The sequence below is a fragment of the Cetorhinus maximus genome, chromosome 3 (assembly GCF_964194155.1).
Source record: "Cetorhinus maximus chromosome 3, sCetMax3.hap1.1, whole genome shotgun sequence".
In the NCBI taxonomy this organism is placed as follows: Eukaryota; Metazoa; Chordata; class Chondrichthyes; order Lamniformes; family Cetorhinidae; genus Cetorhinus; species Cetorhinus maximus.
This window is the reverse complement of record NC_135881.1, coordinates 13,593,997-13,738,175: the sequence shown is the minus strand read 5'-3', so window position 1 is coordinate 13,738,175 and position 144,179 is coordinate 13,593,997. Positions and strand designations below refer to the sequence as shown.

The 144,179-nt window shown below is 44.9% G+C and overlaps 1 protein-coding gene across 2 annotated transcripts; it reads left to right on the top strand.

Annotated features, from left to right (window-relative positions):
- Positions 1–76,444: 76,444 nt before the first annotated feature.
- Positions 76,445–122,962, top strand: sec22c (SEC22 homolog C, vesicle trafficking protein). 2 transcript variants are annotated; one of them, XM_078536607.1, is made up of 7 exons: positions 76,445–76,592; positions 94,177–94,385; positions 99,661–99,824; positions 103,108–103,287; positions 104,998–105,116; positions 110,234–110,299; positions 115,414–122,962. In XM_078536607.1, exons 2-7 carry the CDS (start codon positions 94,204–94,206, stop codon positions 115,612–115,614), a joined length of 912 nt encoding a protein of 303 aa, XP_078392733.1. In that variant the 5' UTR covers positions 76,445–76,592; positions 94,177–94,203; the 3' UTR covers positions 115,615–122,962. The 2 variants fall into 2 exon arrangements, with proteins under 2 accessions (XP_078392733.1, XP_078392739.1); XM_078536613.1 differs by having other exon boundaries at positions 94,174–94,385.
- The last annotated feature ends 21,217 nt before the right edge of the window (positions 122,963–144,179 follow it).

Here is a 144,179-nt window from a genome sequence, read left to right as displayed (position 1 = left end):
AGCTCCCCAAAGCTTATTGCCCACTCCAGAACAAAAAGCTAAGAACCAATGTCACTAAAACAGATTATCTGCCCATTGCCCCACTGATGTTTGTGAGGGCTTGCTGTACGTTTTGGTTTCATCTTTCCTATGTAACAAAAGTGGCTACAATTCATTGGCTGTAAGGCTGTAAAGCATTTTGGGATCTCCTGGGGGCCTGAAAGGGACTAAAAAATGCCAGTTTTGCTTTTTAATGTTTGCTGCACATCCCTCTATTCCTATATCTACTCTATTATTGAGTGTATTTAAGACCGAGATAGATAGGTTCTTGATTGGTAAGGGGATCAAAGGTTACGGGGAGAAGGCGGGAGAACGGGGTTGTGAAACTTATCAGCCATGATTGAATGGCGGAGCAGACTTGATGGGCCGAATGGCCTAATTTCTGCTTCTTTGTCTTATGGTCTATTCCCCCATTGGCTGTAAAGCACCTTGCGGATGCCTGCATAATCCCCTACTCCATTGTGCATGACTCACCTTTCCTGCTTATCGCGGCGATGATATTCGGACCCAGAGATTCCGATCGGAGCAGTCGGCAATGTAGACTTGCGTGCAAGAGCTGTCACTGCTCTTGGATGCGATTCTGCTGTTGGAATCCGATTCAGGTCCAGAGCAACCAGCGGGACTGACGAAGGAAGTAGAAAGGAGCTCGGAAGGATGCTGGGTCCTTCCGGTAATTTGCACTGTATTTTTGAATCAAATGGAAGGATGGAATCATTTTTAAGCAACTGGGGAAAGCTGTGTAAAGGGTGAAGGTCCATAGTACACGCTTTGTGGCTACCTTCGCCTCTGTGACTTTGCCTGTCTCTGCCCTGCCTCAGAACATCTTTTTGCTGAAACCCTCAGGCATGCTTCATTAACCTCTAGACTGGGTTATTCCAATGTCAGGAATGGCAGCTCATGTTACTGGATCGATGATATGGAGACATGAATTCAAACCCCACCACAGGGGAAGGTAATTAATTAGGTCTAGAATAAAAAGCTCGTAGTGGTGACCATGAAGCTGTTGGGTTTGTTGTAAGAAATCTACCCGGTTCACTAATGCACGTTAAGGGAGAATATACGTTGCAGGATCAGGCACGCAGACCATAGGATGTTGCGTAAAATTGCGCGAGAAAAACTTCGAGCACGTGTCCCGATGCCATCGCGCCACATTGCAGTCGGTGGGCACGTGCGGGAGTTGGAGGCGCGTCCGTCAACAATTAAACGGGCAATTAAGCCCATTAGAAAGGCAATTGAAATTTTACATGGCCCGTGCACATGGGCAGACGGCCTTTCCGTTTTTAAGTGAAACTCAATCTGGGGCGGGATAATAGTCGACCAGAGCCAGGGCAATGTGAGTGAGCAGGAGTTCAGGTGAGAATCGGTTGTCGATGTTTTTCTGAGACCTCGTTGCATTTCCTGTGCTTTCTGGAGGACTCTTTGGCTTTCTGCTTTCTGCCCAGTGCACCCTTCAGGCCACTGTCCTGTGCCACCTGTATTCCAGCAAATGGGGATTGTCTACTCCGCCGGAGGGGCCACCTCCTCTGAGGACGAGGGGGCCAGAAGGGAGAGGAGGCCCGGTGTCCGCAGGCAGCGTCCCAGAGAGCGACCTGTGGAAAGAAAGGCGCAGCCACATGGGGTGCAGGGCCACCAGGGAAGTGCAAGGCAGAGGAATCTGCAGAAGACGCCATTATCCTGCAGAAGAGTCTACAGGCAGCGCTGCAGCTACCTCAACGTGTCTGAGGTCCAGTGCCGAAGGAGGCTCTGCCCCTCTATGACCTCCTTTTGCCACATGATTGGCCCAGAGATCGTCTCAAACTGTGTCAGTGGCCACCAGATGCCAGTGGCCCTTAAGGTGACGGTGATTCTGAAGTTTTTTGCCTCCAGTTGCTTCCAAGGGTCAGTGGGAGATCAATGTGGTGCTTCCCAATCTGCTGCCCACAGCTCCGTCAAGCTAGTCACTGACGCTCTGTTCAGGCAGGTGATGAACCTTGTGGGAGGCAGGGAGACCGGGGAGGCCTTGATTCTCCGTTCATTCCGCTCGGTATCTGAGGCTTGGCATGAAAGTGAGGGCAAGGGTGACGCCTCCTTATTGAACATTCCTGATGAGGCCGTCCTGTCACCCTCAGGTCAAGGTCCAACCTCTGAAATAAAGTTTGCAGCCCTTCCCGTCTGTGACAAGGCACTTCCATGGCCTAACACCTATGGGAAACATAAAGCACATTCAGACCACGAAATATAATAACATCTTTAAATGGTGGTCATGTTTACACAATTTGAACATAGAACACATTTCAATTGAAGTGACAATCCCCCTTGTGTTTATAGTGCTGTAAACTCCTGCCTGCGAATGTTGTGTCTTGGTGCCCACCTGCCTCCCTGCCCCCTCGCTGGCAGTGGCATTGGAGGCAGCCTGCTGACTGTGATGTCCTGCCGGCAGACATCCTCTGGCTGGCACAGCCCCCACAAGCACCGATTGGAAAGGTGCGTCCAGTGTCATGGCCGGGCACTCCTCAGTCGTTGTGGCCTCAGCAGATGCCACGGGCCCTGGCAGAGCGGCGGAGGAGCTGCTGCCTTCGTCTGGAGTGCTCTGAGAAGAGCCCGCAGATGCGACAATGCAGCTGGTCCACTAGCGTGAGGTTGGTTTGAACCTCCCTGCTCTCCATTGACGGACAGGCACCCAGTGGGGAAACTAGGTGCCTCACCCATCTCTCACACTGGCGGTGACCTCCTGAGGTCACTGACTGAGTGTGCTGGCTTGCAGGTCCAAGTGCAGCCCCAGAAGCCCCTGATTCTGTTCCTGGAGCTGTCTCTCCATGAGAGCCACCACTCTCCAAATGGAGGACGCCTTGCGCTCGGAGCTCCAGGTCAACGCCGTGCTCACACTCCGCATAGACTCCTGCATGACAGAGATCATGGCATGCAGACCCTCAGGGATCTCTGCCAGATCTTCTAGCATCTGCCACCTGATGGATGACTCTGGAGGCTCATCATCTGCCTCGGACTCAGCATGCTCCTAATCCCCAGCAGTCCTCCAACTGCTGGCGCCCTGGGCACTCTCTGCCTCTGCCAGCTCCTCGAGTGAGTGTGATGTGCCCTCACCACTGTGCACTACCAACTGATCCGCCGCGCTATTGGCCACCGATGTGCCTGTATCTCTGCTGGTGCTTGGTTCGGAGAGACGTGTGAAGCAGTTGCATCTATCCGTGGCTGCTCCTCGGGTGTCAATGGAGGGTCCACTGGGCCTATGGGCATCGTGAAGTTGGCGCTTCTGAGGCAGGAACAGAATATGTTAGTTGATCACATTGTGACAAAGTGACCGTGCATGAACTACGGTTGCTTGTCAGAATGGATAACTACCTCCCTGAGGCACTGTGATTGGACGAGCAGTGGGGACTGTTGATTAGAGTTTCTCATTGGAGATGACGTGATCCTACAGCTCTTACACACTTCCCCAGTCTCTCACCTGTCCGCTGGACTCTTACCTTTATCCGAGACCCCTGCCTCTTCATGACCTGTGGACCTCGGTACACTCTCACATTCCATGTCCAGGGCATCCATCTCGAACTTGGGAAGTATCAGTATGTTGGAGACCCCACCACCCGTTTGTGCATGCTCCAGCGCATTATGGCTTCTCTGCTCCTGTACAGTCAAAAGTGCATTCATTAGTGCATCCTCTATCTGCCACACCATCTCAGCCTCGCACCCCCCACACCCCAAGGAGACACAGATTGAGGTGTCAGGTTAGCACATCTACCCTTCCATGCACACAAGGCAAGCAGACCCATCTCCCACATTTGGCATGCATATGGATATGTGCCATTTGACACTCAGCATCTCACCCCCCTGAGCACCACGAAGAACAGTGACCCTCCAAGGCATCCATACACAGTTCAAAGCCAAGTTGGTGCTCACCTTTGTGGAGCGCAGAAGATCATTGAACCCTTTTCCAGCATTGGATCCATGTGCAGCACACATCATTCCTGCTCACCTGGGCAGCCACCCCTGTCTAGGCCTTCTTCGACTGGTGGGTGGCCTCCTCTTGCCATTCCATGGCATGAGTATGTCACACCAGGCACTCACTGCCTCCACTAGAGCGCACAGGTGCTCTGACTCATCAGAGAACTGGGTTGGGGGGGGGGGTGCAGAGTGCCCTCGTGCATTGCCCTCACAGCTGGCAAGTCCAGCAGGTGCTGAGACCATCACTCCTGCCAAGCATACAATCTTACGCTCTCTTGTTGACAGCTACTTGAGACTCCTCCCCAACTCCTGGCAGCCCTCAGGGAGCTGCCTGTGCTCGTTTAAATTCTCCCTCCGACTCACCATTGCCCCTGTCGGCAGTGCTGAGTCAATGTCCGGGCACATTTCACGCTGGCTGGCCCTTAATTGGCCAGCAAATCGTGTCTGGGTTGCGATCGCAGGCGGGAGTGGATAATGTTTCTGGGCCTGCCTATTGCGCTTGTGTGTAAAATTGAGGTCATGCTGTATTTACCCGGTATGTGATTCCAGTCCTGCAGCAATGTAGTTCACTCTTAACTGTCCTCTGGATAGAATCATGGAATGGCTACGGCACAGATGGAGGCCATTCAGCCTGTCATGTCTGTGCTGGCCCACTGAAGGAGCAATTCACATAATGGCACACAATCTGCCTTTTCTCCATTGCCCTGCAAATTCTTCTTTTGCAGATAATGATCCAAATCCCTTTTGAACACCTCAGTTGACCCCGCCTCCACCACTCTCTCAGGCAGCGCAATCCACATCCTAACCACTCGCTGCATGAAAAGTTTTTCCTCATGATGCCATTGCTTCTTTTTGCCAATTACTTTAAATCTGTGCCCTCTGGTTCTTGATACTTCCTCTAATGGGAACAGTATCTCTCTATCTCCTCTGTCCAGACCCCTCCTGATTTTGACATGGTCTAGCAAGCCATTCAGTTGTGCCAGTTAAGATGGAGGGTGGGTAATGAATGTTGGTCTTGCCAGTGATGCCCACATCCTGCAAATGAATAAGAATTCTCCCCTAGCCAGCTTCCCATCTTCCATCTTCTGTAGCTTCAAGGTATCCAAAATCCTGCTGCCTGTAGCCTAACTTTCGTCAAGTTCCATCTACCCTTCACCTGTGCTTGCTAACCTCCATTAGCTTCCAGTCTGGCAATGCCAGATATGAAAGATCCCTTAGGGCTATTTCAAAGAAAAGCTGAGGAGTTCCCAAGGGTATCCTGGCCAACATTTATCCCTCAACCAAGATCACTATAACAGATTACTTGGTCATTTGCCTCATTGATATTTGTGGGACCTTGCTGTGCATAACTTAGCTTTCACATTTCTTACATTACCATCATGAAGACACTTCAAAAAGTCCTTTCATCGCTGCAAAGTGCTTTGAGATCTCTTGAGGTCTTGAAAAGTGTTTTTTAAAAGGGGCTGCAGCGGTTCAAGAAGGCAGCTCACCACCACCTTCTCAAGGGCAACTAGGGATGGGGCAATAAATTCTGGCCCAGCCAGCGAAGCCCATGCCCCATGAACGAATAAAGAATAAATACAAATTTGTATCCAATTTTCTAAGACTCTGCAAGTGCCAAAAATCTCCCTGTGGTCCATGACAGGAACCAGTATTGACATCTTAATTCTCACTATCTAAAACAATAGGTGTAAATAAATACAGAACATGGATTTCACATAACAATTTCCTGTCTTACTGTGTCCACCAACAGATACATCTTTCATTGATCATGCTCTGTGCTGGTGTATGGCAGCGCGTAAACAAAGTCGTACATCATGAGGGGAGGCTTGTCAGTTCCATTGGCACAATGGTAAGATGAATAACATTGCCTATCAGATTGTCAAATGAAGGTTCTGCTTTGTAATTTATTGCTGCAAATACCAGTACTCAGCTAAAATTACAGCATGAGACTGCATTGGGATTACTGACAAATATAAACGGCACCTGGTTGTAAATGCTGCGCTCACATTTGTAAGAATCCGTTCTTGGGGTGTGGGCATTGCTGGCATGGCCAGCTTTTATTGTCCGTCCCAGGATGAACTTGGGATAGTGTTGGCGAGCTACCGTCCTGAAGTGTTGCAGCCCATGCGGTCTAGGTGTTCCCTCAGTGCTCTTGCAGGGTTTTGACCCCGTGACGGTGAGGGAGCTGCTACACATTTCCAAGCCTGGGATGGTGTGTGACTCAGAGAAAGTGGAGGTGAATGTTGTTCCCATGTGCCCCCTGCCCTTGCCATTTTAGGTTGCAGGTTAGAAAGATGCTGAAGAAGAAACTTTGGCGAGTTGCTGCAGCGCATCCTGCGGATAGAATACAGTGCAATTTTTAAAAAATTTGTTCATGGGATAAGGGCATTTATTGGGCCAGCATCTGTTGCCCATCCTAATTGCCCTTGAGATGGTGGTGGTGAACCGCTGCAGTCCATGTGGTGTAGGTACACCTACAGTGTTGTTAGGGAGGGAGTTTCAGGATTTTGACCCAGTGACAGTGAAGGAACAGTGATATATTTCCAAATCAGGAGGGTGTGTGAGTTACATAGGAACTAGGAGCAGGAGTTGGCCACTCGGCCCCTCGAGCTTGCTCTGCCGTTCAATAAGATCATGGCTGATCTGATTGTAACCTCAACTCCACATTCCTGCCTACCCCTGGTAACCTTTCGCCCCCTTGCTTATCAAGAATCTATCTAGCTCTGCCTTGAAAATATTCAAAGACTCTGCCTCAACCACCTTTTGAGGAAGAGAGTTCCAAAGACTCACAACCCTTAGAGAGAAAAAAATTCTTCTCATCTCTGTCTTAAGTCGGCGACCCCTTATTTTTGAATAGTGACCCCTAGTTCTAGATTCTCCAACAAGAAGGAAACATCCTTTCCATATCTAACCTGTCAAGACCTCTCATGACCTTATATGTTTCAATTAAATTGCCTCTTACTCTTCTAAACTCCAGTGGATACCAGTCTAACCTGTCCAACCTTTCCTCATAAGACAACACCCCCATTCCAGGTATTAGTCTGGTGAACTTTCTCTGAACTACTTCCAATGCATTTACATCCTTCCTTAAATAAGCAGACCAACAGTACTCCAGGTGTAGTCTCACCAATGCCCTGTATAATTGAAGCATAACTTCCCTAATTTTGTAATCAATCCCCCTTGCAATAAATGATAACATTCTATCAGCTTTCCGAATTACTTGTTGTACCTGTAGGCTAATCTTCTGCGTTTCATGCATCTCAGTGCTCTGCAATCGCTCACCGTTTAGATAATAAGCTTCTTTTTTATTCTTCCTGCCAAAATGGACAATTTCACGTTTTCCCACAGTATACTCCATTTTCCTGCCTTCTGTCTCCCTCCCTTTTTTGAATAAAGGAACTACATTCGCTATTTTCCTATCTAATGGAACCTTCCTTGAACCTAGGGAATTTGGGAAAATGAAAAGCAATACATCAACTATCTCATTAGCCACTTCTTTTAAGACGCTAGGATGAAGCCCAGCAGGACTTGGGGATTTGTCAGCCTGCAGTTCCAACAATCTGCTCGGTGTTGCTTCCCTGGTGATTGTAATTTTCTTGAGTTCACAGAGACCACAGATCACAAAATCACGCAGTGCAGAAGAGGCCCTTTGGCCCATCGAGTCTGCACCGACATGTGAGAAACACCTGACCTACCTACCTAATCCCATTTACCAGCACTTGGCCCATAGCCTTGAATGTTATGACGTGCCAAGTGCTCATCCAGGTACTTTTTAAAGGATGTGAGGCAACACGCCTCCACCACTCTCCCAGGCAGTGCATTCCAGACCGTCACCACCCTCTGGGTAAAAAAGTTTTTCCTCACATCCCCCTAAACCTCCTGCCCCTCACCTTGAACTTATGTCCCCTTGTGACTGACCATTCAATTAAGGGGAACAGCTGCTCCCTATCTACCATGTCCATGCCCCTCATAATCTTGTACACCTTGATCAGGTCGCCCCTCAGTCTTCTCTGCTCCAACGAAAACAACCCAAGTCTATCCAACCTCTCTTCATAACTTAAATGTTTCATCACAGGCAACATCCTGGTGAATCTCCTCTGTACCCCCTTCAGTGCAATACATCCTTCCTATAATGTGGCGACCAGAACTGCACACAGTACTCCAGCTGTGGCCTCACCAAGATTCTATACAACTCCAACATGACCTTCCTACTTTTGTAATCTATGCCTCGATTGATAAAGGCAAGTGTCCCGTATGCCTTTTTCACCACCCCACTAGCATGCCATTCTGCCTCCAGAGGTCTATGGACACACACGCCAAGGTCCCTTTGTTTCTCAGAACTTCCTAGTGCCATGTTCATTGAATACTTCCTTGTCAAATTACTCCTCCCAAAGTGTATCACCTCCCACTTTTCAGGGTTAAATTCCATCTGCCACTTATCTGCCCATTTGACCATCCCATCTATATCTTTCTGTAGCCCAAGACACTCAACCTCACTGTTAACCACCTGGCCAATCTTTGTGTCATCCACAAACTTACTAATCCTACCCCCCACATAGTCATCTATGTCGTTTATAGGAGTTCCTCCTTCCCTTCCATTTCCTGTTTTACAGCTATTTCAGGGATGTTACTTGTATCCTCTATAGTGAAGACCAATGCAAAACCCTTGTTCATGTCATCTGCCTTCTCCTTATTTTCCATTAATAATTCCCCAGACTCACTTTTTGTAGGACCAGCACTAAGTTTGTTAACTCTTCTTTTTTAAACATCCAAAGAAACTCTTACTATCTATTTTTATATATCTAGCTAGCTTTCTCTCGTACTCTAATTTTTCCCACCGTATTAATCCATTGGAACTGGAGCCTGGTGTGGAGGGGAATTTTAAGGTGGTGGTGTTCTCATGCATCTGCTGCCCTGGTCCTTCTACGTGGTGGAGATCGCGGTTTTGGAAGGAGTTGTCGAAGGAGCCTTGGTGAGTTGCTGCAGTGCACCTTGTAGATGTATATACTGTTGCCACTGCGCGTCAGTGCTGGAGGCAGTGAATGTTTAAGATGGTGGATGGGCTGCCAATCAAGCGAGCTGCTTTGTTCTGGATGGTGTCAAGCCTCTTGAGTGTTGTTAGAGCCGTACTCATCCAGGCAAATGGAAAATATTCCACCGCATTCCTGATTTGTGTGATGATTTGGTGGACAGGCTTTGGGGAGTGAGGAGGTGAGTTTCTCTCCACAGAATTCCCAGCCTCTGACCTGGTCTTGTAGCCACAGTATTTATATGGCTAGTCCAGTTCAGTTTCTGGTCAACGATATCCTCCTGGGTGTTGGTGGTGGGGGATCCAGTGGTGGTAATGCCGTTGAATGTTTTGTGGAGGTGGTTGGATTCTCTCTTGTTGGAGATGGTCATTGCCTGGCATTTGTGTGGCACGAATGTTACTTGCCACTTGTTCGCCCAAGCCTGGATATTGCCCAGGTCTTGCTGCATGTGGTCATTTTCTGCTTCAGTATCTGAGGTGTCACAAATGGTGCTGAACATTATACAATCATCAGCAAACATCCCCACCCCTTACCTTATAATGGATGGATGGTCAAGGGAGTGAATGGTTAAGCTAGTGGAAGGTCTACACGATTAAGCGGACTGCTTTATCTTAGATAGCTGTGGACATGCTGTGTCTATAGGCATGCAAGTGTATCAACAAAGCTTTGAGGATGAATATTCAATCAGCATGAAAGAGATAAGAAAGACTAATATATAGGTTGAATCAGACTGTTCGCATTGGCGTCCTATCTGATTGCGATCTGAGATTCTAACCCATATCCTGTCCATCAGCAAGACCACCTACTTCCACCTCCATAACATCTGCAAAAACCCTTCTACATGCCCTGTCACATCCAGGCATGACTTGTCAATGCTCTCCTGGCTAGCCTCCCATTGCCCACCCTCCTTACACTCTCATCCAAAACTCTTCCTGCTGTATCCTGTCCGGCACTTCATCCAGTTCACCCACCAGCCCTATGCGCACTGACCTATATTGGCTCCTGGTCTGCAATGCCTCAAATTTATAAACCTCTTCACTATATTTAAATCCTTCCACGATCTCACCTCTTCCTATCTCTGCAATCTTCTCCAGCTCTTCAATGCCATGAAAACTCAGCATTCCTTTAATTTTGGCCTTCACACATCTGGACCCTAAACTCCAGAATTTTACCTCTCTAAACAACTCTGCCCCTCCACCTCCTACTCCTCCTTTAAGACCCTCCTTAAAACCAACCTCTGTCCGAACTTTTAGTCACCCCTTCCAATATCTACTTCTCTGGGTCAACATCACTTTTCATCGCTGTGTCTACGGAGCACCTTGAACCTTCTTTCTATATTCAAATGCAAGTTGTAAATTGATCATTGGCTATAAAGTGCTTTGGGTTGTACTGAGGTCACGAAAAGTGTTATATAAATGCATGGTCATTCTTGTTTTCTTCCTTGTATATCACTTTTATCAACTCTTCCAGAAAATATCTCAAAGCACTTCACATTCAATAAAAAAATTCAAAGTATGGTATTTGTTATGGAAGCGGCTAGTTTGTACCACAAACAGTAAGAGAGAATGATTCATTCAGACTGGCTTGGTCGGTCACTTTGTTTGATGGTGAATGTTGGCCAGGAAAGCTCCCGGCTTCAATTAGCGCCGTGGGTGGGCAAACCTTCCTCTCAACTGAGCCTGGGGAATGTTCAGTTCCAGGCACAAAGCGAAAGGAGGCACAGGCATTGGGAACTGAGTCCCGTACCCACACTGTGGTGCCCTGGGACTTTTGGTGCTGCCGCTATGATCAGGTCTGTGCCTCCACAGCGGCGCCATGTTAGTGATGTGGGAAGAGGGAATTCCTGGGCCTCATCCTCCTTTTAAATGCCCTTTTGCGGGGCAATGGCTTTCACTGCTGTGTCCTGTCTTGTAGGTTTGAGAATCTGAATGCAGCCTGGCATGCCAGCTGAAGGAGCAATGAAAAAGAAGGTTCCCTTGTTGGCATTGGAACTTTGGTGCTGGAGATGCTTTTGGCGACCAGGTTTGGGCAGTGGCCAACAGCTATTCCGCTACTGAATGCTCCCCTGTAGCAATGGCTAGATTCCTGCCTGTCGCCAGCCCTCCAATTTTTAGGTCAGACTGCACCAGCAGCGCATTAGGGGCAGGGTAATGTGCAGCGCATTAAACCAGCAAAACAAATGGGTTCAGGTCACTGTGAATGAAACACACTTTGTGTGTGGCCCACATGCCCGTCATGCAGGCATGGGATTGAGCTGGAATATCATGTGTGGAATCTTTGGCATTCATCTGAACCATCAGTACAGGAATGCAGGGCCTTGGTTTAATTTGATGTTCAAAGGATGGCATCTCCAACAATGCAGCACTCCGAGTGCTGCAGTGGAGAGTTAACCCAGATTGTGTGCATCAGTCCTGAAGTGGGACTTGAATCCATGACTGTCTAGTCAAACTAAACCTTTGAGGGAGAAAAAAATTGGACTGTTGCCTCACAGGTCACATTTGGATAAGGAAATCAGAATATCAGCTGGGTGTGCTGACAGCACATTATGAAATCTCAACTAGATTTATATTAAGTTACATAGAAATGGCAACACAGAAATAGATTATTCCTCCCACCTAGTCTTTGCCAAGATTTACACCCACCCTATGCAGTGGTCATAATCTCACATGTTTGACCCTTTCCCAAATCCCTTTCTTCAACCACATTCTAAGCTATCCTTAAATGTTGACATGCTCTCCGCTTCAGCCATTAACTCCCGTAATGGATCCCATAGCCTCACAAACCTCTGTGTTAAAATGGTCCATCTGCTCTCTCTCCCAAAGAGTGAAACTTTACACAGTCTTATTAACAGTAGAAAACCAGAGGCTTCCCTATATTTTGGAGAAAGCTGTGGCTGGCATGTCCAATCGTTAATGGCTTTCCTTGTTGATTTGTCACTTTGCGCTAACATGCAGGTGAAGGCTGCAAGGAGGCAAAGGGCAAGTTAGTCTTGACTGCTAGAGGGATTTAGTGTAGGATATAAGAGGTGTGTGAGCCTTTGTCAGACCTCACATGGAGATTTGTGCGGCCTGCTCGTCTCCTTATCAAGGGTTGCAATGGATCTCGGATAAAGGGTTTAACCAAAGTGCATCAAGCATAACTGAATGACTAGGGTCTTAGTCCTTGAAAGAGCTCTCTGCCAGGTCTGTCCCCCCATTGGGAGCTGGTGTGAGAGTGACATGAGTGCATCCTTGCCAAGGTAAAATTTGATATTGCTTGCAAGTTTCCATGCACAAGGAGTTTGTGAAGGCATGGGAAAAATCTCAATTTTACTTACAGGTGACCAAGATCATGGGAGAATGCAGTGCTGAGCAGGTTCTAAAATATGCATTTAACACCAGGGATCTGAATATCAGCACAGTTTAGTGGATGCAAAGAATCAAATCACCAGCAGGGCAGATGTTAAGCAGTGCAATTTAATTCTGTATCATACATTTGAGCAAAGTACAATATCTGAAACCAAAAAGGAGCTGGGGCCTTCCAGCCAGCAGAGGATAGAAAACCAAATAGTAAAGGGAATGTGTCGGCAACTTACTTTGCCTGGAATCTGTTAGCTATCAGATTGTCATGCGCCTGTCTGCCACATCGTACCCTTGCAATGACCTCTGCATGTGGCTCGGCAACATCCTGGCCCTCGTCAGCACCATTCCCTTCACTGTCCTCATTGTTGGTGGACACATCTCAGTCCTCCATGTCTACCTCAGCCAAGACATTCCCCTTTTGTAGTGTGGGGTTGTGCAGGGTGCAGCAGACGACGATGCTCTGGGATACTCTCTGCAGTGAGTATTGGAGAGTCCCACCTGAGCAGCCCAAATATCTGAACCTCATCTTTAGGAAGTCTATCATCTGCTCAATCGTGGACCTTGTGGAGGCATGTGTGGCATTGTACTTCTCTTCAGCGGCCCTTGTGGACGACGAAATAGAGTCATCAGTCAGCTCTTCTGGGGCTATCTCTTGTCCCCAAGGGAATCAGTCCTGTAATCACTAAGGTCCTTCAAAACCTCTGGCATCTGGGATTGGGTCAGAATGTTGGCGTCGTGAGAGCTCCCTGGGAAACGAAATATTTTAGAATTTTACATTAAGTTTGAAAGTTCAACCAGGGACTAGGGTCTAAAATCTAAACAAAGGAAACCATGAAGATACGAGGGGCAAATTGGCTATGGGAGATTGGGAAACTATGTTAAAAGATATGACGGTTGACAGGTAATGGCTAACATTTAAAGAACTAATACATAATTTACAACAAAAATACATTCTTTCAATGCACAAAAACCCAGCAAAGGAAGTGTTCCAACCTTGGCTAATGAAATAAATCAAGAATTGCATTAGATCAAAGGAACAGACGTGTAAAGTTGTCAAAAAATGGTAAGCCTGAGAATTGGGAGCATTTTAGAATTGTGCAAATAAGGATCAAGAGAAAGATTAAGGAAAGGAAAATAGAATGTGACAGTAATTTAGCGAGAAACATAAAAACAGACTGTAAAAGCTTCTATAGGTATATAAAAAGGAAAAGATTAGCAAAAACAAATGTGTGCCTATCACAAGTGCAGTCAGGAGAATTTATAATGGGGAATAAAGAAGTAGCAGAGAAACTAAACAAATACTTTGTGCCTGTCTTCACAGAGGAAAATACTAAAAACCTCCTAGAAATAATGGAGAACCAAGGGACTAGTGTAAATGAGGAACTGCAAGATATTAATATTCATAAAAAAAGTAGTGCCAGAGAAATTAACAGGGCTTAAAGCAGATAAATCCCCTGGACCGGATGATCTACATTCCAGAGTGATGAAAGAGGTGGCTGCAGAGATAGTAGATGCATTGGTGGTCATCTTTCAAAATTCTATACACTCTGGAATGGTTCCTGAATATTGGAGGGTGGCAAGTGTAATCCCACTATTTAAGAAAAGAGGGAGAGAGAAAACCGGGAACTACAGACCTGTTAGCCTGACATCAGTAGTAGGGAAAATGCTAGAATCCATTATAAAAGATGCGATAACTAGACACTTAGGGCAGGACTTTCCCTCCCCGCCCTTCACCGGGCTTGTCCGATCTGCCGAAGGTCAATGGGCTTTTGACTGGGCTGCCACATCCCCTGCAGAGGGACCTTCCACGGCGGGGCTGGAAAACGCTGGTCTTAGAAAATAATAATGAGACTGGATGGTGTCAACATGGATCTATGAAAGGGAAATTATGTTTAATAAACAGGCTGGAGATTTTTGAGGATGTAACTAGCAGAATAGATAAGGGGAGTCAGAGGATGTGGTGTATTTAGTTTTTCAGAAAGCTTTTGATAAGGTTCCACACAAAAAGTTAGTAAACATAATTAGAGCACATGGGATTGGGGGTAATGTACTGGCATGGCTTGAGAACTTGTTAATGGACAGAAAACAGAGAGTAGGGGTAAATGGGTCATTTTCAGGTTGGCAGGTTGTGGGGTACCACAATGATCGGTGCTCGGGCCACAGCTATTCACAATTTATAAGAATGATTTGGATGTGGGAATTAAATGTAATATTTCCAAATTTGCAGATGACACAAAACTAGGTGGAAGTGTGAGTTGTGAGGAGGATGCAAAGACACTTCAAGGGCATTTGGAGAGGCCAAATGGGTGGGCAAAAATTTGACAGATGGATTATAATGTGGAGAAACGTGAGGTTAGCCACTTTGGTAGGAAAAACAGAAATACAGAGTAAATGGTGAGAGGCTGGGAAGTGTTGAACTTCAAAGGGGCTTGGGAGTCCTTGTTCACAAGTCACTGAAATCTAACATGCAGGTACAGCAAGTAATTAAGAGGGCAAATGGTATGTTGGCCTTTCTTACAAGAGGAATTGAGTATTGGAGTAAAGGTGTCTTTCTGCAATTATATAGAACCTTGGTGAGACTGCAGCTGGAGTATTGTGTACAGTTTCTGTCTCCTTACCTAAGGAAAGATATACTTGCCACAGAGTGAGTGCAATGAAGGTTCACCAAACTGGTTCCTGGGATGGAGGGATTATCCTATGAGGAAAGATTAAATAGACTGGGCCTGTATTCTCAGGAGTTTGGAAGATTGAGAGGTGATCCTTCCTACATCTCTGGGCCAGGGATGTAGGAAGGATCACAGAATAAGGGGTAGGCCTTTTAGGACTGAGATGAAGAGGAATTTCTTCACTCAGAGGATGGTGAATCTTTGGAATTCTCTGCCCCAGAGGGCTGTGGAGGCTCAATCATTGAGTATGTTCAAGACTGAAATCGATAGATTTCTACATGTTAAAAACATCAAGGGACACGGGGATAGTACAGGAAAATGGTGTTGAAGTAGAAGATCAGTCATGATCTCATTTAATGTCGGAGCGTGCTCGAAGGGCTGAATGGCCTACTCCTCCTATTTCTTATGTTCTTATTACATTCAAACACGTAGGGTTTGCCTTCTGTGATCACCTTTCTGATTGGTGAATGTGGCTGGCTGTTGCCAAGGAGCTCTCAAGGTCGCTTGTGTACAGTCAATAATCCCTTGCATTTGTGGGAAACCTGAGATTACTGCAAAATCCAATGCTCTTGCAGCCTGGCTTTTGGGATCCAGGCAGAATTGAATAAATTGATGCGTTCTACTGAACAGGTTATCTGTTACCTCCCAGATGTTTCTTCTTCTCCTTAGGTAGTCTTACGGGTTCGAGGATGACTTGCTTCCACATTAAAAATGAGTTCTCAGGTGACTTAAGAGTCTAATGCGTGACCTACAGTCTCAGTCACATATGGGGCAGTGGGGCAGATGGTGGTAAGGGGTGGGTGGGGTGCCTGTGTTGCCATGCACTCCTTTCGCTGTCGACGCTTGGCTACAGCTAGCCCTTGACGATGAGACTAGAGGTGTTCAGCTCTTTCTTGGATGCTTTCCCTCCACTTCAGGTGGTCTTAGGCCAGGGATTCCCAGATGTCGGGTGAGGATGTTGCACTTTTTCAAGGAGACTTTGCAGGTGTCCTTGAAGTGTTTTCTCTGCCCTCCTGGGGCTCGCTTGCCACGTCGAAGCTCCGAGTAGAGCTCGTGTTTCGGGACTCTCGTGTCAGGCATGTGGACGATGTGGTCCGCCCAGCGGAGCTGATCGAGCGTGGTCAGTACTTCGATGCTGGGGACGTTGGCCTGAGAGAGAACACTGACCTTGGTGCACCTATCCTGCCAATGGATTTGCAGGATCTTGTGGAAGCAGTGCTGGTGGTACTTCTCCAGAGTTTTGAGGTGCTTGCTGTACATAGTCCATCTCTCCGAGCCATATAGGAGGGCAGGTATCACTAATGCTCTGTAGACCCTGAGCTTGGTGCCAGGTTTGAGGTCCTGGCCTTCAAACACTCTCTTCCTCACACTGAAGGCAGTGTTGAACCTCGTTGTCGATGTCTGCCCTTGTTGACAGTAGGCTCCCACGGTATGGAAATTGGTCCACATTGTCCAAGGCCTCGTCATGGATCTTGATAACTGCGGGGCGGGGGGGTGGGGCAAAGTGTGGTGTGGCTGGGGCAGGTTGGTAGGGGACCTTTTGTCTTACAGATGTTTATTGTAAGGCCCATGCTCTCGTAAGCCTTGGTGAAGGTGTTGACGATGGCTTGGAGCTCGGCCTCTGAGTGTGCACAGATGCAAGCATCATCTGCATACCTTACTTCAATGACAGAGGATGGGATGACCTCGAATCTGGCCTGCAGGCGGCAGAGCTTGAACAGGTTCCCGCTTGTTCTGTAGTTTAGCTCCACTCCAGCAGGGAGCTTGCTGAGGGTAAGATGGAGCATTGCGGCAAAACCAAAATGGAGGAGGGTGCTCCATATTCCTTTGCAGTTGATGAAGGCTTTTTAGAGGTCAAAGAAGGCCATGTACAAGTGTTGGTGCTTTTCCCTGCATTTCTCTTGCAGTTGCCGCATGGTGAAGATCATGTCCATTGTGCCCCTTAGTGAGCAAAATCCACATTGTGACTATGGGAGGAGCTCTTCAGCCACATGGAGAAGGTGATTGAGGAGGATTCTTGCAATGTGGCCAACAGCAGGGAGATTCCTCTATAGTCACTGCAGTCAGACTTGTCACCTTTCTTGAAGATGGTCACGATTACAGCGTCTTTGAGATCTCCAGACATGCTCTCCTCCTTCCAGATAAGGGAGATGAGGCCATGAATTCACACCAATAGTGCTTCTCCTCCATGCTTTAGTGGGGATTCCATCTACTCCTGATGCCTTGTTGGTCTGTCACATGGCCTTTTCCACCTTGTGCCGGGTTGGGGTTATACTGAGATGGTGGCGGGGAGCATGCTGTGGGATGGAGTCGAGGACACTCGCGTTGAAGACGGAGCCTCTGTTAAGAAGATCTTCGAAGTGCACCTTTCAGCGGGTGCTGACTGCCTTTCTGTCCGTGATGAGCACCTCTCTGTTCTTGGCCAGCAGTGGAGTTGGGCCTTGGGTGTTTGGGCCGTAGGTCGTCTTGACTGCGCTAAAGAAAACTCGCATGTCATGCTTGTTGGCTAACTGGTGGATCTCCTGCACTTTCTCCACCCACCGTCTGTGCTTTAGGTTGTCTGTTTTTTGCTGGATCTCAACGTTCAGCCTTCTGTAGAGCTGCTTTTTTGCTCCTGAGTTGGGTGGCTGTTTCAGGTTCAGGAATGTCTTGTGTTTGCGGCTTATCAGCTCCTAGATCTCATGGTCATTCTCATCGAACCAATCTTGGTGTTTTCTGGTCGAGTGACCAAGTGTCTCTTCACCAGTGATGATTATGGAGACCTTGAGGGCAGACCAGGCGTTATGGACACTGTGTTACGGGTCAACGGGAGTTGTCAGGATGTGTCAGGAAAATATAATAATTTTATAGGAATTTATTGTAAAATAGTGGCATCTGTGTCTATCTGTGTCTGTGAAACTTAATTGAATTTAACGCTGCTGGTCTGAAGGCTTTGATGTGTTAAAAGGTAAGCTGGGTTTGCTCTTTGGCTGGGGTGATGACAGCCATGTGCAAGTGCCCTCCCTCGGAATCTATTCAGCTTACCTCCATTACCCATCGACTCTATAGAGGGACGATTGCCTTGGCAGCATAGAAGGACTTACCGCATGAGCCGTTGTCAGCCATGACCATTCACCGGGGAGGACGGAGGTTTGGAGTGGGGAGTCGAGCGTTTGCTGCCCTCCACCAGCAATGCCTCTTAGTCTGCCTTCCGTTTCCAGTCTCTGCTCCACCCTACACCCCCTTATCCTGCCTCTCATGTCCAGCGTTCGCGCAGCTTGGCCTACCGGTACCTGATCTGGGTCAAGATGCTGAGGTTTATTAGCAGTCCTCAAGAGGTTCAAAGCAGCAACTAATCTATTTAAAGTCCAGGAAGAAGTCAAGCTTGCCAAGTGCAAGCCATTTATATACAGTTGTAAGTGTTCTAAATTCTCGCTGGCGGGGAACTTAATTTGGAGGGGGACCTTAATTCTGGCAAGGTGGCCTATTAATGAGCATGCATGACATGCAAGTTCATGCCAAAGGACTTCCCGGCATTACTCGTTGGGAAGCTTAACCTGCTTTTAACCTGCCTTTAACGTTCCGAGAACTTAATTCCTAAAGTTCATCCCACCGTCGGGAAACTGATTCTTGGCCTCCCGCCAAATTAAGTTCCCCCGCTCGCCAAGCTTCCTGCTACTAGCGGGTCCGGAAGATTCCGCCCAGTAGTTGGAAAGTGACGGGATTTCATTGCTTTTCACTTCCCTTGCTGCATCAGTTATTTGTGTAAACAGGGAGAGGAGAGATGAGCATGGACATAACCTGGGAGAACTGTTTCTGGTTTTCAGACTATTGAATGATGAGATCATTTGTTCAGACGGAATTTCTCACCATGTCCTTCTCTTACATCAAACATATGAATTAAAACAGAAGCAAATCAGGAAATGGAAGGGAGGGAGGAACTCAGGAAAATTACAATCACCAGAGAAGTGGTACTGAGAAAATTGGTGGAGCTGCGGGCTGACAAATCCCCGGGTCCTGATGGAATTCTTCCTAAGGTCTTGAAGATGTGGCTAGTGAAATAGTTGATGCATTGGTTTTAATTTTCCAAAATTCCCTAGATTCGGGGAAGGTTGCATTAGATTGGAAAATAGCAAATGTAACTCCTTTATTCAAAAAGGGAGGGAGATAGAAAGCAGGAAACTACAGGTCAGTTAGCCTAACATCTGTCATAAGGAAAATGTTAGAGGTTATTATTAAAGATGTTATAGTAGGGCATTTAGAAAAGTTTAAGGTAATCAGGCAGAGTCAACGTGGTTTTGTGAAAGGGAAATCATGTTTAACCAATCTATTGGAGTTCTTTGAAGGAGTCACATGTGCTGTGGATAAAGGGGAACCAGTGGATGTACTGTATTTAGATTTCCAGAAGGCATTTGAAAAAGTGCCACATCAAAGGTTATTGTGGAAAATAAAAGCTGATGGTGTAGTGGGTAACATATTGGCATGGATAGAAAATTGGCTGGCTAGCATGAAGCAAAGAGTAGGCATAAATGGGTCTTTTTCAGTTTGGTGGGATGTAACAAATGATGTGCCACAGGGATCAGTGCTGGGACCTCAACTTTTTACAATTTATAAAAATGACTTCGGTGAAGGGACAGATGGTATGGTTGCTAAACTTGCTGATGACACAAAGATAGGGAGGAAAGTAAGTTGTGAGGAGGACATAAGAAGGCGACAAGTGACATAAGTAGGTTAAGTGAGTGGGTTAAGACCTGAAAAATGGAGTCTAATTTTGGCAAATGTGAAATTGTTCATTTTGGCAGGAAGAATAAAAAATAAGCATATTATCTAAATGGTGAGAGATTGCAGAGCTCTGAGATTCATTGGGATATGGGTGTCCTTGTGCAAGAATCGCAAAAGGCTAGAATGCAGGTACAGCAAGTAATTAGGAAAGCTAATAGAATATTATTGTTTATTGTGAGGTGGATTGAATACAAAAGTAGAAGGGTTATGCTTCAGTTGTACAGGGCACTGGTGAGACTACATCTGGAGTACTGTGTACAGTATTGGTCTCCTTATTTAAGGAAAGATGTAAATGCATTAGAGGCAGCTTAGAGAAGGTTTACTAGGCTAATACCAGGAATGGGCGGTTGTCTTATGAGGAAACGTTGAACAGGTTAGGCTTGCATCCACTGGAATTTAGAAGAGTGAGAGGTGACTTGATCAAAATCTTTAAGGGGTCTTGAGAGAGTGGGTATGGAGAGGACATTTCCTCTTATGGCAGAATCTAGGACTAGGGGTCGCTCATTTAAGACAAAGATGAAGAGAAATTTTTCTCTCAGAGTGTCGTGAGTCTTTGGAACTCACTTCCTCAAAAGGCAGTGGAAGCAGGGTCTTTGAATATTTTTAAGGCAGAGCTAGATAGATTCTTGATTAACAAGGGGGTGAAAGGTTATCGGGGGTAGGCGTAGGTTGCAATCAGATCAGCCATGATCTTATTGAATGGTGGAGCAGGCTTGAAGGGCTGAGTGACCCACTCCTGCTCCTAGTTCGTATGTTTGTATGAGTATGCCATATGGCCCCTCAAACATGCTCCACTATTTGAAAAGATCATGGCTGATCTAATTGTGGCCTCATCTCTGGAATCTAACTCAGCCTTAAAAGTATTCAATGACCCTGCCTTCACTGCTCTCTGGGGAAGAGAATTCCATAGACTAATGATCCTCTGAGAGAGCAAATTTCTCTTCGTCTCTGTCTTAATTGGGAAACCCCTTATTTTAAAACTGTGTGCCCTAGTTCTAGTCTCTCACATAGGGGGAAACATCCTTTAAGCATCCACCTTGTCAATACCCCTCAGGATCTTTCATGTTTCAGTAAGATCACCTCTGATTCTTCTCAACACCAGTGAGTACAGGCCCAGCCTGTCCAACCTTTCTTCATAAGACAACAACCTCATCTCAAGAATCAGTTGCGTGAACCTTCTCTAAACTTCTTCTAATGCTATTATATCGTTCCTGAAGCAAGGAGAGCAAAACTGTATGCAGTACTCCAGACATGATCTCACCAATGCCCTATACAATTGTAGTAAAACTTCCCTAGTTTTATTGTACAGGAACATAGGAGCAGGAGCAGGTCATTCAGCTATATTCCATTCCCCCTGCAATAAACAACAACATTCCATTTGCCTTCCTAATCACTTGCTGTACCTGCATGCTAACTTTTTGTGATTCATATACTAGCGCACCCAGATCCTTCTGTACTGCCGAGTTTTGCAACCTTTTCCATTGTATTCTTCCTGCCAAAGTGGAAGAGTTCACATTTTCCCACATTACACTCCATGTGCTAATTGTTTGCCTGCTCACTTAACCTATCTATATCCCTTGGAAGGCTCGTTGTGTCCTCTTCACCACTTACTTTCCTGCCTGTCTTTGAGTCATCCACAAATTTAGCAATCATATAGTTGGTCCCCTCATCCAAGTCATTTATATAGATTGTAAATAGTTGAGGCCCCAGCATTGATCCCTGTGGCACTCCACTGCTTACATCTTGTCAATCCAAAAATGACTCATTTATCCCAATTCTCTGCCTCCTATTAGCCAACCAATCCTTTAACCATGATAATATGTTACCTGCTAAACCATGGACTAGGATTTTACAGCCCCTCCTGCCTGGTGGGATATTATGGTCCCACCGAACTGAATGGAGATTTAAATGTCTTGCCACATCAGCTGGTGGGGGGGGAGACATACCACGGTGATGCAATAAAATCCTGGCCATGAGCTCTTATTTTGCACAGCTATCTTTGATGTGGCACCTTATCAAACAACTTTTTGAAATCAAAGTACACCACATCTACAGGTTCCCCTTTATCCAAGTTACTTATTATGTCATCAAAGAACTATAATAAATTAGTCAAGCAAAATATCCCCTTCACAAAACCATGTTGACTCTGCCTAGTTGCATTAAGATTTTCTAAGTGGTCTGGTATAACCTACTTAATAATAAATTCTAATATTTTCCCTATGACAGATGTTAGGCTAACTGGCCTGTAGTTTCCTGCTTTCAATTTCCTTCTTTTCTTGAATAGTGGAGTTACATTTGCATTCTCTTAAGGACACTTTCCATGAAAATCAAATTTAACAAACGATACTTCCCCCTTCCTAATTCATTGTGACTTCTAAATGATGAATCAGTGTTTTCTCCCCCAACAAAATCCTGATTGTTTATTAACCTGTTGTAAATCGTCTGATTAAATGGTCTCCCAGGACACCGGATCAATGATTGTGCCAGATCTGTGAATCAGAACACTTTGCGTCTTATTAACGACCAGAGTGCTAATTCAGGCTGAGCTTCTTTGTTGGGCTGAATTCAACCGGTAAAACTTGGCAGCACAAACTATGGGAAACAGGAGGGAGTGTCATTCTGGGCAATATTCAATTGTGCTGTAAGTGCATGGCATTGGCAGAAGCCCCATTTTGTTTTTGGCAGTCTTCCACCTCTGTCCTCCTCCTGATTGTATGCCTCTTGCATAAAATTGAGAGTCAGGCTTGCATGACAAGCACAAGGCATCCAAAACAAAATCAGTCAGTTAGAAACATTAACCATGGCGGAAGGATGTAATGCAGTTGTTACAACAGGGACATGACTTACGTTTGGACCAGGCTAGGAACTTATATTCCTGGTTATAATACCTCGAAGAAAGGATGTCCTATGTGGCAGAATCTATATAGATTGAATTAGGAAATAGGAATTACATACGAATGCAAATTAGGAGAAGGAGTAGACCATTTTGCTCTTCAAGCCTGCTGTGCCACTTGCCTTCCTAATCACTTGCTGAATTGATTGTTAATTGTACAAATTAAGGTTAAGTGTACAGGTGGAGAGCATTCATTGGATGATTACTTGAGCACATGTAAAGGGAGACTTATTGACACTGGTGTTGGGTAGTTGAGTTAGGAGCTATACATTTGTAATGTATTTGTAATAAATCCTAAACTGAATAAAGATTGACTTCTGGTCTCCTCCTTCACCAGCTGGCTGTCAGGAGTTTAACAGGGAAATTGATGTGGACTACAATGATGAGATAAAGGTGGAGATGTACAGATGGTTCACTGAGATAGTTGGGTAACTGTGTTTTGCTCAGGTTAAACAGGTTTGGGAGTGGATTTTCCCAAAGGTTCACCATTGTGCTTGGTAAACAGCAAAGACTTGCATAGAGAAACAGGTTTGCAGAAGGGGCAGAAATACAAAAGCAAAGTACAGCAGATGCTGAATTTTCAAAATGAAAACATAAAAGCTGGAAATACTCAACAACGCTGGCAGCATCTGTGGAGAGGGAAACAGAGTTAATGTTTCAGGTTGATGACCTTCGAACCGATGCAATTTAACTGATATCTGTGCGGGAGTACACTTTGGAAGGTGAAACAAGGAATCAAAGAATATGTTGAATGGAAATATACTAAAGGATGTGAATGAAAACTCAAGGAATTCCCTAAAGTTGTGAGCGCAGTTAGGTCAAGTTATATAAAACAGTAGCCTTTTGGTTATATTAAATCGAAGTAAAGGGTAAGAAGCAACTCCAAATTCATACAAAACCCCGACTTGGCCATACTTATAGTATTGTGTGCATTTTTGGGCTCGTCATTGCAGGAATTAGATTAAAGGCAAAGAATAAGTAAGCGTTAATTCATTTGAACAATGCCAGGAATGGGGAACTATAGCTATTTTGAATGCCTTGAGATACTAGAACTGCAGCAGGCAATGCTGAGGTGATTTCATAGATTTAAAATTCTGGGTTTTTCTAGATTGAATAGGGAAAGACTATTTCCTCTGGCTGGGGACTCAGTGTTAGGGTTTGAGTGGAGGTGGGGGGCTGGGGGGGTGTTCATTATTTTAATGAAGTGGGAGAAGTTATGAGAAATTCTTTTTACAGCAGTTGATCAGAGCATGAAATGCTTTGCCATAGGGAGTGGTTGTAGCAGAGACCATTGTATATTTTAAGGGAAATTTGAACACATGTTTGACACAGAGGAAGATACAGAGCTATGAGGAAAGGCTGAGGTAATGGGATTAATTCTGGATTGCTATAGTAAAGATCACAATGGTCACAATGGACTGAAGGGCCTCCTATGTAATTTTTTATGGCTACACTGGCACATTTCCATTGGAGCTTGTTGTTCTCTTGAACAGGATTCATGTGTGAGCTTTGACAGTGAATGCCATCAGGCTATTCCTTCATAACAGGCTTGACAGCAAGGCTTTATCTTGGCCTCACTCAGCATCCTCACGTTCTGCTTCCAGCAGGGATTAAGAATTAAGGAGTAACACCAACATACACTACGTTACACATACACTCCCAACCCCTCATCTCTTCCTATTTTAGGGGCACTGGGATGAAATGTAACACTCCTCCCAAACCTTGGACTTGACTTAAATAAGTTAGCATAGACAAGAGATTGAATTTGGAATTTCCTGGCCTGTGTGCCATGGATAAACACACTGGAGGAAATTTTAACTACGGCTGGTGATGGTGTAAAATAGTCAAAGTTGGATTGGCTAGGACCATAGGAACATTTTAGCACCTCAAACCTGTTCCGCCATCTTCAATGGCTGATCTGCAACCTAACTTTATGTGCTGTCCTTTGCCCCATATTCCTTAATATCTTTGGTCAGCAAAAAAAATCTATCGATCTCAGATTTAAAATTTACAATTGATCTAGCATCAATTGCTGTTTGCTGAAGGCCATTCCAAAATTCTGCCACCCTTTGGGTGTAGAGTCCTCTTCGCTCTGGAAAGATCTGTATTTAATTTTTATCAAAAAAAACATTCCATTAAAAAGCAAAAACTTAGCAAGAAAGGTCCATCCATATCTTAGGAAGGAAGTTAAAGATAGTATCAGATTAAAAGAAGAGGCTTGGGAGTGCTTTAGAAACCAAAAAAGGGCCACCAAAATGTCGATAAAAAGAGAAGTAACAGAATATGAGAGTAAACTATCCAGGAATATAAGAACAGATTGTAAGAGTTTTTACAAGTGTATAAAAAGGAGAGAAGTAGCTAAAGTAAATGTTGGTCCCTTAGAGGCAGAGACATGAGAAATTATCATAAGGGATGAGAAAATGGCAGAGAGACGTTGAAAAAATATTTGTGTCTGCCTCCATAATGGAAGACACAAGGTACACACCAGAAATAGAAAGTAAGCTAAGGACTAATATGAGTGAGGAACTTAAGGTAATCAATATCAGCAGAGAAAATGTATTGGAGAAACTTAAGAGACTAAAATCCGACAAATCCCCGGGACCTGATGGCTTACATCCTAGTGTTCTAAGAGATAGCTGCAGGAATGGTACACATCCAGGTTCTGATTTTCCAAAATGCTCTAGATTCTAGCTCAGTCCCAGCAAATTGAAAGTTAGCAAACGGAACTGTAATTCAAGAAAGAAGGAAGGGAGAGAGAAAACAGGGAACTACATTTAGCCAGCTATCAGTCATTGGGGAAATGCTGGAATCTCTTATAAAGGAAGTCTTAACAATTCATCTAGAAAATCATAGTATGATTAGAAAATGTCAACATGGTTTTATGAAAGGGAAAATCGTATTTGACATATTAATTAGAGTTTTTTGAGGATGTAACTAGCAGGATAGATAAAGAGGAACCAATAGATGTAGTGTACTTGGAATCCCTAAAGGCATTCGATAAGGTGCTACACAAAAGGTTAATATGCAAGATAAGGGCTCATGAAATTAGGGGTAATATATTACCATTGATAGAGGATTGGTTAATGGACAGGAAGGAAAGAGTAGGGTAAAAAAGGGCATTTTCAAACTGGCAGGCTGTCACAAGTGGAGTGCTGCGAGGATTAATGTTAGGGCCTCAGTTATTTACAATTTATATTAATGACTTAGATGAAGAGATTGAGAGTAATATACCTAAGTTTGTTGATGATTCAAAGATAGGTGTGAATAAACTGTGAGGAGGATACAAAGAGGCTGCAAAGAGACATGGACAGATTAAGAGAGTTGGCAACAAGTAATTAGGAAGTCAAATGGCATATTGGCATTTATTGCAAGGGGATTTGGAATACAAGTTTTACTACAATTGTAGAGGGCTTTGGTGAGACCACACCAGTTTTGGTCTGCATATTGAAGGAAGGATATACTAGCTTTGGAGGCAGCACAACGAAAATTGATTGGATCCTGGGATGAGTGGGTTGTCCTCTGATGAGTAAATTGAGCCTATACTTTCTGGAGTTTAGAAGAATGAGAGGTGATCTCACTGAAACATTCAAGATTATGAAGAGAGGTTTTGACAGGGTAGACAATGAGAGGTTGTTTCCCCTGGCTGAGGAATTTAGAACATGGTGGCAGTCTCAGGATATGATCATTGGAACTGGGATGAGGAGAAATTCCTTAGCTCAGAGGGCTGTGAAGCTTTGGAATTCTCTACCCCCAGAGAGTTGTGGATGCTCCACCGTTGAATATGTTTAAGGCTGAGACAGACAGATTTTTGGTCTCTTAGGGAATCAAGGGATATGAGGAGTGGGCAGGAAGGTGCAGTTGAATCTGAGGATCAGCCATGGTTTGTATTGAATGGTGAAGCAGGCTCAAGGGGCTATATGGTCTACTCCTGCTTCTATTTCTCATGATTTTATGCCTCCTGGTCCTAGACTTTGCAATTAGAAATAGTTTCTCTCTACTTATTCTGCTTAGTATCCTGAAACCTTCGATCAAATCACCCCTTAACCTCCCAGAACACAACCCAGTTTGTGTATAACTGGCTGATTTGATATTGTCCTTTTCACACCGTTGTTTAATGATCAAATTAGTCCCCACTATGTGATCAAAGGAGACCAGAGATCTGATTTCACAAGCGCACCATGCAGATACAATGAGATCTCATTTATTAAAAATACACAGGGGTAGCTGTTGTTCGATACACGTTATGCTTAATTTAATTTATTTTTGAATTGCAAAGGGGTTTCAATTACTTATATGCAATAAAGGAAGTGATTGTAGATTCAATTTAAAAGACAGGACTATGCTTCCTGCATTTATTCAACACTCTCAAACTAAATGATCCACAACGTAAATACATTCTGGGCAAATGTGCACAGTTATGGAATGCATGGTTGATTACCAAATAGTACACAAAAATTTTATGTTAATATAAATAGTGATCAAACAGTGCACAATGTCATAGCACTGTGGAAAATTGTCCACAGCATTTAAGGAATCCTTTATCTCAGTTAGGAGTAAAACAAATTCTAATCAATGTGTAGAAAGCGGCCTTCCAACCCATGGCCACTACAAGGGCAGCAGATAGATGGGAACACCAACAAGGAAGTTCCCCTCCAAGCCACTCATCATCCTGATTTGCAAATATGTCGCTGTTCCTTCGCTGTCGCTGGGTCAAAATCCTGGAACTCCCTTCCTAACAGCACTGTGGGTGTACCTACACCACATGGACTGCAGCGGTTCAAGAAGGCAGCTCAGCACCACCTTCTCAAGGGTAGTTAGGGATGGGCAATAAATGCTGGCCTAGCCAGCAACGCCAACATCCCATGAATGAATTTTTAAAAATAAGTCTTTTATTGGCCTAATGGGCTGCCTGGGGTGAGTAGCCATCATTCCCCAATCCTCCCAGAATGAAAATGGCCCGGAGGCATAGCCATGATGGGAGATTGGCACTCTGGCTGATGATGGGAAATGGCAGGTCCATCTGCTTCCAGTCCTGCCCACACAGCAATTTAAAATTCAGCTCGATGTGTCCTCTGTCTCTCAGGGAGCGATGCCATGGGTGCTCAGCCAGTACATGAAGAATAATAGATAGTGCAATCAGGATTCTGGTGTGAGTTATAAACAGCTGATTTTCTGCTCTTGCAGTTGCAGTTGTTGCCTAAACCCTTTGATCAGGTTACTGCTCTGCAATCATTCCCCCCCCCACCGGCCACTTTTCCCCCCTGCACTCTCCCCGCCCCACCCTGGCTACCTATTTATTCTTCCTTTTCTAATGGTCAGTTTAACAGAGTTCATTAGCAAGAGTGAAACAGGTAATTGTTGTCATGTTCACAAACCCACAAGTTTGCTAAAAGCTCAGTGCTCTCGGCAGACTTGTACTGCTGAACCAATGAGCTGGCTTTGATTTAAGAGTAAAAGAAGTACAGCTATGCAACAATAATTCTTTTTTCCAACTAGACTGAAAGTCATCCAGTAAATTTTGTTTTGTTCGACACTGGAAGCAATCTCATCCACTTCCATTCATTGTCAAGGATCAGTCTGGTAGAAATTAGATCATGAACTCTCTCCTCCATCCCCACCCCCTTTCCGATCCCCCTTTTTTCCAATAATTTATATAGATTTTTCTTTTCCCACCTATTTCCATTATTTTTAAATGTATTTCCATCCATTGTTTTATCTTTGCCTTTTAGCCTATTTCGATCCCTTCCCCCCCACCCCACCCCCACTAGGGCTATCTGTACCTTTACTATCACATTCCTTAGATAATATCACTGCCTTCAACACCTCTTTGTCCTTTTGTCTATGACATCTTTTGGTTATCTCCACCTATCACTGGCCCTCTATCCAGCTCTACTTGTCCCACCGCGCCCCCCTTTAAACCAGCTTATATTTCACCCCTTTTCTATTTTTCATTAGTTCTGTTGAAGAGTCATACGGACTCGAAACGTTAACTGTGTTCCTCTCTGCAGATGCTGTCAGACCTGCTGAGTTTTTCCAGGTATTTTTGTTTTTGTTTTAGCAGCTGACACTTATAGGTGTCCGCTATTTGTTTGCAATTTTTTTTTGCCCTTTCTTCCCACCTCTCCTGAAGAGGCTGGCTCACAAGGGGGTGCAGTCTCAAAAGCCAAAAGTGTGCCCCTGGGCAGTGAGTGTGGCAGGACATTCGGCTATAAAAGGAGTCATGGGCAGCATGAGAGATGAGAAAAATAAACTACAGATGCTGAAAGCTGAAATTAAGTCAGGAAATACCAGGTCAGACAACAGGTCTGTCAGTATTTGTAAAGTGGGCCTCTGATGAAGAGCCCACACCTGAAACATTTGCTCTTGAACATCATAAGCTGCATGTCATAAGTGTTCGGCTTGGCTCTGTTGTAACACTCTCACCTCTGATGTCAGAAGGTTGTTGGCTTAAGCCCCATTCCAGGACAAGCACACAATCCAGTACTGAGGGAGCACATCATTGTCAGAGGTGCTGTTTTTTGGGTGAGACATTAAATATAAAAGATCCCATGGCATTACTCTTAGAACAGCAGGGAGTCTGGTGCCCTGGCCAACATTCATCCTTCAACCAACAACTCTAGAGCAGATTAGCCAGTCATTTATCACATTGTTGTTCATAGAATTGTAGAATGGTTACAACACAGTAGGAGGCCATTTGGCCCGTCAGGCTCATGTCAGCTCTCTGCAAGAGCAACTCAGCTAGTCCAAATCTCATGCCTTTTCCCCGCAGCCCGCAACTCTTTTCTCTTCATATAATTACCCAATTCCCTTTTGAAAGCCTTGACCGAATCTGCCTCCACCACTCCTGTGCGATCCAGATCATAACCACTCGCTGTGTGAAAAAGCTTTTCCTCCTGTCGCCATCGATTCTTTCGCCAATCACCTTAAATTGGTGCTCTCTGGTTCTTGACCCTTCCACCAATGGGGACAGTTTCTCTCTATCTGTCCAGACACCTCATTTGATTTTGAACACCTCTATCAATTCTCCTCTCAGCCTTCTCTTCTCTCAGGAAAACAGCCTCAGCTCTTCCGTCCTGTGCATGCAACTGAAGATTCCCACCTCTGCAGTTTCTCTAAAGCTTTCGCATCCTTCCTAAGGTATGGTGCCCAGAATTGCACACAATTCTCTAATTGAGGCCGATCCAGTGTTTTGTAAAGATTCACCATAACTTACTTGCCTTTTCACCCTATAAAGCCCAGGATGCTGTATACTTTCTTAACTGCTTTCTCAACCTGCCCTGCCACCTTCAACGATTTGTACACGTAAATTCCCAGGTCCCTCAGCTGCTGAAATCCCTGCAGTTTGCAGCAATTTGCTGTGCGCAAGGGGACTGTGCTCACAAAGTGTTAATTGGAAAGGTATCTTATTTCCATGGATATTGCCCTGTGGAATTTTTCGTGCCTTAAGGACCTCAGACTAATGATCTCTTGTAAGAATAACAAATGTTCAAGGCAGTAGCGTGCAGAGGCAACGGTGCTGGAATTCCTCTGCAGGCTATTTTTATTCCACTATTTGCATTAAGTCAATGCGGGGGTAATTTTAACAAACCTGTGTACCAATAGGGTTAATGCACTGATCGGTAATGGACTGACTCTGTACTTGATTTCAATACGAGCTCTATTCTAGTGGACTGGGCAAAGCAGGGCCTCACTTGTTTAACACCCAGCTTTGCAAAGCGCTCTGATATAAAAGCAAAAAAAAGGTAATGGCAGCCAGATGGGGGAAGAGGTGGTGTAGTGGTAATGTCACTGAATAAGTAATGCAGAGGCCCGGGCTAATGCTCTGGGTTCAAATCCCGCAACTTGTGGGATTTAAATTCAATTAATAAAATCTGGAATTAAAAGCTAGTCTCAGTAACAGTGAAACTATCACCAATTGTTGTAAAAACCCCTCTGGCTCACTAATGTCCTTTAGGAGAGGAAGTTTGGTCTGACCGACATGTGACTCCAGACCCCTAATAACACGATTGACTCTTAACTGCCCTCTGAAATGGCCTAGTAAGCCACTCAGTTCAAGGGCAATTAGGGATGGACAACAAATATTGGCCTTGCCCATAACCCATGAAAGAATAAAGGAAAAAAAAAATCAATGCCAGAACCAAAACACAGCTGTAAGTTCAATTCTACAATGCCTCATTACAATAACTCACCACACTGGATCACCCAAAAAATGGCAGCCCATTGTTAAGATAAAGAGAAGGTAGATAAACACAAGGTAGGAAGGAATAGAAAGATACACTGATAACACTCTTGTGATATGCCTGGTGTCATCTTAGCATGTTAAAATAATAAATACAAGCAATTGTTGGTAGTGTTAGATGCAGAACAGTGGGAGGAGGATCACATAGAAACACAGACACAGGCCAGTTGGACTGAATAGACATTTCTTTGCTGTATATTCTATATATTATGTAATTAATCCTCATGCATTTCAGCAGCTGTACTTCGATGGATATCATAACGTCAGCATGCAATCTTTCACTTTGGATAGCCGTTTGGAATGTGACCTATAACCGCTAACTGACAGAGTGAATCCTTTGCATTGGAAAAGTCACTTGGAAAATCCAATTCCTCTTAAATTCATAAGTTTAATTGGAGACTCATATCAAATCTTAAATAGCTAGACATTTTGACAAAAGGAACAAGGAGTCTTTCTGGAAACAATATTAACGGTGTGGTTTCACTTTACAAACTTCAACATAAAAATAATATCGATATCTTCAGTTCCACGGCTGTTCTCTGCATTTACTGAAAATAACCTCATCTTTCTCAAGACAGGTGTGATAGTCTGGATCTGGGGGCGTGCAGGTTGGAGTCCGCTCATTCCAGATAAAATCTACCTCAGATTCACAATGACGCTAGTGTTGCTGCAGCAACATTAACATGTTTCTGAAAACAAACTGTTCCTCTATCCAGGGAGGGGAGAATATTTATAGTGCTGGTGCTGCATGAAAACAGCTGCGAGGAAATGGAAATCTATGTGGTGTTTAATATATCAGAACCTATCACTGATGGATATATACCCTGGCTTAGAAATTACAGTGGGTATCAGTAATATCAGTGAACCAGTGATTAATGCTGTTCCACAGCACAGGGGTTCATCCATTTCATGTGCAGTAAATGGATTAAAACCGCATTAATCATGCAGTCCTGGGAAACATGGCGTTTTGATGCTGGGCGGCTTCTCGTTCGCCTGCCATGCACCCACCTCGCCGCTTCATCACCCCAGGTGCCATATTTAAAGTGCAGGCGTGCGCACACCTCTCCAGGCCACGACTGCTGCACAGAAGACAGGAAGGTAAAAAGACTGCAGCCCCCTGCTTCAGTGACGCGTCCCTCGAGCACCTTTTAGATGCCGTGAAGGCACGCTGTGATGTCCTCTACCCCTGCTCTGGCCGCAGGATGGGCAGCTGCGTCACCAATCCAGCATGGGGGGCAGTTCCAGTGGTGGTCAGTGCCGATGCCCTGTAAAAGAGGACAGCCACCCGGTGCCGCTACAGGATGAATGGGCTCATCCGTTCCACCAAGGTAATTCACTCTTCTCATCACTCTCAACTCACACACTCCCAAACCCATCACACATCCACAGGGATCTCACACCTCAAGGGACAACACCACTAACTCTCACACACACCCTCACATCTCCATCAGGCTCATATCCTCTCGAGCTCACATCGTCATCCTGTCCATGGCTCCGCTCACCACACAAACACTCCACACAGGGCCATGTGTCCTGCTCACACTCTCTCTCATCTTTGATCATGCAAAAGCCTGCTCAGATCAGCAGAGAGAGGTCCCAGACCGGGGGTGGAGTGGCCCACATTAGGCCCTTTCACTCACTTTGAGGAGTGTGCTATCACACTGACTGGTGAGGACATGGACCGCGCCTGCGGTGACAGTGAGGTAGGGGCCGAATGCCCTCATAAGGATCCTGCACCACATCATCCTTCCCTCAATGCAACTGTGAGTGCTCTCTCTCTTGCTTTTGACTCTGCTGCCATGCTCTACTTATCTGTACTTCAGTTCACAGGGAGCTCTGCCTAGCGACCGACACCCTCAGCCAGCCAGTCCCTCAGCTCCATCCACAACCTCACCTCCAGCCAAGAAGACACCTCCTCCATTGAAGAGCTGGAAATAAGCAGCCTGGAAGACCCGCCACAGCGCTTACCCACACCCTCCACCAGTGCAGAGACACACACCTCGGTGGGACCTAGGTCTAGAGCAGGCTTGGGTTTATAATCTGGTGGTCACCGCACGGACACATGTCCGCAGCAGCAGGGGGAGGCAGGTCCAGCCAAGCTCCCCGGCACTCGGAGGACTGCTGGGAAAGAGGCATCTGTGAAGTCCGAGTCAGATGACGAGCTCTGGATTTGGCTTCCAACTCATTATTGGAGAGTCGGCAGAAGGCATGGGAACATCACGCAGAGCTGTTGGAAGCCCTTAACAGAGTGGCACGAGAATCAGAAGAGTGCGTCTGCCTGCTCTCTGAAGAAGTGGTGCCCACATTGCGCATATGGAGATCTCCATGGGGAGGATGGTGGACACCATGAAGACCCTGGTCCAGCAGAACACAGAGATGTGTGTAGACCTGCAGGAGCCATGGGTGAGTTCCTGCAGCGGCAACGTGAGAGGGAAACAGGGCACCTTGACATCCCTCCAGGTGCTCCATCCCCTCAAGGTGTCAGGTCGGGGCCCCCGGGTACCCAAAGAGAGGAGGAGAGGCAGCTGGACACCCCTGGGTCATCCACTCAGGAATCTCAGAGGCTGTCCTCTCCCATCGAGTCCTCTTTGCCTGTGAGCCCCTCAACCTCATCCTCTGTCACTGCAGAGGGAGCAACTGGCCAACGAGTGATTCTAGAGGGCGAAATGTGTGTGTGCAGGGCCTATTGGAGCCTTGTGCAAGCACTTTCCCACACAGGCGGATCCGTCACATATCACACTAATCTCACTGTCCTGAGCATTTTCAGTGCTGCCTGCTAGGGTTCACTTTCAGTTGTCCATCTGAGCTGACCTGCATCTCTGCCCACAAAATCATCACAATCCCATGCAGCACCTGATCTTGCCCATTTCATTTTCGATTTAGCCAGCATGGCCTCGATTCGGTTTTTCATGTGCCCCCCCTGACTTTTCCCCTCCCCCAGTCACCCATTTCCTTTCCCCCATCACTGTTCAGCCTGCTGGCATCAGCTTCCACCTCCCCTCCGTGACCTACCAGCCACAACCCTTTTCCTTTGGGGATGTCCAGATGAGCATTCACATTCCCTTCCTTCCCGAAATTCCCACCCCCATCCACACTTACCTCCCCGACCTCCTCCTTCCCACCCCCAGGGTTCGTGTCTGTCTTCGAGTCCCCACCGATCACCCTCGCTGTCCTTTCCTCCCCTACCGTCGAACCCTCACCCTCCCAGCCTACCGCCTCACTGCCCTCGGTCATTCTCACCGTTCCCCTGTTCCACATCTGCCCTCAGTTCACTCCCCAGGAGGCAGTCATGGACCCATCAGAGCCCTCCCTTGCACATTCCCCCCTCAGGAATTCTTTCCCCCCTTGGAACACCTTCCCCCTCCTTGGAACTCCTTCCTGCCCCCCAGGATACCCCACAATGGTCCTCCCCTCTCTGGACTCCCCCGACCTTATTCACCCACCCGCCCCATTTAGTCCTCCCCCCACACCGGACTCCTCCCCTGCTTAGACCTTCCCTCTTCCTGACTCCTTCAGACACCCTTACTTCTTCCGCCACCCTTAGTCCTTCCTCCCTCCTGACTCTTTCCTCCAGCCTTACTTCTTCCCCCAGTCTTACTTCCTCCCCTCTCTGCACTCCTTCCTCCCCCATAGTCCTCCCATCTCAGGGGGAGGAGATGGCACAATGGTATTGTCACTGGACTGGTAAGCCAGAGACCCAGGGTAATGCTTTGGTTTACCCAGGTTTGAATCCCACCACAGCAGATGGTGGAATTTGAATTTGAATTCAATAAAAATCTGGAATTAAAAGTCCAATGATGACCATGAGACCATTGTCAATTGTTGTAGAAAGTCACTAATGTCCGTTAATGTCACCACAGAGGGAGCTAATGCCCTTCAGGGAAGGAATTCTGCCGTCCGTACCTGGTCTGGCCTACATGTGACTCCAGACCCACAGCAATGCGGTTGACTCTGAAGTGCCCTAGCAAGCCACTCAGTTGTAACAAACTACTACAAAGACACAAAAAAGGAATGAAACCGGACGGATCACCCGGCATCGACCTAGTCACCGGAAACAACAACGGCAATCTCAGCCATATCAACCCTGCAAAGTCCTCCTCACAAACATCTGGGAGCTAGTGCCAAAATTAGGAGAGCTGTCTCACAGACTGGTCAAGCAACAGTCTGACGTAGTCATTCTCACGGAATCGTACCTTACAGGTAATGTCCCAGACACCACCATCACCACCCCTGGGTATGTCCTGTCCCACCGGCAGGACAGGCCTAGCAGAGGTGGCGGCACAGTGGTATAAAGCTGGGAGGGAGTTGCCCTGGGAGTCCTGAACATCGGCTCTGGACCCCATGAAGTTTCATGGCATCAGGTCAAACATGGACAAGGAAACCTCCTGCTTATTACCGCGTACCGCTCTCCCTCAGCTGATGAATCAGTGCTCCTCCATGTTGAACATCACTTGGAGGAAGCACTGAGGGTGGCAAGGGCACAGAATGTACTCTGGGTGGGGGACTTCAATGTCCATCACCCAAGAGTGGCTTGGTAGCACCACTACTGACCAAGCTGGCCGAGTCCTAAATGACATAGTTGCTAAACCGGCGTCTGTGGCAGGTGGTGAGGGAACCAACAAGAGGGAGAAACATACTTGACCTCATCCTCACCAACCTGCCTGCCGCAGGTGCATCTGTCCATGACAATATCGGTAGGAGTGACCACCGCACAGTCATTGTGGAGACGAAGTCCCGTCTTCACATTGAGAATGCCCTCCACCATGTTGTGTGGCACTACCACTGTGCTAATTGGGATAGGTTTCGAACAGATCTAGCAACTCAAGACTGGGCATCCATGAGGCACTGTGGGCCATCAGCAGCAGCAGGATTGTACTTGAATGCAATCTGTAACCTCATGACCCGGCATATCCCCCACTCTATCATTACCATCAAGCCAGGGGATCACCCTGGGTCAATGAAGAGTGCAGGAGGACATGCCAGGAGCAGCACCAGGCATACCCAAAAATGTCAACCTGGTGAAGCTATAAAACAGGACTACTTGCATGCCAAACAGCATTAGCAGCAAGTGATAGACAGAGCTAAGTGATCCCACAACCAATAGATCAGATCTAAGCTCTGCAGTCCTGCCACATCCAGTCGTGAATGGTGGTGGACAATTAAACAACTTGCTGGAGGAGGTGGCTCCACAAATATCCCCATCCTCAATGATGGAGGAGCCCAGCACAGCAGTGCAAAAGATAAGGCTGAAGCATTCAAAACAATCTTCAGCCAGAAGTGTCAAGTGGATGATCCATCTCAGCCTCCTCTGGAGGTCCTGAGCATCACAGGTGCCAGTCTTCAGCCAATTCGATTCACTCCACGTGATATCAAGAAACGGCTGAAGGCACTGGACAGTGCAAAGGCTATGGGCCCTGACAATATTCCAGCAATAGTACTGAAAACTTGTGCTCCAGAACTTGCCACGCCCCTAGCCAAGCTGTTCCAGCGCAGCTACAACACTGGCATCTACCCGGCTATCTGGAAAATTGCCCAGGTATGTCCTGTACACAAAAAAAAGGACAAATCCAACCCGGCCAATTACTGCCCCATCAGTCTACTCTAGATCAGCAGTAAAGTAATGGGAGGGGTCATCAACAGTGCTATCAAGCAGCAAATGTTTAGCAATTACCTGTTCACTGACACCCAGTTTGGGTTCCGCCAGGGCCACTCAACTCCTAACCTCGTTACAGCCTTGGTTCAAACATGGACAAAAGAGCTGAACTCCAGAGATGAAGTAAGAGTGACTGCCCTTGACATCAAAGCAACATTTGACAGAGCGTGGCATCAAGGAGCCCCAGTAAAACTGGAGTTTTGGAAGGAAGATGGTTGTGGTTGTTGGAGGTCAGTCATTGGATGGCTGATGGCTGTATACTCAAAGACTTACTGTTCTGTGAGCTGGCCTCTGGGTCATGTCCTACTGGATGTCCATATCTCTGCTATAAGGACGCCTGCAAGAGAGAGATATGAAGATGGTGGACACCAACACAGATAACTGCGAGACTGTCACCCATGGCCATGACCTCTGGAGTCTGACTGTTTGGAAGGGCATTGGAAGAGGCGACGAGAAATCGAAAGCTCAGCTGGCCCAGAAGGGGGCCCAAAGAAAACAGAGGTCAGCGAATTATGAACCTACACAGCCTTCATCTTCAGCACATGAGGCAGTGACTGGCATGTCAGAGTGGGACTCCTGAGCCACACCTGGTGATGCTTAACAGAAAGCTGACCATCGTGGCACAAACCATCATCCTACAAGAGGGAAGGCTACCAAAGATAACGGAGTGAAATAGGAAAAGGCACTTTGCAGGAACGATATTCCACCAAAACTGGCAGTGAGCCACATATGGAGATATTAGAATAGCTGACCAAAAGCTTGGTCAAAGAGCTAGGTGTTAAGGAGCACCTTTAAGAAGTAGAGAGAGCTGGACAGGTTTGGGGAGGGATACCAGAGCTTGGGTTTGAGGTGGCTGAAGGCACGGGCACAAATATTGGGTCAGCAATTTGGAGGGTTGTCAAGTGGAGAAGGTTACAGAGATAGGAAGGGAAACTGTGTAGGGATTCAAACACAAAGATGAGATTATTAAAATTGGAGGTGTAACCAGACCAGGAACCAATGCAATTTAAGTCATCATAGAGCAGAGATGAAGGCAAATGGAGTCTGACTTTTCTGTATCGCTCAATACTACACCAGGAGCTGTACTTGGCCACATCCATTGAAAGAGACGAATTAAAGAAAAATCTCTTGCTTTTTCTTGTATTCAATTCTATTTTGTATTTCCCTGCTTTTACCTTCACCTTTATGTTTCATATTTTTAAATATTTGCTTCAAATCCTTTTCAAGATTTCTCTTTCTATCTCAAGTATGGGCTCGATGGGCCAAATGGGTTCCTTCTGTGCAGTAAAGTTTCTATGACTTCATGTATAGCTGGAGGCTGCATATTCTGTTGCGAGTGGCTCAACTCCACTCCCTGAATCCTCCACACTGCCTACAAGGCACAAGCAAGGAGATAGAAGTTGGTACCCCTAAAAAAATAACCACCTTAGATTGGAGAAGTTAAGACTGTTTTCTTTGGTGAAGAGAAAGCTGAGAGGAGATCTGATAGAAGTATTCAAAATCATGAGGAGTCTGAACAGAGTATATTAGGAGAAACTGTTTCCATTGTGAAAGGATCAAGCATGAGAGGGCACAGATTTAAAATAATTGGCAAAAGCGATATGAGAAAAAAAAAACGCAGTGAGTGATTAAGGTCTGGAATTCACTGTTTGAGAGTGTGGTGGAGGCAGGTTCAATCAAAGCATTCAAAATTTTATCTGAAAAGAATATGCGGGGTTATCAAGAGAAGGTGGGAGAATGGCACTAAGTGAAATGATCATTCGGAGAGCTGGTGCAGATACAATGGCCTCCTCCTGCGCTGTAACAATTCTGGGATTCTGTGAGAAGGCTGGTAAACAAAATTGAGGCACATGGAATAGGAGGGTCAGTGGCTAATTGGATAAAAAAATTTGCTTAAGCACAGAAAACGGCGAGTTGTGGTGAATGGTTTATTTTTCAGACTGGAGGATGGTTGACAGTGGTGCTCAGCAAGGGTCAGTGCTAGGATCACTGTTGCTTTTGCTATCTATCTATCTATATATATATATATATATATATACACACACTTATAATATATATTATATATATAATGACTTGAATCTTGGAAATCAGAGTAAAAGTTTGAAAATCTGCCCATACCAAGCTTGGAGGAGAGGCAAACAGTGGGGATGATACAAATCGCCTGCAACATAGATAGAATAGCGGAATAGGCGGACAAGTGGCATGTGGAATTTAACATAGAGAAGTGTGAGGTGATCCATTTTGGCAGAAGGGAAAGGGAGAGGCCATATACACTTAATGGCACAGTTCTAAAGAGTGTGCAGGGACAGAGGGACCTGAGGATGCATGTGCACCCTCTCCAGTGCCTTTATAGCCCTTTCATAATTTCTGGCGACCAGAACTTTATGCTAAGTGCGACATGTGTGGTCTAACTAAGAAAAGATACAGGTTCAGCATAACTTCCTTACTATAAAATAAAAGCAAAAAACTGCGGATGCTGGAAATCCAAAATACAAACAAAAATACCTGGAAAAACTCAGCAGGTCTGGCAGCATCTGCGGAGAGGAACACAGTTAACGTTTCAAGTCCGAATGACCCTTCAACAGAACTAAGTAAAAATAGAAGAGAAGAGAAATAGGATTTATTTCACCTCTCTTCTATTTTTACTTAGTTCTGTTGAAGGGTCATTCGGACTCGAAATGTTAACTGTGTTCCTCTCCACAGATGCTGCCAGACCTGCTGAGTTTTTCCAGGTATTTTTGTTTTTAACTTCCTTACTTTTCTGTTGCATCCCTCTAGAAATAAAGCCCAGTGCTTGTTTTACTTTTTTTTTATGGCCTTGCTAACCTGTGGCACAACCTTTATGTTCTGAATTATATGCTGCCAAAAAGTGGGAATTCTCTTGCCTACAAAGTGGCTCATATTCATTGTTCCCAAGTACATCCTGACATTGATAACAAAGTTCGCAGGTAATGGATTGCTGCCTTCTTCAGCTATATTCTGTCATGTGTATGTGTGGATCTCACATGATAGGCAGCTCAGCACTGGTGAGACTGCACCTGGAGTACTGTGCACAGTTTTGGTCTCCTTACTTGAGGAAGGATGTAGTTGCATTGGAGGCGATTCAGAGGAGGTTCACTAGATCCTAGAGATGTGGGGCTTGTCTTATGAGGAGAGATTGAGCAGTATAGGCCTATACTCGCTAGAGTTTAGAAGGATGAGAGGAGATCTAATTGAGGTATATAAGATGCTAAAGGGGTTAGAGAAAGTAGACGTGGAGTGGATGTTTCTCCTTGTAGAGCATTCTAGAACGAGAGGCCATAGTTTAGGCTAAAGGGTGGTAGATTTAAATCAGAGGTGAGGAGGAATTATTTTTCTCAAAGGGTCGTGAATCTGTGGACTTCACGGCCTCAGAGTGGCTGAATAAATTTGAGGAGGAGATAGACAGATTTTTAATTAGTAACGGGTTGAAAGGTTATGGGGAGAGGGTGGGAAATTGGAGTTGAGGCCGAAATGAGATCAGCCATGATCGTATTGATTGGCGGGGCAGACTCGAGAGGCTGAATTGCCTGCTCCTGCTCTTAGTTCTTATGTTCTTATGTAGTAAGGTAGAGTTTAAAGCTGAAGATGGCACTTGCTTTTGTTACACATGATCAGGGTTGTGCATGATCAAGAGAAATCAGCAAGAGAGGAATCCACACAATGGACCTTCTATACTGTGCTCTTTAGTGCCACCAGCAGTCAGAAGTAACTGCAGCAGTAAAATTGTCTCGCCCATGAATTGAACTGTTTCAAAGGTGTAGTTAGAAATGCCAACTTTTACTCAGCTGAGTCAACAGGAATTCCAGTTCCTGCTGTGAGTATATTTTTATATATAAACAAACTGTTCTCATTGTATAGTCTGATTTATTGCCTTATTGTAGGGACTATTCGGTGATTAGTTTGAGACAGGATCTACTGAATCTTATTTAAAGGGACAGAGGGAGTGAGGCACAGAGAGATCAAGACAATCCTTGCAGACGGAATGAAAAGCGTTCACAAAGTGTCACCCTGTCTCCACCTGATATCTCCAGCTCCGCTTCACCTTTCATTTCTCACTTCATTCTGTCTGTTTTCAATCTCCTGTGCTGCTCCTGTCTAACGATGCATCCTTTGGCATCATGGTATGACATGTGAGTGTGCTTTTAGGCATACTACTTAGCCATGCTGTTTGTGCCATCATGGTCTTCTTAAGACGGATACCATGACTAGAATTAAATAGGACCTTGACTCGAGAACCATTGAGGATAAATTGCAAAGCAATTAAGAGTGGGAAGTCCAGAAGAGAAGTCTGCAAAACCTTCTCTGTGAAGTATAACATCCTACAGACTGAGTATGCTTCTGAAGCAGGAGCATGCGAACAAGGAGCAGGAGTAGACCATTCGGCCCCTCGAGCCTGCTCTGCCATTTACTAAGATCATGACTGATCTGATAGTAACCTCAAATCTGCATCCCACCTATCCCCGATAACCTATCACCCCCTTGCTTACCGAGAATCTATCCACCTCTGCCTTAAAAATATTCAAAGACTCTGCTTCCACCGCCTTTTCAGGAAGGGAGTTCCAAAAACTCATGACGCATTGAGAGGAAAAAATTTGCCTCGTCTCCATTTTAAATGGGCGACCCTTTATTTTTAAAGTGACCCCTAGTTCTAGATTCCCCCGCAAGAGGAAACATCCTCTCCACATCCACCCTGTCAAGACCCCTCCGCAGATCAAAAGAAATGCTTCAAACGGCCACGTGGTTTAACAAGAAACTCCACCTAAATCAAACCATCACAATTAATTGTGTAATGTGGTAAAAAAAAAGCCAAGGTTTTTGCTGATCAGCTAGGTATGCAAAATTTCACCAGATTAACCTAATGGTTTAGTCTTATCAAGACTCTGCATGATGTCGTGCATGAGGAAATTTGCAATGAAGGTGAATGTACATATTCTTTTGCCTGCATGAAATTCTACGGGACTATAACTGAAAGATCAAGGTTGTCTCTCAGCTCTAAGTACAACCCAGCCAAAACCTACTTTGTTGAGGAATATCATACACTGGTGGTGAACGACTTAAAAATGCTGCTTCAGTTCTTATTGCCACCAAAATGACTAACAGATGTGAGCTATAGCTTCTTGTAATAGGCAAGCCAAAATGATAAAATCATAGAATAGTACTGTACAAAGGAGGCTATTCATCCCAGAATTCGGCACTGGCTCTTTGAAGAGCTATCCAGTTAGTCCCACTCCCACATGCTTTACCTGCAATTTCTCTCCTTCAAGTATTTATCCAATTCCCTTTCGAACGTTACTATTGATCTGTCTCCTCCACCTTATCAGGAAATACATTCCAAATCCTAACCATTCATTGTGTAAAAATGTTTTCCCTCAAATTGCCTCTGTTTCTTTAGCCAATCACTTTAATTGTGTAACTTCTGGCTATCGATCTTTTAACCATTGGAAACAGTTCCCTTTTACTTACTTTCTTTGAACTGTTCGGGATTTTAAACACTTCTCCCATATCTCCTCTAAGCCTTCTCTGCTTTAAGGAGGACAAGCCCAGATTCCCCAGTCTATTAATGTAACTGTAATTCCTTTTCCCTGGAACTTGTTTAAAAACACAGATCCTCAACCAGTTGATTTTTGAGTCCAAGGCCAGAGCCTGGATGACATCTGATATTTTTACAAAATGGATCCAAAAATTCAATGGAAAAAGACTGGTTGATGTTATTAGTTAATAATCACCACTGCTGACCCTTATGTTAATGGAATGCGAGATGTTGAATTGGTTCTTCAAAGTACTATGTCCTTAATTCAGTCAAGAAATTAATCAAAATCTAAAATACCACAACTGAAGGTTTTCAGCAATAGTTGTGAGCCATCAACACCAAGGGAGAGTTTATGGAAAATGTACTGGGGAAAACACACAATTCTTAAAAAGCCTGAGTGTTGGTCAAAGAGATAATAGGAGTTGCTGTATGTGTGCAGTGTTCTGTGACCCATATGCAGATGACAGTAGGGGAGCATTTTGGAAATAGTGACCATAACTCAGTTAGATTTAGGATAGTTATGGAAAAGGATAAAGTTGGGCCAGGAATAAAAGTTCTAAACTGGGGAAAGGCTAATTTTACTAAGATGAGATATGATTTGGCCCAAGTGGACTGGGAGCAGCAACTTACAGATAAAACGGTGTCAGAGCAGTGGGAGGCATTCAAGGAGGAAATAGCGAGAGTACGAGGCAAATATGTTCCTGTAAAGATAAAGGAGGGGACCAAGTCTGGAGAACCCTGGATGTCAAAGGACATAAAGGTTAGGATTAAGAAAAAAGAGAAGCTTACGGCAGATACCGATGGCTCAATACGCCAGAGTCCCTAGAGGAGTATAAAAAGTGCAGAGGGGAACTTAAAGTGGAAATCATGAAAGCGAAGAGAGCGCATGAGAAAGCACTGGTGGGTAGAATAAAGGAAAGCCCAAAGGGGTTTTTAAAATATATATAGAGCAAGAGAATAACTAGGGAAAGAATAGGGCCAATTAGAGACCATAGAAGTAATGTGTGTGTGGACCCGAGAAGACGTGGGTACAATCCTCAATGAATACTTTGTGTTGGTCTTCATAATGGAAAAGGATGATGCAGGTATAGACATCAGGGTGGAGGACTGTGAAATATTAGAGGAAATTAACATTGAGAGGAGGTACTAGCGGGTTTAGCGCCCTTAAAAGTGGATAAATCTGCAGGCCCGGATGAGATGTATCCCAGGCAGGCAAGGGAAGAGGTATCAGGAGCCCTGGCAGTAATTTTCAAATCCTCTCTGGCCACAGGTGAGGTTCCAGAGGACTGCTAATGTTGTCCCATTATTAAAATAGGGAGGAAGGGATAGACCAGGAAATTACAGGCCAGTCAGTCTAACCTCTGTGGTGGGGAAGTTACTAGAAAGAATTCTGAGGGACAGAATATTTCTGCACTTGGAGAGACATGGATTAATCAGGGATATTCAGTATGGAGTTGTTAAGGGAAGGTCATGTTTGACAAATTTGGTCAAATTTTTTGAGGAGGTAACCAGGGGTGTTGATGAGGGTAATGCATTTGATGTGGCCCATATGGACTTTAGCAAGGCTTTTGATAAGGTCCCTCATGGCAGACTGGTCAAGGAAGTAAGAGCCCATGGGATCCAAGGCAAAGTGGCACGTTGGATCCAAAATTGGCTGAGAGGCAGGAAGCAGAGGGTGATGGTAGAGGGACGTTTCTGTGACTGGAAGTCTGTTTCCAGTGGGGTTCCACAGGGCTCGGTGCTGGGACCCTTGCTGTTTGTGGTGTATATAAATGATTTGGACTTAAATGTAGGGGGTATTATCAAGATGTTTGCAGATGACACGAAAATTGGCAGGGTGGTAAACAGTGAGGAGGACAGCCGTAAACTGCAGGAGGATATCAATGGGCTGGTCAGCTGGGCAGAGCAGTGGCAAATGGAATTTGACCCGGAAAAGTGTGAGGTAATGCACTTCGGGAAGGCTAACAAGGCAAGGGATTACACTATGAATGGTAGGACCCTGGAAAGTACTGGAGATCAGAGGGACCTTGGTGTGCAGATCCCTGAAGGTAGCAGGGCAGGTAGATAACGTGGTTAAGAAGGCATATGGGGTACTTGCCTTTATTAGCCAAGGTATAGAATACAAAAGCAGGGAGGTTATGCTGGAACTGCATAAAATGCTGGTTAGGCCACAACTGGAGTACTGTGTGCAGTTCTGGTCACCACATATAGGAAGGATGTGATTGCACTGGAGAGGGTGCAGAGGAGATTTACCAGGATGCTGCCTGGGCTGGAGGGTCTGAGCTTTGAGGAAAGATTGGATAGGCTGGGGTTGTTTTCCTTGGAGCAGCAAAGGTTAAGAGGGCACCTGATAGAGGTGTATAATATTATGAGGGGCATAGATAGGGTGGAAAGGAAGGCACTTTTTCCATTAGTAGGGGGGTCAATAACCAGGGGGCATAGATTTAAGATAAGAGGTAGAAGGCTACACCAGCATTTCCCTAATTGCCCTTGAGAAGATGATGGGCTGCCTTCTTGAACCACCACAGTTCATGTGGTGTAGGTACACCCACAGTGCTGTTAAGGAGGGAGTTCCAGGATTTTGACCCAGTGACAGTGAAGGAACGGCAATATATTTCCAAATCAGGGTGGTGTGTAGCTTGGAGGAGAGCTTGCCAGGCATTTGTTACTTGCCTGTCATTGCCTGGAACTTGTGTGGCATGAATGCTACTTGCCAATTATCAGCCCAAGCCCGAATGTTGTCCCAGGTCTTGCTGCATATCGGCACAGTCTGCTTCAGTAACTGAGGAGTCGCGAGTGGTGCTGAACATTGTGCAATCATCAACGAATCATAATGGAGGGAAGGTCATTGACGAAGCAGCCGAAAATGGTTGGGTTAGGACACTCCCCTGAGGAACTTCTGCAGTGATGTCCCGGGACTGAGATGATTGACCTCCAACACCCACATCTATCTTTCTTTGTGCTGGGCATAACCCCGACCAGTGGAGAGTTTTCCCCCTGATTTCCATTGACTCCAGTTTTGCTTGGGCTCCTTGATGCCATACTTGGTCAAATATGGCCTTGATGTCAAGGGCAGTCACTCTCACCTCACCTCTGGAGTTCAGCTCTTTTGTCTTGATTTGCATCAAGGCTGTAATGAGGTCAGGACCTCAAACTGGTGGAACCCAAACTGAGCATCAGTGAGAAGGCTATTGCCGAGTAAGTGCCACTTGATAGCACTGTTGATGACACTTTGCTGATCATCGAGAGTAGACTGACGCTGATGTATGAATTCAATATGTCTCACTGTGTTAAAATTTGCAGTTTATGGACATTCTAACATTTAAGGGACGTGATGTTTCAATGCAGTGAAAATGGTTCCTGCCTAGTAACAAGGGTGGGACCGGTTGCGAGTGCGTTGATAGGTTCCCCAGGTCAGTTCAAGGGTCAGTCAGTTTGAGTAAGTCAGGGAAGAGCTTCCGGGCAGTAACAGTGCGGTGAGCTGGCCGTGCGTTTGGGAGTCAGGAGAAGGCCCAGGAGCTGTTTGGTGGCTCTATGCTGTGGAAAAGGTTCAGGCTAAAAGAAACCCTGAGAGCCCCTGATAGTTCAGTGCAGCTGGTAGCGGGGGTCAAGGAAGCCCACAAGTAGTATTTACTTGGGGCAGCTGAGAAAGATTGGAGCTCAGCGAAATTCAGGGGCAGTGCCAGCTCGGTGAAGCTAGCTGCTTGGTGAAAAGTTGAAATTGTGCCAGTAATTAGTCGCTTGCGAGCAGTGTCCGGAATCCTGGGGAATGTGGTCTCGGGAAAGGAGATTAAACTACCAGGAGGTGATCAGTCGCTGAGGCAGCAGCCCAAGTTGGAGCGGCTCTGAGGGAGTTCCGAGGCTGGATCTTTGAAAGTGGAGGATTAGTATCCCTTGTGAAGGAGACAGAGTTTTAATGAAATTTGGTGACTCACAGTATCCCTGACGTCTGTGTGGGTTGCTGAGAAATTTGTGGGATCTGTCTTGACCACATCTGCCATTTGATGTGCACCGTGTGGTTTGTCTGTTAATTCATGTGTACATCATGTTAATTCTGAATGTTAGAGTATAAAGTATATAAATATATATATAGTAGATTGTTTTACTTTTCTAGCTTTGTATAGTAAGGTTTTTATTGTGTTTGTTCAAAACCTTGCGGGTCTTGTGGCTTTATTCTAAAGGCAGTTGTCTATAATCTCAGTCTTTAAACTTTAAACAAAACATTACTGATCCCTAAGCGGACCGACCCCCATGTCCCGAGGTCTGGCCAAGGATTGTAACAATGTTGATGTGGATGCGAGTGACTGACTAATGTAGTGCGGCACTTGCAGATGAAGGCATCTCTACCTCTGCAAAGAAAGGTCAAACTCAGGTTAACAAAGCCCGGGATAAAACAAAGATGAAGGGTCCCATAGTGCCAAAGGCAATTTCTACATGTGAAGGCTTGTTGACAGTTTTCAATTGGATGCAATGAAAAATGGAAGAGCAGCCGGGTATTTGGATAAGATACAAGCGCTAATTTTTTTTTTTATTCATTCGCGGACTATGAGCATCGCTGGCTAGGCCAGCACTTATTGCCCATCCCTAAATGCCCTTGAGAAGGTGGTGGTGAGCTGCCTTCTTGAACCACTGCAGTCCATGTGGTGTAGGTACACCCACTGTGCTGTTAGGGAGGGTGTTCCAAGATTTTGATCCAGCAACTGTGAAGGAACGGCGATATATTTCCAAGACAGGATGGTGCATGTTTCGGAGGGGAACTTGTAGGTGGTGGTGTTCCCATGTATCTGGTGTTCTTGTCAGTCTAGGTGGTAGAGGTCGCGGGTTTGGAAGGTGCTGTCGACGGACCCTTTTTGAGTTGCTGCAGTGTACTTTGTAGATGGTTCTCCCTGCTGCTACTGTGCGTCAGTGGTGGTGGGAATGAATGTTTAGGGTGGTGGATTGGGTGCCAATAAAGCGGGCTGCTCTGTTCTGGATGGTGTCGAGCTTCTTCAGTGTTGTTGGAGCGGCACTTATCCAGGAAATTGCAGAGTATTCAATCACACTCCTGGCTTGTGCCTTGTAGATGGTGGACAGGCTTTGGAGGGGGTCAGGAGATGAGTTACTCACCGCAGGATTCCTAGCCTCTGACCTGCTCTTGTAACCACAGTATTTATATAGCTAGTCCAGTTCTGGTCAATGGCAACTCCCAGAATGTTGATAATGGGGGATTGGGGGATTCAGTGAAGGTCATGCCATTGAATGTCAAGGGGAGATGGTTAGATTCCCACTTGTTGGAGATGGTCATTGCCTGGAACTTGTGTGGCACAAATGTCACTTGCAACTTATCAGCCCAAGCCTGAACGGTGTCCAATCTGTGCAGAACAAGTGTCATGCTCATAACAGTCCTCTCTTCAATGATTATTTTTTAATCAAGAACTATGATTGTAAACAAATGGACAGAAATTTCAGATTCAGAAATTCTGTGTTTGTGTATTTGTTTTCACATTTACTTATTACTTCTGCTCCTTTGAACAAATTGCTAATGTTGACAAAATTAAAATGGCCCCCAACATGTCAACATAAGTGGATAGGACTGTATGGAATTACCTTGGTTAGGCACCCCTGTATCCTGTTGTGGACAATAATCAGGTAACCAGCAGCCCTAGTGGGTCTGACCAACAATGCAATACAACTATCTAAAAATGACTTGCCAATTAAAGCAGGCAATCACTTAACATGTCCCCAGCACATTCTTCCATATGCTATTTTAATGCAGGTACTAATGAGTTAACACTCTGTTAAAATAACAGACAGGAATATCATATGATAAAGTTAAGTTTCCAGCTGTTAAAATCTAATACCGCAATTTATATCTAGGTTAACTTTATATGTTTACAGAATCCCTAATCTAGTGCCTTATCAGCCTCATAAAGATATCTTGGATACGAGCCTTTCATAAACTTAAAACTACCGAGACCAGATCAGACAAACGCATGCTGTGAAACATTTGCTGCAAATACCAATCTATTTTAAACTTAGATTGAACTACTCATCATCCATTCATTATCATTGTCACTTCCTCAAGCTATATAGAGACTGGAAGGGTGAGAAAATGGAAAAAAGGCTGAAGAAACCCAAAACTATAAATTAAATCTTCTTTCACTTTGGTTATTTAAACCCATGTTCAGAGGTATTATTTTTTATTCATTTACGGGAGGTGGGCACCACTGGCTAGTTCAGCATTTATTGCCCATCCCTAATTGCCCTTGAGAAGCTGGTAGTGAGCCGCCTTCTTAAACCGCTGCAGTTCATGTGCTGCAGGTACACCCACAGTGCTATTAGGAGGGGAGTACCAGGATTTTGACCCAGCAACAGTGAAGGAACGGCGATGTATTTCCAAGCCAGAATGGAGTGTGGCTTGGAGGGGAACTTGCAGGTGGTGGTGTTTCCATGCATCTGCTGCCCTTGTCTTTCTAGGTGGTAAAGGTTGCGGATTTGGAATGTGCTGTCAAAAGAGCCTTCGTGAATTGCTGCAGCGCATCTTGTAGATGCCACACACTGCTGCCGCAATGCGTCGGTGGTGGAGGGAGTGAATGTTGCAAGTGGTGGAATCCAAACTGAGTGCCAGTGAGCAGGCTATTTCTGAATAAGCGCCGCTTGACAGCACTGTCGACAACCTGTTCCATCACTTTGCTGATGATGTGGAGTAGACTGACGGGGCGGGTTGGATTTGTCCTGCTTTTTCCTGGGCAATTTTCCACATAGCTGCCAGTGTTGTAGCTGTACCGGAGCAGCTTGGCTAGGGGCACAGCAAGTTCTGGAGCACACGTCTTCAGTACTATTGCTGGAATGTTGTCATGGCCCATAGCCTTTGCTCTATGCAGTGCCTTCAGCTGTTTCTTGATATCATGTGGAGTGAGTCGAATTGGCTGAAGTCTGGCATCTGTGATACTGGGTGAAGATTCCTGTTTCGGATACCATGAGGTAGGCTTTGTAGTCTGGAGTATGTTAACAGCAAGTCTTTATTAACAACACATATAAGGGCAGGGAGGTTATGTTGGAGCTGTATAAAATGCTAGTTAGGCCACAGCTGGAGTATTGTGTGCAATTCTAGTCGCCAGACTATAGGAAGGATGTGATTGCACTGGAGAGGTTGCAGAGTAGATTCACCAGAATGTTGCCTGGGCTGGAGCTTTTCAACTATGAAGAGAGACTGGATAGGCTAGGGTTGTTTTCCTTAGAACAGAGAAGGCTGAGGGGGGACCTGATAGAGGTATACAAAATTATGAGGGGCGTAGATAGGGAGAAACTTTTCCCCTTAGCGGAGGGGTCAATAACCAGGGCGCATAGATTTAATGTAAGGGGCAAGAGATTTAGAGGGGGTTTGAGGAAAAATGTTTTCACCCAGAGGGTGGTTGGAATTTGGAACATACTGCCTGAGGGGATGGTAGAGGCAGGAACCCTCACAGCATTTAAGTATTTAGATGAGCACTTGAAACGCCATAGTATACAAGGCTACGGGCCAAATGCTGGAAAATGGGATTAGAATAGATAGGTGCTTGATGGCCGGCTTGGACATGATGGGCCGAAGGGCCTGTTTCTGTGCTGTATAATACTATGATGTATACATAAAGGGTACAGGTTTGGAGCTGTCTCCATTCTAGGTCTTAACCCAACTATATCCATCTCCAGACGGACCCAGATTCTGGTTCAGGTGTTTTCTTACATCACTGTGTGGGTGGTACTGTAGTCAGTCCCACATTAACCCTTTATGTACCAGACCCTTCTATTACACCTCCCTGCAAGTCTCTATCCCATGGATATAGAGTTACTTTAGTTTGCTTCCAAGTCTTACATTGTTATAAGTCTTGAGCAGTATCCTTATTATTTCAACCTTAATGCTATTCTAACATTGTTATTATGCTATTAACATTAACAATATTCTCACTACTCCATCTCCCCATTTCAAGTCCTGGAAGTTAGAGGATCAGACAGTCTGGAGACTTATAACCCTTCCATATCTTGTTCACCGTTCTGTCGGGAGAGTGGTAGGCTCTGCCGTTGTTTGTTCCTGTTGTTGGCTTAGAGGTTGGACCGGTGTTTGGCTATGGTATCATTTGTTTTTTCCATTGCTTGAGGTTAAGCCATGCCTGGTTGGCCTGGCTGGTTTGATGATGTATGGTTGTTGTTACTCTTGACCGCTTCTTGCAGGGTGGATGAAAGTGATATTCATCCACTTGGCGGTGTTGTTTCTTCCTCCTTTTCCACTTAGGCCATCTGGAAACTTGCTGAGGCTGAGGACGAGTGTTCCTGTGGCAAGACGATCGAGTAGCATGCTCACCTCTGCTTGTTGTTGTTGATGGTGCGCAACTGCTACCAGGTCCAGCATCCCTTGCGGTTTTAGCATGCTGGCTGGAAGTTGCTGTGCATGCACAGTGGTTGGTTTATCTACTGACTGTACCATCATTGTAGTTGGAGATAGAGGCTCCTCAGACTGTTGATCCTTCTCTGGTACCACTTGCACAGGAGGTGCTATGGTACTTTCATGGGCGGTAGGTCTGTCTGACCATTGGGGTCTTTTCAGGACCTGGAAAGGTGATGGGCAAACCTGCTCCGCAAAATGACAAGAGAGATCACAGGTGAAATCAGAGACTGAATACTCTTTGGTTTTTGAGGACACAGGACCATTCTACTCTGGCCAGCTAACAAGCAGGGTAGTCTTGACATCTTCTGCTGGCTGGATAAGATCGAGGGCTATGCAGGCACCTCTGCTCAGAGAGAGAAAGGCTGATTGCGGACAACATACGTCAGTTCAAAGATTTGTTGTCACCATACCACAGTGGCTCAAGGATCATGCTGAGGATGGGGAGGCGGACTCTCCCTGCTCCATACAGTGAAGTGCCTGTCGTTCGAATCCAAAGGCCTCGGAACCATGGTTCCTTGTCTGACGGGACTGTCATGCTAGCACCTGAATCGAATTTAAAATTTGTTAAATGGATATCAGAATTGCATAATGAAGAACCATATTCCCTGATGTTCCCCAAGAAGAGTGGCTCATGGATGACCTTTGATATGTCTGTGTGGTGCTGGGGTTTGGACTTGCTGTTTACCAAAGTGTTCCTGTCAGTTGCAGTGGAAGCATTGGGCCGTACTACCAGGACACTGATCTTTCCTGTGAGGGTGTTTCGCATCGCAGTGCTGGCAAGGTTGCTCTGCTGGGCGGTTCAGGAGTTGTTCTTCCTATCATGGGTGGTCCCTGAAGATTTTAGAGTTGATGTGGTGGATTGAGGGTTGATTTCTGCCCCGTGAAGTGTTCTTGCTCCTCAGGTTGGTCCCGTGTTGCTCACGGGGCTAAGATAGTCTAAGTAGCTGGATTGTCTTGACGAGGGGAAGACAGCCTCTAACTTGCAGGTCTGCAGAATTTTCCCTGAAGGCTGGAGCATTGCAATATCTTAAAAATCTTTTCCTCCAAAGACTCCAATTCTGAGACTGGTCTGGGCCATGAGAGAATCGTACTGGAGCTGGAAGTGTGGAACTACAATCCATTTTGGATGATTTTAAAGATTTGTGCTCCAGAACTTGTCACACCCCTAGCCAAGCTGTTCCAGTACAGCCACAACACTGGCATCTACCTGGCTATGCGGAAAATTGCCCAGGTTGGTCCTGTACACAAAAAGCAGGACAAATCCAACCCGGCCAATTACCGCCCCATCAGTCTACTCTCAATCATCAGTAAAGTAATGGAAGGGATCATCAACAGAACTATCAAGCAGCACTTGCTTAGCAATAACCTGCTCACTGATGCCCAATTTGGGTTCCACCAGGGCCACTCAGCTCCTGACCTCATTACAGACTTAGTTCAAACATGGACAAAAGATCTGAACTCCCGAGGTGAGGTGAGAGTGACTGCCCTTGACATCAAGGCAGCAATTGACCGAGTGTGGCATCAAGGAGCCCTAGCAAAATTGAAGTCAATGGGAATCAGGGGGAAAACTCTCCGCTGGTTGGAGTCATATCTAGCGCAAAGGAAAATGGTTGTGGTTATTGGAGGTCAGTCATCTCAGCTCCAGGAGTTCCTCAGGGTAGTGTCCTCGGCCCAATCATCTGCTGCTTCATCAATGACTTTCCTTCCATCATAAGGTCAGGAGTGGGGATGTTCGCTGATGATTGCACAATGTTCAGCACCATCCGCAACTCCTCAGATACTGAAGCAGTCCATGTCCAAATGCAGCAAGACCTGGACAATATCCAGGCTTGGGCTGATAAGTGGCAAGTAACATTCGCACCACACAAATGTCAGGCAATGACCATCTCCAACAAGAGAGAATCTAACCATCGCCCCTTGATGTTCAATGGCATTACTATCACTGAATCCCCCACTATCAACGTCCTGGGGGTTACCATTGATCAGAAACTAGACTGGTCATATAAACACTGTGATTAGTTGCCTTCTTGAACCTCTGCAGTCCATGTGATGTAGGTACGCCCACAGTACTGTTAGGAAGGAGATTCCAGGATTTTGACCAGCGACAATGAAGGAACGGCAATATATTTCCAAGTCAGGATAGTGAGTGTCTCAGAGGGGAACTTGCAGGTGGTGGTGTTCCGGTGTGTCTGCAGCCCTTGTCCTTCTAGATGGTAATGGTCATGTGTTTGGAGGTGCTGTCGAAGGAGCCTTAGTGAATTCCTGCAGTGCATCTTGTAGATGGTACACATTGCTGCTTCTGTGTGTCAGTGGTGGATGGAGTGAATGTTTGTGGATGTTGTGCTAATCAAATGGGCTGCTTTGTCCTGGATGGTGTCAAGCTTCTCGAGTGTTGTGGGAGCTGCACTCATCCAGGCAAGTGGGGAGTATTCCATCACACTCCTGACTTGTGCCTTGTAGATGGTGGACAGGCTTTGGGGAGTCAGGTGAGTTAGTCGTGGCACGACTCCGAACCTCTGACCTGCTCAAATAACTAAGGGGAGAGTTCACAGAATCACAGAATTGTTAAGGCACAGAAGGAGGCAATTCGGACCATCGTATCTGCACCGGTTCTCCGAGCCAGCATTTTACCTGGTGCCATTCTCCTGCCTTCTCCCCATAACCCTGCAGATTGTTTCTTTTCAAGTTTTCATCGAATTCCCTCTTGAATGTCTTGATTTAAACCTGCCTCCACCCCACTCTCAGGCAGTGCGTTCCAGACCCTAACCACTCGCTGTGTGAAAAAGTTTTTTCTCGTACCGCTTTTCCTTCCTTTGCCAATTATTTTAAATCTGTGCCCTCTCATTCCTGAACCTTTCACAAGTGGGAACAGTTTCCCCCTGTCCAATCTGTCCAGGCCCCTCATGATCTTGAATATCTCTATCAAATCTCCATCATATAACATACGTTAACATAAATGTTTTGCAATGCTGGTTATTCAGGCACAGCCTATAATGAAGAGGAACTGATAAATAATAGAAAAGGAAAGATATTAAACTGATGAGAGAAATGGTATTAGAGAAGGCTGTTCCAGTGTAGTAGCATAAAAAGAAAGGGTTGCATTTATATAGTGTCTTTTGTCACCTCAGATGCGCCTTAGAGCTTTACAGTCAATTAAACACTATTGATGTGTTAGTCACTGTTGTAGTGTAGGAAATGTGGCAACTAATTTGTGCACACAAGGTTCCACAAAGCAGTTAGATAATTCGTTTTAATGATGTTGGTTGAGGGCTAAATATTGGCCAGGGCACCAAGACAGGGCTGTGCATCAAATCAGCACTTACATGGGTTCTAAATTGCCTGGTATCCAGGCACTTTGATGGTTTGTAACAGAACCATGTCAACAGGAATGCTCCAGGTCTGCTCCCTGATCTGTGCTGATTTGGCTGAAAGTTTAAGTAGGAGTGATACAATTATATAATGATATAAGTTTCAGCAGTTCAGATTACAGAGAACAAAATCCCATTAAAAGTTGATGCCTGCAGGAAAGGAAAGGAAGAAACCCAGGATAAATAAATAGTCTGTGCTTCTCCTGATTTAGTAGTGATTTATGCAGACAGTTGAAATATATTCCCTTCCACCAACACAAATCCTTCTCACCCCAAAGAGCACAAAATTTACTAAATTGAAACATGAATAATAGAAATGGCATTTATATAAATTATATTTACACCAAGAGCATACATCCCACTGCTCGCAAAATATTAAAGATCTAACAGTAGAAGCACTATGGAAAATTAACTACCATGTGCTGGCTTATCAATCTTCACTGTGTGAACATTAAATATAACATGAAGCATGTATTTTATGTTCAATAAAATAATTTTGGCTACATAATTAATGTTAGTTATCTAATTTATACACTATGAAAACCTCTGTAAAGTCACCACAATTTGTCAAAATGACAAATAAAGCTATATATTCCTGGCTATAGGATCTTTAGAAAAGAGGAGGAAATTGGAAAAGGAGGAGGAGCAATATTGATTAAAGGTTGTAGAAAGAAAGGATTTCAGTAAGTGTGATTAGGGGGTGGAAACACTCTGTTTAGAACTATGGAACAAGAAAGAATACAAGGCTCTGCTGGGAGTTGCCTACAAACCTTCTGACAATAGTAAGGAAGCGGAGAATGTATAAATAGAGATCAAGGAAGCAAGCCAGAGAAACAAAGTGGTTCTAATGGGAAATATTAACTTTTACATAGCCGGGAAGAGCAGAACAGCTCAAGTAGTAAAAGCAATGAATATAGTCGAGCCAGATTTTTGAAACATATTGACAACAGTTTGGGTTCTGTGTGATACAGTGAGATGGAAAATATTGATTAATTTGTTTGGTATACATTCCTCCTGATCAAGAGAGATGCAGCTAAATCAATCACCCAGAGACAAAATTACACCCAATAGGTTTCAGAACTGACAAGGGAACAGGTTGTGCTGGATTTAGTGATTAGTAACAAACCAAAAATTAGTCAACAATCTGACAAGGAAGGGAGAATCTGGCAAATTGTGACCATATTACGAATTATGTAGGTATTCATTTTCAGGGGAAGAAGGGAGAGCCATAAACTAAGGTTTGAAATTTAATTGAGGCAAACACCGAAGGGATGGAAAGTAAATAAACCACAGTGAACTGGACTGAGCTGTTAGTGGGAAAATTTACAGATAAATTATGGGAAGTACTCAAAGTATTTTGTGCAATGCAAAACCAACACATACACCTAAAAGGAAAAGGCTCCACTGTGTCGTTAAGCAACCATGGTCACCAAAGAAGGTAAGAGACAGCATTAAACTAAGAGAAAAGGCTGACACAAATACTAGGAAAGATGGAAATTCAGCAGACTGAGAAAGGTGTAAAAGAAGAACACTGAGAAAGCAAAAATGTGTAAAAACGAAATACGAAAAAAACTATTTTTTCTACAAATAAGGAAACTGCAGACTTGTTAAGCTAATATTTTGTCCTAGATTTTCGCCATGGTGGAGAGGCTCTCAGACATGGTGAAAATCCCGGAAATGGCCAAAATGTCTAAGTCCGCCCCTGTACGTGGCATTTCCCATCTTCGTGAGGGCAGGACAGGAGTTGGGTCGGGGTTCGCAAATGCTCGATTCGTGGAGGCAGCTAGTCATTTAAATCGCTAACTTCCTCCACTGGGATTTGCGAAGAACAAGAGTAAATTCTGGAGTGTGCAGATTAGAACAGGTAAGAGGTGGTCTAAACTTGGCGGATTCGTTTGGTTAGCCAGTGAGCGGTAATGCATGCCTTCAGATAGGTCCGGGACATCTTTGGAGAGGTAAGGCACCCTTTGTGATTATTAAAAGTTAACATGATTATGCACTTTTTTTTAAAGCACACAAACTCACTGGAACTGTCAAGCTGTCAAAGAGCTGTCCAGCTGTCAAGGAAGTATCCAGCTGTCAAGGAACTGTTAGAGAGCTGCCCAGGAAGTGTCAAAGCTGTCAAAGAACTCTCCAAGGATCCTAGTTGAGTTGGCATAGCGGGGAGCATGAGTTGGCACTAAGTTGGCATGGGGGTTGGGTGCAATGGGGGTGGATAAAGGGGCACTAAGTTGGAATAAAGGTGTGAGACGCCATGTGGGGTGGTGGGGGGCATGAATTGGCATAGGGTGGCCTGTATGGGACATAGGTAGCGTGTTGGCGGGAGGGGGGTGGTGAGCTGAGGGGTTTTATTTTGTTTTATTATTAATTTTTATTTATTTAAACACAGTCCTGGAGACAAGCCTTGCGCCCAGCCCAACTCTGCACCTACCCGTCTCTGCGCTCGTTCTGTGGTCGCTCGCACCGAATCCTCTTTCAGCCTGCACTCACCGCCCCCACAGACTGAAAATCTGACCTGTGGGTGTCCGTTTTTAAAGGTCAGGTTCACCGAGCCAGGAAATCTCCTGACTCTGCAAACCTGACCCGGGGACGAAAATCTAGGCGTTTGTATCTGTTTTCACAATAGAAGGTGGTCAAAAAAAAAGCGGTGTATGTAAATAAAAGGGAGGAACTTATTGTCTTTAATTTACAATCTAAATCAATAGTTTAGATGAGGGGGAACCAAGTGTAACGTATCTAGTTTGCTGATGATACAAAGTTAGATGGGAAAGTAAGATGTGAGGAGGATGCAAAGAGGCTGCAGAGGGATATAGACAAGTTAATTGAGTGGGCAAGAACGTGGAAAATGAAATATAAAAGTGGAGAAAATCAAAAAAGCAGAATTATTTTAATTGGTGAGAGATTTGGAAATTTGTTTTTTTATTCATTCATGTGATGTGGGCATCGCTGGCTAGGACAGCATTTATTGCCATTCCCTAATTTCCCTGAGAAAGTGATTTCAGAGGGCATTTTAAGAGTAAACTATATTGCTATGGGTCTGGAGTCACATGTAGGCCAGGCCAGGTAAGGACAGCAGATTTCCTTCACTCAGTTAGGGTGCACAGTAAATTGTGTAGATGGGAGTGTGAAATCATGAAGTGACGTAAACATACTAAGTGACTGGGCAAAACAATGGAAGGTGGTATTCATTGTAGGGAAATCTAAGGTCATCCATTTTGTAAGGGGTAAATCAGAACATTTTCCTTGAAGGTAAGTGATTTGGAGCTGTGGAAAAGCAAAGAGATTTAGGTATCCATATATACAAAACACTAAAAGCTCCTGCACAAAGTAATCAATAAGGCTCAAGAGGCTTGAATTCAAAAGACTGGAAGTTATGCTTCAGTTGTTTGTCGGATCCCATCTGGAACACTATATTAGGTTCCGAATCGCAGGAGAGATACATTATTGAGGGGGTGCTGCGCAGATTCATCAAAATGATTCTGGGCTGACAGAGTTAAAATTTGAGGACAGGTTGCATAAATTAGGCTTGCAATCCCTTGAATTTAGAAGGCCCGGTTGGCAGGGGGTGGGGTGGGGGGTGGTTGGTTTATCTTGATCTTTAACACGGTAAATGGATTCAATAGGGTAGATATATAGAAACTATTTCCTTTGATGGGGGAATTCAGTACAAGGGGGCAGCATGAAATCAGGAAATACTTTATCGCACAGAGGGTAGCGGGAATCCGGAACTATCTCCCCCAGCATCCCAGCTTTTTGGGGGTCAATTGGAGCTTTCAAGACTGAAATGAATGGCCTTTTGTCAGGCAAGAGTATCAAGATATATGGATCGAGGATGGGTAAATGGAGTTGAGTTACAGATCAACCAGAATCTGAATGAATGATAGAACATAGAGGGCTGAATGGCCTGTTCCTATGATTGTAAAACAAACCTCCAAGGCCAGACCCAAAATTCACACAAAGGATGGATTATGTTAATTGCATGTAATCACCACAGCAGTGAATTGAGAACAATTTAATGAAGGTAATCTAGTCCACCAATGAAATAAGAAATCTTAAAATCTTAGTGTTTTTATCCATTATTTTATTGTGAAGAAGTCAAATTGCAATACAGATGAGCATTTTATAGCTTCCAGCACTTAGAATATGAGACTGCACTCACCCCCCCACCCCTCCCCCCAAAACCACATCATGGTTAGGAAGATTTGGGTTTAACTTCAATCTCATTTCAACTGCTTATGAGATGAAAAAATCTAATTAAAACATGGTTTATGACAGCTAATTGACGATTAAATTACTTCAGTGTCCGAGACCTGACGCTCCTGACCCTTTAGCAGGGATTTTTATTTTAATTACATTTTTATTGACAGTCTTACAGACAGAATGTCGCTAATGCCATTTTATGGTGAATTAAATGTGATAATCATTTGGAAACAGAACATTAATTATGATTTTTTTTTGATCATCATTGCAAAATTCACGTGTGTGAAAGGAACTGGACTTCACATTCACTCAACTGATATCATTAATGAAATAATGAATATGATAGTATCATGTTAGGTCCCTCAGAAATATCCTAAAGAGCCATTTTGTGCACTGTCGGGTTCACTAAAATTTTAAAAAATCATTTATGGGTTGTGGCCATCGCTGGCTAGGCCAGCATTTATTGCCCACCCCTAATTGCCCTTGAGAAGGTGGTGGTGAGCTGCCTTCTTGAACCTCTGCAGTCCATGTGGTGTAGGTACACCCACAGTGCTGTTTGGGAGGGAGTTCCAGGATTTTGACCCAGTGACAGTGAAGGAATGGTGATACATTTCCAAGTCACGATGGCGAGTGACTTGGAGGGGAACTTCCAGATGGTCGTGTTCCGATGTGTCTGCTGCTCTTGTCCTTCTAGATGGTAGCAGTTGTGTGTTTGGAAAGTGTTGTCTAAGGACCCTTGATGAGTTCCTGCAGTGCATCTTGTAGATGGTACACACTGCTGCTACTGTTCGTCGGTGGTGGAAGGAGTGAATGTTTGTGGAAGGGGTGCCAATCAAGCAGGCTGCTTTGTCCTGGAAATGAATGAATAAATAATCTTCATGCTATTAAAAAAAAGACTTGCATTTATAATATGCCTCTCTCTACCTCAGAACATCACAAAGCACTTTACATCCTATGAAATACTTTTGAAGTTTAGTCATTGTTGTAATATAGGAAACGTGGTGACCAATTTGTACTCAGCAAGCTTCACAAACAGCAATGTCATAATGACTAGATCATCTGTTTTAGATCATTTGTGTCAGCTATGGCTCAGTTGGTAGCACTCTCACCTCTTAGTCACAAGGCTCTGGGTTCAAGTCCCACTTAAGAACTTGAGCACATAAATCAAGACTGACACTCCACTGCAGTACTGAGAGTGCTGCACTGTCATAGGTACCATATTTTGAATGAGATGTTAAACAGAGACCCTGCCTGGACTCTCAGTTGAACATAAAAGTCCCTATGGCATTACTTCAAACATAAAAGAGGAAAGTTATCCCCACTGTCCTGACCAATATTTATCCCTCAATCAACATCAGAAGAACAGATTATCTGGTCATTATTGCATTATGGGAGCTTGCTGTGCACAAATGGGTTGCCATACTTTATACATTATAACAGTGACTACACTTCACATGTACATTATTGGACGTAGAGCACTTTGAGAAGTTCAGTAGTTGTGAAGTGCTCTATATTGATCCAAGTCTTTCTTCAGAGAGGTTGGTTGAGGGACAATTATTGGCCAGGACTCTGTGTGAAATGCCCTGCTCTTCTTTGAAGTAGTGCCATGGGATTTTTTCTGTCCACCTGATATAGGGTGATCAGACTTTCAAAAGTTAAAACCAGTTCACATTGAAAAGCCTTGGGAAAATGGGCCTCCGTGACGATTAACATGTTGGGTGACCAATGGCAGGAGTCTGGGGAAGGGGCAGTTGAAGATAGGAGGTCATGTGATGATATCTCCTGGTATATGTCCAGCCAGAGTTGGCAACCCTATTAAGACACCCAATTATTGAAGACAGCAGTTATGAGCCACAGACTTCTGTTTCAATGATATTTCTGCCTCATTTTCTTAAAAAAAAATGAACAAAGATTTTGTTTGTCACAAGATCCCAGTCAGAATCCTCTATTCCACTCAAACTTTACTGTGCAATGCACAGTGCTAAGACCAATCTCCATTTAAAAGCCTTGTTTATTTTCATTTGCACACTGGGTTCTAGCAATAGGCATTTTCAGCCAGAGGCTGGATTTTAACTAGCAAATGTACCTCAAGGTGTGGGAGATTTTTTCACCCAGAGCCGCAAGCAGGAAAGCACGTGATCTTTCAATGAGAAGCTTGATGGAATGTGCCACGGCTCAACTGAACTTGCCTGCCACCTTCCTCAGGGCTGATTGGTGGTTTACTGATGGGCGCCATGCTACTGTCTGACCACATCTTCAAGTGCGGCTTGCAGTTGGCAGACACTGGTGTCAATCTTCTTTCATCACCCAGAGGCTGATTTCCTCCCTGCTCTGGATGGCGGCGAGAAGGGTTTCTGCGCATGTGGGAGCATCCCGTCAGCAAGTGGGTGGCATTCCTAATCCCAGGGGGCAGCGCAGTGCAAGAGGGTTTTTTTTGGGAAGTTTGCCAACAGTAAATGGAACACGAAGGACGGGTTAAAGGGGAGGGGACTCGGGCAGCTGAAAACTGTGACATTTGAGCAATTCGGAGAAAACTGTCGGGATACCGGGACATTTAGTGAAAAACCCAAATCTGAGAAGGAAGATAGGACCTTGGTTTAACATCCCATCAGCACTGCACTGGAGCGTCAACTTAGATTTTGTGTTCAAGTCTCCGAGTGAGGGGAGGGGCCATTTGGCCAAGATACCCAGATGACTCACTGCTTCTGATCAAGTAGCACCGTGAGAAGCCAGAGGCAGCTTGTGTGTGAGCAGGTAGTCAGCCGCACCCAATCTGGTAAGAGCCCACTCAATCTCAATTGGTGGAATATTTCACCAGTTGCAACTGACCCCTTCCTCCCCCAGTTAGATTTTGAAAGTAAACAGGGGAAGCTGTTTCTGCGAGGTGGGTGGGTAACTGCGGGGGTTGGCTTACAGACTGTGAAGCATTCCTAGAAGAATGAAGGGGTAGCTAAAAATACATTTTCTCATAGCACCTGGAACGCTTTATCACAAGTGTTATTGAGACAGAAACGACGGGCGGACTGTCCTAGATTTGCACTAAGTGCGGTTGCCTGCGGGTAAAATGACATTTTACCCACCGGCCACAATGGCGACTTCTCACGCCGTATCATCCCAAATCCACTGCATTAATTATGCATTCCCGGGAAACACGCCATTTCCATGGCGGACGGGGTCTCATTCGCCCACCAGGCCATCACCTCGCTGCTTCATCAAGCCGGGCGCCACATTTCAAGTGCAACCATGCACACACCTCTCAGTTCATCCAGCCCAGAGCTGCTGCACGGAAGACAGGATGGCCCCGAAAGGCAAAAAGACTGCAGCCCCCCAGCTTCAGTGACGTGTCCCTCGAGCGCCTTTTAAACGCCGTGGAGGCCCACTGTGATGTCGTCTCTGGCCACAGGATGGGCAGCTGCATCACCAATTCAGTATGGGAGGCGGTGGCAGTGGTGGTCAGTGCCAATGTCCCGCAAAAGAGGACAGCCACTCAGTGCCGCTACAGGATGAATGGTCTCATCCGTTCCGCCAGGGTAACTCACTCTTCTCATCACTCTCAACTCACACACTCACAAACCCATCACACACTCACAGGGATCTCACACCTCAAGAGACAACACCACTAACTCTCACACACACCCTCACATCTCCATCAGGCTCATGCCTTCTCAAGGTCGCGTCCTCATCCTGTCCATGGCTCTGCTCACCACGCAAACATTTCTCGCGGTGCCTTGAATCCTGCTCATGCTCTTTCCATCTGTTTCCACACAGGGGAAGCCCGGTCACATCAGCAGGGAGAGGTCCCAGACCGGGGGTGGAGTAGCCCACATTTGGCCCCTCATTCACTTTGATGAGTGTGTCATCATGCTGACTGATGAGGGCATGGACCATGTCAGTGAGGTCAGCGGTAAACACCCTCATGAGGATTCTGCACCACATCATCTCTCTCTCAATGCAAATGTGAGTGCTCTGTCTGCTTTTGACTCTGCTGCCATGCACTCATTATCTCCACTTCAGTTGACAGGGAGCTCTGCCAAGCGGCCGTCACCGTCAGCCAGGCAGTCCCTCAGCTACATCCAGGTCCTCACCTCAAGCCAAGAGGACATCTCCTCCTCCATTGAGGAGCTGGAAATAAGCAGCCTGGAAGACCTGCCATGGCATTTACCCACACCCTCCACCAGCGCAGAGACACACACCTCAGTGGGACCTGGATCTAGAGCAAGCTCGGGTTCACAATCTGGTGGTCACCGCACCGACACGTGTCCACAGCAGGAGCTTATATACCTCAATCAAGTCACCCCTCACTCTTCTACACTCCAATCAAAACAAGCCCAGCTTGTCCAATCTATCTTCATAAGGCAACCCACTCATTATAGGTATCAATCTAGTACACCTCCTCAGAACCACCTCCAACGCATTCTTCCTTAAATAAGGAGACCAAAACTGCATATAGTATTTGAGATGCGGTCTCACCAATGCCCTGTATAACTGAAGCATAACATCCTTACTTTTATGTTCAATTTCTCTTGTAACAAAGGATAACATTCCATTCGCCCTCTTGATTACTTGCTACACATGCATACTAACTTTTTGTGACTCATGCGCGAGAACACCTAGGTCGCTCTGTTCCTCAGAATTCTGCAGTTGTTCTCCATTTAAGTAATACTCTGCTTTTTCATTCTTTCTGCCAAAGTGAACAACTTCACATTTTCCCACATTATACTCCATCTGCCAGGTTTTTGCCCACTCACTCAATTTATCTATATCCTTCTGCAAGCTCTTTATGTCTTCTTCCCAACATACTTCCCTGCCTATCTTTGTGTCGTCTGCAAATTTAGCTACCATACCTTCGCTCCCCTCATTTAAGTCATTGATGTAAATTGTAAAAAGTTGAGGCCCCAGTACAGACCCTTGTGGGACTCTACCAGTCACATCCTGCCAACTATCTTGAAAGCATTCTATGAACTCATCCAGGCTACTACTGTCAATCTGATTTTTCCAGTATATATGTAGGTTAACGTTACCCATGATTATTGTTATCCCTTTATCACAAGTACCCAATATTTCTTCTTGTATACTTTATGCTACATTGTGGTTACTATCAGGGGGCCTGTAGACGACTCCCACTATTGACTTCTTTTCCCTAAGATTCCTTATCTCCACCCAAACCGATTCTACATCCTGATCTCCTGAACCAAGGTCATCGCTAGCTCTTGCACAAATGCCATCCTTGATCAACAGTGCTACCCCTCCACCTTTACTTAGCTTCCTATTCTTCTTGAAAATCATATACCCCGTAATATTCAGGATATCTGAGTGCACAAAGCATTCATAACAATTTTGAAAGTCTTTAATTTTGTCTTTTTGTTATCTTTGAGACATCTAGTCTTGATTCTTGGTGCATTCTTAGGTTTTTTTCTCCCTGTCCCTTCCTGCCATTCTCCGACCCACATTTTACATATGACTATTTTCCTCTTTTACTTTGTCTCTACTCTTTGATGTACCACATTTTTCCATATTTGATCCCTTGCCCGCACTACTTAGTTTAAAACCCTCTCTACTTCCCTAGTTACGCGATTCGCAAGGACACTGGTCCCAACATGGGGTTCAGGTGTCAACTGTCCCAATGGTACAGCCCTCACTTTGTCCCAATGGTACAGCCCTCACTTTCCCCAGTACTAGTGCCAGTGTCCAACAAACTGGAACCCGCTTCTCCCACACCAGTCTGAGTCATGTGTTCATCTCTCTAATTTTAAGTACCCTATGCCAATTTGCATGTAGCTCAGGTAATAATCCAGAGATTATAACCTTTGAGGTTCTGCTTTTCAATTTAGTACCTAGTTCCTCACACTCTCTATGCAGAACCTCTTTCCTAGTTCTACCTATGTAGTTGGTACTACATGGACCATGACAACTGGATCCTCCCTTTCCCATTGCAAGTTCCTGTCCAGCCCTGAGCAGATGGCCCACAACCTGGCACTGGGCAGGCAATACAGCCGTGTGGACTCTTGCTATTTGCTACAGAGAACAGTGTCAATCCCCCATACTATACTATCCCTACCACCACTACATTCCTTTTCTGCTTCCCCCAACTTGGATGGCTTCCTGTACCACGGTGTTATGGTCAATTTGCTCATCCACCCTGCAGCCCCCCGCTCTCATCCAAACAAGCTGGGGGAACCTCAAACCTATTGGACAATTGCAGAGGTCATACCTCTGCCTTCTGGGTCCCCTTCCCTGCCTCACTCGTAGTCACACCTTCCTGTCCCTGACCAAACTAGAAGACCCTACCCTAAGTGCTGAGTATTTCCAGCACTTTCTGTTTTTATTTCAGATCTCCAGCATCTGCAGTATTTTGCTTTTATTTACTTGAGGTACATGTAGTGGTTGTGGTCAATTGCCTACGTAACAGTGATTGCACTTCAAAATTAATTAATTATCTATAAAGCTCTTTGGGATGGTCCAAGGACACGGCAGGTCGCTATATAGGTTCTTAATGGCTCAGTGTCATACTTTGTTTTATAATGCTTCTTTCACAGGAGCATTGTCCCAAATACCTTGGGACATTTCAATAAATTAAAGGCATTATATAAATATCAGCTGCTGTTGTTAATACATGTAGCCTTCTCTCAAGAGTGCATCTCATAATCTCACAACACTTCTAATTAGAGAAACATCTCTTTTCACCTTATCCGTGCAATCCATCTTTCTCAGGCACAAAGCGAAGAATTCTACCCATGAGCTTTTGAATGGAGCTTTAGAACTAGAATTTCTAAAATGTGAAGTTGCTTGCTAATGCAGAACTTGACTATTGGTGAAAAGAGAGACATGTTGCCAAAGGTTTTCGTCTCGCATTCATCAGGACAAATGCAAGAATGTCAAATTTCAAACGATCACAACAATTTACACTACAAGAGAAAAGAGGAATATGCACCTTGCACCTTTTTTTTGAATTACCCAGGGGCTTTGGAAGCCTACAGTTCCCCATTGCTTTCTCCACTGCAATACCTCAGTAATCAGAGTTGACTTGCCAACCAATCAGCAACCCTTTTCTCCTGTAGTGAAAATTGTTGCAATTGTTTGAAACTTGGCATTCTTCTCTGTGTCCTGATGAGAGTGAGACGAAAAGCTTCGGCAACATGTCTGTCTTCCCAGCAATATTCAAAGTGTGAAATGTTGCTTGCTTTTGGACTTGCTAGAGTGTCGCAAGGAACCAATGAGAGTAGAGCGGTTCAGTTATGTAACTAAATTCACTTAAACAGCTGTAATGGGAAGATCACTCAGGTTCATATTCTGGAAAGAGGCAATCAAGCAGACGGAAAGACATCCTTAACTCAAATCTATCATTCTGAAGCTCATTCATCTTTTCTTCTTAACCCCATAGTCAAACTCATTAGGGCGCAGAATGATCAGCATTCCTTACATTTCGTTTCAGGTGCAAGTATTGACAGTACAGGATTTAAGGTCAGAAGACTGGCCCTAATTTGGAATTCCCAGTATATATCTGCATTTCAATAGAATCCTAAAGAATGGTACAGCACAAGTGGCGGCCATTCAGCCCACCAGACCTGTGCTGGCTCTTAGAAAGAGCTATCCAATTAGTCCCATTCCATTGCTCTTTCCCCTTAGCCCTGCTAAATTTTCTTGTGTCAGTATTTATTCAGTCCCTTTTGAAAGTTATTATTGAGCCTGCTTCCATCACCCTTGAGTCATAATCATTTACGGACATTTGGCCCATTGAGGCAGGAAGTGTCTTTCATATCACAACAACAAGGTAAATTCCTCCCTACCCATGTCAGCTCTGATCCTTGTGTCAATGATCTTAAATTTGTGCCCTCCACTGATCTTTATATGATTGGAAAGTTTTATTTACTCTTTAATGATTCTGAACACCTCCATTAAATCTTCCCTTAATCTTATCTTCTCTAAGAAAAGCAGCTTGATTCTTCACATATAACCAGTCTTCCATCTCCGGTACCATTCCAGTAAATCTCCTCTACAGTGTCTCTAAGGCCTTGACCTTCTTCCTCAAGTGCGCTGCTCAGAATTAGACACATATTCCAGCTGAGGCAACCAGTGGTTTATAAAGGCTTAGCACAACTTCCTTGCTTTTGTGCTGTCTTTATAGTTAGCCTTTTTAACAGCCTTCCCAATTTGCCGTACCATCTTTAAAGACTTGTTTACATATACCTCCAGGTCTCTCTGTTCCTGCATCCCCATTAAACTTGCACTATTTTGCTTGAATAGTCTACTCTCATTCTTTGATCAAAATGAATAATTTCATACCTTGTGTGAAATTTCATCTGCCATGTGTCTGTCCATTTCACCAGGCCGCCTGAAGTCTGTTACTATCCTCCTCGCTCTTTACTACATTTCCAAGTTTTTTCTCATCTGCAGACTTGGAAATTATGCCCTCCATATCTAAGTCCAATTGACTAATATCAAAAAGAGGAGTGGTCCTAATACCAAGCCTTGGCAGCACCACTATATATTTCCCTCCAGTGTGAAAAACAATCAATCATTCACCACCACTCTGCTTTCTGCCTCTTAGCAAATTTCATAACCATGCTGCCACTGACCCTTTATTTCTCTGAGCCACAATTTTGCTATAAAGTCTATTATGTGCCACTTTATCAAACACCTTTTGAAAGTCCATGTACACAAAACCAGCTGTACTACCATCAGCTGTACCACCATCAAGTCCCTCCATTATTTCAACATGAAACTATTGTCGATTGTTGTAAAAACTCACCTGGTTCACTAATGTCCTTCAGAGAAGGAAATCTGCCGTCCTTACCTGGTCCGGTCCACATGTGACTCCAGACCCATGGCAATGTGGTTGACTCCTAACTCCTCTCTGAAATGGTGTGGCAAGCCACTCAGTTCAAGGGCAATTAGGGATCGGAACAAATGCTTGCCAGCGATGCCCACGTCCGATGAAAGAATTAAAAAAAAAATTCAATCAGGTTCGTTAAACCCATTTTTCTTGCACAAATCCATGCCTGTTTTTATTTACTAATCCATAGGTTTCCAAGTGCTGTCAATTTTGCTCTAGATTACTATCTTAAAGTCCCTACAGTGCTGACGTTAGACTGGTCTGTAGTTGCTGGGTTTATGCCCCTCTTTTTTTAAACAAGGATGTAATATAAGCAATCCCTAATCCTCTGGCACTGTCCCCATATCCAAGATGATTTGGAAGATTGTGGCTAGAGCCTCCACAATTTCCATCTTCACTCTGCTTAGTAAACGAGGATTCATCCCATCAGGACTAGGTGACTACTTTTTTTAAACACACAGAGCGCTGCTAAGCTAATTATATCCTCTATATCAATTTTATCCTATTCAATTTCTCTATTACCACCTCCTTTCTACTTCATTGGGAGCATCCTCTTTTCCAGCGAAGTAACAATTCTCAGCCATGGCCTCTCCTCCTTGAGATTTTATTCTGGTCCTTAGTTGGCCACACATTTCCTTTGACTACCCTATTACTACTTATATATGTTCATAAAAGACTTTTGGGCTCCTTTTTATGCTACCCATGAATCTTATTCTTGTACAATCTCTTTTCCCATCTTATTTTCTTTTTTCAGTCCTCCTACTCAGTTATTAATGGCACAGGAGGAGGCCATCTGGCCCATCAAGTCCATGTGACACTCCACGGAGCAATCCACTCTGTTCCAGTCCCCAGCTCAATCACCATAGCTCTACAGGTTTGGTTCCTTCAAGTGCCCAACTAATTTCTTTTTGCATTCCTCCTCTGTACTTCCTCTATGTTGTTGATGCTGGAAACCTGAAATGCAAATAGAAATGTGGGAAAACATGAAGTTGTTCACTTTGGCAGGAAGAACAAAAAAGCAGAGTATTACTTAAATGGAGAACGGCTGCATAATTCTGAGGTGCAGCGGGATCTAGATGTTCCTAGTACATGAGTCACAAAAAGTTAGTATGCAGATACAGCAAGTAATTAAGTAGGCTAATGGAATGCTATCCTGTATTACGAGAGAAATTGAACATAAAAATAAGGATGTTATGCTTCAGTTATACAGGTCATTGGTGAGACCGCATCTCAAATACTGTGTGCTGTTTTGGTCTCCTTATTTAAGGAAGGATGTAAATGCATTGGAGGTGGTTCAAAGGAGGTTAACTACATTGATACCTGGAATGAGTGGGTTGTCTTATAAGGAAAGGTTGGACAGACTGGGCTTGTTTCCACTGGAGTTTAGAAGAGTGAGGGGTGATTTGATTGAAGTATACAAGATCCTGAATGGTAATGACAAGGTGGACATCGAAAGGATGTTTCCTCTTGTTAAGTGCAGAACAAGGGGTCACTGTTTTAAAATTAGGTGTCGCCCTTTTAGGACAGAGATGAGGAGAATTTTTTTCTCTCAGAGGGTTGAGTGACTTTGGAACTCTGTGCCTCAGAAGGTGGTGGAGGTGGGATCATTGAAAATTTTTAAGGCAGAGGTAGATAAATTCCAAACCTCCCTGTCGCTTGCCATTTTAACACTCCACCCTGCTCTCTTGCCCACATGTCTGTCCTTGGCTTGTTGCATTGTTCCAGTGAAGCCCAACGCAAACTGGAGGAACAGCACCTCATCTTCTGACTAGGTACTTTACAGCCTTCTGGACTGAATATTGAATTCAACAACTTTAGATCTTGAACTCCCTCCTCCATCCCCACCCCCTTTCCGTTTCTTCCCCCTCCCTTTTGTTTTTTCCAATAATTTATATAGATTTTTCTTTTCCCACCTATTTCCATTATTTTTAAATCTATACCTTTAATGCCCAGTTAGTCTTTCCACCCCACCCCAACTAGAGCTGTACCTTGAGTGTCCTGCCATCCATTCTTAATTAGCACATTCGTTTAGATAATATCACCACCTTCAACACCTCTTTGTTCCTTTGTCTGTGACATCTTTTGATTATCTGCTCCTATCACTGCTTGCTTGTCCCTACAACCACACCACCCCCAACTTCTCTCCTCCCACCCCCCCCCCCCACCTTAAACCAGCTTATATTTCACCCCTCTCCTAATATTACTCAGTTTGTTGAAGGGTCATGAGGACTCGAAACGTCAACTCTTTTCTTCTCCGCCGATGCTGCCAGACCTGCTGAGTTTTTCCAGGTATTTCTGTTTCTGTTTTGGATTTCCAGCATCCGCAATTTTTTGTTTTTATCTCTGTAGATAAATTATTGTTAGGCAAGGGAATCAAAGGTTATCGGGGTTAGATGGGAATGTGGAAATTGACACACAAGAAGACCAACCATGACCTTATTGATTGGTGGAGCAGGCTCGAGGGACCGAATGGTCGACTCCTGTTCCTATTTCTTATGTTCTTAAAGAGCTGGAAATGCTCAGCAGATCAGGCAGCATTGATGGAAAAAAAGAAAATGTTTAATGTTTCAGGTTGGTAACCTTTCAGCAGAATGAAAGGTAGAAACAAAAAATGTACTGCACAGAAGGAGGTCATCCAATCTACTCTGTCTGTGCCAGTAGAAAGAAAGAATACAGCCTAAGCCCACTGCCAGACACTTGGTCAGAGTATATGTTCTCAAACAGAACTGAGTTTATAGTATAAGACTTTGTAACCTATAGTGTTAAGTTAGTGATGCTTGCTCTGTTTAATTGCTTTTCCTATACAATAAAATTTCTTTTTTGTTTAAAATCCTGAAATCTTATGGCATGATTCTGTCAGTTAATTACTTCAGTCATTAAAAAAAGACATACTTTTGTACAGCGCCTTTCACAATCGCCAGATGTCGCAAAGCACTTACAGCCAATGAAGTACTTTTGAAGTGCACTGTTACAATCCTGGTAAAGACCCATTAACGTTTAAAGAGAAAACTGAACAGCCAGAACAGCCCGAACAGACAGAACTATACAAGATTTTATAGTTTTAAACAAAAAACAAATCTTCACTGTACATAAAAAGAAATTTTACATACAAAATTTACAAAGACTTATGCTATAAACTCAGTTCTACTTCATACTTACCCCAAAAGAATTCCATTATACATTGCAAAAATCTTGAAGGTCCGTTCACTTTTCCTGAGACAAATCCAAAGATACGCCACAGTCCCCTAGAATTCACTTTAATTTCTCCATAGTGTTCCAGCCATTCTACGAGGTACAAAGTTTCATGGCGATCCTTCTATTAATTTTTGGCTAACTGATCCTCCAACTTTTACTTAAATACCTCATGACTGTGGACTCCTCAGCTCCTTTTCCTGGCTGTTGGCAGATACCTAACTGCCTTCTCACAGCCGTTCAAACTAAGTCCACTGACTGCTTTCTACCACAAGGCTCTATGAGGACCATTGTAGATTTCTTCCTCTGGTTTCAAACTAGGCAAATCCTCCAGCTTCTTTCCCCCTTACAAATCCCAAACTGAGTTTGAGCTCCATCTGCATTCTGTATGGTGAATGATAAAGTTAGTATTTTCTCTGCTTAGGAAAGAAACAGAGGAAACTTCTAACCCCTACAGTCCACTCCATGACAACGTTGCAAGCTTTGAGATGTTCTTGGACAGAAATTATTTTCACAGAATTGTCACGGTGCAGGAGACCATTCGGCTCATCATGTCTGCACCGGCTCTCCGAATGGCACTGAGTCATAATGCTCATTCTCCTGCCTTTTCTCCATAACTCTGCTCATTATTTCTTTTTAAATAATCATCTAATGTCCTCCTGAACACCTTGATTGAACCTGCATCCATCACACTTCCAGGCAGTGCATTCCAGACCCGAACCACTTGCTGTGTGAAAAAGTTTTTTCTCACATCGCATTTGCTTCTTTTGCAAATCACTTTAAATCTGTGCCCTCTCATCCTTGATCCTTTTACGAGTGGGAACAATTTCTCGCTATCTACTCTGCCTAGCCCCCTCATGATTTTGAACACCTCTATCAAATCTCCTCTTAGCCTTCTACTCTCCAAGGGGAACAGTCCCAACTTCTCCAATCTATCTTCATAACTGAAGTTTCTCATCCCTGGAACCATTTTTGTAAATCTCTTCTGCAATCTCTCCATTGCATTCACATCCTTCCTATAATGCGGTGCCCAGAACTGTACACAATACTCCAGCTGAAGTCTAACTAGTGTCCTATACAAATTCAGCATAACCTCCCTGTTCTTGTACTCTATGCAACTATGAATGAAGCCCAGGATACTGTATGCTTTATTAACTGCTTTCTCCACTTGTCCTGCCACCTTTAATGACTTATATATTATGCACATATACACCCATCTGCTCCTGCACACCCTTTAGAGTTGTACCCCTTATTTTATATTGTCTCTGCATGTTCTTCCTACCGAAGTAAATCACCTCACACTTCCCTGCATTGAACTTCATCTGCCACCTATCTGCCCACTCCACCAACTTGACTATGTCCTCTTGAGGTTTTACACTGTTCTCCTCACAGTTTATAATGTTTCCAAATTTTGTATCATCTGTAAACTTTGAAATTGTCCCCTAAATCTAGATCATTAATATATATCAGGAAAAGCAAGGGTCCCAATACCAACCCTTGGGGAACTCTACTACAAACCTTCTTCCAGCCTGAAAAATATCCATTAACCATTAGTCTCTGTTTCCTCTTACTCAGCCAATCTTGTACCCACATTGCTACTGTCCCTTTTATTTCATGAGCTATAACTTTTCTCACGTCTGTTGTGTGACGCTGTTTAGAATGCCTTTTGGAAGTCCACATACACCACATCAACAGCATTACCCTCGTCAACCCTCTCTATTACCTCTTCAAAAAACTCCAGCAAGTTAGTTAAACATGATTTTCCCTTAAGAAATTCATGCTGGCTCTTCCGAATCAATAAAGTTAAATTGACTGGTCTTTAATTGCTGGGCTTATTCTTACAAACTTTTTTGAACAAGGGCGTGATGTTTGCAATTCGCCAGTCCTCTAACATCCCACCCCCCCACCCCTGCAAACCCTCTCCTCTCAACCCCTGAGTCTAGGAAGACTGAAATATTATGACCAGTGCCCCTGCAATTTTGATTCTCACTTCCTTCAAAATCCTTGGATGCATCTCATCCGGTCCTGGTGTCTTGTCAACTTTAAGTACCGACAGTTTATCCAATACCTCCTTCTTATCAATTTTGAACCCTTCTAGTGACAGAGTTTCCTCCTCTGTCACCATGACCTGGGTAGCATCTGCTTCCTTGGTAAAGACAAATGCAAAACATCCATTTAACACCTCAGACATGCCCCCTGCCTCCATGTGTAAATCCCCTTTTTGATCCTTAATCGGTCCCACTCCTCCTTTTACTATTTATATGCCTATAAAAGACTTTGGGGTTCCCTTTTATGTTGGCTGTCAGTCTTTTTTCATAATCCCACTTCTCTTATTTGCTTCTTCACCTCTCTAGATTCTATATTCAGCTTGGTTCTCAATTGTGTTTCCTTCCTGACACCTGCCATAAGCATACCTTTTCTTCTTTATCTTAATTTCTATCTCCATTTTCAACCAGGGAGCTCTGGATTTGTTTGTCTTACCTTTCCCTTTTGATGGACTATACCTTGACTGTGCCCGAGCCATTTCTTCTTTGAAGGCAGCCCATTGTTCAGCTACAGTTCTTCTCACCAACCTCTGGTTCCAGTCTAACTGGCCCAGCTCAGTTCTTGCCCCATTGAAGTCGGCTCTCCCACAGTTAATTATTCTTACTCTGGATTGCCCATTGTCTTTTTCTATCGTCATCCTAAACCTTATGATACAATGATCACCGTCTCCTAAATGTTCCCCCACTGACACTTGATCGACTTGATCTAATTTCCAAGAACCAGGTCTAGCAGTGCCATCTTTCTTGATGGATTGAACATACTGCTGTAGAAAATTCTCCTGAACACAATCTAGGAACTCTCGCCCCTCTCTGCCCTTTACACTACCGCTGTCCCACACTATATTTGGGTAATTAAAGTCCCCCATTAAAACTACTCGTATAATGTTTGCATCGCTCTGTAAATTCCCTGCAGATTTGTTCCTCTACATCCTTTCCACTAGTTGGTGGCCTATCGACTACACCGAGCAATGTGATTGCACACTGTTTGTTCCTTAGCTCTAGCCAAATTGATTCTGTTCTTTCTCTTTCTCCAGCATCCCAACGCTCTCCTTAACCAATACAGCCACCTCCTCCTCTTTTTCTTCCTGCCCTATCTTCCCTGAACGCCTTGTATCCAGGAATATTTAACATCCAGTCCTATCCTTCCTTTAGCCAGGTCCCTGTTATCGCCACAACATCATAATTCCGCAAGGCAATCTGCACCTGTAACTCACCAATCTTATTTACTATACTCCGTGCATTCACATACACCCAGTATAACCCTGACTTAGACTTCATTACTTTCTCTCTGACTCTATTAACTTTTAACTTAATTTTTGCTGAAAAGAGAGAAGCTTTTTGTTTTCCACTTATCAGGACAAACACAAGAATGCCAAATTCCAAATGGTCACAACAATTTATACAACAGGAGAAGAGTGCTGATTGGTTAGCAAGACAACTTTTTGGATGTGGCGTTGCCATGGAGAAAACAATAGGCTCCCCAAGCTCCTGCGTAATTCAAGAGAGGCACAAAGCTTGAACATATTCCTTATGTTTACGGAGAACTAGTCCCTGCATACAAACGTAAGGTGCTTTTAACAAGTGTAAATGAGCCATGTTACAAACTCAACTGATTATCTTAAATTGTCAGTGGAGCTATAAGCCCACTCAGGATTGTTCAGCAAGTGCTGCCCAATTGTGGAATCACAAAGACTTTATGCCTCTGCCTACCAAACAATTGAGCCACATTCCATATGAATTTCATTGCCAGTGTGATTCCAGGTACGCTGGCCTTACGTCCTGACAATTGGATGATCAAATCGAACAGCACATTCCTTCGGTAGTTCATAACAGGCAGAACACAGACCGTACTCAACCAAGTCACACTTGCAAATCTGTTCCCCCCACAAAAAAGGTGATTCCGTGATTGGACGACACGTTTACTGGAGACTCACCCTTATTCTGGAGTAGAACTTGAACTCCTACAACCTTGTGACGCAGAAGCAAGAGTGCTACCAACTGAGCCATGGCTGACATGAGTCACACAGCTTTGAATACCCTTCCTTTTGCCCTGGGGGAAATGTGTTCTTTTCTACCTGAACCATCAGCTTCCTCTTTGAAAGCTCATTGAGTTGTTGTTACCTAGAATTTTTGATCCCAAACCCCTCTTCAGTCTGGGCAGTTCCTGCCCCCACGGAACTCATTTCTTGCTATCTTGACTCCATTCTCTCTCCCCTTGTCGTCTTTCCCACCTACATCCGTGACTCCTCTGACACCCTCCATCATATCAACAATTTCCAGTTCCCTGGCCCCAACCGCCTCCTCTTCACCATGGACGTCCAATTCCTCTACACCTCCATCCCCCACCGGGATGGTCTGAGGGCTCTTCACTTCTTCCTCGAGCAGAGGCCTGAACAATCCCCATCCGCCACCACTCTCCTCCATCTGGCTGAACTTGTTCTCTCACTGAACAATTTCTCTTTAAACTCCTCTCACTTCCTCCAAATAAAAGGTGTGGCTATGGGTACCCGTATGGGCCCCAGTTATGCCTTCCTTTTTCTGGGGTAAGTGGAACATTCCTTGTTCCAGTCTTAGTGAAGCCCCCTCCCACAACTCTTTCTCCGGTACATCGTTGACTGCTTCGGTGCCGCTTCATGCTCACGTTTGGACCTGGATAAATTTATTAATTTTGCTTCCAATTTCCACCCCTCCATCATTTTCACATGGTCCATCACTGACACTTCCCTCCCCTTCCTTGACCTCTCTGTCTCAATTTCTGGTGATAGACTGTCCACCTATATCCATTACAAGCCTACCGACTCCCACAGCTACCTCGGCTACAGCTCCTCACACCCATTCTGGGACACCCTGGTCCACTCCTCCATCACCCCCTACACCTCAACCCCCTCCCACAGCACCTTCCCATGCAACCGCAGAAGGTGCAACACCTGCCCCTTTACTTCCCCCCTCCTCACCGTCCAAGGACCCAAACACTCCTTTCAAGTGAAGCAGCATTTCACTTGCACTTGCCTCAATTTAGTCTACTGCATTCGCTGCTCCCAATGTGGTCTCCTCTACATTGGAGAGACCAAACGCAGACAGGGTGAGCGCTTTGCAGAACACCTTCGGTCTGTCCGCAAGCATGACCCAGACCTCCCTGTCGCTTGTCAATTCGACACACCGCCCTGCTCTCAAGCCCACATGTCTGTCCTTGGCCTGCTGCAATGTTCCAGCGAAGCTCAACGCAAACTGGAGCTACAGCACCTCATCTTCCGACTAGGCACTCTACAGCCTTCCGGACTTAACATTGAGTTCAACAACTTCATGAACTCTCTCCTGCATCCCCACCCCCTTTCCGACCCCCCTTTTTTCCAATAATTTATATTTTTTAAATATATTTTTCTTTTCCCACCTATTTTTAAATTTATTTCAACCTATCGTTTTATCTCCACCTTTTAGCCCATTTCCAACCCTTCCTCCCACCCCCCCCACTAGAGCCATCTGCCACTAGCTAGTCCTGCTTTCTACCCTTAAAGTCACCATTATCACATTCCTTAGATAATATCACCACCGTCAACACCCCTTTGTCCTTTTGTCTATGACATCTTTGGCAATCTCTTCTTTGCCTCCACCTATCACTGGCCCTCCATCCAGCTCTACCTGTCCCACCCCCTCTCAACCAGCTTATATTTCACCACGTTTCTATTTTTCCTCAGTTCTGTTGAAGAGTCATATGGACTCGAAACGTTAACTGTGTCCCTCTCCGCAGAGGCTGCCAGACCTGCTGAGTTTTTCCAGCTATTTTTGTTTTTGGTTCAGATTTCCAGCATCCGCAGTATTTTTGCTTTTATCCCCTCTTCAATCTGACTGAAGCTCACCCTCTCTTTTTGAGGACACAATGATGACAATTCCAATGGTGCTTTACCCATCCATACAGCCCCTCCCCCCCCCTCTCAAACCTCCCTGTTTTTAAATTTCCCGCTCATTTTCAGGGCGCACGCTCAGCTCCCAAGGAAAAGTTACGTCATGCGGGGCGGGGCCGAGACTATTAGATCTCGCGAAACGTGGCGCGGGAACCTCCCATGGTCACGTGCCCTCCTCCTCTCCATGTTTGTTTTGGTGCGATGGACATTTAGGAAGGCAGGATAGTTTATGCTCACGGGTGGGAATATACCGTTCAAGGATTAAAAAAAAAAGAACCTTGTAAGGAGCAGTGTGACCAAGCCCGATGTGATTTGGTTCGAGCGGCTGCGTTCAGTGTTTCTCCTTCCTCCCTCCCCCCCCCTCTCTCTTTCTGTCTCTCCCTGAGAGAATCGGGCGGGAGCGGGGTCCGCCCGCCATCAACCGAGAGGAACTACAACCCCCGGCATGCCGCGCGGCGGGTGGCGTTTGCGCAATGTCCGCACACCACACTGCCCATGCGCAACCCCAGTGGACCATCAATAAGAAGGCAAAGGTGAGATTTATCGAACCACATCACAGTTTGTTTCACTGGCAAATGTGACGATCTGAAATGTCCGCTTTATAAGTGTCCTAAAATTGATAAGATTAAATATTTTCGGGTGTTTGTATGCGAAGCGGGGAAGAGTGGGTGTTGTAAAAATGGGGTTGGAGAGAAAAACCTGAAAGTGATCAGTGCAAAGGAACTTGCATTGATATAGCCCCCATCACAATCTCTGGATGTCCCCAGTGAGCTTCAGTGAAGCAGTTTGGAAGTGTAGTCACTGTTGCAGGAAACGTGACAGCACTTTTTGCACTGCAAGCAGCAATGTGATAATAACCAGATAATCTGCTTTAGTAATGTCGGTTGAGGGATAAACAAGTGGCCATTGCATCTGTGTGTACCCTCCCACATTTTCTCTGAATAGTGCAAATCCCATGGAATTTTTTCTGCCCACCTGAGATGACACGCACATTTTTGTCTGTCAGCTGTGACTCAGTCAGTAACACTCTTGCCTCCGACTTGGAAGGTTTTGAGTTCAACTCCTACTTCAGGATCTGAGCACAAATATCCGGGGTAGACAGTCCTAGTACGGTACTGAGGGAGTGCTGCACTGCTCTCGTCTTTCAGACGAGACCTTAGACCAAGGCCCTATCTGTCCTCTCAGGTGGATGTAACAGATCCCATGGCGCTATTTTGAAGCGGGACAGGGGAGTTATCCCTGGTGTGCTGATCAATATGTATTCCTCAATCAACATCAAAAACAGATTATCTGGTTATTATCGCATTGCTGCTTGTGGGGGCTTGCTGTGTGCAAATTGGCTACTGTGCTTCCTATGTTACAACAGTAACTACACTTCAAAAAATCCTCATTTGCTGTAAAGTGTTTTGGGATGACATGAGATTGTGAAAGGAGTATGGAAATGCAAATCTTTTTTATCGTGAGCTGAATGACCTCTTGTGATGTAAATGTTGGTGATTCTATAAGATCTTATCTGAACAGGTATTTTGCATAGAGATACAAGTAACATCCCTGAAGCAGCTATAAATTAGAACATGGAAGGGAGGGAGGAACTCAGGAAAATTACAATCACCAGGGAAGTGGTACTGCGTACCACTTGTTGGAGCTGCAGGCTGCCAATGCCTGGGTCTTAAAAGAAGTGGCTAGTGAGATAGTTGACGTATTGTTTTTAATTTTCCAAAATTCACTTGATTCAGGGAAGGCCCCATTAGTTTGGAAGATAGCAAATGTAACTCAACTATTCAAAAAGGGGGGAGGTAGAAAATGGGAAACTACAGGCCATTTAGCTTAATATTTGTCATCGGGAAAATGTTAGAAGCTATTATTAAAGAAGCTATAGCAGAACACTTGGATAAGTTCAAGATAATCAGGCAGAGTCAACATGGTTTTGTGAAAGGGAAATCATGTTTAACCAACTTATTGGAGTTCTTTGAGGAAGTAACGTGCTGTGGCTAAAGGGAAGCCGGTGGATGTACTGTACTTGGATTTCCAGAAGATATTTGATAAAGTGCCACATCAGAGGTTATTGTGTAAAATAAAAGCTCATGGTATAAGAGGTAACATATTGGCATGGATAGAAGATTGGCTGGCTAACAGGAAGCAGAGTAGGCATAAATGGGTCTTTTTCAGGTTGGCAAGATGTGACAATTAGTGTGCCACATGGATCAGCGCTGGGACCTCAACTGTTTACAATTTATGTAAATGACTTGGATGAAGGGATGGATGGGATGGTTGCCAAATTTGCTGATCATGGGTGATCAAAGGAGTAGAGTGCGCGGAGTGAGGAGTGTTTCGAGGAGAGTGTTCTTCATGATTGTCACATAATAATTGCAAGTTTCCAATAATCTAGTGTAACATGATACTTCTTGTTCTGATGATATTTTTAAAATTCATTTACGGGATGTGGGCTCGTTGGTTAGGCCAGCATTTATTGCCCATCCCTAATTGCCCTTGAGAAGGTGGTGATGAGCTGCTTTCTTGAACCGCTGCAGTCCATGTGGTGTAGGCACATCCACAGCGCTGCCGGGAGGGTGTTCCAGGATTTTGACCCAGCGACAGTGAAGGAACGGTGATATATTTCCAAGTCAGGATGGTGAGTGACTTGGAGGGGAACTTCCAGGTGGTGGTGTCCCCATGAATCTACTGTACTTGTCCTTCTAGATGGTAGTGGTCGTGGGGTTGGAAGATGATGTCTAAGGAGCCTTAGTGTGTTTTTGCAGTGCATCTTGTAGATGGTACACACTGTTGCCACTGTGCGATGGTGGTGGAGGGAGTGAATATTTGAAGATGTGGTGCCAATCAAGCGGGCTGCTTTGTCCTGGACGGTATCAAGCTTCTTGAATGCTGTTGGAGCTGCATTCATCCAGGCAAGGGGAGAGTACTCCATCACACTCCTGACTTGTGCCTTGTAGATGGTGGCTTTGGGGAGTCAGGAGGTGAGTTACTTGCAGGATGCCAAGTCTCTGACCTGCTCTTGTAGCCACAGTATTTATATGGCTAGTCCAGTTCAGTTTCTGATCAATGGAGACCCCCAGGATGTTGATAGTGGGGGATTCAGCGATGGTAATGCCATTGAATGTCATTGGGTGATAGTTAGATTCTCTCTTGTTGGAGATGGTCATTGCCTGCACTTCTGTGGCGTGAATGTTGCTTGCCACTTGTAAGCCCAAGCCTGGATATTGTCCAGATCTTGCTACATTTGGACATGGACTTCTTCAGTACCTGAGGAGCTACGAATGGTGCTGAACATTGTGCAATCATCAGTGAACATCCTCACTTCTGACCTTATGTTGGAAGGAAGGTCATTGATGAAGCAGCTGAAGATAGCTGGGCTGAGGACACTACCCTGAGGAACTCCTGCAGTGATGTCCTGGAGCTGAGATGACTGACCTCCAACAACCACAACCATCTTCCTTTCTGCTAGGTATGACACTGACCAGAGGAGGGTTTTCCCCCTGATTACCCTTGATTCCAGCTCTGCTCGGGCTCCTTGATGCCACACAATGTAGCCTTGATGTCAAGGGCAGCCACTCTCACCTCACCTCTGGAGTTCAGCTTTTTTGTCCATGTTTGAACGAAGGCTGTAATGAGATCAGGACCTGAGTGACTCTGGCGGAATCCAAACTGAGTGCCAGTGAGTAGGTTATTGCTAAGCAAGTGCTGCTTGATAGCACTGTTGATTACCCCTTCCATCACTTTACTCATGATTGGGAGTAGACTAATGGGGCGGTAATTGGCCGGGTTGGATTTGTCCTGATTTTTGTGTGCAGGACACGCCTGGGCAATTTTCCCAATAGCCAGGTAGATGCCAGTGTTTTAACTGTACTGGAACAGCTTGGCTAGGGGTGCAGCAAGTTATGGAGTCTTCAGTCCTATTGCCGGAATATTGTCAGGGCCCATAGCCTTTGCAGTATGCAGTGCCTTTAGCCGTTTCTTGGTATCACATGGAGTGAATTGAATTAGCTGAAGACTGGCATCTGTGATGCTGGGGACCTCTGGAGGAGACTGAGATGGATCATCCACTTGGCACTTCTGGCTGAAGATTGTTGCGAATGCTTCAGCCTTATCTTTTACACTGACGGGCTGGGCTCCCCATCATTGAGGATGGGCATACTTGTGGAGCCTCTTCCTCCAGTGAGTTGTTTAATTGCCCACCACCATTCACAACTGGGTGCGGCAAGACTGCAGAGTTTAGATCTGATCTGTTGGTCATGGAATCACTTAGCTTTGTGTATCGCTTGCCGCTTATGCTGTTTGGCACAAAAGCAGTCCTGTGTTCTAGCTTCACCAGGTTGACACTTAATTTTTAGCTATGTCTGGTGTTGCTCCTGGCATCCCCTCCTGCATTCTTCATTAAACCAGGGTTGATCTCCTGGCTTGGCGGCAATGGTAGAGTGGGGGATATGCCAGGCCATGAGGTTACAGATTGTGGTTGAGTACAATTCTGCTGCTGCTGATGGCCCACAGTGCCTTATGGTTGCCCAGCCTTGAGTTGCTGGATCTGTTCGAAATCTATCTCATTTAGCATGGTTGCAGTACCACACAACACGATGGAGGGTATTCTCAATGTGAAGACAGGTCATCGCCTCCACAAGGACTGTGCCGACTCCTACCGATACTCCTACAGATGCATCTTCGGCAGGCAGATTGATGAGGACGAGGCCAAGTGTGTTTTTCCCTCTCTTTGGTTCCCTCACCACCTGCTGCAGACCCAGTCTAGCAGTTATGTCTTTTAGGGCTTGGTCAATAGTGGTGCTACCGAGCCACGCTTGGTAATGGACATTGAAGTCCCCCCACCCAGAGTACATTCTGTGCCCTTGCCACCGTCAGTGCTTCCTCCAAGTGGTGCTCAACATGGAGGAGCCCTGATTCATCAGCTGAGGGAGGGCAGTACGTGGTAATCAGCAGGAGGTTTCCTTGCCCATGTTTGACCTGATGCCATGAGACTTCATGGGGACCAGAGCTGATGTTGAGCACTCCCAGGGCAACTCCCTCCCTACTGTATACCACTGTGCTGCCACCTCTGCTACTGGTGGGACAGGACATACCCAGAGATAGTGATGGTGGTATCTGGGACATTATCTGTAAGGTATGATTCTGTGAGGATGACTATGTCAGGTTGTTGCTTGACTAGTCTGTGAGTCAGCTCTCCCAATTTTGGCACAAACCTCCAGATGTTAGTAAGGAGGACTTTGCAGGGTCGATAGGGCTGAGTTTGCCGTTGTCGTTTCTGTGCCTAGGTTGATGCCGAGTGGTTTCATTCCTTTGAGACTTCATAGCGGTTTGATACAACTGAATGGCTTGCTAGGTCATTTCAGAGGAAAGTTAAGAATCATTGCTGTGGGTCTGGACCAGTTAAGGATGGCAGATTTCCTTTCCTAAAAGACATTAGTGAACTAGATTGGTTTTTACGACAATTGACAATGGTTTCATGGTCGTCATGAGACTTTTAATTCTAGATTTTTATTGAATTCAAATTTCAACATCTGCCGTGGTGGGATTCGAACTCCAGTACCCAGAGAATTACCCTGGGTCTCTGGATTAGTAGTCCAGTGACAGTACCACCAAGTCACCGCCTCCCCCAGAGATGAGAACAACAGATGTTGCTCAGTGGTAGCACACTCCCCTCTGAGTCAAAAAGTTATTTCACTTTATAGACCTGAGCATGTAATCTAGGCTGACACTGTCAGCGAGTAGTGAGGGAGCGCTGCACTAACTTTCAGACGTGCCATTAAACCGAGGCCTCCTTTGCTGCCTCCCACTGGTGTACCATTAAACTATTTTGAAGAAGGGTGAGACAATTCTCCCTGGCAATCTGGACAATATTTATCCCTTCATCAATAACCAATGTCCTGTCATTTATTTCACTGCTGTTTGTGGGAGCTTGCTGTGTGTGAACTGACTTTCTGTTTCCTGCATTAAAACAATGACTACATCTCCAAATAACTACTTCATTGGTTGTAAGGTACTTTAGGACATTCTGAGGTCATGAAAGATGCTGTATCAGATTTGATAAGTATTCTGGCATCCAGCTAAATACTTCCTGGGGTTAAGGAAAATCTTTACTATATTTCTCTTTGGGGATTTGATGAATTGAGAATTTAGGGGCATTGATCTTGTGTACTGAGAGTTCTCTTGCCTTTTGCTGTGTTTGCTTTATTAATATGTTGCTTAGAAGAAATCTCGGATTTTGTAAAAAAAGGAACGCTGTCCACAGTTCTGAGCAGGTACGTTAAAGGGAACCACTGGATATAATATATTTGGATTTCCAAAAGATAACGTGCCATACAAAAAGCTATTGCCCAAGATAGGTGCTCATGAAGTTGGAGGTGATACATTGGCATGAATTGAGGATTGGTTAAAGGACAGAAAACAGAGAGGAGGAATAAACAAGTCACTTTTCAGGTTAGCAGGCTAGTAAGGCCCAGTCCTGGAGCCTCAGTCTCAGGCATTTGCAATTTACGTTAATGACTTAGATGAAGGGACTGAGTGGAATGTATCCAAGTTTGATATTGATACAAAGCTTTTTTGGGAAAGTAAGGTGCAAGGTGGTTATAATGTGTCTTCAAATAGATATGTTATACATTTCTTTATATATGTTTATCTTTAGATATGTTAAAGGAGTGGGCAAGAGGGTGGCAGATGGACTATATTGAGGGGAAATGTGAGGTTATTCACTTTGCTAGGAAAATAGGAAAACAATATTTTTTCAAATGGTGAGAAGCTATTAAATGTGGTGTTCAAAGAGATTTAGGTATCTTTGTATATGAAATACAGAAAGTTAATATGCAGATACCCCAAACAATTGGGAAGGCAAATGGTATCTTGGTCTTTATTGCAAGCGAGTTGGAGTATAAGAATAAGGAAGTCTTGTTTCAATTGCGGAGGGCTTTAGTGGAGTTTTGATCTCTGTCCATAAGAACATAGAAACTACAGCAGGAGTAGACCATATGACCCATCAAACCTGCTGTGACATTTAATAGGACCATGGCTGATCTTGGGCTTCAACTCAAGTTTCCTGCCTGTTCCCCATATCCCTTCATTCCCTGAGAGACCAAAAGGAAATTGCTTGCTGTCCTTCTTCCTGTCCTGGCTCCGCAGCTGAATTAAAATTTATCCTGCTGCCTCTTGGGACCCTGTTCCAGATTGACTATTTGCTCACTGAAATAATGGGCCATAATATCCAAGCTCCCCAGCATTGGATTGGGGATACCCCAAAGGTACGCTGGGGAAATCCCTTCGGGATGCTCACAGTTAAGGTTTGCATGACAATTGCCTAGAAGTGCATATTTGTGATGGGCAATCGCCCTGCACTGGGAACCATCCGAAAATGTGATTTAACGTCGGTTGGTTCCGACTGGGATACATTAGTTACCCAGGAAAAGTTAGAAGGAGTAAAACCACTTCTAACTTCTGGATAACTATTGTAAAGACCCAGAGTGATCCCCCGTGGAACTTGCACCACACCCCTGAACCCCAAGGGGACTCCCCCCTCTCCTCGACTACCCCCTTCCCCCACAGGACTACCCCTACAACCTGGAACCCCCCAGGGGACTACCCCCCTCTCATTGACTACTCTCCCAAGGGCCGCCTCCTCTTCCCCCGTGCCCCCTGCCCAGCAGGCCCAACTCTCACCCCCACCTTCCCCCTCCCCCTGCCAGACCCGACTGGACCCAACCTACCCACTTACCTTTGACACTTAACTTGTCCCTGACCTGTCCTTTTAAAGGACCTTTAAATTTCACTGGACCCTTAAACTTGACCTGGTTTACGGCAGCTAGTGCTGTAAAAAAAAGGAGCGTGGCCTCCTCCGCTTTAACCCTCCTGGACCCTTTTTCAAAGCTGTGTGTGCCTCCAGTTTCATTTTATTCTTTGCCTCATCCGTCGCCTCAACAAGAAACTTTTTCTCTTTCTCTCAAGTGCTAAGGAACGCAAGCTCCAACAATTCATATCGACACCAACACCCATCTGGGACCCAGTGGGACATCTTTTGATTATCTGCTCATCTCCACAATCACCACACCCTCAACGTCTCTCCCCCACCCCCCCCCACCACTTAAACCAGTTTATATTTCTCCCTTCTCCTAACTATGCTTCAGTTCTGCCGAACGGCCATGAAGGCTCGAAACGTTAACTGATTTCTTCTCCGCCGATGCTGCCAGACCTGCTGAGTTTTTCCAGGTAATTCTATTTTTGTTTTGTCATCAACCATGCCTGGTGTTTTGTTCCAGCTACATAGTCCACTTTAAGTTCTATGCTGCTATTGTCCTGCTGCTTTGTGTGCAATATTTCAGTGAGTGACAGAACACTGAGCAAGATGTATTTTGTTGCAAGTTCAGAATTACGGGAAAATTTCACTGCAGAAGGAACCATTCAGAAAAAAACTCCTTTTCAACATTTATTGAAAAATTAGTTTCAAAGAAACATGCTCTTTAAAAATGTATATATTTCTGTTTACTCTGAAAGTTGTCAGTTTAAATAGTCCCCACCAAAGGATCACTGTGAAAGTGGGGCCTGCATGAATATCTGTTGTTGCCGTCTTTTAGCTCTGGGTGGTTCAGAATCAAGTGTGCGCGAATCTTTAAGCCAGACAGGCTGTGAAGCCCCAAGTCTGTTGAGTTAGCTGGGCAGTAATTGCGATGTTGCAATCGCTTTCAGCATTCTTGAACCCAGGATATAGGAAAAGACATCAATGGCTCCACCTTCTGATCACTGTGTGTACAGTGGTTAGGTGGGTGGGATGCTCAGTCAGCTGTGATGATCATACCCACTGTAACTCATCAAGCATAGATGTGTAAATGAAGAATGAACACTTGAGGAGCTGTCAGACTCATAATGCAGCAACACTTAGCTTCTGAGGAGTACAGCGACAAACTAAATAAATAATTCTCAAGGTGCGGTGACTCCCCGAGAATCCATTTTACTCGGTAAAGTTAGCATTCGCTGCTTAATGAGACATATTCAAATAATTATGAGAAGTGGGAACAGACACAAAACAAAATAGATGCAAAAGAACATCGCTGGTTTTTGCAACAATTTGCTTCTAAAGGGCAAGCAAATGAGCCCAGTGTATATGTTCTTCAGGTAGTCTTGGAAAACAGCCAGCTTGATTGACAGTTGCCACAAGTACAATGTTCACAGGTTAAAGGTTTGTAAGTTAAGCTGATTTCATTGGATAATGATCTCTGTTAGCTTAAAGTAATTTCTAAACATCACAGAGGCAGGAAATTTGAGTTGGAATGAACAGTTTTACAGTCTTTGGCTGAACCTGAACTCTTGATTGCTGATGGCACCTGTCTATCCCGGGTGACGATGTGCTGCACCCAAGGGTGTATGTCACTTCTGGATTGAATGTTATCTGTTGTGGCTGTAGAGGCTGATTCGTGAGTGGCAGTCCCTTCAGCACCTGGCACAGACGAATAGTGATGGCCAAAGGTCGACTGATGTTTTTTCCATTCGGTGGGCTCTCTTTTCTGCTATCTGGCCATTTCTTTTGTCCCCTGCTTTTTCCATGCCCTTCCTGACTGCTTATCTCCAGGCACTCCGGCCAGTAGCGCGGAATTCCCATGCATTGACTCCGATCCCAGTTGACTTGAAGTCTTGCTTGCAGACATCCTTGTACCCTAGATGTGGGTGGCCTGATGGTCTTGTGCTGATTAGAAGCTCGCCACAGAGCATGTCTTTGACGATATGGCCGTCATCCATTCGGCACATGTGACCCAGTCAACGGAGTCACCGCTGACTCGAGAGCAAACGTGCTAGGAATCCATGCATGCTGGTGTACTTCCATATTCTTGCTAGGAGATGCCCAATATTCATCCGAGGCAGCGAAAGTGGAAGCTGTTCTATCACTTTCCTTGGCTTGCATGAGTTGTCCATGCTTTGTTACTGTAAAGGAGGGTGCTGAGAATGCAAGCTTGATACACACAGAGCTTTGTATTTTTGGCTAGTTTGCTGTTGGTCCACGCTTGACTTCTTAACCTTGACATGACAGCTGTGGCCTTGGCAATCCTGGTGCTGATTTTGGCATCAAGGGACAGGTTGCTGGTAATTGTTGACCCAAGGCATGTGAAGCCGTCGACAACCTCCAGAGTGAGGTTGTTGATTTGATGGAAAGTGGAGTCTCTACATTTGGCCCATAACTTTGGTCTTCCTGATGCTGATTTTCAGCCTAAACTCCTTACAGACCCAGGAGTGATCTGCAAGCTGCTGCAAGTGAGCCAGAGCATGGGGTGCCAGCGCGGCATCATCGGAAAACAGCAATTCATGGACCAGGGGCAGGTGATGGCGTAGTGGTATTGTCACTGGACAAGTAGTCCAAAGACCCAGGGTAATGTTCTGGGGACCTGGGTTCGAATCCCGCCACGGCAGATGGTAGAATTTGAATTCAATAAAAATCTGGAATTAAAAGTCGAATGATGACCATTGTTGATTGTTGTAAAAACCCATCTGGTTCACGAAGGAAATCTGTTGTCCTTACCTGGTCTAGACCACACGTGACTCTGAAATGGCCTAGCAGCCACTCAGTTGTAACAAACCGCTACAAAGTCACTAAAAAAGGAATGAAACCGGACGTACCACCTGGCATCGACCTAGGAACCGGAAACAACAACGGCATTCTCAGCCCTGTCGACCCTGCAAAGTCCTCCTTACTAACATCTGGGGGCTAGTGCCAAAATTGGGAGAGCTGTCTCACAGATTCCTCACGGAATTATACCTTACACCACCATCACTATCCCGGCACAGTGCTATACAAACGGGAGGAAGTTGTCCTGGGAGTCCTCAACATCGACTCCGGATCTCATGAAGTCTCATGGCATCATGTGCCAAAATTGGGACTGCTGTCACGCAACAGCCTGACATAGTCATACTCACAGAATCATATCTTACAGAGAATGTCCCAGACACCACAATCACTATACCTGGGTATGTCCTGTCCCACTGGCAGGACAGACCTAGCAGAGGTGGCAGCACAGTGGTATACAGTCGAGAGGGAGTTGCCTTTGGAGTCCTGAACATTGACGCCAGACCCTATTAAGTCTCATGGCATCAAGGAAACCTCCTGCTGATTACCGCATACCACCCTCCCTCAGCTGATGAATCAGTTCTCCTCCATGTTGAGCACCACTTGGAGGAAGCACTGAGGGTGGAAAGGGCGGAGAATGTACTCTGGGTGGGGGACTTCAAGGCCCACCACCAAAAGTGGCTTGGCAGCACCACTACTGACCAAGCTGGCGAGTCCTAAACAACATAACTGCTAGACTGGATCTACAGCAGGTGGTGAGGGAAGCAACAAGAGGGAAAAACATACCTGCTGCAGATGCACCTGACAGTATCGGTAGGAGCGACCACCGCACAGTTATTGTGGAGATGAAGTCTAGCAACTCAAGACCGGGCTTAAAAGAGGCGCTGTGGGCCATCAGCAGCAACAGAATTGTACTTGAAGACAATCTGTAACCTCATGGCCCGGCATGTCCCCCACTCTACCATTACCATCAAGCCAGGGGATCAACTCTGATTCAATGAAGAGTGCAGGAGCGCATGCCATGAACATACCTAAAAATGAGTTGTCAACCTGGTGAAGCTATAACACAGGACTACTTGCGTGCCAAACATCATAAGCAGCAAGTGATAGACAGGGCTAAGCGATCCCACAACCAACAGATCAGATCTAAGCTCTGCAGTACTGCCACATCCAGTCGTGAATAGTGGTGGACAATTAAACAACTCACTGGAGGAGGATGCTCCACAAACATCCCCATCCTCAATGATGGAGGAGCCCAGCACATCAGTACAAAAGATAAGGCTGAAGCATTTGCTACAATCTTCAGCCGGAAGTGCCGAGTGAATGATCCATCTGGGCCACCTCCAGAGGCCCCCAGCATCACAGATGCCAGTCTTCAGCCAATTCGATTCACTCCACTTGATATCAAGAAACGGCTGAAGGCACTGGATACTGCAAAGGCTATGGACCCTGACAATATTCTGACAACAGTACTGAAGACTTGTGCTCCAGAACTTGCTGCACCAGGAGCCAAGCAGTTCCAGTACAGCTACAACACTGACATCTACCTGGCTATGTGGAAAATTGCCCAGGTATGTCGTGTACACAAAAAGCAGGACAAATCCACCCTGGCCAATTACCGCCCCATCAGTCTACTTTCGATCATTAGTAAAGTAATGGAAGGGGTCATCAACAGTGCTATCAAGCAGCAAATGTTTAGCAATTACCTGTTCACTGATACCCAGTTTGGGTTCCGCCAGGGCCACTCAACTCCTAACCTCAATACAGTCTTGGTTCAAACATGGACAAAAGAGCTGAGCTCCAGAGATGAAGTGAGAGTGACTGCCTTTGACATCAAAGCAACATTTGACAGAGCGTGGCATCAAGGAGCCCTAGTAAAACTGGAGTTTTGGAAGGAAGATGGTTGTGGTTGTTGGAGGTCAGTCATCTCAGTCCCAGGATATCACTGCAGGAGTTCCTCAGGGTAGTGGCCTCGGCCTAACCATCTTCAGCTGCTTCATCAATGACCTTCCTTCCAACATAAGGTCAGAAGTGGGGATGTTCACTGATGATTGCACAATGTTCAGCACCATTCGCAACTCCTCAGATACTGAAGCAGTCCATGTCCAAATGCAGCAAGACCTGGACAATATCCAGGCTTGGACTGACAAGCAGCAAGTAACATTCACGCCACACTAGTGTCAGGCAATGACCATCTCCAACAAGAGAGAATCTAACCATCGCCCCTTGATGTTCAATGGCATTACCATCACTGAATCCCCCACTATCAACGTCCTGGGGTTACCATTGACCAGAAACTGAACTGCACTAACCATATAAATACAAGAGCAGGTCAGAGGCTAGGAATTGTGCGACGAGTAACCCACCTTCTGACTCCCCAAAGCCTGTCCCATTTACAAGGCACAAGTCAGGAGTATGATGGAATACTCCCCACTTGCTTGGATGAGTGCAGCTCCCACATCACTGAAGAAGCTGGACACTGTCTGGGACAAAGCAGTCCGCTTGATTGGCACCACATCCACAAACATTCACTCCCTCCACCACCGATGCACAGTGACAGCAGTGTGTACCATCTACAAGATGCACTGCAGGAATTCACCAAGGCTCCTTCGACAGCACCTTCCAAACCCACAACCACTACCATCTAGAAGGACAAGGGCAGCAGATAGATGGGAACCACCACCATCTGAAATTCCCCCTCCAAGTCACTCACCATCCTGACTTGGAAATATATCGCCGTTCCTTCACGGCCGCTGGGTCAAAATCCTGGAACTCCCTTCCTAACAGCACTGTGGGTGTACCCACACCACATGGACTCAGCAGTTCAAGAAGGCAGCTCACCACCACCTTCTCAAGGGCAACTAGGGATGGGCAATAAATGCTGGCCCAGCCAGCGAAAGCCACATTCCATGAATGAATTTTAAAAAACAGGCATTTCACCCTTTGGTCTTGGCGTGCTGTCTTGCCAAGTTGCACAGCTTGCTGTCAACTCGTGATTACCAAAATTGGCAGACAAGCTTCTTGCATGATACTCAAAGGCTTTTTTACTTTATAGTTCATATTTTCAGAAGACAGTGCAGAACAGACTCCTGGCATTATGCTGCCTCCATTTGCCTCTTCTCACCTGGTGCACCTAGGGAATGTAGGAATGGAATATAGGAACATAGGAGCAGGAGTAGGCCATTCAGCCCCTCAAACCTGCTCCACCATTCACTAAATCATGGCTGATCTTCCACTACAACACCATCTTGCGGCACTATCCCTATATCCCTTGATATCATTAGTACCTAGAAATCTATCACCCTCTGCTTTGAGATCTCCAGGGCCCTCTGCGATTGAGAGTTCCATAGACTCACCACTCTCTGAATCAAGAAATTCCTTCAGATACCATGCAGTGTAAATTTGGCAGTAGTTCTCTGGGTTAGCCGAATCAAGCTGGGGTTCTGCGTTTATATTTCCTAATGCAGCCAGCAGCAGGAGAAGTATGTGCTGCACTTTGATGAATCAAAAGTACCTTCAATTTATCAGCTTAAAGTTCTCCCACCCCAAGTGACAGAGGTGTAAATGCCCTCAATTCACTCCAGTGCTGTACACGTACAAAATGACAATACAATCTGTTTCACAGGTCAAACTGTAACTGTGATCGTGGTTGGTCCTCACAGTTAAAACTGACAGTGTCCACTTTTATGCTTTACTGGCACACAAATGTTGGCAATTTCAGTTATATATTTGTCATTAAACCTTTTTTTTTGGTCTCTCGTCGCATGCATGCATGAAGGTTTGCAATTAGCATGGTCTTCAACTTCTAGGGAAACCTCCAACAATGGTCATGTGTATAGGATATAATCTATTTAGGAATGACTGGTTCCAATTCCACAAGTCGCAACTTCAGTCTCACAGGATAGTTACACAAAGGCAACCAGAGATGTGCCATGTTATATTGTTAAACACCTGCACAGGACAGACTATTCTTTGCTGATTAATTGCCTTGAGAATGTTTTCCTACTTCTTTTATATTCCTTTTGGGGCATGAGCCAGCATTTGTTGCCCATCCCCAATTGCCCTTGTAAAGTGGTGGTGAGCTGCCTGCTTGAACTGCTGGAGTCCCTGTGGTGTAGGTACACCCACAGTGCTGTTAGGAAGTGTTCCATGATTTTGACCCAGCAACAGTGAAGGAATGGCAATATATTTCCAAGTTCGAGATGGTGTTCCATTGTGTTTTCTGTCCTTGTCCTTTGAGGGGGTAAAGGTTGAGGGTTTGGAAGGTGCTGGCAAAGGAGCTTTGGTGAGTTGCTGCAGTGCATCTTGTGGATGGTACACACTGCTGCCACTGTGCGTCAGTGATGGAAGGAATGAATGTTGAAGGTGGTGGATGGGGCGTTAATCAAGTGGGTTGCTTTCTCCTTAATGGTGTAGAGCTTCTTGAATGTTGTTGGAGCTGCACTCATCCAGGCAAGTAGAGAGTATTCCACCACACTTCTCACAAAGGAAGATGGTTGTGATTGTTGGAGGTCAGTCATCTCAGCGCCTCGGCCTAACCATCTTCAGCTGCTTCATCAATGACCTTCCTTCCAACATAAGGTCAGAAGTGGGGATGTTCACTGATGATTGCACAATGTTCAGCACCATGCGCGACTCCTCAGATACTGAAGCAGTCCATGTCCAAATGCAGCAAGACCTGGACAATCCAGGCTTGGGCTGACAAGTGGCAAGTAACATTCGCGCCACACAAGTGTCAGGCAATGACCATCTCCAACAAGAGAGAATCCAACCATCACCCTTGATGTTCAATGGCAGTCATTCCCCACTATCAACATCCTGGGGGTTACCATTGACCAGAAACTGAACTGGACTAGCTATATAAATACTGTGGCTACAAGAGCAGGTCAGAGGCTAGGAATCGTGCGACAAGTAACTCACCTCCTGACTCCCCAAAGCCTGTCCACTATCTACAAGGCACAAGTCAGGAATGTGATGGAATACTCCCCACTTGCCTGGATGAGTGCAGCTCCCACAACACTCAAGAAGCTTGACACCATCCAGGACAAAGCAGTCCGCTTGATTGGCACCACATCCACAAACATTCACTCCCTCCACCACTGACGCACAGTAGCAGCCATGTGTACCATCTACAAGATGCACTGCAGGAATTCACCAAGGCACCTTTTAAACACACAACCACTACCACCTAGAAGGACAAGGGCAGCAGAAAGATGAGAACATCAACACCTAGAGGTTCCCTTCCAAGCCACTTACCATCCTGACTTAGAAATATATCGCCGTTCCTTCACTGTTATTGGGTCAAAATCCGGGAATTCCCTTCCTAACAGCACTGTGGGTGTACCTACACCACATGGCCTGCAGTGGTTCAAGAAGGCAGCTCACCACCACCTTTTCAAGGGCAACTAAGGAAGGGCAATAAATATTGGCCCTGCCAGCGGAGCCCACACCTGTGAATGAATAAAAAAAATTGTACCTTATAGATTGTGGCAGGCTTTGGGGAGGACTGTTACTCCCTTATTCACCGTACAATTCCCAACCTCCAACCTGCTCTTGTAGCCACAATATTCATATGGCTGGTCCCGTTAAGTTTCTGGTCATTGGTAAGTTCCAGGATGTTGATGGTGGAGTGCTCAGCAGTGGTGATGCTAAATGAATGTCGAGGGGAGATGGTTAGATTCTCTCTTGTCGGAGATTATCATTGTCTGGTACTTGTGTGGCATGATATTACTTGCCACTTATCAGCCCAAGCCTGAGTATTGTCCAGGTCTCGCTGCATTTGGACATGGACTGCTTCAGTATCTGAGGAGTCACGAATGGTGCTGAACATTGTGCAATCATCAGTGAACATCCCCACTTTTGACCTTAAAATGGAGGGAAGGTCATTGCTGAAGATGGTTGGGCTGAGGACACTATCCTCAGGGACTTCTGCAGTGATGCCCTGGAGCTGAGATGATTGGTCTGCACCAACCACAACCATCTTCCTTTGTGCTAGTTACGATTTCAACCAGTGGAGAGTTTTCCTACTGACAAAAAAAAATCTTACATTTTTCTAGGGCTCCTTTTCTAGGCTACACTCAGTCAAATGCTGCCTTGATCTCAAGGACAGTCACATTCGCATCACCTCTTGAATTTAGCTCTTTTGTCCATGTTCGGACCAAGGCTGTAATGAAGTCAGAAGCCAAGTGGTCCTGGCAGAAACCAAACCGAGCATCACTGAGCAGGTTATTGTTGAGTAAGTGCCGCTTGATAACACTGTTGATGACCCCTTCCATCACTTTACTAATGTAGACTGAGGGGGTGGTAATTTGTTGGATAAAAACAGAAAATGCTGGAAAAACTCAGCAGGCCTAGCAACATCTGTGGAAAAAGAAACAGAGTTATAATTTCGAGTCCATATGACCCTTCTTCAGTGTGGGGCTTATTTGTTGGGTTGGATTTGTCCTGCGTTTTGTATACAGGACATATCTGGGTAGCTTTACACATAGCCGGGTAGAAGCCAGTGTTGTAGCTGTGCTGGAACAGCTTGGCTAGGGGCGCGGCTTGTTGTGGAGCACTCGGTCTTCAGTACTACTGCTGGGACGTTGTCAGGGCACATAGCTTTTACAGTATCCAGTCACTTCAGCAATTTCTTGATATCACCTGGAGTGAATTGAATTGGCTGAAGACTGGCACCTGTGATGCTGGGGACCTCCGGAGGACCTCTGGTACCAAGTGCTCAACCCTGTCTTTTGCACTGTGCTGGGCTCCCCCATCGTTGAGGATGGGCATATTAAAAGGTGCAAGTTGTTATTGTTGAGACAGTTGCTTCATGTAATTTTATTTAATGTGGTTTTTGTGTATTTGCTATTTCCTCTGTTTACCTGTCCAGTAAGTGTGGACTCATGTAGGCATACAGTTGTTCTATGGGCATTGTGCACATTCTGGTACCTCATCCATGAACTGTTCTTTATGTGTGATACTAGACCATGACTGTAGAGACTTTGGAGAACTTCCCAGCTGAATACATAACACTCACACGCATTCACTTTACAGCGGAGGGCCACGAGTTAATAATTGGGAGTGGGACACTTGCTGATTTGCCCCTCCCTAGCGCAGAATGCCATGATCTCTAAACTCCCTATCCTAGTAGCACACCATCTGAGTTAGCATGAATAGTAAAGAGCATAAGGCTGTATCTGTGTAGGATCTTCCAAAGGGCTATCCAATTAGTCCCACTCAAACAGTTATTGCTATTCCTTCATCGTTGCGAAACTCCCTACTTTCCAGCACTGTTGGAGTACCTTCACCACACAAACCTTAGGTGGCTCAAGACGGTGGGTTAATCATCACTATTTCAAGGTGATTGGGAATGAGTAATTAATGTCAGCAAAATCCGCATCCCAAGAATAATTTTTTTAAAAAAGAAACACTAAGGTTAATTGGAACAACTCGACTTATCTTGTTTCAGGATTCCTGTTCTGTGCTCTTATGGTCTGTGTGGCTCAACTGCACTAACAGAGTCTTTGGAGAGGATGGCCTACTGATTTATCTTCTGTTTGTGATTTCAGCAGTAGCCTTCATGAATACCGAAGAAGACCATGTCGATGATCCTGTTTGCCTATGTGGTCCGGGTGACAGATGGGCTTCCGCTCTCTGCTTCTTCAGACTTTGAGTACAGCAGGGAACTGCAGGAGTGTAAAAAACAACTGAAGATTGTGTCTAAAATGCTTGGGCAGTTTCCTGGCCGTGGTACTGTGAAGAGCAATCAACTTCACATACAGTGAGTATATCATTGCACAAATCAGCAGTGTGAGTGCGTGGAACCAGTGCTTTCAGTTTTTGCCAAAGCTAAGCATCTTGAATCGGAACAGTTGAGATACGATCTTCAGCTTGAGCACTGACATCCTATCCTGATCATTCCTCCATGATGCAGCTGAGCAAGTCAGTGGTGCCGGCTTGTAAGCAGAACAAAACTGGAACCAAGTCAACTGTGGAGAGATAAAAAGAGTTACCGTTTCAGGCCTGTTACCTTGTGCCTGAGATACTGACTAAGCTTCTCCACAAATGCTGCTGATCTTCTGAGCGTTTCTTGCATTTTCTGTTTGTGTTTCAGGTTTCCAGCATCCACAGTATTATTGCTTTTGTAACAGTGGTGGACGCTGTTCTGCATGCTGCTCTGTGCCAAGCCGCTAGGTCATTTATAGAGCAGGGTTGCACTGAGATGGAGTATGTGTGTTGGGAGGGAGGGGTTCGGTAGTTAGTGCACAGCTTTAAGTTTCTGGGTTTACATCCAGTAAACATAATGAATGATTTCTCTTGTTGCCCCCTATATTCTATAGTAATATAGTATAGTCTTCTTTATTCCATAGAATGCTACAGCAGTTAAACTGGCCATTCAGCACATCTAGCCTGTGAAGGTTTTTATTTCCCGCCATGAGCTACACAGTTTAATTCCAGTCTTCATCCTCTACCCTTTAACTTTCCTTTTTATTCAAGATAATTTCAAATTTTAAAAGAATTTGTGTTTTGCTAAGCGAGCACCAAGGATAAAGAGTTCCAGTAAGAATTCCGACTTGAGAATTCAGACTTTGTTCACTAGAGCTGGGAAGGAGAATGTCTGCCGGAGATCTCAGACAAGGTAAATAGTTTGTCCTATAGTCAACTCTGTGACTTCGACATTAACCTCCCCACTAAGGGCAACATTAAAATGTAACTCCAACATGTACCTGTTGCTGTTTTTAAGGCAGTAAATAATGAGGCGTGAGTGTCTTATCTTGGAGAGGAGGGTCAGTTCATTCTTATAGAAAGGCTCCCACATTGCAATTGGGAACCTGTTTTTAATTTAACCGTTGTTGTCTGGATTTCCCAGGGCTTGGGGAAAAACAGTAGCATAAGAGAGACAGCTCCAGAACTGTGCTTTTTATTGTACTCCTTGTGGGTCAAGAGGAGCAGGAGCATTGTCCTCGCACCCTCAACAAGCCTGCGGCCTCCTGTTCTTGATGTGGCCTCTCTCCAGTCCTGCCCATGATCCAATGATCGCTGACCCCAAGACCTGATGGCATCTCCTGCCCTCGCCCCATCATCAGGGGCAAAACCCCTCCCAGAGCTGTAAGTCCTGATCTGCAGCTTGCTCTCCTCTCGATTACAGTGGGGGAAGGGGGACATGTATTTGGTCTGCTGCCGAGTACGAAACAAAATAAAAATTATAATGTTAACGGCAGAACCTCGCCGCCCCTGGCCTTGCCGGCTTTTCCCCACAGTGCCCTGCACCATCCCTGTAAATACCAGACCATTCTTTCCAACATTAACATTTTTTATCTTAATTTTATGACCATCTTGTTGCTGTCTCCCTGATTGCTTGAAACAATCTCTTACCTCGTCTGAGACCCCCAGCAGGCCACTCCTTCACCTTCTCAGTTCTAGTGAACAAAGTCAGAATTCTCACAAGAGTCAAGAGCAGGAATAGGCCATTTGGCCCCTCGAGCCTGCTCCGCAATTGATAAGATCACGGCTGATCTGATTGTGGCCTCAACCCCACTTTTCCTCTCCCCATAACCCTTGACTCCCTTGTTGATCAAAAAAATCTATCTAATTCAGCCTTTAATAGATTCAGTGACCTAGCCCCCACTGCTTACTGGGGAAGAAAATTCCAGACTAACAATGCTCTGTGAGGAAAAAAATTCTCATCTCCATCTTAAATGGGAGACCCCTAATTTCTAAGCTGTGTCCCCTAGTCCTAGACTCCTCCACAAGGGGAAACGTCCTCTAAGCGTCGACCTTGTCAAGTCCCCCTAGGACCTTATATGCTTCATTAAGATCATCTCTCACTCTCCTAAACCCCAGTGGAACCCCTGTTCAACCTTTCCTCACGTGATAACTCCTTTATCTCAGGAATGAGTTGAGTGAAGCTTCTCTGAACTGCTTCTGATTATAAACTTTCCTAAGTAAGGAGACCAAAACTGTACATTGTATTCCAGATGCAGTTTAATTAGGGCCCTAAGCCAGTATTCTTACTGGAACCCATCATCCCTTGTACTGGCTTTGTAAATCTATGCTGCACCTTTTCTATTGCCTTCTTATCCTGATGAAGTGCGCAAAACTGAACATAGCACTGCATCTTAATTTAAGATGTTGTATAAGTTCAACATTAGCCTCCTTATTTTGCACTCTATACATGGGCACTTTTGAAACAATTTTGAGGAATCTCAACTTAGCACAGTACAGGGCATCTGCCTATACTGTAAACTTGCCCACAGTGTAGTGCCAAATCAGGAAGCTGTAATTTATGGTAGTGAGTGTGCAGCTAAGTATGAATGTGGAGTATGGGCTAATTCTGTCTTAATATTAAAATAAATTACACCTGCAGCATTATGTAGGGTATATCCCTCAAGGTGCTCTGATGCATTGAATCTTGGGAGTGGAATATTAACTCTGGTGACCAGAACTTCCCTGGCACAGACATTTCAAAAAAATTTAAACACTTGAATTCAAAAAGAAAGGTAATTTTCTGCCCCACTTTTCAAGAGATATTTTTGGATATGTTTCTTGTGATTGTGTAATTCACTTGCCCACCTCCCAGACAATCCAGATGCTTTCTGTAGGCTGTCACCTAGAGTCAGGGAATTCCCTGGATTCATTCTCCCTCTTTTCCTTCCCCTCCCAGTTTTCTGAGCTCTTTGCTCTTTCCCTAATAGAGGTACAGTACCTCTCCCTGTGGAATACATCTCAGATTGGGGAAGGAGCAGAAGAGAATGTGAACTTGCACTTGCCCTTGGTTGAAGGATCAGCACCACAGCCTTGAGGGAGCAGTTCCAGACTCTGGGTAATTACATTCCTATGGCCTGGGTGGGAGGTGATAGAGAGAGGCAACTGGAAAAGTAGCAACTGAGAGAATGGGGATACAGTGGTATAGTGTTAAGGTCACTGGACTAGCAACCCAGAGGCCCAATCTAATGATCTGGATTCATGGGTTCAAAACCCACCACAACAGCTAGTGGAATTTGAAATTCGGTAGGCTATCGGCCAAGTGCTGGTAAATAGGTTAGGTAGGTAGGTCAGGTGTTTCTCACGTGTCGGTGCAGACTCGATGGGCTGAAGGACCTCTTCTGCACTGTGTGATTATGTGATTCTGTGAATTGTGAAGCATGTGAAAGGACAGGAAAATTAATTGCTTAAATTCTGGCCCCTCCAAATTCAGGAGCCAAATTACAGCGAGATTCTGATTGTACGGTGTAAAGAGGCAGCAAGATTAACTTGCATTTATATAGGCGCTCCTTTGACAGAACCTTCCAAATTCGGGACCTCTACCATCCAAAAGGACATAAGACCATAAGACATAGGAGCAGAAATTAGGCCATTCGGCCCATCGAGTCTGCTCCGCCATTCAATCATGGCTGATAAGTTTCTCAACCCCATTCTCCCGCCTTCTCCCCATAACCTTTGATCCCCATACCAATCAAGAACCCATCAAGAACAAGGGCAACAGACACCTGGAAGTTCCCTTCCAAGTCATTCACCATCCTGACATAGAAATATATCGCCGTTTCTTCACTGTTGCTGGGTCAAAATCCTGGAACTCTCTCCCTAACAACACTGTGGGTGTACCTACACCACATGGACTGCAGCGATTCAAAAAGGCAGCTCACCACCACCTTCTCAAGGGTATTTAGGGATGGGCAATAAATGCTGGCCTAGCCAGCAACACCCACATCCGACGACGAATATATATAAAAAAAAGACCCATTTAACAGTGTAGAAATTTGGCACCGAGCCATATAAGGAAGCATTAGGTAGCCAAAAGTTGAACAAAGAGAGAGATTTAAAGGATGGGAGAGAGGTAGAGAGGTGGAGAAGTTTAGGGAGGCAATTCCACAGCTTAGAGGCACAGATGGTAGCTAATATTACCATCACTCTCCGTTTTGTGTCTTTTAATTACTATTCATCTACATTCCCTATTCTTTGAATTCCCTGACTAAGTGTGCCAGAGTGTGATACATAGTCTAATTTCTGTAAGCTGCTGCAGTGTGAATAAAATGTGATTGTTTGCCCCACTGTGCCTTCATCTGTGGGAAGCAGAGTTGTGCCTAAGTTATGCTTGAGCCCTTCCTCTTTATGAAAATTTTAAAGCACTGCCCCAGGTAACATTTGAAGGCTGTTCCATAATTGCATATCGTAATTAGACATCAGATATAATCGAAATAACAGCACTCTGGGCTTGAGTAAATACTCGGTTTTGTGAGACACTGTCATCTCTATCCCCTCGCCTTGTAAAATGGTGCTACAATAGCTTGGTGACCCGATTGAAATTTCTACGCCTCTGCCCGTGTCTATCTTGTGCTTTAATCACCTTTTTTGTAAACATGCCTCAGTGCTGTGAGCATTTTCTCCTCTGATGAATCATCGAGGATGCTGGCGATGGGACCAAATGAAGCTGCAGATGTGTTTCGGTGCCCTAGCCACCGAACCTCCAGGCTTTGACTGGAGATTGGCCTCTATAATAATGAGCCTTCACTTTTTCATTTTGGATATAGTTTCTTCAGAGAAAATGAGATTCAGCAGCTGGGACGGGGACATGGCTAAATTGCAAGTTGAACAGAGCATAAGCTATTATTACAGCTCTTGAGACTCACGTCTAGTGCTGCTAGCTCTCAGCTGGCACATTTAGGGTAGCAACCTCTCCGAAGTAAAACAGCTGGATTCATTGGGATTGGCAGTTCAGAAAACAGTGTGTTTAGTTGAACTGGATTTTTTCTGGTGACCAACTGTAGCAAACGCCTAAGGTCACTTTGTGGGCTGTACAGGGCACAGAGCCATATTACAAGGTTATATTCATTGTCTCTTTTACGGTGCAAGAGTTTCCTCTGGAGTCTGCATCATAAAGCTCAGTCTTCATCTTGGAAATGTATCTGTGAAGGCTCAGCTGATAATTTCAGTATTCAACTGAATACCGGAGCAACCCAGCTTACAAAGGGTAGTATTTTAAGTTATGCATTATGTAAGATATAAGCTTACTATTCCATTTCAATATTTTCATTGATCTTCACCCCCTCCCCCAGTTTTACTTCTTCACAGGGTATCGCCTACATGACCATCTGCTGTAGCTACTACCCCACAACGATGGCATTTTGCTTCTTAGAAGAACTTGGAATGGAGTTTGTTTCTTCCTTCGAGATCGCTAAAATTCACGTGGTTTCGAGACCCTACGCTTTTCTTGAATTTGGTTAGTCTTCTGCCTTTTTCTTCCCCAACCTGTTTACCATTTCCAGCCTCTCAGCTTTCCTTTACCTAGCCCCCCCCATCTCCCTGTTGTGACCTGTTCAACATTGGACTGCAGCTTACACCACAGATTCCTGAAACGTTTCGGTAAATTGACTGCCCGTTACATTTGCATCTGTTGTTTATTTTTTTTGTTTGAGAGTCTATGTTGGAATTCCCATCAGTGGCGGACTTTCCAATAGTTTCTTCAGCTACTTGGTAAAACTGTTGGCTTCTCTGATGGCTGCAGTCTGAAAATGATTTTGCTGGCAAACCCTTCGTCAATGTACTAATGTACATGCAAATAAAAATTTGACTTTAGTCAAAGTGGCCATGAAGCTGTTAGAATTTTGTTTAAAAAAAACAAACTGTTTTACTAATGCCCTTTTATGGAAGGGAACCTGCTGTCTCGTCTGGCTTGCGTGTGACTTTATTCCCACACTAATATGGTTAACTCTCAACTGCTTTACGATGTGGCCGAGCAAGCCAGTCGTTTTGTATCAAACCATTACACTTGGACTGCAGCAGTTCAAGTAGATGGAAAACCACCACCTACTCGGGGCAACTTGTGATGGGCAACAAAAGCCGGCCTTTTGATAGCATCTCCACACATTCCAAGAATGAAATTTAAAAACAAGTAGGTGAGGCAGCATATTGGCACGGAGAATTTTGGTGGACTCTTATTTCTCTAGTTTCACGATGTTCTTTGTTAGTTCCCAAGCGCAGCCTAACACTTTCGAAAGGAGCACAGATGCTTTTCCCCAAAGAAAATGGGCAACAGTGGGTTTACTGGAGAACCTTCTGGTAGAGTGGAAGCTGAGAGAGTCTTCAAAGAAACAAAATTCACTGTAGCTGTCTCTAATTTATATTGTCACATGTTATTATTAAGGTTAGACTGAGAGCAGCACCTTGCCTTCCTCTCCTCCCTCAGCCCAAAAGAATTTTGTTTCTCTTATTCAGTAAATTATTCTAATGCAGCAGAAATTTCTGTGTGCGCCAATTAAAAATAATAGAATTTTACAGTGTCACGACTCACTGGGGATAGTGCACTGCAGTATCAAGCCCCACTGCTCCCTGAGCCGTGAAAAATGTGAAAAAGTTTGATCAAACCACCTAACTGTTTAATTTAAGTTAACAGAATACGAGCACCAGGTTTGTGAACTTAATAAGTAAATAACTGTTTATTGAACGAATTGTCTTTAACTAGAGGCAAAAGGAATAAATATGAACTGCTAATTTCTAACTCTATAACCTAAACTGTAGCCCTTCTTAAATCCCGATACATACTCATACAAGATACCTAAGACATGCACAAATATAGATTTTAAGGGTGGGATTAAACAGTTCAATAGCACCAATTCCAGAGTACAGGATTTGATGGGCTGATTTTGATCGATGTCTTCCAAGTTCCTTTCAGTTCTTTGTTGATGGCACGAGGTGGTCTTCAGGCACTTTCAGTCTTTAGTTCACTGGTTGAGCACTTGCATTTCAATGTTTCTAGCAGTGATTTTCCCCTTTGCCTCTTGACAGGGGTTTTCAGAGAGGGAGCAAGTTATCGAGATATGAGGAGAAAAAGCTAGCCAGCTATTATTGTAGAATTACTGGAATCTGACACACACAGGAGCAAGAGGTTTTAGGTCTTGTACCTTTCAGGCTGGGAGCTATCCTGCTGCACTGCTCTCACACAAACCCTGGTCACCTGGTCAGGAGCCAATTAGAGAGTTGTTACAGGCAGTTCCCCATTAGACCAGACTCCTCTGCGGCACAACCCTGTCTTTCATGGCACACTCCGTTCCAGGACAGCAACATTGTATATATCCCTCACACTTTTTCAGTAGACATGTCTTTCAAACTGCAGCTATTGTAATTTTAATCCACAGTCCCAACAGAAATAAAAAGATATGTTCTTTACAACAGTCCAACAGCCATTCTGCCCATTGTGTATGTGCTGGCTCTTTGAAAGAACTATGCATTAATCCTGCTCTCCTGCTGTTTCCCCATAGCTCTGCAATTCTTTTCTTTTCAAGTGTTTATTTAATTCTGTATGGAAGTTACTATTGAATCTGCTTCTACCAGCCTTTCAGTTGCAGGTTAAACACTTAAAAGGTGGGAATACCAATGATTGTGACCTCCTGAACTTAAGATAGAAAAATGGGAAGGGAGATATTGTTAAATTTTATTTTTTAACATATCCATTATTCTAATCCTTTTCCTTTAGTTTCATTCAATATTACTGCCCCTTTCACCTTTAGTACATTTCTTTATGGTCACTATTGCATCTATCCTTAGTTAAAAATGAATGAGCAGCAGGGAGTACTTGCAGTGAAAAGTACTCACCTGCTCACGCTTTTTAGAAAAAAAAAATAGGTAAGGCCTCCTGTGTGAGATGAGAGATCTCCTGTTTCTTGATTTTCTTTTGCTGTCGGCGTTCCCTGTTTCAGCTTTTTGGTCGTGACTTGAGTTAAGATGATATATGTCACTGGTGGGTTGCATATGTCACAGATGGCTCCATTGAGTTTGAATGGCAATCTGCAGTTGCCGCAGCCTGAATCCCAATCCCCCATTCTTCATTGGGGAATCTGTAATACAAACTGAGTAAAAGGGACCACAATAAGCCCTCTGCTGGATAGGAACGACAGTTTCTGTTGTTTATTTAAAATACTGAATAGGAAAGTAGCTTCTATTGGAAGTATTTCTCTTGGTCTTTCATTCTTCTTCTACGGGGAGAATTAAGGCCCGCCCAGCGTGACGCGCACCCGGAAACACTGAGCGCTCCCTGTGCGGGTGGGGGGAGGAGGGAGAGTCGGGTCCTGCGCTCTTTTGCATGAGTGCGAAAGAGCGCAGAAATCTCCCTGAGGCACAGAGCTTAGTTTGATTATGAAGAACTCAAATAAAGCAAAAGATTGTTCAGATATGTCCCCTCATGTGACAGTGTCACATGAGCTGGGACAGGTCAGTGAATTTTAATTAAAATTTTTATTCAATTTATAAACACTTCATGAAACCGTGGATGAGGTTTCATGATAAATGCGAAGGCCACCTGGGCTCTTCGCCTGCCCGCCAATCTTAAGGTTGGATGTACAGCCCAGACAACCAGCTTAATTAGAATATCAATGGCCTTTGACAGTTCAGTGGGCGCGCAGCCGACTCCGGTGCGTGCCCGCCGAACTGAAGGTCAGAATGACACGCGGTGACGTCGGGACGCATGTTCGGTAGGTTTAAAATAAACATTTTCTATTTAATTGCAGATAGTGTAATACAGAAGATAAAATGGCACTATAACTATTCAAACCGGCCTTCGTTAAAAATCAGTGTGACCAATATCCAGAGGGAGCTAAAGGTGACGCCACCCTGCCAGGTGAACGTGGATGATATAGTGGTTACCAATGGGACACTGAATGGGCACCTGCATTTGCAATCGAACTCTGGTAAGCGCAGAGCAGACACTGCCTGAAGAATGCATTGATGTTGCTCAAAAATGTAATGCTTATGTATTCACTCCCACCAATGACACAATTTAAATTGCTTCAGTGAGATCAGCAAGAGTTTGTCAGTAATATTTACAGATTGCTCTGGTGCTGACTTCAGAGTCAATGTTTGTGCTATTTAGAGAATAAATCATATTTAAAACACCAGTTAAAATAAGCACTTAAATTAGTTTAAATTTTAGAATTAAGAACGTGAAACTGTTTAGAAACACATGTAATTACGAGGCAATATTGTGTGAGTTTAGTATATTGTGCATCTCTTTTTAAACAGAATTGCAAGTGGCATCAATTTGGGCTATTTTATTGTCTTGGACTATAGGAACCTCCCAACAGGCTAGAGAAGGCTGCAGTCCAACTCCATTGTAACACGGTGAAAGGCAGATTAAAGAATGCCATTGAGCCATAACTTGACCTTTCCATGATCGTACACCAATGGCAGGTGACAGATATATCTGCTTAGTAATGTTATCCATTTGGTAATACAGGGTGCTGGAGTCTCCACAGGGCTTTGTGCAGTGTGATGCGAGGATTCCTGTGAATGTGATCCTTGGCTTTTCGCATCTTGACCGTGATGTGGAGGTTGGGTATTTTCCATAAAGTTTTGGGGAGAATGTTGCCTCGATATAGCTCCTTGCCAACAGGTTCACAACACAATTGCTGCCTCTGCCTTCAGGCCAGTCCCATGGGTCCTGATCTGCTGCCTACATGGAAAGAGAAAGGGGGTGAAATGAGTTTTTGTTTCTCCCTTAAAAGCTGCCCTTTGTTATGCTGTAATTAGGGTGGTGGTGCTCTATTATGCATCTCTCAGCTCCTTAGCCTGTATTGCAGAGACACTCCTATACTCCATCTGCTTCTTTGCTCGGTTTGAAAATGGAAGCTTGAGTTACATCCTGGTTCACTTATCCACCGCGGTCTAACAATGCTTTCCTGAACACTGCATTTAGGAACAGGAGTAGGTCATTCAGTCTCTTAAATCAGTGCTGCCATTCTTGGACTTGACTTCTGTGTGCCACACTATAGGAGACTGACTCCTTTATTTAATTGGTGGGTTGTAATGGTGGCTCAGATTTAGAACAGGATCCTGTTCTTCCAGATCCCTGTCTCTTTTTATACTATGCTCACAAATTCCAGATTTCACCCCGCCCTGTCAAGGGCAGATGCTCAAGCATTGGTCGGGTCTTTGGAATGGGTTGCATTCTTGTGTTGGAGGCTTGTTGCATGATATTTGGCAAAACTCCAAACCCACAGAACATTCCCTAAAAAGAGAATTTGATTTCAACAGGAAAGGAGCAGAAAAGCAATCAGCTATTCATACTCCTTATTGGTTAGCCCTGCCCCACACATGTGCCTGTGTGGAGTTGGGGGTTAGGAGAAGGTTAGATTTTTGCACTGCTCTACATAATAAAATAGTTTCCTGCCACTCACCATCTCGGGTCAGGCATACAAGTTGGAAGAATAAGGTTGTCAGGACCACAGAGTGAGAGAGTAAACGAGGATTAAACTGGAAAGCTATGAAAATCTGTCCCTCAACAAGAAAATCTGGTATCTGTTCTTGTATCAGGCTGCACCAGTCACACTGTCACATCTATTAATAAGACCATCGCTATGGCAGATTGTCTCTCTTTACAAATACAGTTTATTTATCCACAGCACCCAGTTACAGACTGGAACCAGTAAGTGTGTTTGGGATCCTCTCGGTTATCCTTAATATCATGTGTGGAGCTCTCAACCTGATCCGTGGAGTTCACCTCATAGAACACAATTTTCAGGTAACTGAGAAATTGGCAAAATATTTTCACAGATTCTACGAAATGGCTAAGAGAGCTGAATAACATTTTATTTCCCATTTTCTTTTATTTTTGCCCTATTTTTACAAAAATATACAATAAAATGTAAATTATTAAATCTATTTGATGCTTAGCACACCCTTTAATTGATCCAGTATCAATAATAACTAAATTATTTTCTATGCTCTGGAATTTAAAACACTGGGAGGTGATTTAATTGAAGTGCACAAAATTCTGAAGGGGCTTGACAGGATAGATGCTCAAAGGATGTTTCCCCTGGTCACTGAGGCTAGAACTAGGGGGTCCTCGTCTTGCAATAAGGGGTCGGCCATTTAAGACTAAGACGAGAAGAAATTTCTTCAGTCAAAGGGTTGTGAATCTTTGGAATTCAGAGTCTTTGATGCTTAGTCATTAATTGCTAGATTTTTGGGGAATTAAGTTGTGTGGAGATTAAGATCAACCATGATCTTATTGAATAGAGGAGCAGGCTCAAAGGACTAAATTGCCTACTGAAGCTCCTATTTCTTATGTTCTCATGTTCTTTTACTACACCTGACCCCCTGTGTAGTCATGGTCTGGCCACATAGTTTGATAGTGTTGGCCTTTTTGTTAATATAACATTGCAAGAACTACTTTCATCTATATTTATGAATACTGTGAGCAGCAGGAGACCCTGCACATCATCTGCAAAATTCCTGTTGGGCATTGTTAGCTGTGGCTCAGTTGGTAGCTCTGACGTCTCTGAGTCAGAAGCTTGTGGGATAAAGTCCCACTCTAGAGACATGAGTGCAAAACCCAGACTTGCACTTCAGTGTAGTAAGAAGAAGGGAGTTCCTCCAGCTGCCCTGGCCAATATTTATCCCTCAGCTGACATTGTTAGAACGTTATTTGGTCATTATCACATTGCTGATCGTGGGAGCTTGCTGTGCATAAATTGGCTATTGCACTTTCTAGATTACAGCAGTGACTACACTGTTGGGTGCTTTGGGATATCCTACGCTTGTAAAAGACGCTTTATAAATACAAGTTCTTTCTTTTCAGGCTGCCCTTGTTTCATTTGTCGTCACTTTCTGATAATCTAAAGACCTCTGAACTAGTTTTAATTGCATTCTCAAAAATGGCACTTCCAGTAGATAGTAGATCAGTGCATGAGTATGTGTGTATAATATATGCGTACATATAGCCTTGGTTTAATGTCTATGTGAAAGACCACACCTTCAACAATGCAGCACTCTCTCAAGTACTGGTGTGGAATTGAACCCACAACCCTCTAACTCAAGAGGCAAGAGTGCTACCTACTGAGCCACAGCTGATAGTTGAGTAATGCAGGCCAAAATGATGCTAGGTTCAGCCTCTGGTCTGTGCCAAGTTAGCTTGGTCGGCCAGGGCAGTAGTGAAGCAACACGTTTAACCTCTGAGCTGGGGAAGGGCAGATTTGATTAGAATTACTGTTTCAGACCTATTCATTGAACTTCCTTCCCCATTCCCTATCCTCAGTTTGTTGAAAGGCATCAGGTGAGGTCAGAATCTGGGTGTGATGTTCCCTTAGGTTGAATAGTTGATTCTTGCTGTCCAGGCACAGTCAATGTTCACTTGATTGAGAAACTGAAGGGTTATTAGCATCTGTGGAAATCTAGCCTGTATGAGTCAGGAGATGGAAGAAGGGAGCAAAGTAATGAAAAACTAAAGATGGGGATTCCAGTAGATTGTTGAGGCATGGTTTGTTGATTTAAATCCATGCTTGAGGTTCATTATGCTCTTAGCCCCCTTCAGATAAGCATTAAGATATGCAAGAATATATTTGAGGCTGAATGAGATAGGTTTTTGATGTACAAGAGAGTCATGGGTTATGAGGGGTCAACAGACAAGTGGAGTTAAGGCCACAATCAGATTAGCCTTATTCAATGGCAGAGCAGGCTCGATGGGCAGAATGAGCTAAACTGCTTAGGATCTCATGAATAACAACATCTTATAAAATGCAATTCAGCATTCTTCCAATATAAATGTGAGGCTAGTGAAATGAAAGAGCTGGGGAAAGCTTTCAAACAGCCGGCAAAGGCACAATGGGCTGAACGTTTTTCTTGTGTGTCCTATAATTCTCTGTATCATTTCCACTTTCACTTTTCACGACTTTTTATTTGCATATATATATTTTCTACCCTTCTCTTAAAGTACATTTATTGAAATAGCACCGTTTAGATGCAAACTTACGGAGATACAGGCTCAACTAGTTGTACAAGAGGTGACGTTGCTCTCCGTGTAACTGTATACAGTTTGTTTCTTCAAATGAGCAATTTTATGCTGATTTTATTTGGGAGGGTGCTAGGAATTGGTATTGATCGAGACAAAAGTTGAGTTTGCTACTCTTTCTCTTTGAATTAGCTGAGTGAAGAGTTAAAATTTAAAGCATGACAACTGGAGAAAACAGCTGATAATTGACAAAATTGATATGGATGAGGGAAAAAAATTTGACTCATCTTGGCTCACCCAGCCACAAAGACATTATAGTCTCCATTACGACTTCCAATTGATTCCAGGGATTTTTGCCTTCATTACTCCCCTCAGCCAATTCCATGTATTGATCTCCCTGTATTGAGCAGAGCTTCATGACATTATTCATGGCACCTCATTAGTTGAAGCCTGTGCTGATTGTGCTACTGCTCGATTGAGTTTGCAACAATATTCCAGATATGCAGTATACACTGTCATTCCAGCCTCTCTAAGGTGACTTCTCAGTGCCTCCCATCAATCTGAAAAGCCCAGGCTTTTAGTCATAATTCAGCATTCTCATACTGGGGATCAGCCTGTCGGCTCTTTTCTGCACTGTCTCCAGGATCGAATATCTCCCTATGTCTTGGCAACCAATATATAGACTTGTGCCTGACTTCCCCCAACTTGACTCTTTTCTGGCTATATAATTCACCATTCTGCTTGTTTTCTTAGTTACTGCTTTATGCTGATTCGACACACTGAATATTGAATCTATTAATACCTAGCAGACATCTTTCAATTCCATCCTCAACTGTTTGAACAGCATCACAGATTATATGTCACCTAGTTTTTGTTACTTCCTATACACCGTGTTACACTTCCCTGTATTAAACCTCATCCACTGTTCTTCCATCCACTTATTTTGGAGGAGTGTGCGAATATTCAAGCCCCACTACTCCACAGGCCGTAGCATTAATTTGGATGTTTAATTTTCTCACCGAAATGGCCAGTTGTGTGCCTTTACTTTGAGTAGAGTCATAGAGGTCTACAGCACAGAAAAAGGCCCTTCGGCCCATCGAGTCTGTGCCGGTCAAACAAGTACCTAACTATTCTAATCCCACTAGGGCCATAGCCTTGTATGCCATGGCATCGCAAGTGCACATCCAAATACTTCTGAAATGTTATGAGGGTTTCTGCCTCTACCCCTCTTTCAGGCAGTGAGTTCCAGATTCCCACCACCCTCTGGGTGAAAAAATTCTTCCTCACATCCCCTCTAAACCTCCTGCCTCTTACCTTAAATCTATGCCCCCTGGTTATTGATCCCTTCACCAAGGGGGAAAAGTTCCTTCCTGTCTATCCTATCTATGCCCCTCATAATTTTATACACCTCAATCATGTCCCCCCTTAATCTCCTCTGCTCCAGGGAAAATAGTACCCAGAAGAAAAGAGACTATGACCAGGCTTCTTTCAGAAAACTCAATGATTAATTTATTTTAAAACATAACTTCTTTTAACAAGTTTGCAAGCACTGGTTAATGCACGATTATAATCGTGAAGTGTAACTGTCTATCTCTTCCTAAAGTATTCCCCCAGCGCACACACACAGACAAATAAAGATTTGAGTCTCTCTGCACAGTTGGAGTTTGGAGGATGGGCGTTATAAAATAAAGGATAAAGTCCGCAGGACCTCGACGCTGTCGACCTGGATTTTCCTCGTGTGAAGATGGGCCGCTGCTCCCGGTGGATGTCTGGAAGTTGTCATCAACTAGTCTCAGCTTTGCAGGACCAAATGCAGACTAGTTACACTCTGATGAGCGTTCTCTGTCTTCAGGTTGACAGCCACATGCAATATTAGGCAATGTAGAGAGAGAGAGAGCCAGCTAGGGTACCATCCCTCCTCAGCTTGTTCCCAACAAGACTGCCTTCAAAACAAGCAGGTTCACTTAAGTTCTTTTCCTCTCACTCAAGTGATTTCCAGCAAGTTACCAACCTTCCTTTTCAGTTTTTTTTCTCCGCCAATTAAAGTGACTGCAATTCAGAACAAACAACCAGTTCTTCCTCAAGTACCATAAAGGTCAGGATGAGTGCAGCTCCCTCAACACTCAAGAAGCTTGACACTGTCCAGGACAAAGCAACCTGCTTGATTGGCACCCCATCCATAACTCCCTTCACCACCGACGCACAGTAGCAGCAGTGTGTACCATCTACAAGATGCACTGCAGGAATTCACCAAGGCTCCTTAGGCAGCACCTTCAAAACCCAGGACAACTGCCATCTAGAAGGACAAGGGCAGTAAATACATGGGAACACCACCACCTGGAAGATCACCTCCAAGCCACTCACCATCCTGAGTTGGAAATATATCGCCGTTCCTTCACTGTCATTGGGTCAAAATCTTGGAACTCCCTCCCTAACAGCACTGTGGGTGTACCTACACCACATGGACTGCAGTGGTTCAAGAAGGCAGCTCCGCACCACCTTCTCAAGGGCAATTTGGGATGGGCAGTAAATGCTGGTCTAGCCAGTGAAGCCCACATCCCGTAAATGTATAAAAAAAGGTTAATTTCTTGGAAGAGGCCTGCTGGCTGACAGTTCTAAGGTGAACTTATGGCCTTTCAGAAAACATCCCAGATTAGCATTCAGACGTCCAGATCATGCCAGTTTTGTAAAAGAAAAATTCAGTCTTGAGAGATAATTCTAACTCCATTAGGACTTGCTCCTCATTTGGCTTATTATTCATGTGATAATGTCCGATTTATTACTTTTTAATGATTCATGTCAAGAGAATGGATTTAGAAAGTGAAATTATTGAACTTTTATTGCTGTCTTCTGGAAATGTACTTCAGTATTTTGTCATTATTTGCTTTGCCAATTTTATTTCTCCCCAGGATGGCGATGAAGAAAAGGAGACAGTTGTTGCATTTCTCGTAGCTTTTATTACCTGTGCATTTCAGGTAAGGTTAGCTTTCCTTTTAGTGGTTATCAAACAAATGTTTTTGCACGTAAAACTACCCTCAATTAGCACATCAGTCTTACAGGTATCACTATTGTGTGCAGGTAGTTTGAGATGGGGTCAGCAGGGCTTGATCTGAGAGGAGGGACGATGGTCCCGGTGATGGCCTCCAAAAAAAAGACGGCTGAGGTCCACCTAATAAGAGTTTCTCCAAGTTAGGAAAGGGTTTGATAGGGTAGGCATAACAACAGTGTCTCCATTGTGGGTGAGATCAGGGATGGAATCTTGTGAAGGCGATGGGGGGCGGGGGGTTCTTGGCCTCTTTTCGAGAAGGCCCGCTGCATCTTGTGCCACTCAGGCACTTAACAGGCCAACAGCAAGCCTTCCCTTGGGATCAGGGACCCCAGAAAGGGGGATTGGGTGGGGTGGGGGCGGGGGCGGGGTGCGGTGGGGGTGGGGTGGTGGCTGAGAGCTGCGGCCAGTAAGAGGCTGGCAGTTCTTCTATACTCAGCAGCGCCACTGGGAAGGCGGTGGCTGCTGCCCGTAGGACACCTGAAGCCTTGGATCAAGGAGGCACGGCAGCACAGGTGAGTGACGGCAGGAGGGTGTTGGTGGAGTGGGGTGGGGGTGGTGGGGAAGGGATTTGATGGGGTTGGCAGCAAGACCGGAAGGGTCGCTCTCAATGGGGTCTCCCTACCTGATCCCTCGATGAGGCACCGAGTGCCTTTGAATGAGGCCTCTCCACCCTCCCACCCCCTCCAAGGAGCCTGCAATGTTGTGTTCATCAAGCACCCTGGGTGGGTTAATACCACCGCCACTGGGATGAGGTCTTAAGTGATAATTAATTGCCCACCTAATGGCCTCAGTTGGTGGGGTGGGAAAGCCATCCACGGGGCTTCCCGCCCTGGATTTATTTGGGGTGGAGGCCCGAAGGTGGTGGGGTCCCTGCCCACCATGCTCCCACCTGAATAAATGACCCCTGCCACCAAACATGCCATAGGGGAGGGCACAAGATTCCATCCAGTACAAAGGGGCCATTAAAATAAGATAGTCGCTCATAAATTCAACAGAGAATCCGGGAGAAACTTCTTTACTCAGAGAGTAACTGGAAAGTGGAACTTTCCCTCAGAGGGAGTGGTTAAGGCAAAGATGCCTTTGAGGGGAAACACATGAGGGAGAAGGGACCAGCGGGATATGTTTATGGGGTTGGATGAAGAGGGGTGGGAGGAGGCTTGTGTGGAGTTCAAACAGCAGTCAGTTGCTATTCTATAAAGAATTTGTAAAAACACAGCAAGTTAGAAGCAGCCCCCCATTTCAAAGTTTATTCTCTGTTCTTTTGTTTCTTTTAAAATTCTTTCCCTGCAGTTTATTCCCTTCATCTGGCGTTGTCTGTCCTTTTTAAAAAAAAAATGTTCATGGGATGTGGGCGTTACTGGCAAGGCTGGTATTTGTTGCCCACCCCTATACAACTGAGTGGCTTGCTAGGCCATTTCAGAGGGCAGTTAAGAGTCAACCACATTGCTGTCGGTCTGGAGTCACATGTAGGCCAGACCAGGTAAGGACGGCAGATTTCCTTCCCTCAAAGAATCAAATGGATTTTTACAACGATCCAGCAGTCACCTGCTCACCATTCACTAAGTCTAAATATCCTAGCTGTCGCATTGAGATTTTAACTCATATCCCTGGACCCTTCGTCCACACTTCTTGTTTACTAGTTCAGTAACATAACCACTGTGCTGTTGTTTGCTTCATTTTCCCCTGTATCTATCTTTAGCTCTCATTGTCTGTCTGTGTCTCATAGACGTTACAGCGCAGAAGAAGGCCATTCATTCCAATGAACTAGTTCTTAGCGTGAATCACGTTTCTCTGACTGTGTCCCTGGGTGCCATGTCTATGTTAGTTCTGTATATAATGTACAGAAACTGGCCATTTGCCCCAATTGTTCCATACTGGCTTTTATACAAGCCTTTTTCTGCCCCTTGTCACCCTATCAACCGAACCTTCTGTCCTTTTCTCTCTCATGTGCTTATCTCTCCTTAGATGCATCTTTGTCCTCACCTCAACTCTGGTGTGGTAGCATAATGTCTTTTGTCTCTCTTGCTCCCTCCCCCTCCGATATTCAGCACATTGAAATCATTCTGAAGCATGAGCAAAATACTGCGGATTCTGAAAATCTGAAATGAAAGCAATAAATGCTGGAAACATTCAGCCAGTCGGGCACATTAGAGAAATTCCTGAGCCTGGTTGTGAGGAAGACACTGAGACTAGGATGCTTTGGTAGAAATTTTTATTGCTTGCCACAGAACTTATTCCTCCACTCTAACACCTTCTTCCCCAGTGCTGGCTGCCTCTTCTTTATATACACATCTGAGTATAATTAACTAATCAATACCCAGTACCTATTCGCCGTATCACCTTAAGCCACTGGATATTTAATATCCATCAACAGAACTTATCTGATACTCACAAGGCAGTGTATGTGGAGAGAGAGAAAAACAGAGTTAACGTTTCTGTCCATGACCTTCAGTTGGAACTGGAAAGTTTAAATCGTTCTGACGTTCTCTATTTCAGTAGGTGCCAGGCCTGGTTTATTCGAGTTGCAACAGGAGAAACCTGTTTTTCTGCTGAATATTTGAAGCCCTCCTCTCTGTCCTTTGGTCATTCATTCCCTGCATAAAGACTATAAAACGTAGGAGCAGAAGTAGGCCATTCGGCCCATCGAGTCTGCTCTGCCATTCAATGAGATCATGGCTGATCTGATAATCCTCAACTCCACTTTCCTGCCCTTTCCCCATAACCCTAGATTCCCTTACTGATTAAAAATCTGTCTGTCTCAGCCTTGAATATACTTAACGACCCAGCCTGTACAGCCCTCTGCGGTAAAGAATTCCACAGATTGACTACCCTCCGAGAGAAGAAATTCCTCCTCATCTCTGTCATAAATGGGCGACCACTTACTCTGAGGTTATGCCTTCTGGTCCTAGACTCTCCACAAGAGGAAACAATCTTTCATCATCTACCCTGTCAAGCCCCCTAAGAATATTATATGTTTCAATAAGGTCGCCTCTCATTCTTCTAAACTACAATGAGTACAGACCCAACCGACTCAACCTTTCCTCATAAGAAAATCCCTTCATACCCGGGATCAACCTAGTGAACCTTCTCTGGACTGCCTCCAATGCCTCTCTGCTGCTCCAGTAAAACTCATATGAGATAAAGGCAAAATACTGCGGATGCTGGAAATCTGAAACAAAAACAAAAAATGCTGGAAAAACTCAGTAGGTCTGACAGCATCTGTGGAGAGAAAGACAGGGTTAATGTTTCGAGTCCGTATGACTCTTCTTCAGAGTAAACCTCTCCTTGTAAATGCGTGACATTGGGTATTTTTTCTGAAATGGGGGAGGGGCTGATGTATTTTTTTTGATCTTGAGAATTGCTTATTTTCGCCAGGAAGCTGGCACGCAGGTATAGCAAGCAATTAGGAAGGCAAATTATATGTTGGCCTTTATTGCAAGGAGATTGAAATACAAGAAAAAGGAAGCCTTGCTACAGTGGTACAGGGCTTTGATGAGACCACATCTTGAATACTGTGTGCAGTTTTGGCCTCTGTATTTATATACTTGCATTGGAGATAGTGCAGCAAAGATTCACTAGATTGATTCCTGGGATGACAGTTTTGTCCTCTAATGAGAGCCTGAGTAAAATGGGCTTTTATTCTCTGGGCTTTCAAAGAATTTCATTGAAACGTACAAGATTCTGAAGGGGCTTGATAGGGTAGACACTGAGAGATTGTTTCCACTGGTTGGGGAATCTAAAAGATGGGGGCGCAGTCATAAGGGGCCAATCATTTCCGACTGAGTTGAGGAGAAATTACTCCACTCAAAAGGTTGTGAATCTTTGGAATTGTCTACCCCAGAGGGCTGTGGATGCTCCATCGTTGAATATATTTAAAACTGGGATAGACAGATTTTTGGTGTCTCAGGGAATTAAGGGATATGGAGAGCAGTGAGATCAGCCATGAACATATTGAATGGCAGAGAAGGCTTGATGGGCCATATGGTCTGCTGCTGCTCCTGTTTCTTGAGTCCTCTTCTTTATAGGGACCCAGACAGTCCCTCTTTCTCATGCTTATTAAACGGAATGCTTTTTCACGGACCTTTTAACACGAGGGTAATGTGTGCTTGAGCTGCAGCAATTACTGGTTGTCAGTTTCTCTGTGCTTGGTGAGTGTTTCAGCCTTGCTGTGTGATTGCTGACGGGTGGAGACCGCTGAATCCTGTATCCTCCCAGTCGTTTACTGATGTTATCTCATGTCGACCAGAAGGGGTGAAAGCGATGCTTCAATTTCACCAAGCCATTATCAGGCCCCATCTACCTTATTGGGTTCAGTTTTGAGCACCGCATTGCAGAAAGGTTATGTTGGCTTTGGTCAGATTGCAGCACATTCACCGATGTGATATCATGGTTAAAGGGTTAAATTATGAGTACATGTTGCGTAAACTTGGTTTGCATTTCCTTGAGCATAATAGATGAAGGGCTGAGTTAATTGAGGTGATTAAAATGATAAGGGATTCAATAGGGTAGATGTCAAGTAACTACTTCCTCTGGCAGGGAATCTCCAATGAGGGGACACAATCTTAAAATTAGAGCCAGGCATTTGTGGGTTAAGTGAGGAAGCACTTCTTCATAAAAAGGGTCATGGAAATCTGGAACTCCCTTCTTCCAAAAGGCTGTGGACGCTGGGCCAACAGAAATATTTAAGACTGAGAGATTGGTAGATTTTTGTTTAGTAAATGCATGAGAGGATGGTGACCAAAGGCAGGTAAATAGAGTTGAGGTACAGATCGGCCAGGATCTGATTGAATGGTGGTACAGGCTTGGGGGCTGAATAGCCTCCTCTTCCTATATTTAAGCCTGCAGAGGATTACTAAGTAAAATAATAGGTCAAACAGTTTTCGATTTGTGTTTACCCTGCCTTTCAGTTTATGTGATGGTTACTGATTTGAACAACACCCAGCTGCCTTGCATGAATAAAGCATGGTTTTGTCGATTGAGTCAAACAATATGCTGTGCAGTGATTTTTTTTTTTAATACTTGAATCTATTGCTTTTCCAGTGTTACCTGTACCTGTTCTACGCCTCAGCAAGGATGATCAAGGCAGCTGGAGCATTTATTCTCATTTGTATATGCAATTCTTATTTATTTGGACTGAGGAACGTTTGGCAGATCCTCTTCCACTTAGGGGTGGCCTCTCTGTCCACGCATCAGATATTGTCAAGAAAGCCCACTGAGAGACTGCCTGACTGCGGAGTCTGATATCCAAGAGCATCCGAGACCAACAACCATCCCCACTAATAGAAAGGATCAGCGACTGAGTGTTCTCAAATGTGCCTTCAATTTTGTTTAATAATATTGTCGTCATCGCCACAGAAACAAAACCCTTAAGACTTCGAAACAGGAACATAAAATGGCCCCTATTTCCAAAACGCCAGCCCCATCAAAAGAGAAATGGATTTACTTTGGGAGGAGAGGAAGATGATGACTCAGTTACAGTGTGTTACCTTCCAAATGCTTAACACTACTCTGCAAATTTAGTGTGGGACACTAAAACCATGGAGACAACTGGATTGCAGTCCTGCGGTTTTGCACAGCAGGAGTTGAGACCAAGAGTTGGTTTTCAAGGGAAGCAGGTTTAGAGGGCAATACATGATTGGACAAGGGAACTGCAGATGTACTCAATTCTTTTCTTAAAGTCAGGCATTCTGCTCTTATTTTTATGTTTCCATTATAAATTGTTATGTCCATGGCAACTACCAATGCAAACTTGCCACACTGTAATTGTACTCTTGCCTGTGCTGGTGCTGCAGCGTCACCCACTGTGGGGAGGATGTAATTACAAGGTGACAGGTTTACATGGGGAGGTTCCATTCAAAATGTGGATGTAGCAACTTGTAATAGGAAAAATGACGAGAAGTGTGTGCAGACATGAGTTTTATTTATAAATATAAAGGTACTACTAATGAATCAGAGAGAGCTTTACACAACACACAAAGGTGAGTTTAACATGTTGTCTTTATGTTAAATTAAAAAGCCCTTGCTTAGGTGACTGGGTCTTATGATCTTTCACCTTGCATACTGTGTGCAGGGTTCATATTCATTGGCAACAGATGGGATAATTCCCTGTTATCTTTAGGGGTTTTGCTTGAAACGAGTTTTGGATACTTGCAGCCCAAACCTTTTATACATAACTTCATAGGTTAGATTGGGATTGTCAGTTTAGAGACGCCATTAGGAATTTGATCCAGGGGTCTTGAAAATGTTATCGTGATATTTTTGCGTGTTTGGAGAGACAGAGGGATCTTCTTTTCTGCAGTAGGTAGCGGATGGGACAGGAAAGAGGGAGCTTGTCACTGCATTAGGTTGTGTCGTACCTGGCTTGGAACTGCTCGATACTGAGACTCCTGAACAGACGGCTGGCTTAGACATTACATCCCTCGACAAGCACAAAAATTAGCCCAAGGTTTTTGAAAAAGGGGAAAGGTCCTGTATTACCTGTTGGTGTGTACGTGACTTTGATCATGAATTTTTAAAAATAGGTTAACATTTACTAATGGGAGAGGTTGGGAGATAAAATGTCAGAATTTAGTCCAATAATGCACATTTTCAAGTGGTAATTATACTGATGGGGAGAAAGCTAACGTTATTTCTCTACAACTCTCCTGGTCCAGGAGTCTGTTGTCTTTCATTAATTGGGAGGTTGGGATAATTTCAGACTGTATTTATAGCTAAACTACTTACTCATAAGCCTTTCTCCTGCAACAAGTCACCCAAATCATTTAAATCCATCTTTTCTGTGCTCTGCAATTCTTTAGAAATATGTGTCAAATATTCTTAGACCTTGGTTCAGATGTTAACCTTTTCTTTACTATTTCACTACTAGGTACATTTTTCAGGTGCTGTAAATACTTTAGCAATGTTGACTGTGTCCCCTATTTAGTTATAAAAACAGAAAATGCTGGTAAAACTCAGCAGGTCTGGCAGCATCTGTGGAGAGAGAAACAGAGTTAACGTTTCAGAGCTCTGAAGAAGAGTCATACGGTCTCAAAACGTTAACTCTGTTTCTCTTTCCACAGATGCTGCCAGACCTGCTGAGTTTTACCAGCATTTTCTGTTCTTATTTCGGATTTCCAGCAGCCACAGTATTTTGCTTTTATCCCTCATTCAGTTGCTTATTTCTTGTCATTTGCCGGTTTGTGGGGCTGGGTGGGGTTAGGGACCTGCTTTAAGGAGCTAAAGCCAGAGCCACTTTCTATCCATGCTTCCAGCTGAAGCCAAACTGCCCAGACCTTCCTTGATCAGTGCCACTCCAAAGGCTACCCTCCCTTACGTCACCACCCTCATTACGTCTTCCCAAACCCAAAAAGCGAATGCCACCTTTCCATTCTGGTACAGTCACGATGATTCAGTGCAACTTTATTGTAATCAGTGACTTGCAAAAGGTAGGGGATAATTTTGGCAGCCCTAAGAAGGTGCTGTCCAGTACATAATCCAATTGATTGCAGGCCATATTACACACGGGATGGCATACACCACAGGTGGAACAAGTTTTGAAAGGAAATTAATATTCTTTGGGAGGTATGGGAATTGATGAATTATAAGTTTTTTTAAAACACCTAATCAGTGACTCGTCCTTTTGCATTGTACCTGCGAAGGGACTGGAAATCTCGTGCAAAATTTTAAATCATTGATAAATCATGCTTCAGATAATACACCAGGACTCCCAATACTTGGGTAAATCTGTCTTGTTTATGCTACAGCGTGGATTTTATAGCAATGCAAAAGCAGCTGCACAACTTTGCGTGTCCAATTCGAAAGATAAAATAGAAACTTTTGCTGGCTGCGCAGCTTTTTGGTTGCCTGGGGTTACATCCCGATGGACAGTGGTCATAAAAATGGCATTGCTATCCTGCATGGGTTAAATGGCTGACGCTTCACATTAGTCATCTGCCATCGTAGGGCTTTGCCAGTATGAAGCAATTTCTTTTGTACTGCTCTGGCTCTGCTCAATCAAGTGATGCCAACCCTTTGACCATCTTGCGATCCTGCCGGTGCGGTGGGAGCAGATCTGTAGGGAAAATGCAGAAGCACGGCCCATGTCATGAGAATTATTTATTTGTTTTCATTTTGACGTAGCTGGCAAGGCTGGCATTTATTGCTCTTTCTGTGCCCCTTAAGGTGATGGGAGCGGGTGGAGAGGGGCTATGGATCACTGCAGTCCCTGTGGTGAAGGTGTCACCAAAAACACTATTAGGTAGAGCTTTCTGGAATTTTGGACACAGACACAATGAAGAAATGATTTTACCCAAAATGAACTTGTAGTTAAATCATCAGATTAGGAATCCTACTTACTTCAGTTTCAATGTGCAAAATGTTGACTGGGATTTTAATTTCTTTTTACAGCGTGCATTATTATTAAGAGAATTTTTTTATATGCATTTTATTTGTTCCATTTCAAATGTGATGTTTTGGCTAACAATGTTGTGTAAGTGTGGTGCTGTGGATGATGTCTTTGGTGTTCTAACGTCACCGAACTTTAACAAGAGTCACTCGTATTTTGGAGCAAAAACAATTGTTTTTGTGATCTGCACTCTAAATAGTGACAACTTGATTCTGCACTAAGAAGCCTAAATTTTAAATGGCAGGCTGAGGCCTAGCTGAAGGGAACTAATCAAACCTAATGCACTGTGGAATCACAGAATTGTTACAGCAGAGGAGGCCAGTCCGCCCGTCTAACCTGTGCTACCTCCCTGTAAGAGCAATATAATCTAATCCCATTCCCCCGTATCCATGCAAATGTTTTCCCTTCAGGCGCTTATCCAGTTCCCTCTTAAAAGCTGCCATTGAGCCTGCCTCCACCACACTCAGGTAGGGCAATCCAGATCCTCACCACTCGCTGTGTAAAAAAAGGTTTTCCCTCATGTCATCTGGTTCCTTTGCAAATCAACGTAAATTCTAATGTTTCTTAAATGGTTCTTCAGCCATCTGACTTTAATTACAGAACCACTTCACCAGGGCTCTCATTACTTGGTAATTCTGCCTTATTTATAGGACCATAAGAACATTGGAACTAGGAGCAGAGTAGGCCATTCGTCCCTTTCAGCCTGTTCTGCCATTCAGTAAGATCTTGGCTGACCTGGCTGTGGTCTCAGCTGCACCTTGGTCTGTCCCCTATAACCCTCGTCACCCTTCTCAGTCAAAAATCTGTCTAACTCAGCCTTGAATAAATTCAATGACCCAGCCTCCAGTGCTCGCTGGGAAAGAGAATTCCACAGAAAAAAATCCTCCTCAGCTTTGTCTTAAATGATAGACCTCTTATTCTTAAACCGTCTCTCCCATAAGAGGAAACATCCTCCTAGTATCCATCCTGTCAAATCCCCTCAGAATTTTATATGTTTCACTGAGATCACCAGGGTGGATTTTACAGTAACACAAAACACAACTGCAGATGCTCAACTTTGAGTGCCTAGTTTGAAGGAAAGTTTGCCTCTATCTGTCTAGATTCCTTATGATTTTGAACGCCTCTTATCAAATCTTTACCCTTCCTCTTACAGGTTTTAAAATTACATTAGTGCTCGCCTCCTGTTATACCCTGCGCTCTTCATGATGAGCCTGTGCTCTTTGCCCTGGTTTCTCAATAGGGGATAGAAATCTAATCAGACAAACTCCGTGTTCCATGACTTCAGATTGAACTAGAACAAGTGACATTTTGACCTCCAAGCGGAAGTTCCAGTTCATTGACATTTGTGCCCATTGCTCTGGTGCTGGGAAGGGCATCCACATTCAGGGTAATGTGGCTCTGCCAACCTGACCAGAACATGGGGACATAATCTTATCTGAAATAATAAGAGAAAGTGCTGGAAAACCTCAGCAGTTCTGGCAGCATCTGTGGAGAGAGAAACAGAGTTAACGTTTTGAGTCGAATATAACTTCTTCGGAACGCAGACTGAATCTTAAAAACTGAATTAAATCATTTAACAGTGAATCGAGAACAAAAAACGCTCTTGCATAAAATGTATGGAATGTACTGGACAAAGGGTGGAATCTTAATTGTGGTACTTAACAGAGAGATAGTTACCTAGTTAGGGGGTGGTGGGGGGAAAGAGTATTGAGAGGTATGGAGAAATGGCGGGTAGTAGGAGGAAGGATCTGTCTAGAAGTATAACAAAATGGCAGATCAAACCTGTTGGTGCAAATGTCCCAGCATCTTTCCATGTCATAAGAACATAAGAAATAGGAGTTGGAGTAGACCACACGGCCCACTGACCCTGCTCAGCCATTCAGTACCATCATGGCTGACCTTGAGCTTCAACTCTTTTTTCCCCGCCAGCTCCCCATTATCCCTTAATTCCCGGAGCGACCAAAAATCTCTCTATCCCAGCCTTTCAACAAGGGAGCATCCACAGCCCGCTGGGGTAGAGAATTCCAAAGATCCACAATCCTTTGGGTGAAGTAGGTCCCAGCAGTTCACAGTGAGAGAGCACCCTGGGCAGAGATCTCCACCCTGGCCTACATGCCTCCTTGCTGTGTCACCTGGAGTTTTGCAGGAATCAAATCATTTTTTGTTTCAGGGACCGGGTTAGTGAAGCGTCATACAAATAGGGTTCCGAACCAGCGTGGGCCACTGCTAATTCGTGAACAGTGACCACATGGTAATATTGGGGAAACTGGTGTCCTCAATGCACAATTTCTGTGGACTGACTTTAAAGGTAAGCCTGCGAAATTATTGCGCTGGGAATGTTTGCCAGCCTTGTCACTGATAAAGTACATATGTGTAGGGACAGGTGTAGCTTTGGCGCATTTCCTATAATTCTTCATTATAAACCCTAAGCTTATAAGATTTAATAAAAATTATTAGTGCGAAATTATATTGAGTTGATTTAAACAGAAAAGCAGCACTGAAACCCTAAATACATGTGGAAGGTATTGCTTGTCAGTGGCTGCAATGAGAAAAATACTTTATATTGGGGGCATCCTAGTTATGCTTGTTGACATGTCTTAAACGTCAAGCCTTGTAAAAATTGGAGAAACGTGGAACGTGCTGTTTTGTGATGGGTGGAAAATGAAGCTGCTCATGTGGCGGAGGGTTACTTCATGGGATTGTTGACTTTGGAAGGACATTAAGGGAGCTGATTTTGACTTTGGGCGACAAAGTGGATGATTATTGGTGCAGCCGTCTGTTACACAGCTTGCCCTACTTTCATTTGACCTAATCGAACGGCAGAAAAAGCTCAATCGGCTGAATGGCCTGCTCCCATTCCTGTGTCTTCAATGGAAGAGGAATGGATATTTGACCGCTTTACATAACCATCCATACTCAAAATTAACTCCCCCCCCCCCCCACCCCCTCTTCAACTTTTTTTTCTTGCCGCCTTCATCAACCTCAGGGAAGTTAGTAATTATTTTCAGGGAAATGTGATAGGATGGACCAGCATGATATCCTGTTCCATTTCAACAAGAGCCCTGCATGTCTCTGTGGCCATGCTCAACCAGTGGACTCATTTGCTGTGGTTAAACATGATAGGAGGCCCGCATGTTTTTGTGTTTGTCTTATTACTCCTCTTGTATCCACAAGATGCACTAGAACGGTTCAATTATTTTGGTAGCTAGACAGGTTTTGCAATGTGTGAGGGCATAAGAATGTTTAAAGCACAGGAAAATGCCAGCATGTATGTCTCCTTTTTTTGTACATCAGCCACATCGATCCACTGTTTTGCTCCGTGATCTCCGGTGTATGTGAGTCTGTGTTTGTGTCTCTGTGTGTGTTGAGTGGATTTAGGCCCACTTCTCACTGATGGACTGGAGTGTTACTTAAGCTGGTACAAACAATATGTAGTTTGTACATTGTCCCAAATTCCCTTCAGTTTGGAAGGTTTAATGGTGGTCGGGAGGGATATGAGGATGAAGTAATGGAATATTACAACAAAGCAGAGGGGCGCAATGGCTTACTGCTGTTCCTGCGCTGATGCAGAGAGGACATCAATCCATATGCTTACAATTTTAAAGTTAGCACGGCAGGTTTCACAAGACAACTCTCTCTTGATCGTTGTAACACCAGAGCTCACAAACTCAGGAGCTTTTATTTTAAACTTATTAAAACATTCCGCCATTTGATCAGCCTCTTTTTTTATTATCCTGAGAATGGCAGTCGGGGCTTTTCTTTAATTGCAGCAAGTGTAATTTATCTGTGACCAGCTCATGCTTTGCATGTTGTCTGGCAGGCACCTTTTGGGAAGTTGCTCGGGCCTGTAGAGTCTGCCATGTTCAATGAATGCACAGTTGTCAGTGATTGCAAAGTACATGCTATGCGCCAATAATGCTGAAGAAACCTGTGGATATTATTTTAGAATAATACCTCTCTCCCGTCCGACAAAATGCAACCCTGCTTGTACGGGGCTCTGCACGATCACACCCAGAGGCCAGTTCCATATTAAGCTACAGCTGGCTTACACTGAAATGGTGAAAAGTGGTAGTTGAAAACTTGCTGGGTGGCCTAATTGCCTGCCCACTATTTTTTTTTTTCTCTTTTTGAAACCTTACACAGCAGGGACAGTCGTTACCCGATGAAGCCGATGTGAAGCCGAAGAGGTGTAAGACCAGCTCAACAGGTAAACTCGAGGCTCATTTGTCCAGTAAATGAGAGGAATATGGGGCCGCCGCCTGAGTTTAGAAAACAAGGAGAGGGTTTGGTATCATCAAATACCCTCTAATCATTTATTGGTCAAAAAAAAATTTATGGAAGATTCTATTTCGAAAGTTACGCATAGATTATGTCAAACTTTGTCAAATAAAATGTCTTGATGTATTTATGTGGCAGCCGGAGGTACTTGTAGAATCTTTCAGCATAGAACAAGGCTATTTGACCCAGCCTACCTGTGCAGATCAGTACAGTTAAATCCTGCATACTGTTTCGAAGTATGTTTATGAGCCTTTTCCTCATGAAAAGACGTACCTTTCAAAATGATTCATTTTGCAATGTCCTGCAATAACTAAAGGGAAATGTTTATTGATATTTTATATGCTTTATTTCTCATCAGTCTCATTTTCATTGCATGTCAAAATAAATTTCTTTATGCATTGTCAAGGAAATTACTGAAAAATAAAGACCTATTCTACAAACATATTTATTTTGTTTCGAACTGAGTGCCCGGTTGTAGACACAGGGACAACCGTGATCTCGATTAAAGAAAAGAGAAAAACAAGACTTAATTGCCAGGGTGAAGAATCAGAGAATAATGAGTATGGTGGCACTGTGCTTCAGCTAGTAAACCCTCAAAACTTACCTGGCCCTAGGCTCTGGGGACTTCGGCTCTGCTTCTGGTGCTGCGGGGACTAGAGAGTTGCCAGACTGGCCAGCAGCTCTCCGAGGTGGGACATCCTCCCAAGTGAGAAGCTGTCTTTAGTCAATTCACGCTTGTTTAAGCATTAAATGGGTGCTGGGCAGGCAGTATTGGTGGGAATGTGTTCTCCACCGATTCCTTGGGTGGCGGGAAGTGAAACACCGCCATCCTAAAAATCCTGGCCAAGATTCTGTTATGACTATATACGTATGGAATAGTTTACGGCATCCAGTCCATGCTGGGAGGCCTTGGGAACAATCCAGTTAAGTCCACCTCGACTTCCAGTGCCCATCCAATTTCCTTTTGAAATCATTGATTGTTTTCGCTTCCACTACCTTCATAAGCAGAGTATTCCAGGTCATCACCACTCGCTGCATTAAAAATTTTTTCCAAACATTTCCTCTGCATTTCTTGCCCAAAACCCTAAATCTGTGTCACCTGGTCCTTGTACAATTAGGCAAGGGGAACAGTTTTTCCTCGACTACCTTATCCAAACCTGTCGTCATCTTTTTTTTCAACATTTATTGCCCATCCATAATTGCCCTTGAGAAGGTGGTGGTGAGCTGCCTTCTTGAACTGCTGCAGTCCTTGTGGTGTAGGTACAGATCCCCATCCCTGGAACCATTCTGGTAAATCTCCTCCCAAAGACCTTCACATCCTTCCTAAAGTGTGGCGACCAGAGCTGGATGCAATACTTAAGTTGAGGCCTAAACAGAGCTTTATAAAAGTTCAGAATAACTTCCCTGCTTTTGTACTTAATGCGTCTACTAATGAAACTCAAGGTCCCATAGGCTTTGCTAACCAGTCTCTCAATATGTCCTGCCACATTCAAAGATCTATGCTCATGCACCCCCAGGTCTCTCTGTTCCTGCACACTCTTTAGTGAGCGTGCCATTAAGTCTATATTGTCTTTCCCTATCCCTTCTGACAAAATGCATCACCTCACACTTCTCTATATTAAATTCCATCTGCCACTTTCTGCTTGCCTATCTGTGTCACATTGCAGGTGATTCGTGTCATTCTCACCATTTACCACTTGCCAAGGTTTGGTATCATCGACAAATGATGAAATTCTACTCTGTATTCTGAGATCCAAGTCATTTATATTTAGCCAAAAAACTAGTGATCCTAGCACTGACCCTTGGGGAACACTATTATCTACCATCCTCCAGTCTCAAAAATAACCATCTACCATGACTTCCTGTTTTCTGTCCTTAAGCCAACTATTTTATCCAACTGGACATTGATTCTCCTATTCCATGAGCCTTTCATGTGGTACTTTGTCAAAAATGTGAACATACAAATTAGGAGCAGGAGTAGGCTACTCAGCCCTTCGTGCCTGCTCCGCCATTCAATAAGATCATGGCTGATATAATTGTAACATCAACTCCACATTCCCACCTACCCCCGATAATATTTCACCCCCTTGCTTATCAAGAATCTATCTAGCTCTGCCTTAAAAATATTCAAAGACTCTGCTTTCACTGTCTTTTGAGAAAGAGAGTTCCAAAGACTCTCAACCCCCTGAGAGAATAAAATTCCCCTCATCTCTGTCTTAAACGGGCGACCCCTTATTTTTAAACAGTGACCCCTATTTCTAGATTCTCCCACAAGAGGAAACATCCTCTCCACATCCACCCTGTCAAGACCCTTCAGGATCTTATATGTTTCAATCAAGTCGCCCCTTACTCTTCTGAACGCCAGTAGATATAAGCCTAGCCTGTCCGACCTTTCCTCGTAAGACAAGCTGCCCATTCTAGGTATTAGTCTAGTAAACTTTCTTTGAACCGCTTCCAACGCATTTACAATCTTCCTTAAAGAAGGAGACCAAACTCTGCACAGTACTCCAGATGTGGTCTCACAAGAACGCTTTCTTAAAATTCACTTAGATAAAATCGACTGCATTCAACCTCTGTTACTTCATCAAAAAATTCAATAAGATTAGTCAAGCATGATCTGTCTTTTATAAATTCGTGCTTGTTTTCCTCAGTTAACTCAAACCTCTCCAAGTGCATGTTGATTTTTTTCCCCAGCTTATTGTTTCAAAAACCTTACTCAGTATTGATGTTAAACTAACTAGCTTTAGTTGCTACCACTGTCCTTAAATAAGGGCATCGCATTTTCCACTTTCCAATTCCCTGGCTACCTCCCTGTATCTAGGGAAGATTGGAAGATTATGGCAAGCCCTTCTGCCATTTCTACTCCCACTTCCATCAGCAACCTGGGATGCAAGTCATCCAGACCAGGTGATTTATCTACCCTAAATATAGCCAGCCTTTTCAGTACCTCCTCCCTCTCAATTTTCACCCCAACCATTGCTTCTGCTATCTTTGATTCTACTGGTATTTTGCTAGATTCCTCCTTAGTAAACACCGAAGCAAAGTACTCATTAAAATGTTCTTGCCTTGCCTGTGCCTCTTGGCATATATCACCTTCTTTGTCCCAAATTGACCCACCCTACCTCTTGCTACCCACTTATTGTTTACATGCCAGTAGATTTCTGGTTCCCTCTTAACGTTGACCACCACTCCATTCTCACTCTCTTTTTGCCAGTGTTATTTTCCTCTTCACTTCCTTTCTCAACCTATTGTATTTGAATTGGTTCTCACTTGTACAGTTCACCTGATGTATATCAAACGCCCTTTTTTTTGTCTCATCGTAATCTCTATCTCCCTTGTAATCGAAGGAACCCTGTTTTTGTCCCCCTACCTTTCGCCCTTGTTGAAATGTATCTAGTTTGTACCTAAAGCATCTCTTCCTTAAAGATCATCTATTGCCCCATTAGCGTTCTTCCTGTCAATCTTTGATTCCATTTAATCCTGGCTAGATCCTTTTCTCATCTCATTGATATAGGACTGGGAGTAGGCCATTCGGCCCATTCAAACTTGCTCCACCATTCCAGAATTTCATGGCTGATCAGATTGTGGCCTTAACTCCATTTACCTGCCTGCTCCCCCATAACCCTTGACTCCCTTGTAGATCATGAATCAGTCTAACTCAGCCATGAATATATTCAATGATCCAGCCTCCTCTGTTCTCTGGGAAAGAGGATTCCAAACACTAATAGCCCCCTGAGAGAAGAAATTCCTCCTCATCTCCATCTTCAATGGGAGACCCCTTACTTTTAAACTGTGCCCCTGAGTTACAGATTCCCCCACGAGGGGAAACATCCTCTTAGCATCCACCCTGTCAAACCCGTCAGAATCTTAACTGTTTCAATATAATCACCTCTCATCCTTCTAAATTCCAATGAGTATAGATTCAACCTGCTCAACCTTTCCTCATAAGATAAGCCCTTCATACTAAGAATCAACCTGGTGAACCTTCCCTGAACTGCTTCCAATGTAAGTTTGTCCCTCCTTAAGCAAGGAGACCAAAACTCTGCACAGTACTCTAGGTGCAGTCTCACTAATGCCCTGTACAGTTGTATCAAAACTTCCCTACTTTTATTCTCCATCCCCTTTGCAATAGAGCCCAACATTCCATTTGCCTTTTGAATCACTTGCTGTAGCTGCATGCTAGCTTTTGTGATTCATGTACAAGGTCATCCAGATCCCTCTGTACCGCAGCATGCTTCAGTCTCCCTCCATTTAAATAATATTCTGCTTTTCTATCCTTCCTGCCAAAGTGGACAAGTTTACATTTTCCCACGTTATACTCCCATCTGCCACATTTTTTGCCAACTCACTTAACCTATCTCTATCTCCTTGTATCCTCCACACTACTTGCTTTCCTACCTATCTTTGTACTATCAGCAAATTTGGCTAAAGAACAGTTGGTCCCTTCATACAAGTCATTATGTAGATCATAAATAGTTGAGGCCCAGCACTGATCCCTCTGGCACTCCACTAGTTACATTTTGTCAACCTAAAGATAATCCATTTATCCTGACTCTCTGTTTTCTGTTAGTTAGCCAGTCCTCTATCCATGCTAATATATCACCTCCAACACCAGGAGCTCTTATCTTTTTATGTGGCACATTATCGAATGCCTTTTGGCACTGAGGTTAGCCTTCTTCCAATCTAGACATTCTACTTTATGTCTTTCCTTGCTTTTCTCCATTACTAATATAAATCTTACGATATTGTGATCACTCTTACCCAGCGGTCCCCGAACAGACACTTGGTCCACTTGGCCCACCTCATTTCTAGCAGATCCAGAAATGCCTCCTTTCTAGTTGTGCTGAGAACGTATCGATCAAGGGAGTTCTCCTGGACATATTTCAGAAATTCCTCCCCCTGAGCATTAGCCTGTGTATCCGGAGGTGTGGAGTGTGTTGGCTGGGAGAGATACCAAGGTTGCAGGATGGCTCAGGGCCTGAGGGAGAGGGTGTCCAGGTTCTCGGATGAGGCACTGGAGCTCCTGAGCCTAATCCTTTCAGCTGTATCGTTGCAGACTTGCTGCTCACCACCCCTCTCCTTCCTCAGAGCAAAGGCAAGATGATTGGAGGCCGAGGCACTGCACCAATCTCTCCCGCTGTTTTTGGTGCCTACTCAGAGATACGTAACTTAGGGGCTAGGTTAGAAGAGGGGATTGCATGGGGCACAAGTGGGCAGGTGGCATGCTGGGTGCCAAGTGCCAGTGTAATGGGGAGGGGGGGAGGTTGCCTACTAGGTCTGCTGTAGATGAGTCAGATGAGGACATTGCAGGGCCAAACCACAGAAAAAAGTAAAAAGATAACTTGGACTACGGCTTGACCCAGATCCTGGAACCCCATCCTCTCCAATGCGGAGACAGTGGCTAATTCCAAGCAGTGACCTATGCCTGATGACTGATACCACAGTCTCCGCTATGGTTAGTACAGCTTCTATGGAATGGCAAAATGCTCCAATGGAAGCTGAAGTGGTTCTGGGGCCCTGGGTTGCCAAAGAGCTGGCAAGGTGTCCCTGATACCCAGAGACCTGTCCTCTACCAGGGCTGGTTCCACAGAGACCCAGAGGTAGTGACTTGAGAATCATGAACCTCCTGGCCTCTCTCAGGGTGCTAGCCTTGATGCTCCCCCCTACCCCGATGCCTGCTCCACTATCACCTCCGACCTCGCCATCTTGGCCAGCTCCGAGATTCTTTAGCTCCTCGAGTATCCTCCGACAATCAACCCTCCCTCAATGACTCAGTTTCCCCAATAGTCATTTTTTCACTTGAAATATTGGGCCAAATTTTCCCATATCAGGGCATCTAAAGGTATCTGCTATAAACTTTTACACACTTCGATTTTAAAACTTATGTGCATGGGAAAGCAAGTCTGTGGTAATTGTAAGTAAAAGCCTTTCTTACTGTTATGGGGATCATGTGACTGTACAGATGAATCAGCCTTCAGCGCGGGTAATCGTAGGGATGGAGCTTTCTAGCCTTGGTCTTGATTCAAGCATGTAGCTTCATCAGGAGCCCTGTAAATAGTTTACTGTTTCTAACAAGAAACCTGCCCTGCACTCCGAGTTTATTGCAAAGTTAATAATGGCGCAGTGGGGGAATCCAGGTGTTGGGCATCTACAAAACCTTACAAAACATTCACAGCCTCAAGGACAGACCCGTGCCACCAGGTCTGTACCACTACTTACGCTCCACACGAGACTGCTTCCAACTTTCTTCATCTAACTCCACCAGCTCTCAGTGGAACTGAATGAACAGGATCTGGGATTATTAAATTAGTAATGCAATAACTGAGAAGGAAGTATACATTAGAGATGGTGAATTCAATGACAAATCAGTACAGAAAGTGAAATAAAGGCAAACGAGAAAGATAAACTTGCATTTATATAGCATTTCTCACAATCACTGTATGTCTCAAAGCGCATTACAGCCAATTAAGTACTTTTTGAAGTGAAGCCACTGTTGTAGTTAAAGAAATGCGGCAGCCAATTTGCACACAGCAAGCCCCCACAAACATTAATGTGATAATAAGCAGATAATCTGTTTTTTGTGTGGTGTTGGTTGAGGGATAAATATCAGTCAGGACACCAGGGATAACTCTGCAGCTGTTCTTCAAGATAGTGCTTGATAGGATCTTTTACATCCACCCATAAAGGCAGGTCTCATCCAAGAGGTGGCACCTCCAACAGTGCAGCACTCCCTCAGTGCGACATTGGAGTGTCGGCCATGATGTTTGCGCTCGGACCCTGGAATGAGACTTGAACTTGGAACCTTGTGACTCAGAGGTGACCAACAGAGCCATGACTGACACACACACACAGGAGAAAGACAGAGTGGATTAAGAGATACAAGAATAAAGAGGCAGAAAGTTAAAATAAAAATTTCTTTAAATTTTAAATTTGACATTTTTGGTATCCCCTACGACAAAGGAATGAAACTCTACACTTGTAAGAATTAATTTTCAGTGCCAGAGAGGTTGACTGACAGTAATTACCACGTACCACAATGAAATGGACAAGACTTTACTTTCCATAGCAAGTCTAGTTCATGTTTAGTTTGGCTGTAGTGCAAATACAACAATTACTTTCCTTGCGTTGACGAGCCAGAGAGATGTTGTTTTTTGCAGAGTTAATGGTGGAGGGAGGCAACTTGGACAGCAACTTTTGGCTGGCTGAGTTTAACCACCCCTCGCCTTAAGTTGCATAAAGAAAAGCGAATGCCATTCGACTCGCCGTTGGTTTGACAGGAAATTTAGTTCCAAAACGAAATTGGTTGTGTTATTTATTTCAAATGTCATAAAGGCAGCTACATTCAAAATCTTTTGCCAGAAGAGCTATGAAACTGGCTTAGAATGAAGTGCTTATCACTTGGGCTACAATCTGTGCATTTACTTGCCTGTCATTTTAATTCTCTGACCCACTCCCACCCTAACCTCCCTGGCCTTGACCTCCTGCACTGTTCCCAAGAAGCTCAATGTAAGCCTGAGGAACAGCGCCTCATCTTTTGATTAGGCACATTACAGCCTTCGGGACTCAACAATGAGTTCACCAATTTCACATCGTAACCTCTGCCCCCATTTATTGGATGGTGGCTGTTGCTAATGATTCCGCAGCTCCCACTTACACCTCCTGTAGACCCATCTTTGTTTTTCTTCACTTGTCCCATTATCATCCCCTTTGCCTTGCATCATCCCACTGTCATTCTGTCACTCCTGCCTTCCACCCTATCACAGACCTTCCCTTTTACTCTTCCCCACCCTTTTCCTGTCTCTGTACTGACTTAAATTTCTTTTTCAGTTCTGCTGAAAGGCCATCGGCCTGAAACCTTAACTTTGTTTCTCTCTTCTAGAATCCTACTGGACCTGCTGAGTGTTTCTTACTTAAATTATTATTTATTTGGTGAAGAGCGGGCAATGTGAAAACTGTCTACCATCCTTTTCTTTATCCTATCATGGGATGTGGATGTCCCTGGCAAGACCCAGCATTTATAGTCCATCCCTAACTGCCCTTTCCAAGGGCAGTTAGGAGTCAACCACATTACTGTGGGTCTGGAGTCACATGTAGGCCAGACCGGGTAAGGGTGGCAGATTAAGGACATTAGTGAACCAGATGGGCTTTTACAACAATCGATGATAGAGTTTCATGGTCACCGTTACTTTGAGACTAGTTTATAATTCCAGATTTATTAATTGAACTTAAATTCCACCAGCTGCCACGTTCTCACAGCATTAGTCGGGCTTCTGGATTATTTGTCCAGTGACGTTACCACCACATCACCACCTCCTCCAAATTTGTGATTAAATGCAGGCTTTTCCTTTCCTCTTCCTTCTGTTATTGTTGTCTTTGATCTGGTGTGTGGTAGTCATGGATCTGGACTTACAGATAAGGTTGGAGGCATTACTGCTAGCAAACTCTATCTTTTATTGAGCATTATGCTAACTAGTTACAAGGTAGATTCTATACGAGGATCAACATCGAACTATCTCTTGCCATGCTTTGTTATCATGTGACCTTACCTCATTGATGATGTCGACTATATATTGACATATTTAACATTAACCCTTTACACTACATCTCTCCCCAAGTCTCTGACTTGTTAGGTGGAATATAGTAAGAATTTATTGAAAGGGAATTACTTAGAATCTCCAGGCAGCCAGTGCCATCAAGTACACTAACAGTTAAGGGTTACCATATGAATCTTGCACACCCTTAGGGCCTGCAATCACCAGAAAGGCCTTGGGAGCCAGACTGGAGACAAGATGAAAACAAGATAGATTAAGTTTGCTCTTCGACAGGTAAGAAAAGGACATATGGTCCCATCTTAGACAGGGGGAGAAGCCTCTGCCTGGGTGAAGGGGGATGTATGTACCTAGACCAGAGATATCTGTTTAATGTAAACCTATATGCTGCCAAGATTGGAATCTGAACAATGTTCTTGTACGTGATCAGTGATGTATAAATAAACTGTATACTTGTAATTTTGTACAGTGCTACCTCAAGTTGCTTTGAGGTGGTTCTCTCCTTGCAATTGCTTGAATAAATGATCGTGACCTGTACCTGAGCCTCCTGTGGTTCATTTATCAAAGATACCACAACAATTGGCGTAGTCGGCAGGATACTCGGATCGGATCCTTGGGTCGGCTCTGCAAAGTGGGTGAGTATATTTTATTTACCACCCATAATTAGTGCAATAAGCCCTACCCGAGGACGGTCCGGTTGAGTATCAAAAGAATCGGGAGGAGGACTCAGGACAGGAGGCGCTGGGGTACGAGGCGGAGCTGCGCCGGCGGGTTAGCGGAGCCGAAGCCGCGCAGGGAGGCCGGACCACTACCGCGAGAGGAGGCGGAGCCGCGCTGGCGGGCTACGGTTCGAAATAGAACCGAAGTTGAAGCCGCACAGAGGCCAGCCCCCTGGGGAAAACAAGTAGACCGCAAGTAACTGAGTAGTCAGAGCCGCGCTAACTAACTGCGCAGAGACAGACGGGATAGAAGAATAGAATGCCGTCAGGAAAACAGGAGAGTGCTATGCAATTCGACTGGGGAAGCCGTGGTCTCCATCACGAGACTCACAGCCGAACAACAGTCCAAATCGATCAAGAAAATGCAGAAGGGCGGTTGGAATCTACAGGGAACCCTCGAAAAGCAAAAACAACGGTGGGTGGAGCAGAAGAAGGATAAGGAAAAGGGGGTGATGATTATTATTACCTTGTATTTACAATAGTGCAGACAGATTAATACTAAGGTCCAGCAGATTAGAGAAGGAAAGACAGATCCAGGAAAGACCAGATCAGTGGTGGCAGTTTGTACCGACACCGACCAGGAGGAGGAAAGCTCCGAGGGGGCGAAGTCAAATATAAAATGGGGACAGACGCGGCCCCATACGATCACACACCGACCACCCCGTCGTGCTCTTCAAACCCCATGGCCCCTACGTCAGTCACTGTGAGGAAAAGTAAAGCCCTCCCACGTTCTAAAAAAAACGCAGACTAAAAACCGAGGCATAGAGCACAGAGGGATGAGGAGGGATCGGAGGAGGAAGAGGAGGTTGGGAGAGTTACGGAGAAAGTTATGCGCCTGTCCTTCAGCCCGGGGGGAGAAGCAGATGTTGCTCAAGGGATTGCCGAGGCTTAAAACTCGGCATAGCAATCCAGATTTTTGGACCAAACTGCGGGAAGTGCAAGATTTCCATGCAACGCGTCCCCTTGACACCCATATATTGGTAAAGGCAAAATGCCCGGGGGATATTTGGGGAAGACTGCCCATGCAGGTGAGAAGCGGAGATTGGGCAAAGGCCAAGGACGTCCCAGATCGGGAGACAGTGTTAGCCACGCAAAGGGAATTCGAGAGAGCGGTTAAGGAAGCCCTGGGGGCGGGAGAGACGAATTGGGGGTGTATAACATGGCCAGCAGTGTTTAACATGTGCACAACGTAAATCCGGGTAGGCCCATCAAAACTCGTATGTCACACCAACCACGGCCGAGGGGGTCCCTGGGAACAGATACAAATAGACTTTATGGGACCCCTCTCCGTTGAGCCGAGGGTAAACCTATGGCCTGGTTATTATTGACCAATTCACTGGGTGGGCAGAGGCTTTTCCCACGTGGGACGGCTCAGCCACAACTGTGGCCCGGGTAATGTTAGAGGAAGTAATTCCACCCTGGCAAATACCCTTACAGACGGATTCTGATCAGGGTACGCATTTTACGGGGCACGCACTCAAAGGAATATGTAGGTGGCTGGGAATCAAACAGAAGTTCCATGTCCCCTACCACCCACACAGAGCTCAGACATGGTTGAACGAATGAACAGGACCTTGAAGCCAGCGTTGGCCAAGGCTGTCCAGGATACAGGACGGTGGGGGGAGGTGGGCAGATTTGTTGCCCAGTATTCCGATGGGACTTCGGGCAACACCTAACAGAATAATGGGATTAACTCCATACGCGTTGATGACGGGAAGAGCGGTGAGACGACCAAGGCGACGTCATAACCGGCAGTGAGGAAGTGGGGCCGATGAGGGAGAGAGTGAAGCAATTTGCCCGGGAGATGTTCAGGCCGCTTCTCGGGCTGGGGCAGGAGGCCAGAATTCACCAGATCACACGGGGCTCGGAAGTGGGAGTTAGGTCAGAGCGAGCCGAGGTGCCTGGCATAAGGGGAGAAGGCAATGGTTAAAGTTGCTCCTGAAAAATCCTGGGTTTGCACCCAAATGGGTGGCAGTGTATGAGGTAATCATGACCAGCGATACATGTGCGTGCGTGGACTTCAGGGGAAAGGGGCGCTGGAAGCACTGGTCACAACCGAGGCGTTTTCTTAACTGATTCCATTCACTGAACTAATCTCACCAACCGACCGGATGACTGGGACGCTTATCTGCTAAAGTTCACAGGATGTTAATTGCAACAAGGTCGGGGACCATCACGGCTTGTCCCGCACTGCAGGAGGGACTCTGGTGCAGCACGGACAGTGCCGAGTGCGACACACAACGGGGAAGGATAAACGTGACTGTCGGAGAACAAGTGATTTTGAATTGTAGCGAGGGTTTGCTTCAGATCGGGCGTGGGAGTGTCAGGGATATGACACGCACGGGCGGTTGGTGGGGGCTGTTCGGGAAAGCTGGCTCTTACGTTAAGTTTCTAAATCTAACCACTGTGTGTTTTAAGCATAAGGAGGAGTTTGATTTTGTTTGTGAAGCAGAGAGTTATGTTTATGCAGCAGGCTTGACAATGTATGTACCGATGATGGCTCATTCCCACCCTAAGAATTCCAAATGGAATGTTTGTGACCCAAACGATAGCGATGTATCGACTTGGGCAAATAGCGATGGTGGATGGACATGGGAGATACACCCTAGAGGGAAGATTAGTACCATTACCCAGCCACCTCCCACAACTGTATCAACAATCTGACCAGAGGCAACTGAAGCCTCTCAACCCACACCAACCGACCCACCTTGTCCAGCTATGGGCCCAGGTCCGACAAACGGTCTCGTATCGATTAATCATAATAAAGTTTTGTATGATAACGTCCATCATGAGCTTGTACCCGTAGTCTTGAACATATCTGGTCTAGCCCTGCCCCAGTGGTGCTCAGTCCAAACTCGGGCACTTTATACAACTCTGATGGGCCAGTTGATGACTGAAGCGGGTCAGTTTAATGGTGGGATGCGATCAATGATTATACCTCCAGGTTTAGGAGGGGACCGAGTTAAGCACAGCCTGATAAATGACACCGCTACGATATTCGATACAGGGACATCAATGGTTAACTCTATTGACCTGGCAACTGTTGACTAGAAGGTCTGGAGCTCCAAGCTTAAGGAAATTTTAGCACGGGGACAGGGAATTCACAACGCCCAATTAAATACAGACCAGGACATGACACGGTTAATTTAAAACTCGGCTACTGTGCTGGAAGGTCATGCGGGGACTATCAATATGCTGACCAGGATAGGGAAAAATATTTCAGATGAAGCAAGCAGAAATGATGTTTGCAGCACCTATGGATCCTAGGCACTGGAACAAGCCCGAGAGAATTTAAGAACAGATTAATGAAGTTCCTTTATGGTTAACTAATGAACATTTATTTAATCTTTCACGACATAAGGATCATGACTTGACTGGTTGCCAGCTCAATGGTTTAACACATGAATATAGAATGAATGTTGAATGTAAAGTGAATAATAATACGCTAATAGACATTGTATTAGTAATACCTGTTATACCTATGTCAGCACCCGGCAGGACATTATATAGAGTAGAAAATATTGGGGCAATACGGGGGGATTATTATATTAGGTACCATGACATTCTGCCATATGCAGTAGACATAGAAGGGAATATAGTTAGTACCACCTTAGAAGGGTGTAGTATAGAGACCACCGCAGTAGTATGTGCACATCCAATATATGAGATAGAAGAAGCGAAGTGCGGATTTAAAGCAGCAGCAAATTGTACAATGGAAACTATATGGGCTGCAAAAGAACCGACCCATGTTACATACACGGGGAATGGGAGATATTGTATTACCACGTGGCAGCAAAAGATCCAATACGGGAGCAACCGGATATGCCCCATCCACAATCATTCAGTGTGCCTACACCCATAGGTGCCGGCAAGGATGGGGAAGATGGAACTGGTCAAAATATACAAGAGAGGAGTGGCTACTATTCAGGTCATGGAAAGCCTTAAGGATAACCTGACACTGTATTTGAACCCGTTCTCCTATGAAATTCCCTTATTACCCGAGCACCTAACCGTGATTCGGAGACAGGCTCAGCAGGTATACAGGACTTACTATGCACTGCAGCAACAGGTTAGAGCCTTAAAAGAGGATATGGAGCAAATAGATTCCTCCACACGGTGGGAGGACCTGTGGAACTGGGGCTCAAATGTACAATTACACCCATGGATTTGGATTATCTCCCATGCCCTGGTTGTGATTCAGCTGATATTAGTTATATATTTAACCTTGATTCATTATACCCGAAGGTCGCAATAGAGGCGGCGCTGGGGGAGTTTTAACAGGTGGAGAAGAGGTTTAGCAAGTCAGAGGCCTGAGTTGAAGGGCCAGATGATACAGATGGTCTGACCTAGCACCTTTACAACCCAATACCTGGCCAATATCAATGGGTGGTGGTGCGTAAAGGGACAGACAGTACCACTGTAGTTGGCTACCTTGGGTTAGGCCAAGGGCCAAAAGGGGGGACTGTTAGGGGGAATACAGTACGAATTTATTGAAAGGGAATTACTTAGAATCTCCAGGCTCAAAGATATCACAACAGACTCAATAAATATTATTTACATTATCCTACATCTCCCCCTAAAGCCTCTGCCTTCATCTCTGGTTCACAGAGATACGCGCTGTGGTGGTTTCACCAATCTCTCCGACCTTGTTTGGATCTCTCTCGGAAGGTTGCATAGGATCCAGGTTCTCCATGTTCTCTCTCGAACTCTGTTGAGGAGCATGTGAATCTTCAGATACTATTGGTTCTCTGTTCAGGTTCTCTTCCTGATCATATGGAAAGTTAGTCCATTCCATTGATGGTCGTTTCCTCGTTGATATGAGTGCACTTCTATTTCTTCTCACTATCCCACTCTCTGTTTCAACCAGATAAGATCTCAGACTTTGTGTCTTTTCCAGTACTTGACCTTCTCCGCTCCGGTCTCTAATCCAGGTTGGTTTACCTGGTTGGAGTTCTGGTAACTCATGCACTCTGTGGCATTGGTTGTAACTCTTAATCTGATTTGCACAATACTCATCCTCCTTCTCCCTTACTCGCTTGATGTCAGGGTTTTTAGACATGGTATGTATGTATGTGGAAGAACAGGAAGTTGTGTGCGTAATCTTCTTCCCATCAGCAGTTCTGAAGGAGCTAACCCATTCTGAAATGGCGTGGAATGGTAACTCAGCAGTGCTAAGTTGAGATCATTGTTCTTTCTCAACAACACTTTGACTGCTCTTACTCCTCTCTTGGCCTCACCATTCGCTTTCGGATACCTGGGCGAACTAGTTGTGTGGACAAGTCATAGTCTCTTGTGAATCTCGGTCCTTCATTCACAAACTGTGGACCATTGCCTGAATCGACAAGATCTGGAATGGCACGTGTGGCAAAACTTTCTATTCGTGAATTGATGACTGCTTCTGAGGTTGTTCCATGAGGATGTTTAACCTCAACGCACCTGGAGGAATAATCAACAACTGTGAGGGATGGTCTTCCGCTTGAGCTCGAATAGGTTCATTCCCAGGGTCTGGATGGAAATGAGGATATCGTCAAAGGTTCTCGCTGCTCTTGGCGATGGATTGCAGAGGTGATGCAGCTCGAAATGATGTCCCCTAAGTGATTTTGAAATTCTTGACCGCCAAACTGAATTTTGTGCTCTAACCTATCACTTTGTAAGGCCTAAGGTATCCCTGGTGTATTCTTTGAAGGATTTTGAGTCTGAGGACTCTTGGTATGTCTGACCTCACACCGTCGATTAATAAATCATCCACAATGCTGAGATGTCTGTGTTGCTGAAAGTCCTGTTTTAGGATGAGATTGTTAGGAACATGTTCTAGCGATTCAGTTTTGCAGTTTTCTCTGATTTTAACACATTCTTCACCGGTGTTCTGCGCTTGGGGTGTTTCGTTCAGCCTCCGTGTGATTGCTGGTAAGAATGTTGTTATGAGTGAGCTGTATGGCTCCGCCTCCTCAAGAAGATTTTTGTCCTCTGGTTCGGGCTCCCCAACAGGAACTTTGCTGCCTGCCTTGTACATATTCATTCGTGGCATCAAACCTCATGAGCCTCAGCCAGAATCAGTGGACTCTACGTGGCATCTTTGCTAGTTCCTTGGTATTTAATAAGGTGACTGATGGCTTGTGGGCCATCTCTACTGTAAACTGGAGGCTTAAGGCACGGCTGGCGAGATTCTCACAGGCTGTGTGGCTGTCAGTGCCTTCTTTTCCATTATAGCACATCTTTTTTTCTATTTCGGTCAATGATCCAGGTGCATAATATGTGGGGCTGCGAATTCCATCTTTCTAGATATGAAGGAGTACTGCTCCTAGTCCAGCCACTGATGCATCTGCAGCAACTATTGTGGGCAGTTCCGGCTCATAATGTGCCAGTGTGTCTGGTAAAATAAGCATATTCTTGATGTTCTGGAATGGAGACTTGTTATTTTCCGCCTAGTCTTGTCTGAGCACTTGTCATCGTGGTTTGTTCACATGTGCTGAGTTGGGGAGGAACTTCTCTACCTGAGTTACTGTCCCCAGTCAGTGATCTAGGTGCATAATATATGGGACTTCCAAGTGTTGTAAGGCTGCTCTCACTCTCCGTATCATCGTCCAGTGTGGTAAACCCGTGGATCAGGATGTCATCCATCTGGCAGATGACACCTTCTAATCCCTCCGAATGGCTGTCATTGTTCACTGAAAGTATCTCTGGAGCCGACCTGATTCCAAAGGGCGGGAGGTTGAAACAATACCACCCGAAGGGTGTGATAAATGTAGTCAGTAGTTTGGATTCCTCGTCCAGAGGTAGCCGCCAGGAGCCAATGTTTGCACCCAACTTTGTGAAAATGGTACTTTTTGCTAGCTTTGCCAGACTCCCATTCACAGATGCCGTTGGGTCTCACTGCCTTGCTTAGCTGTGCGAGGTCAACATCGATGCGTATGGAGCCACTTGGTTTTGGTACAGGAACCATGCCTGAATGCCAGTTTGTGGGTCTGGTGACTCTCTGATGCAGCACGGACTCAATTTCCCGTTTCACCTTCTTTAAAAGTGGGCGTGAAACCTGCCTTGGGGCGAACAGGCAGACCGGTTTTGCCTCTGGTTTCAGTGAGATGCGATAGGTTGTTTTCAGCTTCCCTAGACCTCAGAGCGGTTTTGGGAATTCTGCCTGGAATGCTGTTGATTTTCCTGTGCTTGCCTTTGTGGATGGGTTGTGAATCTGTGCAAGTTTCCCAGCTTAACTGTAAACTTCTTGACTGAATCCCAGACAAGATTTCGGTCATTTCCCTTCGTGTTGGAGTTTAGCAGTCAACTGTCTCTTGGCTTTCAGCTGAACACCTCCTGGACCATGGAGTCTTATAGTCGATGGCTGGAGTATCCCTTAAACACTTTTCTGAATCCAACAGAATTGAAACAGCTGTTCCAATGTCTAACCTGAAGTTTGTTTTGTGCCCGTTGACCATAATATCTGCACTCCAATCATTTCCACTTGATCCCATGACTTCTCCCAGGAATGGTACCTCTGGCTCTTTTTCTTCTTCAATCTCTTGAATGTCTTCAATTCCCGGAACGATACATGATCTTGGCTATTCCCCCTTTAATTGTTTGGTTACGAGCTGTTTCCTGCAGCAAACTAATTTAAAGTGGCCCCTCTGCTTGCAGGAATGGCACTCTGCATTTTTGACAGGGTTGAGGATGATCATATCAGCCATGATCTCATTGAGTGGCGGAGCAGACCCGATGGGCCTACTTCTGCTCCTACGCCTTATAGCCTTATGCTTGTCTGCCCAGTGACGTGAAAAAAATAAAGAACAGGAGCACTCAGGGTGCTTGCAGTCAGGGTGGCTGCTTAGTTTCAATCCTAAGATAAAAACAAAAAACTGCGGATGCTAGAAATCCAAAACAAAAACAGAAATACCTGGAAAAACGCAGCAGGTCTGGCAGCAACGGCGGAGAAAAACAAAGTTGACGTTTCGAGTCCTCATGACCCTTCAACAGAACTAAGTAAAAATAGGAGAGGGGTGAAATATAAGCTGGTTTAGTGGGGGGGGGATGGGAGGAGAAGTGGGGGGCGGGGGGGGGGTTGATGGGAGCAGATAACCAAAAGATGTCACAGACAAAAGAACAAAGAGGTGTTGAAGGTGGTGATATTATCTAAAAGAATGTGCTAATTAAGAATGGATAGCAGGACACGCAAGGTACAGATAGCTCTAGTGGGGGTGGGGTGAAATAAGACTAAAAGGGCATAATAGGTATAGATTTAAAAATAATGGAAATAGGTGGGAAAAGAAAAATGTATATAAATTACTGGAAAAAACAAAAGGGAGGTTTCAATAAAAGGGATAGTTTCAATCCTCCCTTTCTAATCTGGCGAATAATCGACTGCTTCCTGACTGGAATCCATTCAGCTGAGATCACCTCATCAAACGCAGAATAAAGGAAAATGTTCTCGAGAAACTTAAATAAGTTAAAACTGTTTCTCTGTTTACCCATCCATAGGCCAGCAGCGAGTAGTTACTAAATCTTGTAGCTGGAGGGCGCTGATGTACCATTGTTCGAGATGAACATTGCACCCGACTGAAAGATATTCCCTGCGTTTTCATTGAGCCGTTCCAGTTTCCGTTTCATTGGGATTAAGTAACAGAGGATGTGGGTCTCCCTTTCGCCTGGGAGATTTGGGTCCTTATCAAGCCCAGACCCATGGGGTTTTAAAAATTCTTTCACCGGCTGTGGGGTCACTGGCTAGGCCAGCATTTATTGCCCATACTGAGTTCTGATGAAGAGTCATACGGACTCGAAACATTAACTCTGTCTTCCTCTCCACGGACGCTGTCAGACCTGCTGAGCTTTTCCAGCTATTTTTGTTTTTGTTTTATTGCCCATCCCTAGTTGCCCTTGAGAAGGTGGAGGTGAGCTGCCTTCCTGAACCGCTGCAGTCCCTGTGGTGTAGGTACACCCACAGTGCTGTTAGGAAGGGAGTTCCAGGATTTTGACCCAGCGACAGTGAAGGAACAGCAATGTTTTTCCAAGTCAGGATGGTGAGTGGCTTGGAGGGGAACTTCCAGGTGGTGGTGTTCCCATGTGTCTGCTGCCCTTGTCCTTCTAGGTGGTAGTGGTCGCAGGTTTGGAAGGTGCTGTCGAAGTAGTCTTGGTGAACTGTTGCAGTACACTTTGTAGATGGTCTACACTGCTGCTACTGTGCGTTGGTGGTGGAGGGAGTGAATGTTTGTGGATGGGGTGCCCATCAAGCGGGGCTGCTTTGTCCTGGATGGTGTCAAGCTTCTTGAGTGTTGTGGGGGCTGCACTCATCCAGGCAAGTGGGGAGTATTGCACCACACTCCTGGCTTGTGCCTTGTGGATGGTGGGTAGCCCTTGTCCCCGAGGAACAAACACTGCAGCCAACCCAATGCTAACCCACGGGTCTCTCTCTTTGATCGTGCAGGAGGAGAACATCAGGATCATGGAGCCTGGTGATTTAGTGGGATGTGCCTCATGGCTTACAGGGAGCAGAGAAGAAGAAGAAGAGAGTGGCAGAGGCACCTGGCTTGGCAAAGGGAGGAGCAGCTCCCTTAAGGGAAGATGTCAGGGATCTGAGACCTGCTAAGGATGTAGGAATCGTGGATGTTCCCTGGGAATTGTGTGCAGACCTGTGGGATGTGTTTGTGGTGGTCGCACACCAACTGAACACTCAGCGAGTGGAACTCCTTGCGGTTGACGTAGTTAACTGTTTGTTGCCACAGAGATCTAAGTGCCACATGAGCGCAGTCGATGGTGCCCTGCAACTGTGGAACACCTGAGATTGCCCCAAATCCCAGCGCTCTTGCTTCCTGGCTTTCCTGATCCCGGGTGAAATGCACAAAGCTCTGTGCCTTCATGAAGATGGTGTCTGTGACCTGCTGGATACACTGTGTATGGAGGCTTGTGAGATCCCACACAGGTCACCTGTGGAGCCCAGGAAGCAGCCCTGGCGTAGAAATTGAGCACCGCGTTCACTTTCACGGCCACTGGCAGTGGATGCCCTCCCTGACCCTGTGGCACCAAACCCTGCAGCAGGTGGCAGATGTGACCGACCAGTTCCATAGAGAGGCCCAGTCTTCGCCGACACTGGTTCTCAGTCATCTGCAGGAATGACAAACTCCGTCATCCAGCTGTGTGCACAGCAGGCCCTGTCTCCCCTTCACCTTGAGGGAGCTGCTCCTCCCTTTGCCAAGCCAGGTGCCTCTGCCACTCTCTTCTTCTTCTTCTCTGCTCCCTGTAAGCCATGAGGCACATCCCCTAAATCACCAGGCTCCATGATCCTGATGTTCTCCTCCTGCACGATCAAAGAGAGAGACCCGTGGGTTAGCATTGGGTGTACTAAGAACCTCTCCTGGTTCAGTCTGAAGGCCCCTTCACACATGCAGGAGAGTGCTGGCCACCACTTGGATGGTCAGTGTGTAGTGCCCTCATTGGCTGTCCGAAACCCCACCCACCTCCGCCCCACTCCACTCGACTGATTGGCTGCAGCTTCGGCCAATGGACTACATCCTGTGCTTTCAGCTCAGGCACAGGCATTCTCCTAACCTGCACTGCGAGGCTGCCCTGTTAGCTTGAACCACAATGGATACTGGTCTTTGATAAAGACAAGGGGCTGTGAGCATCTCCACCAGGGACTGCGCCATGTCCACCTTTCACAAGGGGATTCTACAACCTGCCCAGTCGGCCAATTGTTCCGCTGGCCTCTATAACTCACATTAATTTGCAGTCTGTGCCCAAGGGGTGGAAAGTTCTGGAACATTTGGTGGCACTTTCATGCTTTTGTGTTGCTCGAGTGGGCGGAGAAACCTCAGAGGCTCCGACTCCAGACATGTCAATGGAGCTGCAGCTGAACAGTCTCAGCTGCAGAAGAATGTTCACTTTTGACCAGCGTTTCCAAGCGTGAAGCCGATTTTTGGCCTTCCCGCCATGTTGTCCACTCACGCCTGCCATGACGCCCGCCATGACGCCCGCCATGACGCCCGCCGCCAACTGGACCAGATGATTCTGCCCTCAGCCTTCTTGAGGATAGAGCAGTGTTTGAATATTTCATAGTGGTTTAATTGGTTACGGTATACTTGCGTGCTTTATTGGGAAAATAGCTGAAGTTTCAGTTTTGTACATTGGTTGCCAGGAGATGGACAACCTAACACAGAACGCCGTACTGGGAACATTATGATAATAATCCATCATCTATGATGCACAAGTCAGGAGTGTGATGGGATACTCCCCACTTGCCTGGATGAGTGCAACCCCAACAGCACTCAAGAAGCTTGACACCGTCCAGGACAAAGCAGCCCCGCTTGATTGGCACCACATCCACAAACATTCACTTCCTCCGCCACTGACGCACAGTAGCAACAGTGTGTACCATCTACAAGATGCACTGCAGGAATTCACCAAGGCTCCTTAGTCAGCACCTTCCAAACCCATGACCACTAACATCGAGAAGGACAAAGGCAGCAGACACATGGGAACACCACCCCCTGGAAGTTCCATTCCAAGTCACTCACCATCCTGACTTGGAAATATATCGCCGTTCCTTCACTGTCGCTGGGTCAAAATCCTGGAACTCCCTCCCTAACAGCACTGTGGGTGTACCTACACCACATGGACTGCAGCGGTTCGAGATTCAAGGGCAATTAGTGATGGTCAACATATACAGGTCCAAAGACCTGCACGTCCCGCGAAAGAAACAAAACCAAAAGAGCGAGTTGGGTACAGATAAGAGAAGAGTGTGAAATAGGACCTTGTATAAAGCAGCTATCAGCTTGGCAACAGTGATGAGTATGAAACCCAATGAATAGTATAACAGGACCTGCTTCCTCCCAATGTTGAAATGCTTTGGAAGTCCATTCCCATGATAGTGATCTGTGAGAGGTAAGTCTGATC

What these genes read in the sequence shown, in the direction of transcription:
- sec22c (XM_078536607.1), top strand. Translation starts at nt 94,204, where the DNA reads ATGTCGATGATCCTGTTTGCCTATGTGGTCCGGGTGACAGATGGGCTT. An exon ending in AGCAATCAACTTCACATACA is followed by an intron (nt 94,386 to 99,660) that starts GTGAGTATATCA and finishes CCCCTCCCCCAG; the next exon opens with TTTTACTTCTTCACAGGGTA. An exon ending in GCATTTGCAATCGAACTCTG is followed by an intron (nt 103,288 to 104,997) that starts GTAAGCGCAGAG and finishes ATTTATCCACAG; the next exon opens with CACCCAGTTACAGACTGGAA.